At 26.4% G+C, this 137,239-nt stretch overlaps 4 protein-coding genes, 1 non-coding gene and 1 pseudogene across 5 annotated transcripts; 3 read left to right on the forward strand and 3 right to left on the reverse strand.

Moving 5' to 3' along the window:
• Positions 1 to 11,534: 11,534 nt before the first annotated feature.
• LOC145841745 (phosphopentomutase-like) lies at positions 11,535 to 34,994 on the forward strand. Its single transcript, XM_082949099.1, has 17 exons — positions 11,535 to 11,658; positions 15,451 to 15,550; positions 17,411 to 17,478; positions 19,085 to 19,176; positions 20,903 to 20,987; positions 21,186 to 21,269; positions 21,727 to 21,772; positions 22,086 to 22,233; positions 23,382 to 23,571; positions 27,138 to 27,270; positions 27,542 to 27,684; positions 28,258 to 28,371; positions 30,614 to 30,726; positions 31,172 to 31,317; positions 31,949 to 32,019; positions 33,005 to 33,129; positions 34,632 to 34,994. Exons 1-17 carry the CDS (start codon positions 11,599 to 11,601, stop codon positions 34,732 to 34,734), a joined length of 1,821 nt encoding a protein of 606 aa, XP_082805225.1. The 5' UTR covers positions 11,535 to 11,598; the 3' UTR covers positions 34,735 to 34,994.
• A 15,322-nt stretch (positions 34,995 to 50,316) lies between these two features.
• Positions 50,317 to 65,584, reverse strand: LOC145841725 (anoctamin-10-like). Its single transcript, XM_082949074.1, has 15 exons — positions 65,476 to 65,584; positions 60,084 to 60,268; positions 58,429 to 58,547; positions 58,039 to 58,167; positions 57,290 to 57,409; positions 56,678 to 56,946; positions 56,205 to 56,380; positions 55,655 to 55,803; positions 55,429 to 55,484; positions 54,976 to 55,050; positions 54,595 to 54,783; positions 53,463 to 53,654; positions 52,639 to 52,782; positions 51,148 to 51,264; positions 50,317 to 50,692 (listed from the first exon to the last, which is right to left on the reverse strand). Exons 1-15 carry the CDS (start codon positions 65,509 to 65,511, stop codon positions 50,621 to 50,623), a joined length of 2,028 nt encoding a protein of 675 aa, XP_082805200.1. The 5' UTR covers positions 65,512 to 65,584; the 3' UTR covers positions 50,317 to 50,620.
• Positions 65,555 to 66,961, reverse strand: LOC145841726 (malate dehydrogenase, mitochondrial-like). Its single transcript, XM_082949076.1, has one exon. It carries the CDS (start codon positions 66,932 to 66,934, stop codon positions 65,900 to 65,902), a length of 1,035 nt encoding a protein of 344 aa, XP_082805202.1. The 5' UTR covers positions 66,935 to 66,961; the 3' UTR covers positions 65,555 to 65,899.
• A 767-nt stretch (positions 66,962 to 67,728) lies between these two features.
• LOC145840609 (bolA-like protein 3 pseudogene) lies at positions 67,729 to 68,503 on the reverse strand (annotated as a pseudogene).
• Positions 68,504 to 111,607: 43,104 nt separating this feature from the next.
• LOC145841756 (coiled-coil domain-containing protein 81-like) lies at positions 111,608 to 133,074 on the forward strand. The gene is made up of 17 exons (XM_082949110.1): positions 111,608 to 111,750; positions 112,362 to 112,580; positions 114,071 to 114,168; positions 115,379 to 115,537; positions 116,592 to 116,680; positions 116,967 to 117,031; positions 117,792 to 117,864; positions 122,998 to 123,041; positions 127,927 to 128,189; positions 128,520 to 128,627; positions 128,685 to 128,768; positions 129,519 to 129,604; positions 129,889 to 129,967; positions 130,606 to 130,730; positions 131,232 to 131,333; positions 131,550 to 131,717; positions 132,730 to 133,074. Exons 1-17 carry the CDS (start codon positions 111,675 to 111,677, stop codon positions 132,824 to 132,826), a joined length of 1,935 nt encoding a protein of 644 aa, XP_082805236.1. The 5' UTR covers positions 111,608 to 111,674; the 3' UTR covers positions 132,827 to 133,074.
• Trnas-uga (transfer RNA serine (anticodon UGA)) lies at positions 118,365 to 118,446 on the forward strand. The gene has a single exon. It is a non-coding gene; the product is annotated as a tRNA-Ser (tRNA).
• Positions 133,075 to 137,239: the final 4,165 nt, after the last annotated feature.

The raw sequence follows: 137,239 nt of genomic DNA on the forward strand, positions 1-137,239 counted from the left end.
AAATAAAAGTATAGTATTTTACAGATCCTTAACCTCTCAACACTGTTCATTTAATGAGAAACAAATTTAATTTAAAACAACTAGTTGTGCATTATATAAAGCTAACTTAGAATTTGTTTAATTTTTAAGACAGTTATATTGAACGTTTTTTTTTTTTAATACTGTAGTGAATTTAAATTTTCGTTTGAAATTTTTAATAAAAAAGTTCTTTTTTGTTTAACTAACATTTACTTGTTTTTACAACAAAAAGTTATTAAATGTAAGTCTTACTTGTTGTGTTTTAGAGTCTTTTATAAAACGATTTTTGTTTAAAAAATCATACAGCAAAAACATTTTAAGAAAGTACAACTCAAAGAGGGAACTGGTAAAAACTGCACGAAGACAAAATTTCACGAGGGCACAAAATTGCACGAGGGGACTAAATTGCACGAAGACAATTTTGCACGAGAGTAAAAAAAATTAAAAAAGAGAAAAATAAAGACTAAATAATTAATTAATAAAAAAAAACAAAAAAAAGCTACCGACCGAGGGTTAGGAATAACAGTGATAGTAAAATAAAAATTAAAAATAACTAATAAAAGTTATTGAAAAAGAAAATAATAAGAATAAAATAAAAAATGTGTTTAAAAAAAAGCTACCGACCGAGGGTAAGGGTTAGGGTAACAGTGATAGTAAAAAACTAAAATAAAATTTCAAAACAAAAAAATGAAAAAAAAAATAATTAATTTGAATTAAAAAAAAAAGTTACCGACCGAGGGTAAGGGTTAGGGGTAACAGTGATAATAAAAAAAAATTCAACCCATGCAAAAATGTCTCCGTGCAAAATTGTCTACTTGTGAAAAAACTCTTCGTGCGATTTTATTTCGTGCGATTTTTTCCCCTCGTGCAATTTTGTACGCTCGTGCAAATTCGACAGCTCCCACTTAAAGTCTAATAACTTTTGCTCTTTATTTTTTTTTACGTAGTTTGAAAAGTTCACATTGTATAATTTCGGTATACATTATAAAAAAATCTTTTTAAGAATTACAATCATTGGGTTGATACAAAATTTTATTTCCAATTTTTAGTTCAGCGCGATTCTAGTCAACTGTGAAACAGAATAAAGAATTTAAGTTGTGATAATCTTGTATAGTTATATATGCTTTTAAAAGACACAATATTAGATTGTATCTAACTCTTCTTTTATTACTTAAAAATATTTTTAATTAACTGTGATTAAAACATTAGCCACAATTCACAACTAACTAACTATATATTATAACATGTTTTTTTAACTTCACCATTTTCTACCTTAATAATTCAAACTCATTGACTTTATATAAGTTTAAAGAGAAAACTTTTTTTCTTCAAGCTTCCAAAAAAAAACACTTTTTATTTTCAGTTGATCTTTTATTTATGATAAAAAAGCATAATAAAGCTTGTTTAAATTTAAAGTTGACTTCTTTAATGTATCTAAAGCCTGATTATTTCCAAATACAATCACCATCACATGCATCACAGGCGTCTGGTTTAAGTCCACCTAAATATTAGTAAGTTAGTCGTATAACTTTTGAGTTAGTTTATCATTTTGCATAAAATTGTTATGTTTTAAACATAGTCTAGTATATAGTAAAATTCTTGAGTCAAATTAAAATTTAAAAAAAAAAGTGATTTGTAAAGCAGGTGCAGAAAATAAACAAGTGTATCAGTTAAAAACATATAGTGTTAAAAGATAACTATAAACTTTCTTCAATAACAAAACAACTCACGAAATTTTTTTCTAAAACATTTTTTACAGTCATATCTGTTGCAGTATGCTTTTCCTTCAATGCAACTCTTCATGCATTGCTTTTTTGTTTGCACTCTCCTTTACACTGATCCTTGCAAGGATTTGCACATCTCACATCATTTTTACATGCATCGCAATTCCTTATTTTTTCTTTTAAAAACGGTAATTAAAAGAGTCAAAAACTATATTAGCTTCGACTTTATGTGTTATTTATTCTTTTTAATCGAGTATTTGATAGAAATTATAAAGTATATAAAAAGAGACACTTAATAAGTTAAAATTAAATATGTTTCACACTATTTTCATCAGTAGTCACATAGCAATAAGTAGTGCTAAAAGTTTTATATTGAACTGATATAAAAATATGTAAAGTTTTTCTAACATTTTTGACTGAATAAAAATGGATGCTATCTGCATTTTAAATAGAAAAACTACTCTTTATAGACAAAGTAAGTTAAATTATACTTCCGATTTGTTCAAATAATGCGTTTGTTTTTTTTATTGGTGATTTTATTTTTGTATTTAATTAAGTTTGGTTAATAGTGATTAAATTATTGTGTAAATAATGTTTTATGTACACAAAATTTGATTATTTTGATCATTACTAGGTAAGTTTAAATTTGTCTTTATGTTTAATGCCATTTAACTACTGATAAAAATAGCGTGAAGTGTATCTAGTTTTACTATATTGAGTTTCTTTTTATTTATAAGAATAAATGTTATAACAATTAAGTTGACTTCAAACGTTTGTACAGTTAGAAAATAAAAATCTCAAGAGTTTTGTTATAAATCAATAACGTACTACATCCTTTTTACAAGCTTTAAAATCACCATTGTTACCGCAGGTAAAACCAGAATTTCTCAGTTTTCTCACACATTAGCGAACACACGTTTTATTTGTATAATAACACTTAACTAAACTTCTTTTGCTCTAAACTTAAACTCATCGTTTTTTTTCATTTTATAGTTGTAAACTACATAAAACTTATCAATAATTATTAGCGTAGTTTTAATTTTAATTTTTAAATTTTTATGAATTGTAATTTAAAATTTTTTAAACCTACAACGCGGGCCGCCCTGTCTTGTACTAACATTTAAAAATAAACGTTCTTACTTTTTTACGACAATAGCTTTATGTACTTATTAACTAAAGTTTATATTCTTCATTTAAATCACAAAACTTTAAAGAAATATTCTTATGCACAGTGAAAATAAACCTCTGCGACAACTTAATTTGTCTTCATCGAAAGACCAGTTTGCATTCTCATCACATTTCGCAGTTATATTCGATATAGAAGTGCCTTCATAGTACATCTGACCATTCTGACACAGTACCGTTCCAGTATCATTGTAAGTTGAAGAATTACTAATGACTTCGAATTTGTCGCTCACTAATTCACATTCTGTTTTTTTTTATTAATTAGCTAGCTGTTTGACTAAAAACTGACATAGGTATTAAAAATAAAATTTTGTTTTAGTATAATACTCGAAATTTTAAAACTCTCGAGCGAAACAAGTTTTTGATCACGTAACTTCAAAAAAGTTTCAATAAAATATTAAGATAATTTAATGTAAAACTGTAAGGTTTAACTTAATGTTTTAATACTCTTAAATACTTTTTAGGCTATCACTTTGCTAATAGTTAACGAATACCAACTTTTTATGGTGATGTTACCAACTTCACAAATTGGCGGCAATCCCCGGTAAATTTGTGACGGGTCATTCCAAAGAATAATGTAAGTGTCGGCTACAACTTTGCTAACGTCGTAAGTAATATTGATTAAAATCTCAAACTCGTCCCTGTATTCACCACTGGCCTTGAACACATTCTGGTCAGTGACCATTTTCGTCAATGGGCACTTGCAGCTGGGGTAGTAAGTGAAAGTCATGTTTATTTTGAACATGGTTCCGTCGGACTTTACTATTTCAAAGTTGAAGTCCCTGTAGAAGATGTATTGTAGACTGCGCCAGCAAGGCTGCGGATCGGACAATGTAGCGAACTTTCATCGTTGACGGGCAAAACTGGTTTGCTGAGAAGTTTCATCATATCACATACTTCTGTAATTATAAGAAAAAATAAATAAAAAGGATAAATAAAAGCAACCTGAATGATAAAGCTTTTAGATTTATTTATGACAGTTTTAGCATGATATATTTTTTTTAGGTATTAAAGCCAAGCTTTTAAGCTATATAGTGTGGGATTGGTTCTAAATTGCACGAAGACAAAATTGCACAAAGACAAAATTGCACGAGGTTACTAAATTGCAAGAGGGGACTAAATTGCACGAGAACAAAATTACACGAGTGCAAAAAATTGCACGAAGACAATTTTGCGCCAAGGATCAATTTTGTACGAGTTACATTTTTGCACGAGAGTAAAAACATATAGAAAAAAAACTAGAGTAAAACAGAAAAAAAAACTAAAAGTTTATTTAATTAAAAAAAAAGTCACTGACCGGTGGTAAGGGTTAGGGCAATAGTGATAGTAAGAATAAAACAAAAAAATAATTAGTAAAATTAGTAAAATAAAAATAAAAATTTTAAATAATAATTTAAAAAAAATCTACCGACCGAAGGTTAGGGGTGACAGTGATAGTAAAAAAAATTTTTTTTAACCAAAACTAAAAAAAATAACCTACTGACCGAGGGAAAGGGTTAGGGGTAACAGTGATAGTAAAAAAAATAAATTAAAAAAAAATAAACTAATAAAAAAGTTAAAAATTTAAAAACAAAAAAAATAACCCGAGGAAAATTGTCTGCTCGTGCATAAGTGATTTTTCGTGCAAAAGTATCTTAGTGCAATTTTATCCCCTCGTGCAAAAGTATCTTCGTGCAATATTGTGCACTCGTGCAAAAAGTGGACTCGTGTAATTTTGTACGCTCGTGCAAGTTTGACAGCTACCCATATAGTGTAAAAATTACTAAGTATTTTTTTATTTTATTACAAAAAAAATAAAAAATAGTGACAAAAAAAAGTATTAATAAAAGAAACTATTGTTATTTTCAAAGCGTAAACAGTCTTATGCTGCCGTAGTATAAAAAATCCTTTGAGTTTAAAAAATACTTTAGGAATAAAATTTTCAAAACCTTCAATAACACAGTCAAATTATGTTTTCTTTTAAATATCGAAATAAAAATTAGAGAAAAAGAACTGTAAACAAATTTTTTTTTTAGTTATGAACAGTTTTAGATAAAAACCTACTCCATTAAAAAACTAAACTACCTACCATAAGCTTTAGTTGTACATAGCATCAATCCAAAGCAAGCTATATAATATAGTTTGCGGAGCATCATTTAAAATTATTTAATTACAAACAGTGTTTTTCTACAAAAAAAAGTATTTTATTTACTCTTTATTACTGTTATCAAACACTGTAGGTAGAAAAATTTTAAAGAAAAATTACTTTTAAGCTTGTTAAACTGGTTCAAATACAAGTATAAACAATATTAAAGTACCAAAAAACTTTTGTTTGTTTTATTTTTACAAAAAAAAGAAACTTATTATTGTAAACCATTAAAAAACTATATTTTCAAAACTAAGCCGTTTTTATAATCTTTGTAAGTTTGTTTGTAATGATAATCGTAGTAAAAGAAAAAAAAATTATTAAATCGGCAAATTTTTTAAACATTTTTATAATTAGTTCTCTAAAAACAGTAAACAAAACTTTTTTAGCAAACAAACACTGAAAATGGTTACTTTAAGTAGAATAAATATTCTTTCAAGTCAACTACTAACAAAACACGGAGAACTTTTTTTTTAATTATTATCTATTATACTAACCACTTTTGTATTTGTTGTACAAGATTTAAAACGAAAGCAATAAACATAATAACAAAAATTTTATTTAAAGCTTATAGTATTTAGTCAAAAGAAACTATATTTTAATGAAATAAATTTTATAAAAATTATATCATATGTTCATCACAATATTCTTACTTTATGGCTAATTGATTAACTTTGGTATTTTACTGATGTCTAAAAATGTTACCCTTAATAATTTAAAACTGAACAAAAAACTTAAAGTACAATAACTATTGTCAATGTATACAATACTTGTATATAATTTTAAAACGATTTATTTTTTAAATATGTTTTATTAGAGTCTTAACTAGTTTTAATTTTTCATATGGCATAGTTTTGTTTTGTGTTATGCACAAGGAACATGGGAATGTATTTTAGGTAACAAAACTATAAAAATTTGTAAAATTTAATAACTTTTAGAGTTTATCTAAAACTATCGCCTATTTATTAAGTATTCAGTTTTACTTTAGCTAAACAGTATCAAAAAAAAAAGAAAAAAAATGTTCTGATACTGTATTAATAGACTTTAAAATATCATTTGTTAACAGTTTTACTTTAGAATACTTTTCAACTATAAAAAAAACAAATAAAGCAGTCATCTGATAAGTATTTTCTAAGCTAAAAACTCAAAGAAACTAAACCTTCATTTTTTTAGAGCTTACTAACTTGTAGTAAGTATCCAAATACACTGTCTTGTATAAACATTTACTGTAGTTAATATAATAATAACATCTTATAAAAATTGTGTGTTACTTATTCAAATTAAGCTTAACAGTATCTTATTAGCTCATAATATACAAAGAAGCTATACTTAAAACTACAAGGCTTAACCATATTTCACTTGCATTTTCTTATTTTTTAGCTTTTTTCTTTAAAAAATGGTTAGTTACGTACATAATCTGTTCTTGTTTACCTAATCATACTTCTAAATGAAATGAAATAACTTGTGAATTAAGTGAATAAGCCATTTTGTTAGGCAACACGAAAAATTAATTTGTAAGTTTACGTTGAATAATATTGATTTTTTTTTAAGTAGTTACACTGTTAAGAATACAATATATATATATATAAATGAGTTGTAACAATGAATTTATATTTTCACAAGCTTACTACACCAGCATGCCTATTAAAATCGCAATTTTGAGCAAAGTAACTTATTTTTAAGCACAATGTTTTACAAACTAAACCTTTAAGTAACTGAGTTGTACAACAAGCTGATTTATTTTAGTCGTTGTTAATTCATATTAACTAAATATATGAAATTCGAATATGATAATTTTAAACAAACAAATTACATCTTTTAAATATATTAACCACATAATGACTAAGTATGAATATGACTGTCTACATTGAATTCCCTTAGACTTTAAATAAAACCATTTGTAGTCCTAAGCCCTATATAGATTAATTTGTTTAACGAAAACATTTATGTATAGCACTAATTCCTCTTGAAAATCTGTCTAAAAAATTTCGTCCCGTTTGAGTCTAGCAAATTACGCTAGCAAATTACCTTTGATAAGCTTCTTATACGAATTTAAATTCAAAAATCCACCTTTTATAACTTTTCAGGTTATCAAAACAGAGCTGCTATTATTAAAAATTATGGCTGATAATAATACGACTACTATAGTGTAGTAAAAAATAACTTTAAGAAGTTTAACTTTAAACAAAAATCAAACTTGCCTAACCCACACTGCCAATTGACTTTTTAGTCTCGAGCTGTTTTCAGAGTATAAGCTAAAAAAGAAAACTATCTTTCAAAAAAAGTGTATTTTGTGGTTAAGTTTAAAATGTTGCAAACATCAGCATGTCAAAAATATAAAAATTTAAATGCATGAATTTGTGTTTGAATAGAATCGTGTACAGTAATCGAAACAAAAAAAATAAAAAACAACTTTTTAAGCTTTTACTTTATTTTAACGCTTTATTTTTTAGATAAATTTAAAGAAAATTTTATTTGTTCCACTTGATTAAATTTTTGCAAAGCTGATGGCTAAAGATATAGTTTAAGAAGTTCAAACATTAGTTTTAACTTTTTAGAATAGTAAATAGAATTTAAAACAGTATATTTTTAAAGTTTGGTAAAAACAAAGTGTTATCTATTAGGTATAGTTTTTGTTTGAACATTTTTAAGATTAACTACTTTGTTTTAGTTATATCGATCTTTGTTCAAAAATATTCTGTATAAACTTCTTTAAAATGTATATTAACTCAGGGATCGGCAGGCATTAGGTGGTCACGGAACTAATTTCAAAAACAAAATCCTTTTCAGGCCGATGTTTTGGTTACTATGTGACCTTTTTTTACTTTTTATAACAAAAACATAAACATTAAGTGTAAACTTCAACCAATTTCAGTTTAGCGGACCAAGCTTATTTTCTCGCACACCGCAGTATTATCTTTTTTGAAGCGAACCCTAATCTAGACAAAATTTTCATTTTATTTTTTACTTTTAGCAAGTACAAGTATACTAAAAATATATAACTTCTTTTAATAATTTTTTCCACATTTTAATCATTTTTAAAGTTTTGTATTTTTTAATCTTTAAACATTCACAAAAAAAAATGTTGTAAATTCAGTATAGATTGAATCTTAAAAAAAAAATTGATGTGTCAAACCAAAATATTGATTGAGTAAATAATTCAAAACTTATATCAGCAAAAAAAAAATTGGTAACGTTTTTTTGTTAGTAAAACTTAAAAATTTATCTTTTAGTTCCATTATAAAGCAGCAAATTATACTGCAAACAGTAAGTAGGTCTACAACTGTTAGGTCTTTTTATACACCATATTTTTGAGTACCAGTTTCATTATCGTGTTCAAAAATTTAAACTTAAACTGTTAGAGTTCATTACATATATTATCTTGAAAAAACGTTAGACTAATAAACTAGCGTACGGATATCTATAAAATACGCATTTTGAACTTTTTTATAAATTATATTTTACCAATAGTTTTATTGATAGTTTCAATCAAACCTCACATAATCTACAAAATTATTTTTATTCACTCTAGTCTTTTCTATTTTTACATATTTTTTTTTTAACTATTAGTTAAATTTAGCCGTACAGAATTAAAGAGAAATTCTCAGTTATAGATAAAATTAAAATTACCATTTTCGTGTCACATTAAAAAATTGGTGCTCTGCAAATAAATAACAGCTTTGAGTAAAATTTAATATTAATCACACATAAATATATAAAATCAAATTATAACAAAAACTTTTTTTTCAAATTTGTTAAACAGTCTAACATAAGAATGGACAACATAGATTTTTAGTTGAACCAGCTGAAGATTAAAGACAATCTTTTTTTGTCTTTGTGAAACGTATGTTCAGGAATTTTTTAAATTGAATTTTCCTAATAAATTATATATATATTAGCGCGTTATATTCAGTTAACCGCCAGGCCCGCGTTACATATATAACCAAGCTCAAATCCTAATTGGTTTAAAAGTTATCTATACTTTATAACTACCGCATTCGTATTATATAAACAGTTGCATGATACTGTTAAGTTTATAGATTTTACAATTTTTTTTTTTTTAATTTGTACAAAGTGCTAGACATTTTAAGGAGATTTTCTTTATTTGTTAGAAGTGCTGCGTAATGTTTTACTTTTTAAAGAAAACTTGATTACTTGTATTTTTTGTTACATTATAAGTTTGGATATTTTATGCATAATTATGTATGCTTTATGTATTATTTGATAAAACATTTATTAGAGTACAATATAACTACAATTTTTTTCAAAATAAATAGCTCTTCAAAATCTAGTAAAAACTTTTTTTCAAATAAATATAAAACTATTTCAAGCTTTATTTTTTTAATTTAAGTCATTTTTTAAACTCAAAGAACTACATTTTAAACGCAGGCTGTAATAAACTTTATTTAACATTGAACTTAAAGTAATTTTTTAGTTAGCTTTATACATTATACAGCACTTAACGCGTTATTAAAACAATAAAACTATGTTCGTGGTAACATCACATTTTGATTTAAATGAAACTTTTCTATTAACCCAATTAACTTTGTTTGTACAACTAAACTCTGATTTGAACAAATCAACTGTTTTGTATATTACGTAGCACACTTTTAACTAAAAAGAATAAGTCTTAATGCAATAAAACATTATTCAAAACACAGAAAAAATACCTTCCAAACAGATTAGTGCAATAATTGCTATCAGAAATAATCCTCTCATACTTGTTCAATTATTATTAACTGTTAAAATACTAAACGTAAAACTTGTTACAAAAACTAATTAAATTGACATTTTTGTTAATTTTCTTTGAAGTAGTTTGTAATGAATGTTTTTTTATCAGTTTCTAAAACGAGCTAGCAGTATTCGTACACTAACACTTGATCTTTTTTTTTTCAAATATTTTTAAAACTTTATTTAGATTCAGAGTTTAATATTGGTAGCTTAAAGATTACTTAAACTACCAAAATCAAATTGATATTATAACAACACAAAACATAAGAGATTAAATAAGAAAGCATTTATATTTTTTAACTTTTAAGAACTTTTTTATAAACATTTAAGCACAGAACTTAAAAAGCAGCAAATTAAGTAACAAACAATCAGGAAACGAACTTTTAGAAGTGATTCATTTCCTACTAATTTCAATTATTTACAAAGCTTGTTTAAACTTTAAAAACGCTAGAATCCTTTTATATAATGTTTTTATAGTACAATTAATTTTTTTAATTTTAAAAATATATATTTCATTCGTCGAACTTTATTTTTTTTTTATAAAAAATAAAATTTTAAGGTAAAAGTAAAATACAAAAGAATAAGTAAATAGAATTTACAAACATTAACAGAAACGACTTCTAATTATTTGACCAAGGTTTTTAAAATAAAAACAAAAAGACACTTATATCTTAATACAAAATTAATTTTCAATTGATATTTAATTAAGTGCTAAATGTATAATATGATAATGTTTAAACCGTTGTTATTGCTAGCAGTTAGCTTAATCACAGTTACGTATGTCACATTCGTCCAAAATTCTTTATGTAAAGCTGATGTCTGTTTCATACAAATAAATGATGTTATACTTCGCCAATAGAGTATAAAGTAATTCAAACCAACTTAAAATAAAAAATTATATAACTTATTTTGGTTATATATTATTTAAGTTGAAAAAAACATACAAATTTTGAATAAAATGCAAATTAAAGCTTTATTATAATACTATCTATAAACTTAAGTATAACATTAGTTACATATCAAAGTTTGAGGGGGTCACAAATAAATTAATAATTTTATCAATTAGGACTTTTTATAGCTTAAAATTTTTTGTCTTAAAACGTTGTTTTCCAATAAATAAAATGCTTTCTTACTTGAAAATTGGACTTTTTTGACTAATTTAAAGTGCAAAGTTGACGTTCGTGCATTTCTGACCTACCCAATATAGTTATACTGAAAGTATACTTAATGGTTAAGCTGAGGCTTGAGCTGATAGAATAGTAAAAAAAATCTGAGTCTTCAATTTTTTAAATCTTTTTTTATTTTTTTTTACACCCTTATCCCTAACCTACCTTACCCAAACGTACAAAAAAGTAATCAAAATAAAATAAAATATTTAAGATTAAAATTAACATGAAAAAACCTTCTTCTTTGCTGACTCAGCTTTTTTTAGCTCAGTCAGACAGTAAGTAAAGTATACTAACCATAGTTATACTATACTATAGTAACTATAGTATTTAATTTCACATTTAATTAGTTAAAAAGCTTCTGGTACGGAACCAAAGCATGGTTTTTTATGTGCAGTAAAACAGTTTTCAGAGTTTTTCAACAACAAGGTTTCTTCATTTTGCCTGAATCTTTAGGCCGACAGTTGCATCTTTCAGCAAACTCGTTCTGTTTCAAATGAAAGCAAGTTAGCATCTAAATTTACTTCGCGCTGAATGTTGAACATTATTCTGAAACACGCTGTTTTTGTGCTCACTTAAGCATTTAAAATACTACACATTAAGCAGGACTTAATGTAAATTTATTCAATTAGTAATTATATAAATCACTATGGACTCTTTTGAGCCAAAGCTACAAGCTCAAGTAGATTTTTGGATGAAATATGACAAGGTATGTAATTTTTATGCATTATAGTTTTCAATATTATCTTCAAGTTTATAATAATTTTTATATAATAATTTATATTAATATAGATATCGTAATTTATCTCAGTTTTAAAATTAAAAACTTGCTGTGTTTAATCAAGTTAAATGAAAATAATAATTACCAAAATCGACAAAAGAAAATAGTGTTGTGCAAATGGTAATGGCAGTAATGAAATGAAACTTAACTACTTAAAGTGGCAAAGAGAACCAAAAAGGTAGGTATTGTTGGTACGGAACCATGTATGTTGCTTCTCAACTCATCAATAAAGATTGAAGTTTCCCAACACAAGAAATACACAGGACCAAGCGGACAGGGTGATATGAAACGTGTAGCTGCTGGAATCTGGCAATCCAAATCCCTCAGCCGGAAAATAGCCAATGGAGCATACCCTGAAACCTCTGGAGATACCTCCTTCAAAATCAAGGTCAAGTCTCTTTGTGAACAGAAAGAAGGACTATTAGTATTTTGTATTCCTTTCTATAAAAAGTCAAACAACACCTATGTTACTAACAATGAATTGCTCTCTTTTTCATCTGCTGTTTTTAGGAAATTTGATGTTCAATAAAAACTAGAAAATACAATGAGTTTGAAAAACAATGCTCACCATTTTTAAAGATGTCCTTCTGATGGGAGTAAAGTTTTGGTCAAACCTTTTTTTTGTACTTCACTTACAACTAAGAAAATTATGTAACTATTAAAAACTTTTGTTTCACTTATCTAAATTTTAATTTTATCAACTTGGTAATTTTTTTAATTTTTTTTTTTTTTAATTTTAATATATATATATATTTTTTTTTTTTTTTAATTTTTTTTTTTTTTTAATTTTAATATATATTTTTTGTTGTAATTTTATTTAATATTTTATTTATTTAATTTTTACTTATTTTATTTGTTTATTTTTTATTTTATTTTTATTATTATCTTTTGAGTTTTGTACAAACTTAATACTTACAAATTTTAAAAACTCTTATTATTTATTGACTTTATTGTTGATATATATGTATATATTATTATCCATACAAGTAGTATTTTTTTTTCATACTACAGTATTTCTTTATTCTAGTTAGTTTTTTATGTTTTTAGAACTAAATACTTTTAATTAGATATTTGTTTATTTGAGTTTGCAACAGCTGATTGTGAGTTCACACTGGTGGCAGTGATCACATGATTGGATTGTTGGTGTGTTTTTTGTTGTAGCGTCAGCAAATACTTACTTGGGGATTTGAGCTTCATGGTTTTCCCACACTTTGTGGTTTTTAGTGTTGAGATTTTAATCTTGTGAGTGTTTGCTAAATGACGTGTCACCAAAGGTTTTTTTCAATAAAGGGTTAGGATTAGTTTTTATTTCAGTTAGTTAAATTTTTTTTCTTTTATTATTACATAGACATTTTTATTTTTAGTTAAAAGGTAATTTTTTTTTTCTTAGTAAATTTAAAGATAGGGCAGGTGGAATAACATGTGATGAGCTCAAACTCACTTGCTTGACCTTCAGAAAACGTTTATCGTTGCAGAGGGGAGAGTGACTATTTTCTGATGTTTTTCTACCTTAAAAAAAAAAATTATGATATGACAAAAACTGTTTTTAGTTTAATGCCAAATTTTTACCATTTAAAAAATATTAGTTAATTTACTGACAAAAAGTTATTAAAATTAGTATACATACTATTAATAACCTTCATTTTACAATATCCTAATTTAAAGCCAATCTGTTAAGTTTTTATGATGTAAAAGCAAAATTTGTTTTTTTCTAAGAACTTTATTATTGGCCCACTTTTTAGTTTTAAGTTATATACCTACGATTTCCAATTTAATCCTTGTTCAGTAATGAAAATTCTAATGAGTAGTATCTAAATCGTTTATAACATGCTTACTAAGTTTTAAAGCAGTCTGTTCACTATCTATGAAGTAACAATCCAGTTATTCAAAACTACACTCTAATTCAATCTGTTAAGAAGTCTTTTTTTTTTGACTTTAGTTCGATGACCAAACTGTCTTTCCCCACACCAATCCATTCATCATAATTAAAAGGGTTCATACTTTTCTTTCTTAAATTATTATACATTTAGTTTGTAGTTTTCTGAGTCAGTTGGAAAACTTATTCAACAGAGCAAAACAAATAACAATATTTCTAGCTAATACCATTCATTATTTTAGGCTTCCAACTACCTAGATTATAGTCACCTGCCAAAGCACTCAGCATCGTTTTAAAAATGTGCAGTGTTTAGAATTTCATCAATTTTTTTAAAACTTTGGTTCCAATAGCCTAAAAAAGTTATCAATTTAGAACATTAGTTGGAATTTTAAACCTCTGCTCCACAATATTGTTTTATATATACTTACTTACTTATAATATTTATATGATGCTTATTAAACTAAGCTTTTTATCCTTTGAAATTTTTGCAAAGTTTACTCACTACCAGGGTTGCCACACACTCAGGATATTTTGATTTTTAACTTTAAACTCGGCTGATTTAGATAGTTTTGTTTTTATGATAAAGTTAGGATATTTTAGGTTTTTTTAACAATCTAAGACAGATATTTTTCTAGATTTTAAATGAGATTAGTTGAATATAAGCACTGGTATTTAAGCACTGACGAGATCTTTGACCAAAACTTAGTTTGTAAAATAAAGTTTTGAAAGAATAATTCATCATTTCTCCTCTAGTAGTTGAGATCTCTTTATTTGTTTGCTAATAATCAAAACATATAATAATGAGATTAGTTGATTTACTTTCAATATTTTGTTATTTTAAAACCAATTTTGTTGAATTACAGTGCTTATTCACTTATCCTGACACGTTAGACAAGATTTTTCTGTAGACATGTCCGGATAACCAGAATTCCGGATAAGTACAAAAATTTTTTTTTTTCATTAAATAATATAACTGCTGCATATAATGCAATTCATAATAAAAGTATTATGGTAAAACAAATAAATAATGATTGTGAGTAATGTATAATAAAATGATAAATAATAAAAGCTAAATTTTAGGTTAATTAATTTATATTTTCTAAGGTAGAAAAACATCAGACTTTTTAATCCTCTGCAATAATATACGTTTTTTGAAGGTCAAACAAGTAAAATTAATTATTTATAATTCCACCTGCCCTTACTATTAAAAAAGATAAATTTTTGTTTAAGAGAAAATATAAATTTAATTTATCTTTAAAAATAAAAAAATGTTATCCTATCTCTCTAAGTGAAAAAAATAACTTTTTAAACAAAAAAGAAAAAAAAAACAGACATAAAGAACAGACTCATGTTTAATAGTTTTTTTAATGTTTTTCAGCAGAAAATTTATAGAATTTATAAAATCACTTTAAATTTTTTTACAGCATGAATGCTTAAATTTTTGTTTGATACAAAAATTTAAGCATTTAATATTGAAAAATTTTTGAATTTTTTCCTGAACAAAACTGTCTGGATAAGTGAGCGTCCGGATAAGTGAATAAGCACTGTACTTTAGTTTAATAATCTAAAAACTAAAAAAATCTTATTTTTAAGATTTGCAAAAAAATTGAATGATTCAGGACAGCTTTTAGTCACTCAGAACAGTTTATTTTTTTGACTTAAAGAGTGGTAACTTTGTAGTATTTATCTCTGAATAACTCACATAAATCTTAGATTAAAACACATATTTCTCTAATCTCAGCTTTTGGAGAATTTAAGTTAGTAAAAGATTACAAAAAAAGTTATATGCAAATAAATTGAAAGACTATTGATTATTTGTTGTTTTATCTTCAATAATTATTTAGAATGAAAAGAGCAGAAAAGAAATTCAGTCAATGGTTGATAGTAGAGATGTCTCTGGTTTAGAACAATGCTTGCTAAAAAGAATGACTTTTGGAACTGCAGGTTTTTTAGTAACTTATGTTTTTAAACAAATATAATGAATTTAAACTTCTATAGCAAATTGAATAAATAATAAAAATATAATAACAGCTAAAATAAATAACAAATATTAAGTTCATTAGTTAGTTTTTTGGATTTATCAAACCTACCAATTTGTAATTTTTTCCATTTAAGCCAAAAATTATCATTTATATGCTAACAACTTATGACTTTTTGCAAGATATGTTACAATAGTTCTATACTGAAAAACTTTGTAATGAAATAATTAGTTGTATAGCATGCAATGTTTATAATTTCAGATGTGTCTTATAAACAAATTAAAGTATTTTGAAATGTTCATTCATACTGCATACAACGTTTGCTTTTTATTTGTTTTAGTCGTATTGTTTATAGGGAACAATTTTAAACTTAATAAAGAATATGATCATACAATTCATAGATTTGTACAAAATAAATGTGCAGTATTTTATTTATACATGGTTGTGAAAATGATTAGGTACAATTTAAAGCAATCATAATTTTGGTAATAGTTAAGTTAAATTAATTAAAAAAGGACTAAAACTTCAAAAAAGACTTTAAACTTCTTAAGTCTAATTAGGCTAGTTTAAATATTTTTTATTTGAGAGTGATGGGGTGATTCACTCACACTAATTGAACACTTTTAAGGTTTTTTGAAGAGCACAGGCTAGTTTTTTGTTAAAACTTATATAAGACTGAATTGATTAGTTTTCTGTATTTGTAATTTTTTAGTTGAGATATATTCTCCCATTTTATTGTTGTTAATTTTATTGTATTTACTGCAATTATTAAGTATAATCTTCCTACTTGTGACTAGCTTGGTTTAAAATAATGTACATACGAATGCTAAAATTAAGATTTAAAATGATAAGATTGAAAATTTAGACTAATAAAATTAAGATGGTGATCACAAACTAAATTAAATTGTTATAAAACAGTTAAGGTTATAAAGTGGAGAGGTAAATCACTTTTTAAGAGTTAACCTTATATTTTATATACAAATCTTAGCTGCCAGTTTATTTATTTATTTTTTTAAATTCAAAGTAACTTTTGAGATACACTTGATCAAAGTTAGAGAGTTCAGTAAGTTCTTTATAAGACGCGCAAAATACAAAAACGAAAGTAAACAATCTCAATAAAAATCAATTTTTAGGAAACTTTCAGGTAACAATTTTTTTGAATTTTTTGTTAAATTTGTCATTAAAAGTTTGTTTTAGAAAACAAACAAAGTTCTTTACAAATTTTGGTCATAATTTTTTTTTTATTGGTTTCTACAAGTTGTCTTGAAAAGAAGATTTCCTGAATACTATAATTAAATTGCTTTAAAAAGAAGTACAGGATTCATTTATCGTGAATTTTTCATATTCAAAAAAATTTACCTTGAATTAGTTTTAGTTCCTTATTGTAGTATCCAACATTGTTTTTTACTTAATTGGTTATATCTCAAAAGTTTATAATAATAATTTTCTTCTATAAAAATATCTTAAACTGTATTATACTCTAAGCTTTTAAGTCAAAGTTAATGTCATTTTTTGTCAAAAGAAAGTTGGATCTCCCCTATGCCCTGAACTAATTTTGTTTATATCAAATTATATTATTTCAAAAGAAAACTACTGGATTAAGATCAAAAACATGCTTAATCCCAACTCTATTTACATACTTTTTTAAATTCTTCAATGTTTTGAATTTCAATATTTCTACGGTATATTTTTTTGTGATATAGTGTATGTTTCTTAAAATCATAGTTTATAAACATCAGTTAGTAGTTTAACAAAACCTCAAAGTTGATAACAATAGTTGTTTAGCCAAAAACTGGTTTATATTTTAAAGTAATTAAAAATGTAGGTTTGCGTGCTAAAATGGCTCCTGGAAATACTTTTATGAACGATCTCACAATTATTCAAACCACACAAGTAATTTGTTTTAAAAATTATAATTATATTTCTCTAATTAGCTATTCCTTAATCGTTTTATATAAATATTTTAGTTATATTTGTACAACTTATATTAATAACTTATTGCAAATATTATTATTGGTATGTAGAATTTTATTACTTTTTTTATTTTAACTTGTTTTTTGTTTGATATTAAATGTTTTTAATATGTTCTTTCAAAATTTAAAGTTGTAAGTTTTTTATTAAAAGAGTTTGACTCCAGTTGTTATCAATTTTATAAAAAAATTTAAATCTTAAGGGCGTAGGGGGGTAAACACCTTTTTTGGTTTTTGATCTTGTTTTATATAGTTTTTACTAAGCTACAAGATGCTTTTTACAGATTTTAAAAATTAAAAATAATTTTTGAGATATAGCGGGTCAAAGTCGGAGGCAACAATAGGTTCCTTTTGGAAGTGCAAACTAAAACAGCAAAAATAGACAATTTCACTAAAAATCTATCTTTGCCTACGTTTTTTGAGATAACTACCTCAAACTTTCAGGAAATGTTCCTTGATATATTTAGAAAATTTTGTCAGAAAAAACAAAAAAACAAAAAAAAAACTATATGTCAAAATTATTTTGAATTTTTTAAATCTGTAAAAAACATTTTGTAGCTTAGTAAAAACTATATAAAATAAGGTCAAATTTAAAAAAAAAGGTGTTTACCCCCCTCCCTATGCCCTTAATAAATCTATTGTTAAAGGACAATTTTACCTGTTGTACAAAACCTTAATAGATTTGGATTGTGAATATTTTTTTTAAATAATGTTATGTATTTAAGTTAAATAGATCAAGTATAATTAGTTGTATATCTTGTATAAATTTTATAATATTTAATAACAGAGTTGTTAATAGGCTTTTTATACTAACTTAGACTTGCTTATTTTAGTAAAATTCAGACTTATTCAGGCTAGTTTAAACTTTCACAAGCTTAAAAACCAAGACGGGTCAGTTTTGCATGAATACACTTTTGAACAAAGGGTCACTTTTACACAAGTTGTCAATTTTGTATGGAGGGTCAATTTTGCACAAAGCGAAAAAAATAAATAAATAAAAAAGATAATACCAAGAAAAAAATATACGTTGACCAAAAGTAAGGCTTAGGGGTAAGAAAGATAGTAAAAAAAAGTGATGATGATATATAAAAAATAAATAAATAATGATAAACTGACACTGTGTAAAAGTGGCCCGTTTGTGCATTTCTGACACCTACACTTTAAAAAACAGCTTGACTCAACTTTTTTCAAGATTATAAACCTTAGACAAGTATAATTCTTTTTTATTGAAAATACAGCTGTTTAAAATTTTTGTTAAATTGAGTATACATTTTTTTTAATGTATTTTGGTTATTTAAGTTCTAATGTTTAGATATTGTTAATTTTATAATATTAAACATTAATTAACAATTGAAAACTCTATTTTTTTTGATACTATAATAACTTATTTATTCGCATTTTTATTAGTATAGCCCACAAACTTACTAATTTAGTCTAATTTTTAGTGTTTAAAACTAAACATTTTTATTCCATTAAAACAGACAACCCTGTAGTAATTTTAATTTACTTATATAATTTTTTTAAAAAAGGGGATAGCTAGATACTTAAAGCAAGAGCAACGCAGTAGAATTAAGAAGCATGGAATTGTTGTGGGTTTTGATGCAAGGCATAATAGCAAAAGGTTTGTATATTGAAGTTTGGTTATAAATTATATGTATAGAAAATATTTTTTGACACATGACTTTTGTTAAAAATTTTTAACTGTATATATTTGTAACAATTAACTATATTTTTTTATGATTTAGATTAGAGTTAATGTAAATTTACTTGTCTAAAATTTTAAGATTTCAATTTAATTCGTTTAAATTTAGAAATACTTTTAATTTAAACAAAAATAACGAAAGTATGTTGAGAAACGAAAATAATATGTGAATAGTTTGCAGTAAAGCAGATAATTATATTAAAAATAGATAAACACTTAGGTCAACATAACAAATTACAGCTAATCATACATTTATAATTAGCTGTTCACGACTTGTTGCTTATTTAATTTTTGCTTCAATATACGCTTTTTAAGTAGTTTTTGTATTAAAGTTAAAATATAAATTTTAAAGAATTGAGATTAATTTAAGCTGATGTAAAAACTAAACTATTTTCATTTTAGATTACACCTTAGTCCGGCTTTTAGTTTTTCAAAGTATAAAAACTATTTGTCTATACATTCACGTGTAAACTTGATAAGAAAATTAATTGATAAACATGACTTTATGAATCTAAATTATTGTTTATTTTTAAATGCTTAATTAAACTAAAGTTGGCAAAAGCTCTAAGCTTTGGACAAAATACTATACAACTATATAATGTAATACTAAATTATTTTGTTTAGTTGATTTGTAACTCATCTACCAAAGTTAATTTTTGGAAAATTTCAACTTTAGGTTACAACTGTACTTAATATACAACGTTAATCTAAGTTTGTTATTAAAGAATACAACGTTTATCTAAGTTTTGTTATCTGTTTTTTACTCCTTTATTTTTCTGTCAAAGGTTTTAATGGCTATCTATTGTAAATTGATAGGTTTTGTGTGCTAAATAAATACCAATAGACTTTAATCTCTCTTGTTGTTTATTTTAAATGTTTACTAATTTATTTGTTTTATTATAGTTTCTTTAAATTTATATCACCAATCTTTTTGAGTGATTGAAACAGTTTTGACTATGTCCTTCATATTCCCTTTTGACAATCATGAAATTAAACTCTCCTAATTATATTTTATACATTAGACCATATTTTGTTAAATTTTAATAATGAATTAACGTTATAAAATTTTAATTTGTGGTGTAAATACAGAACCTAGATTGATGTGGGTGGTTGCTTTAGTGATAAAATTATTTATTACATTTATTTTTAGTGAATATAAGTTTTGTTATTGTATGGAATTGAATTCAGGGTCTGGTAACCTTAAAAATAAAACTGAAGTAATAAGTTTTTTCGAAACATCACCAAATATAAGTTTTGTATGTCGTTAATTTTTTTACTTTACATCCAAAAAATAATAATATTGAATTATCAGCTGGAAATCGTCGCAGTGTTTAAGCTCACCTAAACACGCCATTTTCTATATAAAAACAAATCTAATTATAATACAAAGTAAAGTTTAGTGAAGAATTTTTTGAGCTCCTTTTGCAACTGTAATATTTTCTGTTAAGCCTAATTAGTATTTAAAACTTCAGATGTATTGTTTTTTCAGTTTTAATATTTTCTATAATTTATATAATTTTTAGTTTGATTATTTTATAACAAATATTTAAGAAACTGGTTTGCTAAATATTTGAATTAAAAACATTAATTTGGTTTGCAAATAAAAATATGAAAATTTTATGATTAAAAAAAAACTTTTTTTCAGGTTCGCCGATTTGGTTGCAAACGTGTTAACGCTGCACAACATAAAAGTGTTCAAGTTTTCCGACATTGTTGCGACGCCTTTTGTGGTTAGTTTTTATTTTAGACGATGATACTTAGACATATCTTAATGTTTTCAATCAGCCCGTGTCATCTACGTCGCAAATACCCAAATCACGTGTCTTCATATTTTGTATTACCATGTTTACTGTCGGTATATGCTGAATCATCTAGTTTAACTTGTATTAGTTTAAAAGTATTTTTTATAAATAATTGTTTTCCGCCAGCCATACGCAGTTCGCGTGTACAAGGCGGTGATGGGGATAATGATCACCGCATCGCACAATCCCAAGCAGGACAACGGTTACAAGGTGAATTTTGTATTTACTATGATTTTATTCATAACATTTACTATTTCACAAGGTGGGTTTATTGTTTTAAATTATTTTTGTTTGATATATGTTTTTAACTTAATATTTTACAAGGTGTCTTTATTATTTTTAATTATATTTTTTGATATTTATTCATAACATTTACTATTTCACAAGGTGGGTTTATTGTTTTAAATTATATTTGTTTGATATATGTTTTTAACTTAATATTTTATAAGGTTTCTTTATTGTTTTAAATTATATTTGTTTGATATATGTTTTTAACTTAATATTTCCAAGGTGTCTTTATTGTTTTCAATTATATTTGTTTGATATATGTTTTTAATTGAATATTTCTAAGGTATCTTTATTGTTTTGTTATGTATTGAGTTATTAGCACATATTATTTTACAAGGTGTATTTATTTTGTATTTTATTTTTATTAATTATTCACAAGGTGTATTGGAGCAACGGCGCGCAAATAAAACCTCCCCACGACAGCGGTCAGTTTAAATTGTGTTTTTAAACTAAAAGTTGTTTAGTAAAAGTGGTAAATATCAGAAAAAATAGTCTAAACTGACTTGTGAAATGTTTTAGCAATGGTTTATAGAAAAATTGTATTTTAAAATGTGGTAAAGATTATTGTAAAAATTCATTAAAATTGGTCAGTTGTAATACTGTTTGTTGCGGAAATAAAAGTAGTAAATATAACAAGTAAGCAAAAATTACTTGTTACATCTTTTATATGCTTGAAAATGAATGATGTTTTTGTATAATTTTATGAAAATTATTGTTTATTTAAAACAAACACAACAGGTATCGCTGCTGCAATAGAGTCGGATCTGACGGTTGCTGATGAAATATGGGATTTATCGTTGCTTAGCAACAACAAGCTGCTAAGCGATCCTTTGGAGGAAGTATTTCAAAAGTACTTTGCCGATCTCTCCGTACTGTGCCGCTACAGGTTTATATTATTGAACTTGTAATAAAAAAATTCGCATTTCATTAATTATTTGTCTCAATAGCTCTAGTTAAAGTATAATTTTATCCTCGCTTTTTTTGTATGTTGTGTTATTTAAATTCAATCTTTTTTTATTAAAAAATTTGCCGACCTCTCTCTGTAGTAATGTTAACATATGTGTAGTTTTCTAATGTCGTTAAAATTGTAACACCATTTTTCACATGAAGAGCCTTTTAAAATGTTTGTGCCATACAGGTCTAGGTCTGTAAATATTTAAAATCAATGAACTTTTAGTAACATTTTTTCGCGTATAAGGACTTATTGTTAGCCCTAGCTGAAATTTAAGTTTAGACTTTTTTATTTGTTAAGTTAAGTATAATATATTTTGTATCAAATTTGCATGTTCAGTAAAAAAATATTTTATACATCGTATAATAGATCGTTGTTCTGTAAAAGTCTTAGACCAGAGGTAGATACCTTGTTTTAGGGGGTAAATTTTGTTAATTACAAGTTATTTAAATTTATGATTATTAATTTTCTTTTTTATTTATAAGTTATCATTTAACTGTACTTTTTCAGTTAAATAAGTTCTTTGATTTTAATTAAATTTTTGTTTAATAGTCTTAAGGTTCAAAAAAATCTAGTTTTTTCTCAAAAATAATTAAGTTTCACTTTTTTGTTTGTTTCTAAACACTACTTTGTACATTTGGGTAAATTTTAGTACTTACCTTCCATGAAAAGGTTAACTATAAAAAATAGGTTAAGTATAAAAAATAGGTTAAGAACCGCTTATGTAGATTAAGGCGTTTAAGAAAAATTAATTAATAAAGTTACAAATTATTAGAGGATATAAAAATTAAAATACTTTACAAGGTTAGCAATGAGTCATCTGAGAGGAAATTTTAGAAAGCACTTTGCTCTAAGTAAAACATATTAGCTTTGTGCAAAGCTTTTTAAATCAAAACTTCAAAGTTTACAAGTTCTTACGAGCAAGCAGTAACAGTATTTACTATATGGCGTTTAGTTGATGTAAGTAATGTATTTAAAAGTGTTAGAGATTACCAAACACTAGGGGAGCATCTTGTTTTTATGTTTTTTTTTTCAACTACGTCGTTTTTGATAGATATTAATTAATCAAAACCGACCACTAGGAGCAGCAACGAGTCGTCCGGGAGGAGGTTCGTCTACACTCCGGTGCACGGGGTCGGTCAGAAGTTCGTGGAGGAGGGGTTCAGGAGGTTCGGGTTGAAGCCCTTCCACCCGGTTTCCCAGCAACAGCACCCCGACCCGGAGTTCCCCACCGTCAAATACCCCAACCCCGAAGAAGGCAAAGGCGTGCTGGTGGGTTTCTGGTTTTTTTGAGAAAAAAAATAACTAAATGCTTCAATGGAGATTTGGTTGTTGCTTTGAAAAGAAGCTACTGAATTTGAAAGTTTCAATTGATGTTAAAAACATAAATATTAACTGATGCGACTTATTTACTATCCTCGGAAAGTTGTAGTTTTAAAAAGTTGCAATTCATCACTTGTAAAAGCTTTATACGACTGTTGTTTTGTGATTAGTTATTCTTTCAGCAATAAATGTATACAAATACTTCATGGAGGTTTGGCTAATTTGTTTTTTTTTTCCCAAAAAGAAAGTCATCAAAAGTTTTCAGACTATATTATGGTTCTTGTTGAAAGTATTCTAATTAGACTGTGTGACTTATTTAACTGTACTTTGAAAATTACATTTTTGAACTTTAATCAGCTTTGAAACTTTTGATGACTTTTTCTACTATTAGCTTTTAAACAAAAGCTAATGTTATTTTAATGAAAAAAGTTTAAACCTTTTTTGATATTAACAGTTTGTTATTCGAAAAATACTGAAAAAAAAAATAGGCAAGGAACTGTATTAACTATATATTTAATTAGCACATTGGTTATTAAAAAGTACTGTTCTATTACTAATTTCGATTTAACATTTTTGTACTTATTCATTTTCCTTAAAGAAAAATATAACTATGTACTTATAATATAAAAAATTGTACAGTTTACTTAAAACTTTTTAGTAGCCCAAGCTTGCCTGCTTTCAAATAACCCAATATGAATAAATGAAATTTGTACACTCTATTAAACGTGTTATACTACTTAAACATTTATAAAAGTTTGGTAACAAAAACAATTGTACTCAAGTTTCACCAAAATGCTCTTCATTAGTTTAAGCTTGAAACTATAAGTAAACACTGCTAATGTTTTTTGTAAGGTGTTATTCTATCACTAAAACTGTCAAGTGATATTTGTAGTCGTTTATTCCAGCAAATCTATTGAGTTTCGCAACATTTATCAACGTTGTTTGCGTGATTGGTTTAAACAAATTGTTTGCTTTGCATGAGGTGGATTGTTTAAGTAGTTACAATAATTCAATTTTGTTTTGTATTTATTTTGAAAAGCTTGTGTTTTTTAATAGTTATTATTTAAAGGTAACTAATTTATGCTTTTTTTAAAGTTTAACAAATCTTTGAATGAAAACTTGCAGAAACTAATTTAAGTTTATTTATGAATTTTGATTATTTTAATACATACTGTGAATAAACTTTTCATAGGAGCCTTAAGCTCTTTCACCAGTTTTCCTTAGTATTTTCGTTGTTAAGTTTAAATAAAGTTCTTAAACTTAAGCTAAGCTTTATTGTTTCAATAAATTTTTATTTTCATTTTTGGATATTTATTATAACTGAGGATCTCATTAATATCAATTGTTGATTAAGGTTTATCTGGGTTGCCAAAAATACATGGAATTCTTGAATTGAGAAATAAAAAAATCTGGAAAAACATTTGAATTTCGAACAAAAATCACTAAAAAACCTAAAAAAATGTGAAATTTTAAGAATATCTACATGTAGTGTAATGAAATTTCGATTAGATACGAAAAATCTATCATATTGAAGAAAAACTCATTAATTGTTTATTTTTAATAAAAAATACATTTAAAGTAGCTTTACAGTATCTTTTTAATGTTAGTATACTATTTAAGACATAATTTTATAGATAAATTTACAAATCATTAAATTTAGATATTTAGTTAAGTAAATTTTAACTATTATATATTTTGATTTTTTTACAACAAATAAAGTGATCTCAACTACTAGAGGAGAAATAATAAATTTATTCTTTCAAGACTTTATTTTAAAAACTGAGTTTCGATTAAAGACCTCGTCAGTGCTTAAATGAATCTTATTCAAATAGAATAATTAAAATATTCAAATAGAAATAAGTTTTAACTATAGTAATTATCATCTTTATGACTGTTTTCAGCTTGAAAGTTAAAAGGAAACGGCACACCAGTCGCTTGTACCTCAATTAGCTAGTTCAGAGCCACTCTGTAACTGTTAGAGGTGAAACAGTTAAGAGTCTGAAGTTTTACTTTTCACAATCCCCTCCGTGGGTCATGATTAGATCTACAACAGCTCCGAATGCGCTCACGGTACTGCCGGGATTCGAACCCACGACATTATGGTCTGCCGCGCTTAGCAGCCGGCGTAGTAACGCCTCGAACCATTCTGCCTCGCATTGGAGGGCGATTTTGTAAGCTTATATAATGCAATGTTACACTAACTCAATTATTTCTCTTATTTTTTACACACTTGAATAATAAAAGCAAAATTTTATTAAAACAGTTTTGAACTTTTAAATAAGAAGCGCATATTTTTTTAAATATGGTTTATATATTGGAATATAAAATCATAGATTGTATGTTTGTTTCGTTTAAGATGTTATAATTAAAAATATTTATTGGCAGACATTTCTGCCTCACTTTCTTTAATTATCTATTATTTTTAGAGTTCTATAGTTTTTAACTTACAGTTCGTGTATAAAAATGCTATACTTGGCTACTTATTTAGCTTCTGCTTCAAAATAGTAGCTTGAACTGTTTAGTTCTTAGTTTTGTTTAAAGTATAATCTAATTGCTCGATTAAGAGTTTATTTTCCATAAATTGAATTTTCTTTTCAGAATTATTTAATTAATAGCACTGACGAGCTTTTTGTACTGAATTAAACTTTGATAAAATAAGTAATTATAATATTCAAATAAAGTTGAAAGCAAAATATAACTTTTTATTTTAGTTTGATTTATAAAAATATTTTTTTATTGTCTCAGAGTTAAATAGAAAAAGTTGCGAATTGTGTTTTCTTTGTATACTAATTAGTTGTTAGTCAGAAATGTTTGATTGTCTTTAAAGAAAAAGTGATAGAGTTGTTGTCCAGCTATGCATTGAGCTTACAGTCTCTCATTGTAAGGCTGACAAAAAAAAACTGCTTATGGACTTTTTGTAACATTGTATTATTAAAAGAAATCTTAAATACTCTTAAGCTGTAATTTCTTTTTATTACTCTTATGATTACTTAATAAACATGAAATTAAAAAATATTATCTGAACTTAGCCAAGCGTATGACTGATGAAAACAGCTTGAAATATATCTTGTTAACTGAGTCTGTAATCCTTTATTTTCTAAAAAGTAAATGAAAAACAATGTTTAGCTTTTTCATAATTTAAGTTCACAAGTATGTTCGTTTTTTTTAGAATAAGCGTTGGCTCTAGTATAATGATTATTTAATTGTAATTTTGTTTTCCAGCTTTCTTTTATGTTCAAAGATCAAATTTATTTTGAATACTATGATTAAAACTTTTAATGTTAAAGTAAAATTTAACGTAATCTAATAGTTTTCCTGAAAATCACAGTTGCTCTACTTGATTGAACTTTTTGTAAACAAGTAAAAAAATAAATCACTATTGAAAATTTATATAGTAGATTTTTTTACAGCTACACAAAATGCAAAAAAATATTTTCACATGTTCTTGATTTTTTGAAAAAAATTATATAGATAAATACTGAATATTTTCAAAATTATAAAACAATCAAAAACAGAAACTGTCGGTGGAAACTGCGGAAGCGAACAATTGTGACGTCATAATCGCCAACGACCCGGATGCTGACAGGTTGGCGGTCGCGGAAAAAATGGACGACGGAAGCTGGAAAGTTTTCACCGGAAACGAGTTGGGTGAGTGTTGTTGACTTAAAAGATAAAACAATTGTTTATAAAATAAAATTTTATTAATCTTTTAGTTTTGTTCTTGGCTGTAAAACATTTTTCTTAAAGTTCGATCCGGTGCATTGGTCTTTATTTTGCTTAAGCGAAGTCACTGCAATTGTTTTTCATAAATTATTCTTGTTTTTTTTTTTTTGTATTATTTTATATGCATTTAAATGTAACAATGATTCAAAAGAGCATTTTAATTCGTATTTATCACGTTGCAAATGAATTTCTAAAGGAGCGCTGTTCGGCTGGTGGTCGCTGGAAATGCACCGGAAATTCGGACCGAAGATGGACGACGGCAAGGTTTGGATGATCAGCAGCACCGTTTCGTCGAAGATACTGCAGACTATCGCTCAGCAAGAAGGAATCAGTTTCAAAGTTTGTTTTGGTTTTTAATTAATCTAAACAAATTAATGTGACACATAAAACTTAATTAATTTGTTTATGAAGGTTTCCAAAAAGCCTGGAATTCTGAAAAAAACCTGGAATTTGACAAATAAGGTTAAAAATAGCCTGGAAAACCCTAGAATTTTTATCAAAAATTACTAAAAATCTGGAATTTTTAAGACATTTTATTTGCAAAGTAATGAAATTTCAACTAGATACGAAATATCTATCATATAGAATTTTTTTTATCCGTTAAAATTTTTATAACTAAAAAACATATTTAGAGTAGCTTAAAAGTATCTTTTTAGTATTCTTATACTATTTAAAACAGTTGTTTACCTTGAATTTAGTTTTATACAAAAAATAAATCCAAAAATTGTTCTTTAAAAACCTGGAAAAAACTAAAAAAACCTGGAAAAATAATTCAAAAAATTTATGGTAGCCCTGTTAAAAATTTACTTTAAGTTGTGTTCTTTTTACAATACCTTTTATTTAATACAGATAGTTAGGTGTAAGTTTTGAAAATATTTTTCTATGATTTCAATCATTTTTTTTTACCCACAGGAAACACTCACTGGATTCAAGTGGATAGCGAACGAGTCTTACGACGAAATGCAAAATGGAGGTCACGTGATCTTCGCGTTCGAAGAAGCCATTGGTTTCATGTATGGAAGCAAAGTTGGTGACAATATTTTTTAAAGTTTAGATAAAAAAGAAGTTTAAAAAAAAACAAAGTTTTGAAAAAAATGTACAGAAGCCGCGTTGGTATTGTTGTTATTTGTATATATTCAATGTAGATATAATTAAGTGTTGTACGGCAGCCACGTTGGTGATGATATTTTTTTAAATAAATAAAAAAGGAGCTTCAAAAGGTCACTTTTATATACTGAAAGCAATTCTAATAATATTAACTTATATGTATCTGAGACTTTTTAGAAAGGTTAATGTTAGGAACTTAGGTATAAGATTAATTCAATTAACCTATTTAAATCATTCCAGAGTACGCTCAGATTTTTTGTTGTGATTTTCTTAAGCTTTATCAATAAACTGCCGATTCGGATTATAACATCATTTGCAGATAATCTTTAACTTTAGTTAAAGATAATTTGATGTTGTAGCCAAAATCGCTAACACCGCTGTTGGTTATCTTTTATAATAATAACGTTGTTGGTTTTAATTAAAATTAATATTTGATTAAATTCGTTTTATTTAAAGGTGTTTGTTTTTAATAGCTTATAATTTAGTAGCTTTAGTAAAAAAGTATATACTTTATTTTACTACTAAAAGTTAATAAAAATTAGAATTTTCATTTCTTTAATTTGCCATTTCAGTTTCACTTACTATTTAATTTGCTAATTAGTATAAATTGAAGTGTATAAAACTAAATTTTGATTACAGTAACCTCTCGCTTATTAACGCACATTGTGTCCACAGAAAAAGTGCGTAAAGATACGAGAGATCGTAAAGATACGAGAGGTACCTAATATACTTACTACAATGGCTTTTTTTTTGATATTACTTTTAATTAAAAGCAGACTAGGGACTTCCGACTTTTAAAAATTTGTTTACTTTATCTATAAATAAAAAAACAAAAGATAAAATTATACATCAGAGTTGCCACTTTACCTGGAATTCGACAATTTAGGCAAAAATAACCTGGAAAAACCTGGAATTTGAAAAATTTTGAAAAAAACCTGGAAAAACCTGGAATTTTTAGTAATTTTAACATTTTCAGTACTAAAATTTCAATTTGACACAAAAAATCTATCATATAAATAAGATTTTTTTGTTGTCATCAAAAAATTTTTTTAATAATAAACACATTTAAAGTAACTTTACAGCATCTTTTAAATGTTTTTGTACTATTTAACACGGTTTCTTTTATAGAAATTAACTTAAAACTAAAAATAGACCCAAAAATTTTACTTTTAAAAACCTGGAAAAAATTTTGAAAAAACGAGTGGCAACCCTGATACATATATTAAAAAAATGTTTTAAATTTATATAAAATATTAATACTTGTAGAAATTCTTTATATATTTTATCTTTATTTATATGTGACTTATTTGATAATTAACATTTATATTCTTTTCTATTTAGCAAATACAGTTTTTAACTAAGCATTTGTTTACAATTAAGAAATGGTGTGGTGTCTATATTAAAATATGTTTCTATAGTCTATTACAAAAATATGCATTTGGTGCTGTAATAGATTTGTAAGCTCTGTATTGTTTAAGTTCTATATTAATTACGTATCACTGCTACTTCTTGCTAGGACGGTTCATCAGGTTTCTTTTTTAGACGTTTTTTCATATATAGGGCAAGTGTTCTGTATTATTTATTTGTGTTTTAAACTCTCATTTATTCATTATACTTTCATTATTTAACACAGTTATATTTTTTCAGAATTTCATATAATCTCTTATTGTTAACAAAATTTCTTATATACTGAGGTATAACTAAATGTTTATTAATTATTCGAGAAACATAAGTTTACAAAGTCTAAAAATATAGAGAGGTGAGTCAGCTTTTAAAAACATAATTCAAATTAAAAAAATACAATAAACTTAGTTTGTGCAATTTATAAAAAAACTAAAAAAATGTTTTTAATTTTTTTAGAATTCTAAAATGCGTAACTAAACGAGAGTGCGTAACGTCACGAGTGCGTAAAGATGCGAGAGGTTACTGTAGTTTTGTTTAACATAGTGTATATGATGTTATTATTTTATGTCTAAAGTTAGGCTATAGCAAAAACATGAAAAAATGTAAATGTATAAAATATTAAATCCAGATTAGACTACGAAATTTAAAAATAAGTTTTGAAAAATATTCAAAAAAATTCACACATTACTATTTTTAGTGCTATCAATAATATTTGTAATAAGGTGCTTATTTTTATTAAAAAAGGATTAATTATTAGGTTCTTGACAAGGACGGTATTTCGGCGGCTTGCGTTCTTTGTGAGATGTCAAATTATTTGAAGAACAAGAATAAATTAACTCTCAATGATCAGCTGCAAAACATATATAAAAAGTTAGTTTGCCAAACAAAATTGTGAAACTTTAAGTTTTTTTGTTATAAAACTTTATTTTAAAAGTTTTTCGCTAATTTTGCAACTTTTGGTTTTAAGCTAAATTACAATACAAACAGCCATTTAAATAAGTTAACTGAAAAATCATAAATAGTAAAGCTATTAACTGGCTTATAAAATACAGGTTTAAACTATCGATGAAAAGTATGAAGTACATGATAAGTGTTCAAGTGTAAACAGTATTTGTAAAATAAATTAATGCTTATTTAAATAAAAAGAAGTGTTTTCAGAGTAACTTATTTCACTTATCTTTTAAGATGTTTTTTTTTAATATTTAAAGTATTTTTTTGCCTATTTAGTGAACAATACTGCAACAACTCTTAGAATAACTAAATAAACTAAAAACTAATTAAAAAATTTAAACTAAAATAAAACAATTGATTTTAGGTACGGTCAGCACGTGTCATCGAACTCTTACTACATTTCGCGCGATTCCTCAAAAACTAATCAGATGTTTGCAAGGTTGCGCAACTACCAATCAAATCCCGGCATCACCAACGGGGACCACGTATACCCTGCTGCACTTTCCAAAGGTTTGTGGGTTTAAGCTGACGTAAAAAAATTTGTTAAAATAGCTCGGAAGTATTTTTGAAATTCAATAAATGAGATGCTTACTAAAAGTTTTAATTTGACTGAAAAGTTTTTGATGATAAGCTAGTAATTTTGAATTCTAAGTTTAAACTTTCTGCACTTTCTAAATGTTTTGTTCAGTTAGTAGGTTTTCAAAATTACTTTTATTAAAACAACTCAGGTATATGTTTTATAGTGTCATAAACAAAATGCTTACTTCAAGTTGTGTAGTATTGTAAAGTTTTAAAATGTCAAATACTTTTCTTTCAGAGTTGAAAAAAAAGCATTTGGCTTTAAACTAACTCACAGTTTTTATTATTAATTAGTTTTTTAATTTTCAAAAGGTTATTTAATGAAAAATTAACAATATGTTAATAAATTAACAGTTTTAATTTAAATGATAACACTGCTGCTAATAACTTAGCTTTTATTTAATAAAATAGTTTGTTACTTTTATTATTTTAATAATGATAAGTAAACTGATATTGTCAAAAACAATTTACACATGTGGAATTATAAAACTAACTCTATTTTATTGATTTTAATGATTTTTAAAGTAAACAACTGTAAATAAACTTTTAACAAATGACACAGGCGGATATGAGGTCGTTGGCGTCAGAGACGTCACAACTGGTTTCGACTCAAATCAAAATGACAAAAAAAGCGTGAGTTAAATGTTGACACTATTTTTGTTCTGTGGGATCCTTGTTTGTACAAGTTGTGTTTTGAAGCGTTTATCAGGTATTTTACAAAACTTGCAGTATTTTTTATCTTAATGAATAGTTAGGAGTTCTATTCAAAGTTATCTATAAGAAGTGTAAGTTATAAAAAGAGAAAAAGGACTACACACTTAATTATAAATCTATCTTTATCAAATATATATTAAATAAATCTATTTAAAGCGATTTCAGCCTAATGTTTAATAAATAGTTTAAAAATCCTAATTTTTTTTTTTAAATACGTATTTTTAAAAAGATGATAGCTTTTTTATATTGCAAGAAATATTTTCTAAAAGTGTAAGGGTTTGAATAAATGAAACTTTTAAAACTTAGAGGAAAATAGATTTAAACTTAATTGCTGTGACCTATCCTTTAGCTTTAATTGCCTTTTATTAAGTTAATTAAGTAATTAATAATACTAAAATGATTAAATTGGTTTCAATGTAAAAAGCTACCTTTGAAAGCCACGTATTATTATAGAACAAAACCTCATTTATTTTGCTTTTTTTTTTTAGTAAAAAAGTATTAAAAATTTATGATTGTTTGAACCAGTAGTTTTCAAACTAAGGGGACTTTTGAGAAACCCTGGTTTTATTAACTTTTAAGCAGTTTATTAAAATAAAGTTAGTTTTTGTCACCTAGGTTAGTATTTTGGCTACAACCTTATTGGTGTTTTATATTAGAAAAAATTTAAGTATTTTTTTATTGAATACTCTTCCTTAAAAAAAGGTTTAATTGTAATTCAATTCTTTTATCATTAACAACTTTTTTTTCTTGTTCAGACTTTAGTTTGCACAAAATAAACTGTTGGTTACTTTCGCTTGCAATTGAAAATATTTCACAAAAATATTCAAAAAGTTTTACAAAATATATAAAATGTTTCCCAAATGATTTTCAAAATGTTTCACAAATAATGTTCATCATAATGCAGTTGATGCCGAAAACGCCGGGAAGCGAGATGATAACTTTTTATTTTTCAAACGGATGCAGCGTCACATTGAGAACATCGGGAACTGAACCTAAAATCAAGTATTACTCCGAAATCATCGGGAAGGGGTTGGTGTGTTTGGAAATATTTTGTTTAATAAATTTTAAATAATTAATTAGTCGAGTTTTTTGTTTGTTTTTATTATTTTTACTTTTCTAACTAAACGAATTAGCTACCGTTAAAAAATACTTATTTTCTTTAAGTTCTACAATAATTTTATTTGATAAATTTCAAGTGAGAAGTTAAACGCATGAGATGCAGGGTTGCCACAAGGTCATAAAAAGTCAGGAAATCAGGAAAAGTCAGAAATAACTTTTAAAAATGACAAAAGTCAGGAAAAATAAGAGTTTTTGAAAAAAAGTAAGGTTTTGGCAGTTTAACTTTACAAAGTTCCTTATTTTCCAAAGCCTTTAAATGGTAAATGATTAATTAAAAATCATTTAGTCAGACTAAAATTGCAAAATTTTCCCAGAAATTTACAAAATTATTTAGTTTCCAATGCCTTCATCTGGTATAAATTAATAAATATCCTATATAAAACTGCAAATTTTTTCTATTAACATATTGAACAACTACCCTACTTAAAGAAGCAGTTTTTGTAAGCTTTTTATTATTGATGGTCTGTAGCAAGGACACTTCCATAAATAAACTGTGATATACACACAAAAGTTTATCTAGCATAATTTTAGAATCAAAGTGTTTTTTGTTTAAGTCAATAATTGAGGCAGCAAAGTTTAAGGTATAAATAAATGAGTACAAATAGAAACAAAATGAAGCCACAAATTGTGGCTATATTTAGAGAAAAGATTATCTTCGACAAGTGTAGGGGCAGCAGATGAGAACGATTGAAATAAATGAAGCAAATGGTTTTAACTGCCAAGAAAATGAAGCGGGATACAGACCAGATGAAGAAAACCATATCTTTATTTGATGAAGAGGTTAAAGTGCTAATAAAGAAATGGAGCAAATAAATTTTGGTACATATAATAAAAAAACAGTTTTTGATTAAGTTCTTTATTCTTCTACGGTTTTAATTATAAAAGTTCGTTATTGTTTTAAGGTTTTAGTTATGAAAGTTCGTTTACATTTTAAGGTTTTAATTGTAAAAGTTCCTTGTATGTCGTTTCGTTTATTTAGATACATTTATGTTGGGAAATACTAAAAAGTTGTGTCTTTTTTTAGACAAGCTGTGTTTATAAGGTAATATATTATTATCTAATGTATTTTGCTGATAGAGCTATTTTTTGCAAATACATCAATCATACACAGATGGTTCAAGTGATGTAATGGAAGTTTGATGATTGAATTTAGCAAAAAAAAACTGTTGTTTTTAACCTGTATCAAAATTAGATCGAAAGCTTCGTATAGTTTCAAGTGTTAGAATATGTATTTAAGAATAATTTTGAATTGAGAGTTTCATTCGGGAAAGTTTTAGTAAAAAGTCAGGAATTCTTTATCAGCTTGATCTGTGGCAACCCTGGAGATGATGATTTTAAAACTTTTACTTTAAAATATTAACGTTATCCTGCTAACATTTTACTTTTCATTCAATATTCATGTATCATTTCAGCGAGGCCGCAGCTTTGAAAGACGATTTGGAAAACTTGCTTGGAATTTTGATCGAAGATTTCTACCAGCCCGAAGTTCACGGCTTCGAAGCCAAATCAACTTGATCGGGGTTTTATAACTACATTTACTATTTACTAAGTTATTGGGTTTTTTCTTTTTAACATATTTTTGTCAATCCTTTTTTTTTTTTTTTGAATTTTATTTCAAGGTTATTTATCATCAGTTGTTTTAATCCACTTTATTAAATCATTCTTTTTGTTGTTATATAAATTGTTTTAGTATAAAAACAAAAGCCTTGAACAATAGTTAATACAAATAATTAAAAATTTATGAAATATACGGTTATTGCAATTATTTAAATAAATTATTTAATTAAAACCATTAGTAGTCTTGTATATCATTTAATCTTAAAAATAATAAAATAAAGTTATAAAATAAAATTTAACGTGGGAATCCCAGATTGCAACTAAATTGAATTTTGATACAATTTAAGTTTATATGAAAAACAGATCAAATATCATTAAAAAAACGGTTTTCTAAAGCAAAAGTTTGACGTTCGAATTAATTTCATAAACTACGCTTATTTGTTTTTACTAGTCGTATTTTTCTATACAATGAAAGTAAATCTAGCAATTAAAAAACTTTAGTTTTGCTTCAGAGTTTTTAACTTTTAACAGTAATTTTCACAGCAACTTTTTTTTCTTAGGTATTCTTTATTTGTTCACTACGAGGACCAAATTTCTTCTCTGTGATATATGGACTGTATAAGCAATTCCTATATTTTTAACTAACCAAACTTGTTTAACAATTTAGTTTTTACTTCTTGTCACTACTACTTATACCGTATATGAAAACTGGCTCACGCCATTTTTACTGCTACAGCCTAGTTTTATGTAACTGCTAATAATAAACTTTCAAATTATGGTAACTATAGGAAAGTACCATATTAAAGACCTTAATTTTGAGTATACTAAAGTCTTGTAGTATGTATGTATCACAACAATATATGTTCAAAAAAAGAACTAACAATACATATTAAAACATACAATCTTTTTAATAATTTGATGATAAAAATCTATCAGCAGAATACTAAGCCAGGTCTTTTAAGTAAACTCTCAAAAACTTCTTTTTTTTTTACAGATCTAAACTTATAGTTGTTTTATTTTCATACGATGACTAAAAATACTATTTTTAAGCATAATTTCATATCAATAATAGAGGAATTCTGTTTTGCTAATTTTACAACTTTTTATTTTTCAAAAAAATTCGAGTATAGTTCAAGAAAGTTAAACAATAAAATTTATTCTTTTTTAAATATTTAATAAGTTCATGTTATTAACAGGTGTCACTAGTTTTTTCTTCAAATATTTTATTACTAACGTATACTTTAAGATACATTTTTTTAAACAAGTGTCAAGCCAAAATTTAATCAACAATAGGCTTTTATTTAACATAGTCTAATTAGCTATACAAGTGTATCAGAACGAATAAGCTAAAAAATATAGAGTTAAAACAAACAAAAAAATGGTATTTTTTCAACTGACTATTTTTGTGCACAATATGTTTCAGAGTAAAAATCAATAAGTATTATTATTTCACTTAAATTATATCAGCTAATTAATACAGGTAAGAATATAAGAAAGAAAACAATTTGAAAACTTTATAATTTGGAAAACTATCCTTAAACTTGTTTTTCCTTTTTTTAGTGGTAAAAAAAATCAAACTAAACCCCTTGCAATGATTTTTTTTTGGGAAAAGCGAGTGCGTTGCATTATGTGTAGTTTGACCTTCCCCATATTTTTTAACTAAACAAAAATAAAAAACTATCTTTTAATAAAGAAACCCTTGGTGAAATGCCGTTTGAAGAATACTTAAAAGGCTAAAACCTCAACAATTAAAATTACAACGTGTTGGAAGATCATGAAGATCACAAGCAAGTGTTCACAGGCGAAACAAAAAAAAATTCACACCAACCATGTGAAACAACAATCAGTTGTTGACAAAGCACACTAAACTGTTACTTTAATAAACATATTATCCTCTAAATACTATATTTTGAAAGATAGTTGTACAACTATTTTACTGAAAATAACACTGTAAAAAGTTGTTTAAAAAAAATTAAGTTTCTAAATCTTATACAATCAAATAAAAGTATAATCTGATTAGGTAAGGATATAAAGTAACATTTTTTCTAAGTAATTTCTTCAGAAAAATAGTAATAAAATTTAACCTATCAAAAAACAGAAAATATAAACCTATGTGTACTAAAATTTCCTCAAATATTAGTTTAATTTATTTAAAAACGAAAGCTATCTAAACATATATTATTATGAAAACCACAAAACTAATCTACCAAATACGAAGATAAAGACATGACAAATCCCAACTTAACAAAATTAAAAAACATCTACTTGTAACACAAATTCAAATCATTCTAAATTACGCAGTATACTAGCTCAACAAGAATTTTTTGCAACTGCATCTAAACTGATCATTTACTAATATTTTTTAAATTTTCTGGAACACTAGACCACAACTTAAAACCAAAATACCTGAAGAATATTAGACCATACCCTGTTCTAGGCATTTTTACAGCAAAATAACTGTTTTTTAATATCTGGTATTGTGAGTATGATCCATACTAACTAAAGTAAAGCAACTGTCAACCTCAAGTCCTTTAAAATTATTCAGCATCAACTTGCAAATTAACAACCGCACTTAATTTCACAATACCAGTATTCACAAACAAGAAATTTGTTTTAGTCAGTACAGGCACGCAAAAAGCATATCTAACAATTCTTTTTTTTTTTTTTTGCCTACTAATAATTGGCCTTAAATGACATCTAGAAGCACCGGCCAAAGCAGATATACAACAACGGATTCAAACAAGAATCCTGAGGTATTCTAACATTCGAAATTTCACGCTTTAAACAAAATTGTTTATAACAGTAGACTAACTTTTTTTTTCAATGGGGACGGATCAGTTTTGCACGAGCAAAAATTTTGCACTGGTGTCAATTTTGTACGAAGTCTTTTTTGCACGCTTGACTTGTTTAAGTCACCACAACAATTTTCAACCGCCGCTCTCCAAGCCGGCAAAAGGAAACGCTTCACTACCAAGAGTGACGGTTAGGGATAACAGTAACAGTTAGTTTAAATTCTGCTAAACTGACGTCATGCAAAAGTGGGCCGTGCAAAAACCAACTTTCGTGTATTTCTGACACCTACCCATTTTAAATAACATTCGATAAAATTCACAATTGAGCATTTTTTGTTATTATATTTAAGTTTTTATTCTTAAGTTTTATGATTACCCGAATTAAAACGCCTTTGTATAACCAAAAAACATAGAACAGTTTACCAATGTATTTTACTAGTCTCAGCAAAATCATCAACAATCTGATTTACTCCTAGCTTGGTCGAGCTATTTTTTCTTGACCTAACTGTATAATTCTAGTAAACTTAATTCAAGTAAATATATAAAGAAACCAACTTCTGGTTTCATTGGCTTACGAACAAATAATTTAAAAAACTAGAGACACGCAAATAATTAATTGATTAAAACTTTACGATTTAAAATAATTTCAACGTTTTGTTTGCATATTAACAAATTTCAAAGCTTTGAGGTTAAAAATTTAAAACGAAACTTTAAATTGTGTACGTTGTTAATTTTAAATACAACTTTAAATAACCTATTTAATTTAAAAGGAAAACACGAAAACACTTTACGTAGATAAAATTTTAGTGCTTGTACCTAATTTAAATGATAATTTTTTGAAAACTTTGTTCGAGTTTCAGATGATTTTAAAAGGTTAAATATCTCAATAACATATAGTTCAAACTCGTTACAAACTCATATTATGTTTATGTGTGTTTACAGTTAAAAAATTTATTTCAAGTTATCTTTAAACATGATAAAATGAAAATTTTTAAGTTTTGTTCAAACTTTAAACTTAATTATATATCAAAAATGAACCTTTAGAAAAGAGTGCGCTTTGAAGTCCCTATCATTCGTTTTGTGAAGCTTAGTGCAAAAAAAATTTCTCCTTGTCTTTCTAAATTGTATAATAGGTGTGTTGAAGTGATGCCAATTTACAAAAACTATTAAAAATTTATGTTAATAGCTCTCTTCTATCTCCCTTTTTCGAAAGTTTTAAAGTACTTATTTTATGCAAAACTGAGTATATGAAGTATCAAATGATTTACTGCATTGCCAACAGTTTGGGTTTAGAAAAAATAGTACAACAGAGTTAGCAGTGAATCAGATTATTGAAGAAATAGTTTAGGCTGGTGAAAAAAATAATAGAGTATTTTCCGTAGTTGCTTTTAATAATACACTTTAGAAAATTACATAGCTGTCTGAAAATTTTCCAGATACATGAAAATGTTCAATATACCTATAATAGAACACAAAATCTTAATAAACTATGCAGTTTTTAATTTTTTAGTAAAATAATTTAAATATAAACCTAAGTCCTGTTTTTATGGATAATGTGAAAACTTTTCCTTACATTGTGAAGCTAAAATGTATAAGGAAATCTTTTATACATAACAAACTAAAAACGGAGTACTGATCAAATTTTATAGTTAATTTGTCTTAATAATAGGAAAAAATATTCAATGATATATAAAAAATTACTTATTACAAGAGCTCCAGTTAAAATTATTTAGCTGAAAATCAAATTTTAAATCAAAAACAAATTATATTTTTGAAAACATACTAATAGCAGACGCGAACAACTATTTTACAACTTGATGAAAAAAATTGTAAAACTACCTTTTTTTATAATGTTAGGAATATAAAACAACTATTATTTGGTCAAAGATTAAGAGTTTAAAATGAAGCCGTCGGAGTTGCTAAAATATTTAAAACACTTTTGATTGGCTTGTTTTTTAACGTGCTCCGTTCGTAATTATAAATTTTTTACATTGTATGTAGTTTATTTTCTACAAAAATCTTATTAAACTACGTAATTTTTGACAAGTAGTTTAAAAAAGATAGACTAAATTTTACTTGATATCAAAAAGTTTAAATATAGATTTGATTTTTTAGTAAGTTATTTTAAAAGAAAACCATATCCAATCGCTTTCTTGTCATGTTTATTCCTGTTTTTTTTTTGTTCAGGAGTCGCTCAGGAAACAGGGAATCAGTCAAAACCCCTAATTTTATTTCTGCTTCGGGTGGTGCTGCTAGTTGTCATTTAAAGCCAATTAATTTTTAGTATGCGTAAAAAATCGTAAAGTATTTTTACGACGTTCATGAACTTACTCCGAAAAACACAAACCCACATAACACAAATCAAGTTTTGGAGCTTGTGACGAGTTTGAACGATGTGATGTTGTGGTACTTAAGTATCACCTCAAAATCACGTTGTTAAAATGGCGTTAAACAAAAAAATAGGTTTGAGGTCAAATTTTGAGCTTAAAAAGTTGAAACAATATTTCTAAATGCTTGACCTCATTGTCTTATAAACTTACAATTTGTCCCGACCGCAGCCGATATTTTCAAGTTTGGCCGCAAGGCAAACACTGCTACATATAACATTAGTTATTTTTGAAAAAATAAAAATACTCTGAGAAGGTCGCTGCAGTAACAGGTCTTGGAAATCAATAGTTGTTTTATTTTAACTGTTATTCTGGTTTCTTTCTGCTTGTTGATATTGGCTGAAGGAGCTCCCGAAGAATTTGAAGAAGTCGAACCATGGAATATTGACGATATTATTGCTGGTGCTAATCGAAACAAGTTTGGATACATTTTTAAGCTTTTATGGTCAGAGCGCTATAAAAAATTGACCTTTCGGTCATCGAGCAACAACCAATTACAGTCCAGAAAGTAATAAAATTCAAATACTTTGTTTCGATATTTATGAGTTGTGTACAGTGCAACTTTTACATTTGATCAAAATTTTTGATTACATTTTCTGAAAAAAGACAAGACCTTTACAAATGAAGTTTTAGTTTGTTTTAATGTATCATAGCTTATGTTATTTAAGATAGTGTCTATATGAAAAACGAATTAGTTTTTTATAATTCTTATGATATTTTTAAATCGTCAGATTTTAATAATATTGTAAAACACTAAAGTTTTTAATAAAAATGTACTTATTTTTAAATAATTAATTACAGTGTTAAACTTTAAAATGAATTTATTATAAAGCTTGTTTTAGCAAAGTTTTTTATTTTTTAATAAATTTGTTCATATTAAAATACTAAAAGTAACTTTTTCATGATGCTTATTTTTTCTGTTTTTTAAAGAACTTAACTATGTGGTCAATTTTTGTACAATGCTAATAATTTTTTTCTATAATTTTTTGTATTGATCATGTATAATTTTTATTAATTAAAGTGTTGTCTACAGTTATACTATGTTAATGATTTCTAGTTTAACTGAAAGTTTTCAAATATTAAATTGAGTTAGGGTAATCTAATTATGTAATAAATAGTAAAATATTTAAAAATTATTTCTAAAATAAAAAATTTCAAATTAAAAGCAAAGCATGTATAGCAGCTATTTTTAAACTACCAAATGTATTAAAAAAAAATTCTTAACAAGTTAACAGTATCAAACGCGTTTTATCTATACAAGAATGCTTAGTAAGCAAGCACGATAAAACTTGCTTTATTAAAGAAATCAATAATTGAAAAAAATAATCTTATATTATTAATTATTATAAATTAGTTTATTATATTTTTACCTTTAGAGGTTTGTTAATATTTTCGGTAAATTTTTACGTAAAATAAAAGTATTTTTATCTAATAACGAAGTGCTTAATTTTTAGTTTTCTATTTAAATATTACAATTGAAATCAATATGTTTAAAATTTAAGGTAATTCCATGTTAAAAAACTCTTGAAATAATCACTCAAACCATTCAGTAACATAAAACTTAAAGTTTAAGAAACAACGAAATATGCTTAAGTATCAAATAAAAACTACTGTAAGTATACACTTTTATTTTAAACTTTTGGTAGAAAAAATTCTATACTCATATGACCTTCTTGTAATATACTTTTAGCTTGCAATTTGAAACCTTCGACCGAAAAAATTTGTATATATAGATGTATGTATCAAAAAGTAATGTATAATTTAAAAATGTACCAAAAGAAAAAAAAATTACACAACACCAACGAAGCTAATGAAGTTAAAACAAACTTTTTTGCTATAGGAAAGCACTAAACTTACTAGCAATAAAGAACGCAGCAATAATCAATAAACAATAGCTTTATTTAGAAAAAGGCTCCATAATAAAGTTTATTTTATTACTAATGCAATATTTAGTTATTCTAGTCGATTTTTTTATGTTTACTCGACAAAGTAAGGACTAAAAAATCACATCACGTCATTACTTTGTTATTGGATAATATTTCGTCTAAAAAAAACAGTAAGTTATATTTAAAAATCGCTTTTAAACCAGACATATGAAATGATTAAACTTTTCCACAGTGTTAAAAATTATTGCATCTATTTTTTTACTACTTTTTTAGTAATACTTTTTTAAGTAAATATACGTAAATCAACTAAACCAACTTAATGTAATAAAACTAAAGCATTGTGCTTTTTTGATATAATTTATTCAAAAATGTACTAAATAAACGGTGAGTATGCTTAAAAAGAGTTCAAACTATCTAAAGTATTTTGATTTTGCAAACAATGATATTTAATTGATGTTTAGTTCAAAACTTGTATTCACTGACAATGAAATAAATACAAAAAAAAAATCATTAATGATTTCAGTCCTTTTTTTTGTGTTTATCATAAACTAAAACAGAGCAATGTGACTTTTTTTTTCTAAAATCCGCATATTTAATACGTATAATATTCATAATAATAAAAAAGAACCATTTTGTATTTAAAAGTTTTAAACTAGTTTGTTAGTAGTCAAAGTGTAGTTGGTTAATTTTCACTAACTAACGGCTTGATTAGAAAAATAAATTTTTAACAACTATTCATATTTAGTCTGATTTTTGTATAGTAAATACTACATGCTATAGTATAAAGATTACGCTTTGAATTAATTTTAAAACACTAACACTTTAAAGTATTTTTTTCTTGCTAGCCTTACAATGAGATACTATAAGCTCAATACATAGCTTAACAACAACTATATCACTTTTTCTTTAAATACAACCAAACATTTCTAATAAAAATAAAACACAATTTGAAAATTTTTCAGTTTAACTCTAAGACAACAAAAACTTATTTTAATTAATTAAACCAAGATAAAAAGTGTTTTTTTGCTTTAAACTTTATTTGAACATTGAATTTATCAAAATTTATTCAGCACAAAAGCTTCGATTAAAGAGCTCATCAGTGCATTAAATAAATAATTATAAAAAAAGATTTAATTAATGGAAAATAAATTGTTAATCGAGTATTTAGTTTATACTTAAAACGAAACTAATCAGTTCAAGCTATTAGTTTAAAACAGAAGCTAAGTAATAGTCAAGTAAAGCATTTTCATACAAGAACTGTAAATCAAAACTATAAAATTCTTAAAAAAAATCGATAACTAAAGAATTTGAGGCCGAAAGGTCTGCCTGTAAATATTTTCGATTATATAATCTTAAACAAAATAAACATACAATATAAGACTTTATAATCCTATATATAAACTGTTTTTTTTATGTGCGCTTCTTATCAAAAGTTCAAAAATGTTTTAATAAAAATTTGCTTATAAAATCCAAGTGTGTAAAAATAAGAGAAATAATTGAGTTAGTGTAACATTGCATTATATAAGCTTACAAAATCGCCTTCCAATGCGAGGCAGAATGGTTCGAGGCGTTACTACGCCGGCCGCTAAGCACGGCAGACTATAATGTCGTGGGTTCGAATCCCGGCAGTACAGTGAGCGCATTCGGAGTTGTTGTAGATATCTGATCATGACCCATGGAGGGGATTGTGAAAAGTAAAACTTCAGACTCTTAACTGTTTCACCTCTAACAGTAATAGAGTGGCTCTGAACTAGCTCATTGAGGTACAAGCGACTGGTGTGCCGTTTCCTTTTAACTTTCAAGCTGAAATCAGTCATAAAGATGATAATTACTATAAATAAAAATTATTTAACTAAATATTCAAATTTAATGATTTTCAAGTTTATTTATAAAACAAGGTTGCCAAAGGTTTTTTTAAATTATTTTTCCAGATTTTAAAAATTTCTTCTACGTTTTTTAAAGAACAAGTTTTTTAGCCCATTATTAGTATAAAGTTAAATTTGAGGTAAAAGTATGTCTCAAATAGTATATCAACAGTAAAAAGATACTGTAAAACTACTTTAAATGTACATTTTTTTTTAACAGTTAATGAGTTTTTCTTAAATATGATAGATTTTTCGTATCTAATCCAAATTTCATTACACTAAATCAGGGGTCGGCAAACTGCGGCCCGCGGGCCAATTGCGGCCCGCGAAGGGTAAATCTGCGGCCCGCAAGCACGTTATTTTTTTTAATGGAATGCGGCCCGCGAAAGAAAATTTTGTGGCCCGCGAGCATTTAAAAATGGCCCGCTGAGGGTAAAATTTTTTTCGGTAATTCGATTAAATTTTTTTAGTTTGGTTTTAAGTCTCTGTATAACATTTAAAAATAATTAGAAGAAGTTGCTACTTTAATTTAAAAATGTGAAAAAGACAGATTAGTATTCTAACAGGATATTTTTCTGAGTTTCATAATAACTTCTATTTTACAACAGCAAGTAATTATCTGAAAAAAGAGAGCTTGAATTTAACAAGTTAGTTATATTATACCTATTTATCAAATAAACTAAATGCAAATGTTTTCCATTTTGTACAAAAGTAATGCACAGTAATTAACTAAAGTGTCATTTCTTTATAGCTTAGATATTCTTTCCAATATTTTTTATACCTAAGTTTCTTTTATATTTTTTTTATTTATATATGTTATCTTCTATTGTAAAAACATTTAAAATAACATAGTAATAAGAAAAAAAGGTTTATTTAAGTTTAGTTTTGACACATTTTAATTTTTTAGAAGTTTTCTTTGCACTTGAACTAATTTATATGCACTACAACTTAAAAAAATGCTCAAATTTTAAACCACTTTTTATAAAATACTTTATTTAGTTTAAGTTTAGTTTATGCATAATTTTCTAAGTTTGTTTTTTCTACATGTAATATCTAAATTTGTACAGACACAGTTAAAACAATATATATGACATAAACTAATATAGTTTTTGTTAGGTATACATTTTCATTTTTCAAACATTGATTTTGTAAAACTAAGTTAAATTTTATGCTTTGCATATCAATACACACAAATGCTGTTTTTTGGATCTACCTATTTAATATAAACTAGACTTAGGGATAGTTTATAAACATTGACACACACTCAGACTATCACTATTTGGAGACTTCAAATCTCAGGCTAACTAAGTCATTTTTTAAGTTTTTGGCTAGAATTGTTTTTTTGTATACAAAAATATCAGGAATGTTTTTGTTAATTCAGGATGGCTTTTTTGCTTAAAAGAGTGGCAAATTAAACTTATGATGTAAGTTTTGCTCAACCCAAAGTGTTAGTTTCAGTTATAATATATGTTATCATATATTAAGTTCAAGCTTTGAACTTGAAAATTTATGCTTAAAAATTTTGGAAAAAAACTTGAATTTGAGAATTTTTGAAAAAGCCTTGAGTTTCAAACAATTTTTACATGTAAAGTAGTGAAATTTCGATTTGACACAAAAAATTTAGCAAATAAACATTTCTTTATTAAAAAATATACTTAAGTAGCTTAACAGTGTTTTTTAATATTGATATACTTTATAAGACACTTTTTAAACTTTAATTAAACTTTATACTAAAAATAAAAGAAGGAATTGTACTTCTAAAAACTTATGGTGCATTGCACCTTAACTTGTAAAATTTCACCGATCGTTGTGCTTCGTGTTTGAACTAAACCAAGAAATTATACTAAAGTGTCAAAGTTAAAAAATCATCTTTAATAAAATTTCTCAGATGAACAATAGTTTTTCTATCAGTGCTCTCATTTTAACATATTGATTAAAGTCATAATTTTGATTTATATGACTTTATAACCTTAATGCATTTCCTAAATAGGACTTTTTGTTGTCATTGAAGAAATAAACAAAAGTTTTTATTACTGCCAACAAAAATTCTTTAAAAAAGTTTTCAAATATAAACGGTATCTCATTATTAATAATAAATTTTGCTACTTTATAACTTGCCTTAACAACTTTTTTCTAATAATTCTGTAGTTACTGAAGATAATCATGTGCTTTGTTGGAAATGACTTTGGTGATTTGTTTTTTTATCGTTTCTTGCAATAACTTTTAACTAACGTTTTTTTGTTGTTGCTCGTCTTTTATTTTACAACTAATATTTTTAAATTCTTATTGCAGATAAATAATTGCTGTAATGCTTAATAAAAAAGAGGTTTTTCTCTTCGCTAATGACTCAATTAAGTTTTATACTTTTGTTAAAAATGTTTAAGAAAGTTAATTGTCCATTCCAGCTGACTTATATTTTTTTGGCATGTAATTTGTTTACTGTTAATAAGTTTCGTTTTTTCTTTATGTTGTGAACTTTGTTTTAACTTGGTTGCTACACAAACAGGCTATTTTAAAAGCTTGAAAACTCAGATGTGTGTGAAACTTTTATTTCGAACACTTTAAATAAATCTTAGAATTCCCAGAACAGTTTTTATGACTGTAGTTAGTTTACTAATTGTAGTTTTTTCTTGTTTTTTTACACTTTGTGTACTTTTTAATGATGATGACATTTTTACTAGGTACTTGAGCTTGATTTACAACGATTTACTAGCTTTTTAAACTTTTAATGAACTTAGGCTGGTTTGATACAACTCAGACATTTTTGCTTTTTAAGTGACAACCATGTAAAAGACTAGTTACTAATAAGATATTTTATTTAAGTATTCGAGAATTAATTATGTTAAAGAATTTGTTCTAGCTTTCTATAATACAAACAGGTATTTATTTTATTAAATTAACTAATTAATAAATTTTTTAATGAATGTAAACTATTTAACACGCAAAAACTTTTTTTTGAAGTTAATATTCTTAGAAATATGAAAAAAGGGGTTGATAATATAACAAATAAATAAAAGGAACTAAAAAATTGTCTTTCAATTTTGGTTTTATAGAGAGTTAAATTGTATGTTAAATTAAAAAAGTATTAAATTTAACTTAGTAAGTGCTTATGAAAGTACATAGTTTATTAACACTTAAGTATATTATTCAAGGTAAATTTTATTCTAATTTTATTTAATTTAATTTAAATTAATTCTATGTATGTATTAATTCTATGTATTTATTAAAGTTAAAAGCTAAAAGTTATTTAAAATGATAAGGTGAATAAAAGTAAAACTTTTCTCTAGTGTGACTAAAACTAAAACCAAAAAATTATTCAAATGTCACTAAAACTAAAACTGCGGCCCGCGAAGACTTTGTAAACTTGAAATTTGGCCCGCGACCACCAACTGCCTGCCGACCCCTGCACTAAATGTAAATATTTTAGAACTCCACGTTTTATTTTTGTTTTTTAGTGACTTTTGTTCGAAATTCAGAAAAAAACAGTAACATTGCTGAACAGACATTTCAAAATAAAAAACTTGTTTAACCTAAAAAAGGTCAGAGTCTTTTTTTCCGATAAGTTGATCAAATATTCTTATTTAGATATAACCATAACTTTTTATTAATATATTGATACTAAGTACTAAATTCTAAACAAAACAACTAAATCTATCTTTAAAATACTGTTGAAGTTATTTGAATTACTAGGCTTTATTTTTAGAAAAACAAAAACACCTTAAAGTGTTAGTGTTTTAAAACTATTTCAAAATGTAATCTTTATACTATAGCATGTAGTATTTACTGTACAAAAATTAGACTGAAAATAAATAGTTGTTAACAATTTTAGTTTCCTCTATTCACCCCATTTTGTCAGTCCACCGCGACTTGAATTTTAGCAGTATGGTGAAAGTAAAACTTTTGTCCAGTTAATCTGGTATTGGTGCAGCCATGGTCGTAATTTACATGGCTTACGGCGCAGTTAGGGATCATTGCCGTAAAGATTAATATCTGGTAGAAGTGTTTAGCTATGGGAGTACTGTGTTAGTTAGAAATTGGATATTTTAGGTTCATTTGAAATGCTTATTTATTGTGTTTTTTATTTGTCTTTGGTTTATAAATTTAGTTTTATCACTGAGTTCAGTTTACGTATAAATAGAACAAAAATTAAAATGCTGTGATTTGTTATCAACTTGTTTTATTATTATTATTATTATTATTATTATTATATTTAATTTATACTTATCAAACTTAACTGTTAGTGATTAAACCATTGTAAAATGTAGCATTCGACTGAAAATAGAATCGGTACTTGGTAATTTTTTTTTTTTGATACAGCTTACAAGATCTGTGTTGTATTTAGTTTTGTTTTAATTAGCTTTAGCTAGTACAATAATATTTTTATGCTTTACTTTTAATGTTTTAAGTTTACTTTAAAGATAAGGTTTTTATCATATATAGTAATGCAGTTTTAAACAAATTTTTATCTTGCTTTCTATATTTTTAAATTATAAAAATCAACTTTAATTCGAACGTATCCAAAACTTGCCTTAAACTACATCTATCCAGGTAGCTAAAAATCTAACAATTTATAAAAAATTAAAAATTTATGCTTTAAATTTCAGTCAGGTTGTTTTAGATTATTTCTTATATTGAGTGCTCTTAAAAAGGATATATCTTAATAACATTAAGGCTTAATCTGTAATTTAAGATTTATTTAAACTAATTTTACAATTAATAAACTTGTACTGACTAATTATAAACAATAAAAATACTAAATACTGTTCTATTTTTTTGGTATTTGTTTACAAAAATTACTCTAAAACAACACTTAAAATAGTTCTTAAACAATTCTATAAACTACAATTTTTTTAATTTTCAGAGTCTACTTAGTATGTAATAAAGTTGCAAACATACATTAATATGGGTTTTTATTACAAACAGTGTTATATATATTTTTTTTAAAGCTAAGATTATGGTTAGTTAAAATAAATTACCAATATGATTATGAATGTGTTTAAATCACACTACCAACTAGCATTAAGTTGTGTGTTCAAGACTACTTGTAAAAACTATAGAACTCCAACAAAACATTCAACTTAGTCTCATTTAGTATACAAATTAAGACATAAAACCGTACGTTTAGTGTTGAAGTTTAACAAGAACCGGTACTTTGTAATAAAAAATGTAAATCTTGAATCATTTGGTAGTTTTGTTTTAGTTTTGACTTTATATAGCTAGAATAAAAATATTGTAGTCTTGGTTTACTTTACTTTGAAGTTTTTAACCTATTATTATAGTTTAGATAAACTTCTCATTTCGTATGCTATTTCTATATTTTTTAGAACAACTTTTAGCACATTTCTTCAATAACAATTGTACACGAAACTTTTTAACTTTGTAAAAACTTTTGCTTTTAAAATTTGTATTAATGTTTAGAAAAAATATAAGGTTATATGTTTTTCATAGATATTTCCTAATAAACATGAATGTTTTTTAATATCGAAATTAATTTTTTATTTTGTTGTGTAACAAGTCTTTAACTTTGTCTAGTCTAGTTTTTTGAAGCATTTACGAAATATTGTGTATTTTTCATTGTTTACAAGTTAATCTTGTAGTAATTAAACGTTTATGATAAAAACTATTTGTTTTTTTTATTATACCTTCCGGTTATTCTAACAAACTAAACAATGACCTAAAGTAGTTTATTTCAAATATTTTCGATTCGTTGTTATATAGTAAAACAAAAAAGTCATGGTATACTTTTTTTTAGTAATTTACTGGTTTAAATAAAAGCATTGTATCTTTTAAATTTAATGACAGTACTCACTTGAAGATAAAAAATTTGAGATAATGGAGTTAAAAAAGTAAAAGATTAAAATGGTCGAGATTTAGAAAATATCAATCTTCATAAGAAGTTGTTTTTATTATTAAAAATTTTTGTAGAACAATACTAAATTTTTAACTAAAATGAAAACTTTCAATTTTAACTTTATTTTAGTTATTGTTTTATTGATAAATAACATTTAAAAAATTATCTTTTGTGTTCATACTAATTAAGACTTTTGATAAGTCCTTTCATTTTTGTATAAAAGTAACAATAGTTAAAATGGAGTTCGAAAGTTTTCTACAAACTAATTATTGATAGTTCTACTATTTTAGAGATTTTACTTCTATTTGTATGCAATTATTTAATAACATTGAAAAATATTACTTAGCCTAGAAAAACAAATGTGATTTTATTTTTTTTACTAGTTGATATCAATAAACTTCTTAGATCTTTAGTGCTTTCAATCTTCAGCGTATAAAATCATACGATCTTTAAAATAAAATTTTCCATAACAGTTTTTGGTAAATATAAAAATTACCTAAGTTTTAGACTTTCTATGAGGAATAGAAATAAACTTATGGTTTAAAAACATTCTTCGCTTAATAAACTAGTTTGGTGTTAAGTTTATTAATTACTGGTAAATTACACCTATTTAAACTGTATAAACATACATAGTTTGGTAATAGGTAGAATTGTTAAAAGTTTTATTAAAAACAAAATGTATTTAAAAAAATAATTCTACATTTATTAATTTAAGTTATACATTAATACTCTTAACTTTGTAAGTTAAAATCGTCAGAAGAACTTTTATAATTGACAACAACAAAAAGGGTACTCGTCATAATTATTATAAGAGAAGAACCAATTTTAAAAAACTATTTGTGTACTTTGGATAGGTACCATACATCTGTACAAATAACTAAAAATTGGAAGACTACATAAATAAGGCAAGTACGGAAAACTACAACAAAAATTAAGATTTTGAACCGATATGAATTAGTTATTTTGAATAGAAAAAACTTGAAAATAAATTGGAAGAATTGCTGAAGTAAAAATAAAAATGCATAGAAGTCGGAATAAAAGTCAGGTTGAATAAAAAATTGATTCATGTCTTCGAGTGGTCGCCGAAATCAGAAATTTCAGGAGAAATTTTGTTTGATCTCGGAGCGAATGAGTTCTGTTTTATTGAAAAATAATTTGTAGAAAAGTAAACTAAATATGAATACCTGCTTTCAAATGTAAAAATATCAAAGTATTAATATTTTTGCTCGTTAAAAAGCTTTTTTTTAATTTAATTTTTATAACATTAAGAAATAGGAATTTAAATAAGTTTATGTAAAACAATTTAACAAAAGTTATTAATGATTATTACTTACTTTTTACAACATTAGAACAATAATTGTTCAGATGTGTTTACTATCAACCTACAAAACTCAAATAACTTTATTTTTTTACATTGCAACTGTAACATGACATCCAATAAAAATAATACTTTTTTTCAACAAAAGTCATACATAACAATATTTTAAAATACTAATTATCCCCACCGTTGACTTTATGGCAACTTTAGTGATCTTTCGTAATTTTAAATACACTTTTTTTGAAAGCTTACAAACATCAAACAAAACTCACAGATTTTTTAAGTAGAATTCTAGTTTGGTATCGGTACTTGTTCATTTCCAACTTTATATTACTAGGCACTGACGAAATAAAATAGGAAATGAGAAACCTCCCCAATAAAAATGTATGCTGTATGAAAAAAAAGTTTTAGCATTTAGAAAAGTTATTTTTTGAATGCATAAACACTGTGTTGTCAAAAGCACTTCACTTTTAAATAGTTTTATTTACATTAAAAACTAACATAAAATATATTTATTATTATTATTAACAATATTTTCCACAAATTTTAGTAAAAATCAAGACATGGTTATAAATGTTTCATTTAGTCAAAAATGAAATATAGTTTCCCGACTTTAACACAAAAAGTTAATCTTTAAAAAACAATTTTTGAATTTTATGGTTCATTTATTAATAAATACTTATAAATAATAATTACCACAATAAATATTTTTTTGTTTTTTGTTTTTGTTCCAGTTAATATTTCTCAATTCTAGCTATTTAACTCTTTAATCTTTTTTAATCAACAGTAGAAACAATAATTTTATTTTTAATAGGCAGTTTGTTAAACTATCTATAACTATTTTAACAAGTTAAGCTTTTAGCAATGTTGGTATGCATTTATTTAACTTGGAATTGCATAGTTATAACAATTAGCCAATTTTTACAAATATTAAGACCCTGACCTGATATGATATATTATAACAAAACTATAACATCTTGTATCTTGTCTTAAAATTTTTACTTTAATACCTAAAGTTAAATTATTTTCCAATAGGGTACCTTTAATAAACGTCTATGTCTAAAACATAGCAGTTTCAAGAAAGTACAAAAAGTCATTTTTAAGTTTTTTCTGAAGAATTTAAACAAGAAACATGAATTTAATAAATCATTTTTATAAGCAAACATTATCATGGTAATTTAAAAGCGATAATTACTTACTTTTTATCAAAACATCAAAAGTTTTTGTAAACTTTTTGTTAAGAGATATATAATAAAAGCTATCTTTAACTAGAAACAGTTAACAAATAAAATAATGACATAATTTCTACAATAATGAAAACATTGTTAAATGCAAGCATATCTTATACTGGCAAAATCAAAACTCGTAAATGAAAAATTTTAAAGGAGTGTTTTTAAATTTTTAAGTAATAAAAACAGCTGAAATACAACAAATAGCTCAATTAATATAAAATGTTTTCAAACAAAAATTTTATTTTTAGAGGTAATTTATGAAAAAGTGCTTCAATAAGTAATGCATCATCTTTGCATGTTTTTTATTCTAAATAATTAGTTAGACTAAATATAACTTTATTGCTACTAAACGTTTAAATTAACTCTAAAATCAACAAAACCTTCATAAAATGTTATATATGTTTTGTCTCAGCTAACTTTGAAAGTATTTTTTAATGAACTTTAGTTACACATATAATCTAGCAAAATAATATTATAATAAAATAGCTCTTAGGTTTACAATACTTTATCAAGTGCACAAAATTAACGAACCTCTAACAAAATGAACAGAATGACAACGTGAACTGTGGTTCCTTCTGGGAAAAATTCGTAAAATTGAATGAAGAATCTCGGGGAAAAAACAATAAGCGCCAAGTTGGTTATTATTGAAAGATACACCAGTATGTTGAATGCGTTCTGAATAGAAAATTTATTTGATAAATTAAATTATAATACACCATGGTGGTTGTTATTCTAATGGAGTTTTTTAACTTTTTCAATAAAAGCATTTAAAAATTTTGTTAGTCAAACTAAAAATAACTTAAATACATTGAAATACAATAAGCACAATATCTGGAAAGTGCAAAAACTTAAAATAGTTAAAGTAGTAAAATAAAGATTCATTTTGAAAAAATAGCTCAATTAAAATTTTTATATTTTTAGGATAAAAAAAAGAAAATAATAATCTCAGTTTAACATTTTTAATCAAATATGAGAAAAACCATTAGAAAAATTAACTAAAATGGATTATGTACCTACCTTAATTATGTGCATCATATATACTCACATTGTTAATCACCACCTCATAAGAAAGAACTTTAACTACTACTTTTACAAAGTTATAACGTTTTCATGATCATAGGTTATGAACTTACTTTTTTACTAAACTAAACGATAACTAATTGTAAATCAAAACTTTATTTATCTTTTACTGTAGTTATTAGAGTTACAAACCTGTGTTTTCATTTCTATATACTTCACTAACAATATTTTCAAACATATTTTATTTTAATTACTCACTCAAAATTCACATATCAAACATAACAAATATTCAACAACTTTGCTAACAAATTCATTTTTTATATAAACTTTACAACCTCCCACGCGTTAATGCCGTCGGTCTGCCTGGCGAAGGGCCTCCTGTACAAGTTGTTCAGCTTGTACGCGTCCGTCCGCTGCTCGGTCAAGTTGTTGATTATGGTCAGGTAGGCGGCCGACGGGTAGGCGCACGAGAAGAGCATGACGTAGCCGAACTGCAGCCACAACTCCAAGTAGTCCTCGAACGTTGACTGTTGGTGGGAATATTTGTAATTGGGGGTTTTATTCATGTTAAAAAAAATTCTAGAAGGAACAAGTGTATTTAATGGATTATATTTTTTCACATCTCCAAATAGTCCTCTGTGTCAAAAAATATCCAAATAAAAAGAAATACTGACTGTTTGTTGAAAATCGAGAATTTTTATATAATTTTAGCATGAACATGTGGTTAGGAACGCATTAGTATACCATAACTTAAACTTTTAACAATAAAAAAATTAATGACAAGTCTTTAAAACTAATTAATTATACCAATGTTGCAAATATTTTATCATTTTTAAGGAATATATTGTATTTACAAACAAAATTATTTAATTAAATTTTATTTGTCACAACTACAAGTGGTCTTTAGATGTTGACAATCAGGAGAATATTAAGATTTTCAATCAATTTTTATCTAAAACTATTTTGTTAAAATCATAAAAAAAATGGGATAAATCATAACTTTGTAAAGTTGATTTATTCGGTACAGGTAGTCTGAACATTTTATGAGAAAAACTTTAGGATCATGCATACTAAACTAATTGATCAAGGATTAGGGTGTATATGTTAAGGTAGTAAAAAAGAACTTGTGAATATAAAGTTGAACTTAGTTTTTATAAAATTAATGTACATATATAGATTTTCAAAGCAAAAAAAAACCTGAGCAATAAAAAAATGAGTTACAAACTTTCACAGCATAATTTTCCATATTAAAACCAGTCCCTTCAAAACAAACGATATTTGAACATCAAAAAGATCTTTAAACTAAATATTAGCTTTAAAATCACAAATTTAGTACGTTTGCTAGATCCTCATTTTTAAAATAAACGTTTTAAAACAATGTGCATTAATTACTAAACTAGAGTAGACTTTGTTAAATTACAACATTTCTTTTAGCTCAAATACGTCTTATAATAATTAAATAACTACCGTGTATGTATCTTTTTTAAGCTCGATGCGGGCTTGCTCCAGCAACGACATTTTCTCGTCGGTCTTTTTGTAATCTTCATTCTTTCTGTTCTTGTTTGAAAACGATCTCAGTTTGAAGTTTACAAAAGGAAGGATGCATTCGACCAACTGGTTTATCGCGATGTCCATCAGAAACAGGTTTCGAAGTGTCTTGAAAATTTTATTTAATGTTAAAGAAAACAACTCTAATAAAAATATAATTTTTTAATTAGAGAAAACTTTGTTAAACTATAAATAAAAAATATTTTTTGAAGAGCGTTATTTATAAAACACTTTAAAAGCATTTACCTTTTTACCTGATATTAAGATTTAAAACACTGAATAAATTTAAAAAAAACTCACAACACTGAGCATAACCATGTCTCTGTATACAAACGCAATGTAGAACAGCACCAAAAAATTGTTGACGAAATTAAACTGTGAAAATAATAAAAAGTTTATGTGAAACATATATTTCAGTCATATTTTAAAACTTATGCAACGAGGTTTACATAACTTTTTTTTAGTTGTAAAAGGTTATTTTAAGAAAAAACTTTTATCACTTATTAAAGTTATTAATACTTTTGAAACATAATGTTACTTTTTTTTTTAGTATGCAAGTAAATAAAAAAAGTAAAGTAACTGAAAAATTTCTTCAAAAAACATACTATGCAAGTTTGAAACACTGTTAGATTTATATTTACGAGATAAGAGTTTATTTTTAAATAAAAAAATTCAAAATAAAAATGTAATACTTATTTTTTACTGTCTGTTCTTGAACAGCTTTTATTATTAGTTAAAAAAAACACAACTTACCAAAAGAGTTTTGAAAATCAGTGCATTCTGATAATTCTTCTCGTACTTATGATTTTCTGATAAAAACATTTTCAAACGTAACAAAATATATCTCGAAATTACATTTAACACAAAAACTAATGATTAACAGAAAAAATCAAAGTTACTAGTTGGTACTTTTTTATTGTTTAACAAAACTACTCATTTCCATCTAAAAACCTCTAATTTTACAATACAATTCACAAACCGGCATGAGTGAGGTTTTCGGCGAGTTGCTGGTACATGGCGTTGGCGATCTGTATGAGAATGGAGTACAATATGGAGGGAAGGTTCTGCATGAACAGGGAGTAGTACGAATCGTCAGTTTTGAACAACCCGATCATGTGCACTTCCCAACTGTAAAATTTAATTAGTTACGCTCGTCAAGGCTTCTTATTTGAACTTAAACAATTTATTTTTAGTATTCTTCGAATTGTAGCTGTTATGAATTAGAAAACAACAAGCTCAGTGGCTTTTCCGCTGGCTACTAAATTAGATTGCAGGAAATTTTTGATTTTTTTTTATAAATTAACGATGAACATTTTTATTAAAACAAATTCAACATTTTCACAAATAACAAATTTATTTCAGTTTTACACCAATCTCACTTAATCAACATACTTCTACTGTTCAAAGCTTAGATGAACTCCACTCATACTTTTTTATTCACAACAGTCAACTCATTCTATAACAACTACCACACTTGTAATTCTAATTCTACTAACAATCAACTTTTCTAATATCAGCAAAAAAATCACTTGAAATAGTAGAACATGGCGGCGACGGCCAACAGGTTGCACGCGAACACGATGGGAAGGGACACGAAGGCGATCCTGACGTTCCTCTTCCAACACTCGTACTGGGGTTCCAACTTGTTTGTGACCGGGTTCACCCCCAAGTCCCCTCTGAACGCCATCCTCGGCTTCTCAACCGTCTGTGGATCGTATTAGGTTTGTTTGAATTTCAACCTTATTATTTATTGCTGTTTGTTGTGTAAAATGAAGATAGTTAATATAACATTTCCTGAAGATTGCGTTTATGATCATTTGTAAGTTGCTTTAAATACTTTATCAATATTTTTTTGTTGTAAAAAACCAAGCAAAGTTTTAAATACTTGTACGTTTCAACACTCAGGTAAACATCAATTAACTTTTAAACGACAAAAAAATAATAATATAACTAATAACTGTGTTACAAAAAAAAACGATATTATTAAAATCAAAACAAAAACCTTCATTCCCAGACTGCCCCAGTCGAAGGCGTACTGGACCGACCTTCTGGTCCACAGCACCAGGAAGGTGACCGCCCAGCCCAGGTGCATCAGCGACACTATCCAGTTGTCGTCAACACTATTGACGAAATTGTCTTCCTGCTCCCAAGCGCCCACTAGCGCCCAGTACAACAGCGACATGAACGCCAACACCAGCAGCGATTTGAGGTAGAAGTTGAGGAATGAGAAGTAGACTGCCACCGAACACCCGTAGTAGGCCTGGATTTCCTCTGTTTAGGGGATTTTTTAAGTTATACTAATTTAGGTATGATGGTTTGGCTTAATAGACCCTGAAAGCCAAAAAGAAGCCTGGCACAAAACATCGTTAAAATACGATTTTTTCAATTTTAATAAACATAATCATATGTCATCTGCACTTTGGAAAAAAAAAGTTGATAATAACAACATGATGAACTTTATAAAAACTAGTTTTTTTATATCAAACTATACTTAATTCAGCTTAGAATATTTATTTTACACATTTAACAACATTTTTCTCAAACACTAAGAAATTTGTTGAAAATAGTTTATTTAAAAATGGAATAAAAAAAACAATTTTAAAATGTTTCTCACTTAATGGGGCTTTGAAGTTTTTGATGTTCCCATACATTTTGGAGTTTAATTTTTGGAGGGATTCCAAGTTGTGAAGAGGAAAGAAATCAGTGACAAGGTTTTTCGAGATCATCCGCTGCACTGTATACAAATGGTGACGTCATAATATGCAAAGTGAGTATATAAAACTTAAAATTAAAGTGTTGTTATTTTAAAAATAAATACTTTTTTGTAACAACATTAACCAATATGTTGGTAAAGTTTAAAACATTTTTAAAATTTCATACAACTATAAAAACGTTTATAAATATTGTTTTTTTTTATAAATATCACACTTTTTTAAAACAAAATTATTCAAAATAATTATCAACATGTTATATAAAATTGTTATAAAACATTTATTTTTGAATCTTAATTAAATTATAAATTAAGTATTCATAGTAGAGTATCAAATATCAAATTATACACAGAAAAAATAAGTATGTATTTATAACTGGTTATCAAACATCAAATAATACTGTAAAACATTTTTTTACACATACTTTTCTTTTTATAAAACGACCTGGTATACTAAATTTTCCAAAGCAATATTTATTGTGCTTAAAATAAGCTTCTTTATTTTTTAATTCACTAGAGTCTATATATAAAATATACTGATTTATAATAAAAATTCTGCTGAGCAATAAAAAATCACAAATTTATTAAATGATAGCCTGTTAAAACGATTTGAAACGTATGTTTTTTTTTTGCAGTAAGTAAGTTAAACCAACATATTGATTTTCCTTTGTAAAGATGAACGTTTTCATGACCTGGAACGTGTGATTCGTCGTTGGACCTTATTCCTTTCAGAGACTGAGTTATTATCCTCTGCTGCTCACATTCGGAGAAGAAATCTTCATCTGTGTTTGAATTGATTGTTTTCAACAAAAATATGTTACAGTTGAGACTGTGTAAACACAAATTAGTCATTTATTTTTTCATTTATGTTAGTCCCTTCATAAGATAAAATACATTCCACACAGCTTAGTTTTTAGCTGATGGAGGGTAAATCGAATATGTTTTTTATAATTTATACAAATTCTAAAAACTAGTATTTTTTTTTAATTTCTTAAAAGAAACTAATACCAAAATTAAGTTAATTGAGAACAGTTAATAAAAACCTTGGAAGTTTCTGAAGTTGTTTTGATCTTGCACTGAAAAATCACGAAGACTTCCGTCGTTGTAAAACTTCCTGATGTTTATTTCATCTGCTCCTCTCAATATTCTCTCTTTGCTCGCTCTGTTGTAAATCAATGTTTTACTTTAAACTTATACAAAAAGTGTTTATTAACAATAAGTGTGATTATACTTAAAACCCGTGAACTTTTATAATAAAATTAGAATTAAGCTTTTTCCTAATTTAGAATTTTTTATGAAATATTAAAGTTTAAATTTTTTTATAACATCCTTTAATTTCTAGTATGAGTCATTATCTTTGTAGAGCTGCCTTTGTATAAATAGCAAAAAAAAAGAACAATAATAAATTAAATAATGAGACAAACTATGTTATGAATCTGCTATAACTTCAAGCAATTAATTTATCAAGATCACTTGCTTTGTAAAAAAAAATTGTTGTTAGACAGTATACAAGCTTTCACTAAAGGTTAGCAAAAAAACAAATAGAACTTTTATGAAAATTTTGAAAATGAAATTATTTTACTATTTCAAAATCATAAACATCTGCAATTAAAAAATGTGTGAACTAGCAAATTTATCTATTTATATTGTTTTTACATAACAGCACTAATATTTTACCACATGATCTTACATCATCACTAATAAAGTATAAAATAAATACTGACTGTAAATAACAAGAAATTTAATCATTTTCACTTATTATTTATTGAAATTCAATTTTTATTCTGTTTTTAGATTATAAGATAAGTGATGATGATGATAAATAAAATATTTAGCCTACTAATTTAAATGCTTAATCACATTATCAGCAAAATTAGAAAATAAATAGTTAATTTGTATAAAAAAGCATAATATTGACTTAATATAATTTTAATTAAGTTTACATACTATTTTTGTTTCAAAATATTATTATTTACCTTTATACAACTTTCAAAAACCTACTGAAATATATTGTTTTTTTAATCAACAGATTTCTACTTTAAATGTAACACTTTTTTTTAATTTTTAAAGAAATTTTGAAGAAAAAGTCTAATAAAGTTTGTTAATAACTACAAAAACTTTTACAATGCATGTGTATTTATAAACGCAAAACATATTTGACATCTAAATTATACTATGCCCTTTACTAAACTAAATTCGTTATAAACTTAAATAAGCTAATGCTAAGTTTAACTTCATAGAAAACAATTTTTATATTTTTGGTTTCTTTTTTGTATAATCAAAAATATAATCAATCATATTGTTACAAAAACTAAATGTATAAGCAATACTTAGTTATATACTAAAAAATAATGATTTTGTTCAATCTAACTTATTATCTTACTTAATCAAAAGCTATACATATTTTTAAGAAGAAAACTATAATTATATAGAATAAAAGTTTTAGATAAACTTAAAATAGCTTTTTTAAATTTAACATTAGTTATACCAAAAATAATAATAGTACTAATTATACTCCTTAACATCAAAGAAGTTTAAACAACTTTATAAAACTGGTCAATACTGATACTTCACAGAATCAGTCTAATTCTAATAAAAAAGTTAAAAAATAAACAAACTGGTCAACGTTTTATTTAAAATATCCCAAGAGTTCCAAGTGAAAAACCAAAACAAACTGTGAAACATGCATCCTACTTACGAGATGAATAAAAGCACTTTGTTATCATCAACGTTTTTCACAACGTTCAGATCGCAGCCACCCACGTCATGGGACGCGGTTATCCGTTTGTGAAGCCAGTCGACTGCCTGCTGCGAAGTTTGTTCGGAAAATCGAATAAGTATGATGGGGAACTTTGGTGGGTTGGTGCTTTCTACTTCACTCTCCTGCGAACAATAACAAGTAACAATACTGCAATGAACATTTAAATCAAAATGTTATGTTTTATTTTCATAAAATAGTAATTAACAAAAAACATAAATTATTTTTAATTAGTTTTAATCTAAACTTACTTCAAAAAAAAAATAGTATTGCTTTGATACCTTATAAAAACATTTTTCTTACAAATAGTTGTTATTATAACTGAAGAAAAGAACTGAGTAAAATTAAACCTACAATTTTTTATGATTCACAAAACTTACATAGCTTGCCTTTTATATATTAATGCAAAAAATAGTCTACAAAAATAGTATACAAAACTTTTAAATTTTTATACAGTTATGAAACATTGAAAGTTAAACTTATTGGAAGCAATTTAACATTTGGTTGGAAATTTAAAAGTAGTGAACTAATAACATATATTTTTATGGAGAAATATACCTTATCTTTTAAAGAAAACTGAGTATAAACTATAAATTCTTCCTTTTTTTAAAGTAATTATATTTCAGTATTTTAATTTAAAATAATAAATTAAAGAATAATTTTCAAGTGTGTGTATGCACAGTTTTGTCTAAACTTTTAATGAGTTTTTAAGTACAATCAATTTTCAAATATATCTAATCTTACTTTTAAGAGCTAGTTTTAAAATATTTAATACCAATAAACATTATTTAACCATAATGTGAGTAACAATTTTAATGAAATTCCATTTCAAAAACAAACTAGTAGGCTTTTTTTTCTTCAGTGATCTTATGCGATTAGCTTTTGAAAGTTATGTGAGTTGCTAACTTAAAAATATAAAAATATTTACATATTCTTAAAAAACAACTTAAATTTTGTACATAAAAAAATATTTTGTGATATTTCATTAAAAAATACAATGTCCAACAGTAAGAAGTATGAGTAAATCGTAATAACAGTAAATTTCGTTCAAAAAATTTTGGATAATGTTGCCTTCATAATGTGTACAGATTTTTATTTAGTGCTATATTTTTCAAAAGACCGGCAGCAATTAGTTTAGAAGCATAGTTGATTAGGAAACTTTTCTATTTACTATGATACTAAATTTTTAATGCCTTTTTTTTACAACCTATTTCTACATATCAACTGTTACAAAAGTTTATTTTAACCTTCTTTAACTTTGTAAGATACCTGCTTTTTTAGAAGATCTGTTATATTTTCTGATAATTCTAATTTTAATTTCTAATTGAAGTACTCAAATTATCTAGTAATGTTATATTTTGTAGAGTTCTATTTGTTATAATAACATCTTTAAAAAATGATTGCAATACTAATAGAATTTGGTTACTTTTTTAATTACCTTTTAAACAGGCCACAAGTGTATTATTTTTACAAATAATAGGATTGTTTCGTATATAAAAAACTTAAACTAAATTAGTAGAATTTAAAGATGATTAAAAGCTTCATTTAGTTATTTAAACAAAATTAATAATTTGTGAAGTTTCCTTTACAAACATGTATATAACAACTTTTATTTCAAATGTTATTTAAACTAAAATTAATCTATAAGTTTGTTTTTGCTAAAAGCAACTTTTTTAATATTTCTTTTGAAAACTTTTGTCATAAAATTACTAAAAACTCTTCTTAAATACGGACTTTTTTTGGTTTAGTGATTCAATTACTTAATAATAACCTCAAAAATTTTATTACAACTGTTCAAGTTTTAAAAACTTTATCTAGATAGAAAATTACACCATTTTGATATTCACGTTCAAAAAGATACCCAAGAAAAAAATACAAATTTTACATACTATGATTTATGAATTTTTTTATATTATTTTTAAGCTTTAAAAAATATTTGGGACTATTAGATTTAAAAAAGAAAGGCTGACATTAAGTATAGTTTAAGTTTAAGAACACTTTTGCAGTTTTAAATGGTTGCTTGGTAAATTCTTAAATACTTATATATATTATGTCAGTGCCACCAAAACTGCTATAGACCTATGCTTATCATTGTTAAAAATTTCTGTGCACTCTAGACTAGTTACGTCACTCTTTAAGTAAAAAAACTGTCCTGAGTGACCTTAATCTCAACTCATTATTTTTTTTTTACTTAAAAAAAATCAAGTTCTTTAACAATATAAATTATAACAGAAGTAAACATTGAAACTAAATCAAGTAATATATATTTTTTTTGTTGGTCTTGAGATTTTTTAATCTTAAAACTATCTGAAGTTTTTTAAAAAACAACAAATTTATCCTGAGTCAGCCTAAGTTTTTAAAAAATCCAACTATCCTGAGATTTTAAAAACTTGAGTCATCCTGAGTGTGTGGCAACCCTGTTTCTGCTTTTTAACTTGTGCAATCATTCAAATATAGGACAAAAAAACTTTTTGTACATTTTGTTAAAAATGCATTATAAATATAGTTTAGAAAAATAACTAAATATTTAAGATATCATGATCCTTATAAAGCTTATTAAATTCAGCTATTTTATTTACAGTTTGAAAATTTAAATTTTTGTTTTTAATCATACTTTTATTTTTGTTACAACTAACACAGTTAAAGTTTTTAAAAGTAGATGAAACTAAAGAAGAATGTTGTTAGCTTTTAATAAACTCAGTAATGTTCAAACTGTTGTAGATATTTTTCAAGAAATAGTTTTAGTTTTTATTTGGACCTTCAACTAGAAAAGATTATTAACAAAAAATAATATTTTATTTATAACTTATTTAAAGTTTTCTTTGGTAGTAATAAAGTTCAGCAATTTAATCTATTATTGAAATTATGAATTATTACTTATAAAAACTTTAATGAATATGCTTAAAACTTCTTAGTAACTTGTAAACTAAAATAGTAAGTACATAATTTTACTTTTTTTAGACTTTAATTGTCTAATCTATTAATTTTAGAAAATATAGTGTACTTTCTAATTTAATTTACTTTCTTAACACTACTAAAGGGTTGCCAACAGTTTTTGAGAAATTTCTTCCAACTTTTCAAAAATACAAGCTTTTTAGTCTATTTTTAGTTTAAAGTTAAAAAAAACTTTCTTAAATGGTAGAACAACATTAAAAGGGTACTGCAAAGCTACTTTTAAATTTGTTTTTAAATGAATAGAAATCTAATGATAACAAACAATAATTATCTATATGATAGATTTTTTGTGTCAAATCGAAATTGCCTTAATTTATATAAGAAAATTGTTTAAAATTCCAGGTTTTTCATGTTTTTAGAGATTTTTGTTCAAAATTCAAGGTTTTTTTAATCTAGAATTCCAGGTTTTTTGACAACTTTGCTTTTAGTTTTTCAGTATGAGTAAAACTTTTATAAACTTAGTTTATCAAGTTAAATAATTAACTCTTGGAATTTTTTTGGTTTATTGACAAAAATGATTTTTAGTTTACATTGATAATTTTTAATAAAAAATAAATCAATAGAACTTTTTTTTAATTAATTACAAATTATATTTATCTTTTCCAAACTAGCCTTTTGAATTCAAAGTGTCCATAAAATTATTTTAGTGTGAACAGATACCAAAACACTGTATTTGTACTTTACTTTTATCAAAGTTTTCAAAAGAGTTTTACAATGTTTTAAATTAATAAAGATAGGATACTGTTACAAAAAAGAAGTTTGTATTAATAAAATAAAAACTGAAGAGTTCATTATACACTAAATTTTAGTAAAATGCTGAGCACTAATCTAATGGAAGCGTTAATCTAAATTTTTAAAAGCAAATTTTAGAAATTAATTCCAAGCAGAAAACTATAAATTTGAGAATTATTGAGTTATTATAATTATTGTGAATGTAAGAAATTCAAAGTCTGAATTATTGAAGTATGCGATTCTTTGGAAATTTGTTCGAAGTCTATTCCTCTTCTTAATATAGCAACTTTATGTCTGAAGAATACACCCATTACATTGATTAAGTAGTAACTAACCAGAAAGATTAGTTAGAAAATAATTTTTATTTAAAAAAGAAGTAAGCTAGGAACGCCAAGGTTTTGTAAATATTTCAGTTTTTGTTTAAAATTACTGTTTAATTAAACTTATGAAATTTAATGGTTAAAAAACATTTCAAAAACTACTTCGTCTAATGTAGGGTTTCCCTAACTCATTTTCATGATTGCCTACTTGTCTTGGTAAAAATTAATAAAATAGTTGAGCCCCTTTACAAGATAATGCCTTTTTCCTAGTTAATTACCTAATTAATTAACGTTCCCTTACTAGTTAATGCCTGTTGATAGCTAATCATCCACTTTAAGAAATTCTGACCTTATGTAATTTTTTATTTTCGATTATCCATATGGAAACTACTACGCCACTAATCTATAAACCTTAAACTATAGTTTCAATATTTCATACAGGTTAAGCAACTGACAGTACCGGTAAAAGCTTTCAAAACGGGATTAAAATGTTCAAACGAGACGTTTACAATACCTACTAGACTTCTTAAACCTATCAAAAATCATTTTTAATAATGCTTTCTGAAATATTAGTACTATTGTATATTAAAAGTGCTCATTAAAATTTCTACACAAAAATTTGGAAAAAAATGCACAAAATTCGGAAAAAAAAACTTCTGCAGTTTGTAGAAAAAAGAAGATTAAACAGTAAATATTTATTAAGTTTTCTTCTTTAGATGACTATAAGCTTCAAAAATTGTTTTGAAACTAACTCAAACGCAAAATAAAAAACAATATAAGTTTTAATTTTTTTAAACGAGTCTTGGTACTGAAAGAAGGCTCTAACTAGTTAAAAGTTTTTGCTTTTACTGTTTACTGTTTGCAATTACTGTTTTGAAAGCAGCAACAAAGGGTATGTGATGAGTAAGTATTAGTTTATTTAATTTAATGCATCAACAGAGTTATGTTTTACATAATTTTTAACTTCGTTATTAACTTGTAATTATCATTTAACTTTTTTATTAAAAGCAAAAAAAAGTGTTTGAACATCATTTAAAAAATGTGTTTGTTAAGAGACATTTTAAACGAGTGTTGTATTAAGTCAGAAAGTTGTAATAATAGCTGTTAGTATTCATAAACTAAGTAGCATGATCCTTAAGTGTTATCAAGCAGTACTAGTCAGCATAAAAACAACTTAGTTGAAATAGAATTATTCACTTTTCAATTACTGCATTTATAGTGAGCATCCCATGAGCTCGACAAAAATCTTGGTGGTTGTATTAAAAATTAAAAAAATTATAACATGAAAATTATTTATATTGGTTAACAACTTTAAAAGATCTAACCTCTGAAACTATATGCTTACGTTGACGAATATCCATTTTAGTTCACTATATTTTCATTTCACAAAAAACTACTTGTCAGTTTGGTTTTAATGCTTTTATTTTTATATCTATACGATAAAAAGTAAGTTAGCACCAGACTAAATTTAAACTGATAAACATTTTTGTTGTTAGATTATATACTTAAAAGATTAAAATAAATAAAATTAACTAATAAATAATTGAACATAAAATTGTGAATTAAAACTTTTAGTGTTAGTTGAAAAAAAATAAAACATCTAATTAAAAATACACACAAATGAAACATAGAAGTGTGACAGTTTAATTATCGAAATAAAAAATAGTGTTTGGTCTAACTTGTCTGGTCTTCTAACTTACAAATTGAACGGTTACGAAAAGAAATCAGAGCAGAGTCACAACTACACAATTAATCAAAATTTGCAGCAAACTTTTCTCCCTTCTTGATGGAGTTGTCGAGCTCTGGCACGCACGCCTTGACCAAGCCCTGCTCGTATGGGGTGATTTCTCCCATGCCTAAGTTGGACCTCACGCCTTCTGGTCCGAGAACAAGTGGAGTAGAGAAGTACTCCAAACCTTCACAGACAGATGATGGGATGTAAGCGCACTCAACAATGTTGTCCTTTCCGTTCAAAGCATCCAAGCAAGAGTTGGCAAAACGGACTCCGGCGTAAGCCATGGACAGAGTGGCGCTTCCTGCTCCGGCCTTGGCGTTGACCACCTCGGTTCCAGCGTCCTGGATCCTCTTGGTCATGGCATCAATTGTGGCGTCGTCAAGAGTTACTGGCGGCTGGACTTGGGACAGCAACGGGATGATGGTGATACCGGCGTGGCCTCCAATGACAGGGACATCAACGGTGGAAACATCAAGGCCCTTGTTCTCGGCAACAAAAGTGTTTGAGCGCACGACGTCCAGAGTGGTCACTCCAAAGATCTTGCTGGTTGGCTTGCCTGCCTTCTTGTACATCTCGCAGGCAATGGGCACAGTGGAGTTGACCGGGTTGGAGATGATGCAGATGAAAGCGTCGGGGCAAACTTTGGCGCAGGCTTTAGTCAGCTGGGCTACAATGCTAGCGTTGGTGTTGAACAAGTCATCACGGGTCATGCCTGGCTTCCTCGGCACTCCGGCAGGGATGACCACAACCTTGCAGTCCTTCAAGCACTCTTCCAGCTCATCCATGCCAGTGTGACCAGTGACGTGGGCGCTGGAGTCAATGTGGCTGAGATCGCAGGCCACTCCTGGGGTGTGGGCAACATCGTACAGGGCCAGCTTGTTGACGCTGGGATTCTGTTTGAGAAGGAGGGATGTTGGCTGGCCGATTCCTCCCGAGGCGCCAAGGACAGCAACCTTGTGGTTGTTGACGGTGGAAGTTGACAAGGTCCTGGCTCCAATGGTGGGAAGGACGTTGTTGACTTTAGTGAGCAAGTTTCTGACGGCTGCCATGATTCTTTTTTTGAGTTTGTTACAACAAAAGCTGCAAAAATATACTTGTTGATACAATCTAATAAACAATATTAAGTTCTGTTATCTCTAAATAAATTATTTTATTACCAATTAATTCACTATAATGTTAAGAAATTTAAGTTTAAAAGATGGAAAGTGAACATTCTTTATAAATTCTTATATTGTTTCTTTGTAAAATCTTTCTTATTTTTAAAATTGACAGTCCTTAGTACCTTGTATAAAAAGTAAAAACTTACATTTTGGGTTTGATTTTAATAAAAAAACTTGTATAACTTTAATAATAAAAAAGTTTAAGTTTCAAATAATACTTGAAAAAATAAATAAATAAATAATGTACTTTTTTTTAATGTAAACATTCTACTTGTATTAATTACAAACTATTACTAAAAATTTATGGTAAAACTTAAACACAAAGTTATATTGAGCTTTGTTGCTAATTAACAGATAGTTAAAATATTAAGTTGTTTAACTATTATAGGTCAAATTACAGTACTGCTTTTATTTTATAAAGTTAAAAGCAATGAAACAAATTAAAAATATTGCCTCATAAACCTAAGTATAGATTTATTATGTTGTTAAAATATTAAACCAAATTTTTACTGATATTTATTAAATTCTAAAGTATTAAAGTATTTATTATAATTTTTTTTGAAAATACAACTTAACAATATATATTTTTGTCAAAACATCTGAATTAATATACATATATTGAACAGATATTTTTTAATTATTGCTAACATTAAACTACATCATAATAAGGTTTTGAAATATATATATAATTTTATTAGATGTAATAAATAATTTTTTAACCATAAAAAATGCTTATCCTTAGTGTAAATCATTGTTAAGCAGAAGTAAACTTAGAACATTACACATCAACAAAGTATTCAAAAAATGTTTTTAATTAATTGTTTTAGTAACAAAAATTTGGAAACTTGTAAAATTAATTAAAATACAAACTTTTATATCAAAAAGAAAACAACTTCAAATAAAAACTTGCAGCAGAAGTTTTGCTTAAACACTTAAAATATAATTATATACTAAAATTTGAAAATTTATAACAGCCCAAACTGTTCAGTATTTGCCTAAAATATAATAATTGTTTCATAAAAAAAAAAGTCTCTTAATTCAAGCTGAACTTGTGAAAATCCTCAGCCCATGCATTTTGGGCACTTCGTTTTTCAGCGCTTCAGTAACTTGCTTGTGCTGCTTCAATGTTCTTATTCCCTTAAACTCTGCGCTGGTCACATAAACCTCGTACATTTCCCCGCAACCCCCAGATATGTCATTGACTTTTATTTCAGTGGCTTTTGGAAATGTTTTCATCAGAATGGTGGTGAGCAGCGCTTCACCATCTGTTGGGTTTGGGCTGGACGAGAAAGCTCTGGAAGGCAAACTGCAAGACATAGAGGGCTTGATTACCATGTCAATGGGCTTTCTAGAAAAGTCAAACTGTTGTTTATGCATCAGCAAGGAGCTGTTCAGTAATTTTGATCTTGGACTGAGAAGTTTAAGTAGAACTCTAGACATTATAAGGTATGCTTTTTACTTTCTAAAGAGATATTAATTTTAATATATTAATTCAATTGAAACGGTCTTTAATAACTTTTAAACTTATTTTACTTTGACAACACAAATAAGAGAGTTGCAAACACATGTAGCTTGTCATGAACAAAACCCTACTTTAAAGTTATAAATCTATGATTTGATAAAACTATAAAAAATAAATAACAGCATGGTTTTAAATTTTTAAAGTTATCTTAAAAGTTTTTTTTTAATCAACCAAATAATTGTAATATAAAGTTGTCTACAAGATATACAAAAAACTATGAACTACAAATAAAAATACTTTTGTATATGCAAACAGCACAACAGCACTTTTGATTTTATAAAAAAGAAGTTTTAAAAAATATATTCTTAAAATCATTAAGAACAATTCTTACATCCTAAAAATTGCAATTTATGTTCAAGTTTTTAAATATTCAAAATGGTACAATAAACTATAAAAGATAACTTATCCAACATAGTTTATGTGGAGACAGGTCAAATATGCACAATCACACTTTTGCATATAAGGTAAACTTTGCAAGAGAGTAAAACATAAGGATTAAGGTTAGGGTAACAGTTGTAGTAATAAAGAATAAAAATAAACAAATCGAAAATAATAGAAAGAAAAAAAAGTTACCAAACAAGTACAATAGTGAGGGGTAACAGTGACGCTTGAAAAATAAAAAAGAGCAAAATATGTTATTAAAAAAAATTAAAAAAGTTACCAACTAAGGGTACGGATTAGGGGTAACAGTGATTATTAAAAAATAAGGAAATATAGTTTCAACCTGTGCAGAAATATCTTTGTGCTAATGTCTCTTAGTGGAAAAGTTTCCCTAGTGCATATTTTACACCTACCAAGTTTATGCTGCTTACACCCTAATGACATCCCTGCATTTATTTAAAATATGTAACTTTTATTGTAGTTTTAAAAGGTTTAGATCAGGGTTTCCCAAAGTGGGCGATATCGCCCCCCTGGGGGCGATTTTAGTAATTCGGGGGGCGATAATTTGTAAGGGGGCGAAAGGGTGGGCGATAAATAGTAAGGGGGCGAAAAGGGGGCGATTTTAAAATTTTGGGCTGTCATAAAATTTTTACTTTATATCTTGATATTTTACTAAGTTTAGCTTGCTATTTAAATATTTGACCCTGAGGTAAAACTTAAACAAAAAAGTTAATTTAGTTTATGTAAAATATAGAAAAAAAAATGAAGTGCTTATGACTCCTACTTTTAAGAAAATTTCATATTTTCATTCATATATTTTTTTATTTAACAATTACATAGATCATGACAATCGAAATCCCTCTCACCATTTTAAAACCTGACATATATGTTATTTGGGATCATAAATGGTTTGTAAAAATCTATGTTATCTTTTATTAACTATCACATCATGATATATTCAATTTGTTTTTGATAAGTCACTAAGTTAGACTAAGAAATAAAACTAAACAGGGTTGCCAATTTACCTAGAAACCTAAAAAAACCTGGAATTTGACAATTTAGGCAACAAAAAATCTGGAATTTTTAACAATTTTAACATATTTAGTAGTAAAATTTCGATTTGACACTAAAATACTATTATTTAGATAAAAACATAAATCCCTTCGAGGCAGATCTTTTTGAAGTAAACGTCTTACAGAAAACCTTCTTAGACTTATAAACAAACCTTGAACTTAAAGTAAGTTTTTCAAAAGAATGATATAAAAGCTTTTGGACTTCACAAAAACTAAGGCAAAAGTATCAAATTATTTGAGAGGAATTTAGATTATTGTTTATAGCTTTTCCGTCTAGCTATGTTGTTGAGAAAGCTTTCAGTTCAGTTATCAACATCTTGAGCAAAATATCTAATCTAGATATTTGTAAAGGAGGTGACTTGAGGCTTTATTTTAGTAATTGAGAGTTAGATTAGAAAAACATGCAAGCATTTGTGAACCTCATCCTTCACATTATATTAGACTTCAGTAGCAGACACTGTTTTATGAAAGTTTTTTTATTTTATCTTGTCTTTTAAAATATTTTCTACTTAACCTGGTTTTTATCGTATTTGAGTCATAATAACACTTATCAAGTTATTTATTCTACAACAAGTTTGCATAATGCCTAATAAACATTTACGGTAGACTCACTCTTGAGTTCGCACTTTTTACCCAAAAAAAAGTGCAAATTTATTTTTTTTTAATTTAACTTAAATAAAGTGTATTACTAAATAAGTATTAATAAAAAAAGTTAAATATAATTTAAGATAGCTTAAATAGATCTATTTTTTTAATGAATGTTTGTTTTATGTTTTAGTGGATTTCATGCTTATTCATAACATTATTGCATATAATATATTGAACTTTGTCATTTTGTAAAAAAAAAGGTATTAATTCTTAAGTTTGTACTTTTAAATTTTGTTCAAAGTGCGAAATCAAGCGGAAGTCTACTGTATTTATTAAATGGTTTATGTTTTAAAGTTCTTATTAGTTTTATTTTGACCTTGTTAATTTTGTAGTTTATACTTGTCGTTTTACATTACACTTAAAGTTTTTTAAAGCATAGTGATTAAAACATTTGTTTGAAAGAGATTTATTTGACAGATTTCTGTTATTACTTGTTTAATCTGTATAAATTAAAAAAAAAAACTTGATAACCATTTAAGTTTTTATTTCAAAAACGACTTTTTTGGTTTTAAAAGAGTATAGATTTGAGGTCTCTGTTTGAAATGACTTCAAGTTTTTCATGTAAAAGGTTCTTATCTCAATTTTATTTTCTAACTTGATTTATTATTGTTAAAAAAACTATATCTTAATGAATTATAAACCATTAATTCAACTGTTTTTTTTTTGTTTTATCTTAATTCAAAATATATTAGCAATTAGAATGTGTTTTTTATTTTAATAGTTCAACACTAGCTTATAATTTTCAACTATTTTCCTTTGTTAAATTATTATAGGCTAACAGCTAGACATTTTTTTTAAGTAGAATTAAATAAGCCATCAAAAAGACTGATACAGTTACAAAACAAAATTTTAACCTTATAATTTTTTTTTTTTTTGATTACTTTCTGTTCACAGAATTAATTTTAAAACATTTGATTTTTTTTGAATTTAAATTAAGAAAAAAAAATTGTTAGAATTAAGGTTTAGATTCCTAAACGTTATTCCAAGTCAAATACTATTTCATGGTGTTCTACTACGAAACGTGTAGTTTAAAAAGTAAAATTAAATTTTTAACTTTACAACTAACTTGCTTATAATATATCTTAGCATAAAAATTAATAATTTTACTGCATTAACTGAAGCTGTTGATGAAACCACTTTTCAAGTGAGAAAATCAACCAGTTGGTCAAACTTCCTTAAACTAGATTAGAAATTATGTTTTAATATTTATTATATTATGCCTAAAATTCACTGTTTATTCTTTTATAGTTTTTTAATCTCTGGGATAGTAATTTTAGAATATTCCTTTTTATCAAATAATTCAAGTATTTTTTGCGGCTTAAATAAGTTACATAGTATTTACTTCTAAATGTCCGAATTTCGTTATATGGGAATTTATTATAATGCCTGGTTTCTGTTAAGTTTTCAGATGGGTAACTTACGGTTCAGATCCAGTCAAATTTCGAACCGCTAAGTAACTTGAAAACTATTTGTGCAAAATAGTTAAATTTAATTTTTTTAATTAATATATTGAAATACGCTTTCAATTTGATTTTCAGTTTACAATAGTTTTTCCTAAATCACGATAATACTAAATCATTTTATAACAATTTTGTTCGAGTTTTTTAATTTTCTTATATGTTATTTTTTTAAATTAGGCAGCCCGCAATTACATTTTTTAACGAGTTGAAACTAAAAAAGATTTTTTAGTAAATATGAACTGCTGACTACAAAAGTTGTCCACCACTGACCTAAACGTTTCATTAGTTTCAAAACAATTCATATTTAAACAAGATTGATTACAGATTACACGAGGCTTTTTAATAATTAAGTATTATAATACACTTTTCTTGGCTTTAAAGAGAATAACTGTAAATTAATTTCTCAAGCCCTGTAAACTACTTTGAACACAGCCCAAAAGTGAATTCTTAGGAAGTACCACACAACCTTTTTGGCTAAAAAGTTTGTACTCAAGAGAAAAACTTCTTTGTAAATTTGTGGGGGGCGATTTATTTTTCACATTTCTGAAAAGGGGGCGATTAAGTAAATGAGTTTGGGAAACCCTGGTTTAGATACTCCATATGATTCGGATGTGTTTTTGCTTCATCAAGAAGAATCTAAAAAAAAACGTAAAAAAAAGTATTCCTCCCAAAAATCACATTTTTTTCAATTTTTTGGCTTAATCAGTAGTAAAATCACTTATACATGCCATAGACTTCTAATTTATATGTTAAATAAAAAATTTATACTTATTAAGGGCATAGGGGGGGGGGTAAACACCCTTTTTTGGTTTTTGGTCTTATCTTATATAGTTTTCACTAAGCTACAAGATGCTTTTTACAGATTTAAAAAATTCAAAATAATTTTTGAGATATAGCCGGTCAAAGTCGGAGCCAACAATAGGTTCCTTATGGGAGGCGCAAACTAAAACGGCAAAAATAGACTATTTTACTAAAAATCTATCTTCTCCTACGTTTTTTGAGATAACTACCTCAAATTTTCAGGAAATGTTCCTTAATATATTTAGAAAATTCTGTCGGAAGGAATTTTGAAAAAAATAAAAAATAAAAATTTTATATAGTTAAAACAGTTTTTTTTTTGTTTTTTTGTTATAAAAATTTTATTTTTTAATTTTTTAAAATTCTGTTCTGACAGAATTTTCTAAATACTGCAAAGAACATTTCCTGAAAATTTGAGGTAGTTATCTCAAAAAACGTTGGAGGAGATAGATTTTTAGTGACTTCTAGTTATTTTCCCTTTTAGTTTGCGCCTCCCATAAGGATCCTATTGTTGCCTCCGACTTTGACCGGCTATATCTCAAAAGTTATTTTGAATTTTTTAAATCTGTAAAAAGCATCTTGTAGCTTAGTAAAAACTATATAAAATAAGATCAAAAACTAAAAAAGGGTGTTTACCCCCCCCCCCCCCCCTATGCCCTTAACATAGATTTAAAGACATATTAACTGCTTTTGATGTATTATGACATCATTATCACCCTAAATATGCAAATTTTGTCTGTAAAATTGTGCTTTTTGGAAAATTTAAAAGCATAGCTTGTTAGTGATTATAATAAAAAAAATTATTGTTAAACAAAACTTTCAAGGTATACTAACTTACCTTAAAAATTTAGGTAACGTGGTGTGTATTCAATGTCATAGGATTGTTAAGGATATTCAATGTCATAGTTTATTTAGCTTTAAGTGTTTAAAATCCCTTAAATAACTACTAATTAGCATTACAAAAAACTAAGAAAATATTAAAAAGTTATGACTTATTATAGGCAAGATAATGTTGTTTAGCATTAAACATTAAGTTAATGATTGCAAAATAAAGACTTTTACAAAGAAATAAAGACCATTGCAAAATAAAACTAACATTGTACTAGTCTATATCATTTAGTATTAAACGCTAACATTATTGCAAAATGACAGATATTTTCAAAAATTTTAGTATAAAAAAAGTGTCACATGGTTGATAAAATCTAATGGACTATCTGTTTGAAAAAATTAGGTAAACATAAATACTCTTAAATATTTTAAAAATTATCATATAACTTTATGTAAAAGACATCTGTTCTAAAAAAAAACCTATTTGAATATGGTTTCTCAGTCAAAAAGATCTTTCATTAAGAACATTCCCCTTCAATTTAACAACTAAGAATAGAATCTATATGCAAGTTCAGCAAATCACGTTCAGGTGGGTGTTTCCACTTCAAATTATTTCCATCTCAAACTCAAATGAGGTGGTCCATCTTGTAAGTCCCATCACCATTTTTACCTTCACTAGTAGAAATATACCACATGTGTCTGATGATCTTTCATAAATTAATATGGCACAATAATGCCCTACCAAATGATCCTCATTTTTTTTCTTTCCGTACAGTAACCTCTCGCTTATTTACGCACATTGTATCCACAGAAAAAGTGCGTAAAGATACGAGAGATTGTAAAGATACAAGAGGTAGCAAGTATACTTACTATAAAGGCTGTTTTTTCATATTGCGTCTAGTTATAAGCAGACTAGGAACTTTTATACTTTTAACAACTTGTTTACTTTATTTATAAATATAAAAACATAAGATAAAACTATACATATATCAAAAAAAGGAGTAAAAATTATATAAAATAATAATACTAGTAGAAAAATATTACTAACTTTAGTGATAAGTAGATTTATTTTTATTCATATGAACTTATTTGATACTTAACATTTATATTCTCCTCTACTTAGCAAATACAATTTATAACTAGGCATTTGTTTAGAATTAAGAAATGGTGTTCATTTATATATAGGGCAATAGTGCTGTACTATTTATTTAAGTTTTAAACTTTCCTTATTTAACACAGTCATATATTTTTTAAATTTTAATTTATTCTCTTATTGTTAACAAAATTTCTGATATACTGAGGTATAACTAAATGTTTTTCACTTGGTCAAGGAACATAATTTAACAAAGTCTAAATACATAGAGAGGTTAGTTACCATTTAAAAACACATTTCAAATTAAAAATATACAATAAACGTAATTTGTGCAATAGTAAAAAATAGTTAAAATTTTTATTTTTTGAATTTTTTAGAATTCTAAAATGCGTAACTAAACGAGAGTGCGTAACGTCATGAGTGCGTTAAGATGCAAGAGGTTACTGTATATTGAGGGAAAAACCCCTCCAACTAATGCTCTATCAGTGTTGTGTAGTAAATTAACTCAGTACATACAATAACTTCATTTTGATCAAGATGGGTAATCCATAACTTTTGAAAGTAAATGGTAATAACCACGAGGAAAGACTCCTAAATTTATGTGCTCTTGTTGCAGAAGATGATGAGTGCTCCCAGTCTCTGTGTTCATTACCAACAAACGCTGATGCAGCTTTAATTGTAGGGGCTTCTTCCCCAAATATACAGAAAGAAAAAAAAGATATTTTGTTAGGGCCACATCAATTAGTGAAGGATCATCAGACACATTGTATATTGTTACTAGCGAAGGTAAAAATGGTGATGGGACTTACAAGATGGACCACCTCATTTGTGTTCAAGATGGAAATAATTTGAAGTGGAAACACCCACCTAAACGTGATTTGCTGAACTTGCATATAGATTCTATTCTTATTGTAAAATTGAAGGGGAATGTTCCTGATGAAAGGTCTTTTTCACTGAGAAACCATATCCAAAAGGATTTTTTTTTAGAACAGATGTCTTTTACATAAAGTTACATGATAATTTTTAAAATATTTATGTATTTATGTTTACCTAATTTTTTCAAACAGATAGTCCATTAGATTTTATCAACCATGTGACACTTTTTTTATACTAAAATTTTTGAAAATATCTGTCATTTTGCAATAATGTAAGCGTTTAATACAAAATAATAAAGTAAAATGTTCATTTTATTTTGCAATGGTCTTTATTTCTTTGTATCAGTATATAATGATATAGTTTAAGTATTTATTTTGCAATCACTAACTTAATGTTTAATGCCAAACAACATTATGGCCTTAGGGGGGGGGTAGGCCATGTTTTTTACAAGTTGATCTTATTTTATAGAATTTTTACTAAGCTTCAAGTTGCTTTTTACCGTTTTTAAAAATTCGAATTAGTTTTTGAGATATGACCGGCCAAAGTCGGGCCGCATAACAGGTTCCTTATGGGGAAGGAAAAACTAAAACGGCAAAAAAAGACTAATGCATTCAAAATCTATCTCCTCCTTCATTTTTTAAGCAATCTTCTTCAAACTTTTACAGTCTATTCTTTATACAATAACAAAAAAACGTTATTTGTGACTTTAAAAAATTTCAAGTAAAAATACCTTTTTTTTGAAAAAAAAAAAAAAATTTTGATAAAAAATCAATTTTTTTTTAATATTTTTGTTATAAAATTTTTTTTTTTTTTAATTATTAAAATTCACAAATAACGTTTGTTTCTCATAATGTAAGAAACATTTCCTGAAAATTTAAAGAAGATTGCTTGAAAAATGAAGGAGAAGATAGATTTTAAAGCCCATTTTTAAAAACTCAAGAAAAACGGCTTTAAAGTTACCCTTTATATACCCTTTATAAAGACAACCCTTTACATAACCGGTCATAAAAAAAAGTTACTTAATATTTTTAAAATCTAAAAAAAGCATCTGAAAGATTATGAAATTTACTATAATATAAGTCTATATGTTATTTTTGGTCAAAAAATGGCTTCTACCCCCCCCCCCCCTATGGCCTTATCTTGCCTATAATAAATCATAACTTTTTAATATTTTCTTAATTTTCTGTAATTCTAATTAGTAGTTATTTAATGGATTTTAAACACTTAAAGCTAAATAAACTATGACAGTGAATATCCTGTTAATATACATACTACATTACCTAAATTTTTAAAGTAAGTAAGTATACCCAGGGTTCGTGCGCGAAATTTTTTTCATTTAGCCTGATTGGGACCAATTTAGCCTGACATTTTTTCAAAGTAAGGAAAATCCCCTTTAGAAGTCGTTTTAGATATTGAGGGGTCTAAATTAGTACTATTGTAGTCTCCGACTTCAACTAGCTTTATCTCAAAAACATTTTGAGCTTTAAAAATCTGCAAAAAGCAACTCATAACTTAGTTACAACTTAATAAAATAAGAAAGTTGTGAAAAAGGTGATTGACCCCCCCTATGCCCTTAACATAACAAATTCAGTGATAAGTTTTAAAACAAGTGTTATATCTAATACTAGTGTAAAAATTTAATATATATTACTAAACACAATTGTTCAATTTAATTAAGCACTAAGTAAAAACATTATAAACAGAAGATTTTTAACAAAACGACGTGTGCATTGTCGTGTTTTCTTAAAATTTAAAATGAAATGCTTGCACGAGTATTGAAATTCAAACAAATAGCTAAGTTGTTGAACTAAACTCTAACGTTTAAACTGTATTTTTTTTTGTGAATTTTCATAATTATGACGTATATAATCTACTCAAAACAAAATAACGAAGATAGAGATTCAACAAAAGGTTTTAAGCATTTATTTTAACAAATACTGACTGATTTAGTCTCTAATAACTTAATCATTATTTAGAAATAAATTCACATCTTAATTTGATCTTAAAAAGATTTCTCAATTCTTTTTAATCAAAAATTTTGAAGCATTTGAACTGAGAAAAACTGAGATTCTCAAATTATTAAATAAAAAAACTGATTTAGCCTTACGTTTTTCAACTTTTTTCAAAAAAACTGATTTAGCCTGACTTAGCCTGACGCCACGAACCCTGTATACCTAAATAGTTTTGTTTTACAATAATTTTTTTTTTTATTAAAACCACTAACAAGCTATGCTTTTAATTTTCCAAAAAGCACAGTTTTACAGACAAAATTTGCATATTTAGGGTGATTATGCCATAATACATCAAAAGCAGTTAATATGTCTTTAAATCTATGTCAATAAGTATAATTTTTTTAATTAAGATATAAATTAGAAGTCTATGGCATGTATAAGTGATTTTACTACTGTTTAAGTCAAAAAATTGAAAAAAATGTGATTTTTGGGGTTGAGATTAGTTTTTAGGGAGGAATACTTTTTTTTTACATTTTTTTAAATAAATTCTTCTTGATGAAGCAAAAACACATCCAAATCATATAGACTCATATAAACTTTACAATATGACCAAAAAAATGTGCTGTATTCCCTAGGTCATATGTTTTTGTAAAACTTAATGCAAATGAAATCAAGAAAGTTTGAATACATACTATCAGAAACTTTTATGAATTTCATTTTTTATTTTGAGTTGATTTATATTAAATTTTTTTATTAGTGGATTTGCACTTTTTTTTTAGTGTGTCTTTACTCAATAGATGAAATTAAATTTAGGATTGAATCTACAAAAGTCTTCAATATTATTTAAGCAAACATTCATAACTACATGTGCAGTAACTTTATCAGACATAAGATTAAACTACAGCTTTCCTCTGAAAAGAAGTGAATCAATCAGATGGACTTATTGTTTTAAAAAGTGTAACTGATAAAATTTTTGCCACCCTTTGAAGCATAAACATTAAGTTTCTGCCTCACTACCTTTTATTTCATAAATTAGCTTAAGGTCTTAAACATTGTGTTGCTTAAAGTCTTAAACATTGAGTTGTCTATATTTATTCTATGTTGATGTACATAAGCAAGACCATTTGCTTTATGATTAAAAAAAAAAAACTTTTAACTTAATAGATATAATAACTAATTTAAAAACCAAAAAATACAGGTATTGAAACCAATGTTGTATAGCAATTCTGCTGATATAAATCACTATCATAATTTTCCCAATGTAATAAAATTGATGAAGATGGTAACATTTATATTTCCTTTCTGTTTTGCAATTGAATATGAAATGTGTTACACAACTTTACATTTAGCCAAGGACGTCCAAAATGTTTGATTTCATTATAATAAAAGAACTTTTTTGGCCGAATCAACAAACCGTAGAGATAGAGTAAACAAAAAATTATTATTCAAGACTCTATAAATTAGCTGAAAACTAATAAGAAGAAATTAATCTACGATGTTTTTTTTTTTATTGAGTTTTAACTAAAGAGTTAGCTTGAAATTATGTCTTATTTTTAAATGTCTTAAGATTTAATCGATCTACTTAATCTTTAAAATAGATGCATTGCATAGTATATAAAAGAAAAAAATAGTTACTTCATTCAACATAAAAAATTATTTAATCAGCCATTTCAGCAACAAAGAATTTACTATTTTGCTCAATAGCTGGAAATAAAAATTAAAAAATAAATGCCGTAAAGGCAGCAGAACTTAAAATAAAGTGTTTGCGAGCTGGAATGAAAGTGGAAACATGTAAAAGTTTAATTGAAAATGTTCTATATTCGGACTTCGGAGACTAATCAAATGTATACACGTGTACGTAAACAAAAAAATCTTTTAAATGTTTTCCAAAAAGTTAACCTTTAACTTTTTGTAATTTTGTTTTGATTTTACAAGTTTACTGCTTAGCTACAAGGTATTTTTATCCTGTATTTGTTTTTATACTTATTTACCTCCAAAAATTTTTTTTACATTATACCTACCTTATACAAAGTTAAGCTTTTGTTTTAAAACACTTTAACTTATTTAGCTTTTGAATTTAAAACAAAGCTAGTTTCAGTAGTTTATTATAACTAACTTTTATTATACTAGTGTGTTTTTTGTTAACTAATGCTTACACATTTTTTATTCAGAATGTTATAGAAAAATTTAAAACCAGCTGTGTCTGTCGATTTGTAAATTAAAGCTGTAACTCTTATTTTTTTTAGTTAAAACTTTTTTTTTTTGTAAAGTTCTTTAAATCAATTCAAAAACTTTAAAAAATATATATAAAATTGTCAAGTGGTTTGTTTACACGTTAGTAGAAAAGGATACAAAATGTTCTTGCAGTAGCACATTAAGTATAAGCTTTAAACAAACTTTAAATTAAAGAACTTCATTTTATTTTCAAAAACAACTATTGGTGAACATTAAAAATACATAATGTAGTTTTAATTTAATGTTGTATATTGCTGAACATAAATTATCTTTATCACAGACAAATTATGTTGAAAATTTGTTAAAATATTGTTGTTATACCAACTTTAAAGGTTTTTACTATTACAGTGCAACAAATATTAAACATCAAATTTGGTTTTAGACAATTTAGGTAGCTTTTAAAAAGAAGTTGTATAGAAATATATCCTTAAAGTTGACAAAAATTTAATTTAACCAAAGTCAAACTGTAACTAACATGCAAAGCTTCGTAAACTTAAAAAACTATAATTTACTATTTTTACACGTATAAGTCAGTGTAGGTGCATTAATAAAAAATTGTATTAATAAATAACTTTTAAACCTACAGTAGCCGTTCAAAAAAAAAACACTTTTAAATGTAAAATTAAAGTTGACTGCAGTTTGGTTATAATGGAAATCTATTAAAAATGTGTATAAAACTAATATTATAAATTTAGTATAACAATTTAGTAAGCTCTGGCACGGTCTGGTTTCTACCTAGAAGCAGCTATAACTTTCCAATAAGCAGCCAAGTGGTACTAATTGTCTGGGCCGAGGAAGTATAATATTACTAATTTGTGTTGCATATATAGCTTAAAAAATCATAAGAATTGTATTGGACAACTACTATATGTTTTCTTTTTAAAATTGACTTGTTTAAAAATTATAAAAACTTGAAGTTCAACTATAGAAATTATTAGACTGTAAAGGATAGTTAAATTTTAATATGTTGATAAACAATTTTATTGCTCTCGATTGCGGTAAGTCAGAGGACTCAAATTTAAATGTAATCTAATGTTAGTTGTCGAAACCCCAACTATAAAAAATTTCACCGCAATCGGTAGACGACTACTTGGAGTTGTGACCGCAGTAAAAACAATTGTTTTAGTGTTGTTTTAAAATGAAGACTTATAAGTTTATTATACTAATACTTTTTATAGTATACTTCGTTCAAACTCTAAAGTTTTGATGTGAATTTTTAAGAGCTTGTGGTGTTATATTAAAGCAAAAAAATATTATTTATTAGAAACCTTTGAATTATTAAATTATTAGTAAGTCAACGTTTTGTGACTGGTCTTCCTTTAAATGTGTACCATTTTAAAAAATGTTTCCGGTTGAATTTGAAAAGGTATTTAATTTTCCTAAAGTTGTCAAAAAATTTACACAAGATACATGGTTTTTTGTTTCTTTCGAAACGTAGTTCTTTAATTGGTTAATTTGTAGAGTCATATAAATAAATCTAAAATAATACTTAGTGTTTTACTTAATGCTTTTTAATAAAACCAAAGTTTAAAGATTATGATTTTAAATTTTTACACGGAACAAACTATTAGGTAGGATTGTTCCAGAAGTTAATAAATCGGAAAATTGTGAATATTTTTAAAGTGAAATTTTTTTATTTCCTCTCAAGAAGTAGGACTTTAAGTAATATTTATCAAGTAAGTTGTTACTTTGACCATTATAAGTTTGAAAAAATATATATAACATCGTTTTATTAAGGAAGAAAAGTTTGCAAATAAAGTTCATTTACGGTAAAACTTAAGTTTTAGTTGAATTCCCATCTTAAATGGTTGGTTTATGAGCTATAATTAGTTAAATACAGTTCAAAGATTAATTTAATTTCTTGCTCTTCTCTAGATCACTTCTTTTCATTTTCAAGTTTTGTAATTAGAATGCCTCTTCCCGTAGTTCCATACACTTTCTCTAATGTCTCCCTTAAACCCTTGTTCACGTCAACCAGCTCAGGATGCCTGAAATTTTCTTTTTCAACAAACAACCTTTCGGAAACTGAATTGTATTCTTGTTCGACGCAACGGCGCCTTCCAGCGTACAAAAACAACGGTTCGTCGTCAAACCATTCGCAATCGCACTTTTTGACCAACTCTGACCTGTCGTTAAACGTCAAGGTAAACGTGGACTCATTGGTAGAAGGACCCCGTAAGGCACTGTAAACTTTTGAGCTCTTTCTTGGACGTTCCACTGTTTCGGAATGGCTGGTCACCGAGTAAACCGGGCTTCTTTGTTTTAGAATTCCTGTGAGTTAGCATTTATTAACCCAACTAGATTTATAAAAGAGTACATGTAATTTTTAATTGATACTTATGAATAAAAAAGTACATATACTCACTTGCATTGTTGAAGCTTTCAATTTCAAGTTTGCCTAACTTCATCTGAAAATGCGTATCTTTCAACGGATCTCGTTCTAATATCAACTTGTAGCTCCACTCGATGGAAGAAAGTACTGACATGCACCCGGAGTTCTCCTCAATCGCCACAAGCATCAGTTCGAACTTCATGTTTCTGTCCAACTTTATCAAATCGTCTCCCGCCCACTGTTTTGACACCACTTGAAGCGGGTTATCAGCCATCTGTGCATGTACACGTCATGTGAAGTATTTGTAAGTTTTGGTTTGGTTCACGACTTGTTGTACTAGTAACAAACAAACTAATTGAAAAAGTACTAGTAGTTCTAATAATTAAAAATCTGTGTTGCTGATTTTACAGGTACACTGTTGTAGTTGATGGTTGGAAAAACTGAAAAGTATCTTTTATTATAAGTTTACAAAAGCAAAGTCTGTTTCTAATAAATCCGTTCCATTATGTACGTAAAGCTTACAGTCTATTTACCAACTAGATAACTTGCCTGGTCCTATTCTGTTCTGCTTAGTTTTAGCAAATATTGACTTATGAGCATCTAAATGAAAATATCATAATTAAATCTTCCAAATTTTATGAAATAAACTGTATTGTTTAAATTTGCTTAAAAGAAATATATAAGGCAGAAGTTTTCTACACATTTTTTTTGCATGTATTTTTTAAACCTATACCTACTTAAAACTTAACGTGAAAAGGAGTTAAAGTAAGTTTTCTTTTCTAGTCGTCGAGCCAGATTTAAAGGAAGTCTTCCGCATTTATTTAATAAAACGTGTTAGCAGGCCCCTAAACTTTGATAAAGTTGTACATTAAATGTAAATAGTAAAAGTTTATAAAGCAAATTTGCAATTAAATTTTCATCTAGTAAGCAGTACCTTGTACTAAAAATAAAAATAAACGAATAAATTAAAATATTTTACATGAACAAATAAGAGTTTTATTTTAAAGAGATAGTTAACAAGGAAAAAAAAACGTTTCGTATCTACTATTTGTGTTTGTTTTTATTCTATTAATTATATTACTTGTGTCTGAATCATTTATAAAAAGTTGAAAAAATGCTTACCGAAACATGTAAAACGTTGTACTGGTCAGTTTTTCCTTCTAAAGTGACAATGCTAGCTTTATCATACCAAGGATAGGAGTCGTCTGTATCGCATGCATAATTTATCCCATTTTGGTGTTGAAGAAAATTTAGAACCTTTCTAAAAATATTATAGAATGTAATGTAAAAAATATTATAGCCGTTTACTTTGTTGAAATATTAAAACTGCGGCTCATACCACTTACAGGTTCAAATTTTACGATTTTAAAATACTCAAATAAAAAGTATTTACAAATTTAAAATACCAGTTTCAAGTACCAACAAAAGTAGCAAATGAAACTAAACTCACATTTCATTTTTTCCATTGTCCGGGTTGCGATACCTCTGTACTACATGAGGCCTGCCCGGTTGATAGACCACCGCTTGCACGAACCCTATCGTCCAAATCTCGTTATCGTCTATCGGAGGAAAGGCCACGGTGCCACCGGCAGCGAATGTCTGCGGTATGTATCCGAAGTGGTCATCTGTTTCTTGCACCAAAACGTAATCGTCTCCGTAGTCGACTTCGATCGAAGCGTATATTTTCTCTTCCGAGCTTTTATTGTTTTGCGACAACCTCACGTTCCTCTTCACGCTTTGCGGAAAGTCCTTGCTCAACCACGGGGTGCAGCTTTTCAGTTTCGAGCAGTAATGGTGGCCTTTGACTCCCAACCTTTTTCTTGGTATTCTAGCCACGCTCCAAGGAGGTGTTGGAAAAGATCTGCGCTTCGACATAAACTCACTGATTTTTTTGTAAAATGTGTTTCTGTTGTCCTTGATAGTGACTAAGTCTTCCTTGTTTACAAACCTGCAGTAGAGGTAAGCGGGCAACCTGAACTGTTTTTGGCTCACCAGCAAAGGGTTGAAACTAACTTTGCCTCTCAAAAGTTTGTCAATGTCTTCGTCACTGATTAAAACTTTATCGATGTCGGATTGATTGAAGTGCATTCTGGAATTTTTCCTTTTAGGCGGCGTACATTGGACCTGAGCTGATATTATACTAAAATTATACCTACAGTTACATGCTTGAAGTGAAAAATTATGCATGTAGCATTTTTTATGATGAAAAGTTTAGGTATGTCTTATTTTTTACAACAACAATTAAAGTTATTAAAAAATACTACACATACATATATCTATATGTAATCTATTCACTTGTTTTTTTAACAGTGCAAATTAGATCTGACTTAAGTATCATTTTAAGTTTAAATCGAAAATTGAGAGTTGTAAAAAAATTTAATAAAAATACTTACAGCTGACATTGTATATCATGCTACAAAAAAAGACGCTCATAATAATTTATCTTATGACCTGGATAACCAAAAAACCTTTTGGTTATCGAGTCGTACACCTCTTGGATGCAGTTTTACGTCTTGTCTAATACTGATACTTATGCAAATAAAAATTTTGTTTATGCAGTAAAAATTAAGACTATACTTAAAAGCATTGACTTACATTTAGTAGAAAACTATTTTAAAGTTGATACATTATTTGTACGTTTACAACTAGTAATGAGCCTTACACTTTTGGCGCTCAATGATTTTAAATGGTTAGTTCAAAAAATTCAAATCATTGAACAATTAAAAGACTTATAAAAGTTAAACACAAATAATTATTACCTTAATTAATTTTTTTTTCGAAGTAAAAAAATAAAACCAGTAGTTTTGCTCTAATACAAAATCAAATTTTGTGTAAACAATAAAGTCAAAAAAAAGCACAATATATATTATACCTAATATATTATTATTTTAAGATTTAAACAATAAATTTCTAGAGAGCTTCACACTTAAGGAGCCTTGACATAATTAAAAAACAAAGTTCTATTGAGTTTATTGATTTACAATTGTTTCTCGGTTACGCGATGATCACAAGCAAATAAACTATCAAGTAGCAATGGATAAACACTTTATATAATCCTTTATAATGATAATTGACTTAGCTGAAAAATACTAAAACTCACTTAGTTAACTAATTACCTAATCATCTAAATACTCAGCTAAAACTATATAAAGTGTTTATCTATTACTACTTATTAGTTTATTTGCTTGTGATCCGTAACCGAGAAACAATTGTAAAACAATAAACTGAACAGAACTTTTGTTTTAATTGTAATTTATTATTATATAAATTATATTATTAAATATGTTAAACATCGAATTTTAGTTTTAAACAGAATTTACTTGTAGTAAAAAGTAAAAGTTTAACTTATTTTTTAGATATATATCCATATGAATTACATTGGTATTGAAATATATTTAGGTGTAAGTATATGAAACTTACCGTTTCTAGGATAGACAATCATTTTGCTTGTGCTGTTCATTCTTAAGTTTTTTTCTTCTGTTTTGGACTTAAATTGAATGGAAAGCATTTTAAGCAGTGTCACTGTTGTTTACAAAGCATTTTAATACTGTATTGGTTTACCTTACTACTTACTACTATTATAATAAAAACAAACTTTAGCCAAAAGTAAAAAGGATAAACAATTTTAAGAATAACTAGAAAAAAAAACTTTTAACTATATATAAAAAAAACTCTAATACTTTATACTTATATCAAAATGTAATAAAATAAACGTAAAAGTTTTATTATGAAACCAGTTAAAATTTTATTTTAACTATAAAACAAAGAAAAAAACTTAGGCATTTAAGTATTACAAAAGAGTTTGAAACTGTATTTTTTTTGTTGTTCAAAAATTAAAATAATGTTCGAACTTCTTTTAACACAAAACAACAAAATGATAAAACTCTTACTCACTCACTACTCGAGTATTAGGTCCAATATCATGTGATGCCCGTACGACCTCTTTAAAACTAGGCCTTGTTTTGTAATCTACACACAACATGTTTTTCAAAGTTCCTAAATCAACATTATTATTGTTGCAAGGAAGTTTATTCTGATAAACCCACATTAAATATTGTTTGTCACTAATTGAAGCTTTTTTCCAAGGAAACTTGAGGAAGCAAATGTAAAAGACACAAATTCCTGCTCTCCAAACATCTGAACTTTTGTTGTTCTCCTTGGATCCAAAGAAGTATTCGGGAGCTTTGTACTGAAGATAATTTTGATGTTCTTCATTTTGAGCCTTATTATTTGTAATAATCAAATTATCACATGAATCTATTTTTAGCTTGCAAAGAGTCAAGTTTGAAACTATATCAAACTTATCATGAATCAGATGAAGTTTATAAATAAGCTGCTTACACCATTTTAAACGAGTTTTAAGATCAGCATGTTTTACACTGTCTTTTAAGTTTAATAAGCGATAACTTTTCATTTTATAATAATTTAAGTATCTGTTTAAATGATCTTTTGTGTACACTACTATATTTGAAATTAAATATACTTCTACAGCATTATTTTACCTTTAAAAATGTCTAGCTCTAAATTTTTAGTCAGTTAAAAGTATTATTATTTAAAACTTAATAATGACAAATTAAGACTATATGGCTATGCAGTAAGGCACTTTATTAACAATTTGATAAACTTGTAGATGTTTTACTTATGTAGCAGTTGTTTTCATTTGTTTTTTAAAACTCAAATATGTTTTTAAAATAAATGGATACTACGTCCAAAAATTCTTTAAGTTCCTTATGGAAGGATCGTATTGAAAAGGTATAAAAAGCAACTATTATATTAAAAATCAGTATTCTTTTTAGTTCTTAAGCAATTGTTCTAAACTTTTTTTTTAGATTAAATCTAACCTAATATTTTTGATATTGTATTCTGTTTCATTTTGAATATAAGTTTTTTAATTTTAATTTTAAATTTACAATTATTTATTTAAATTGTGATGTAAAAAGTTTTTTATGTATTTTCTAATTTTTAGATACCATCTTTTCTAAAAATTTAAGAAGTTTGTCAGAAAATTTTTGGTTTACTGCTTAAAAAATAAAATAAAAAAAAACATAAACTTTTAGTATTTCAATTTAAAACAAATTGGAATTAGAATATTATTCTTTGTACAGGTTGTTATAAACTGACTACAACTCAAAGGTTGATATAATTATTTTAAGATATTTTACACCATATATTTTGAGCGTTTATCTGTGATTCAGTAATAAATTCTGTAGAAAATAAGCTGTAACTCCCTATGGCCTTAATAAAAAAGTTTTAGATATACATGTCAATTTACTAAGATGGTCAGGTTTTTATCTTTAGATGCAAAAGCGTAAAAAAATTATAAAAAAACAGAAATTAAATATTTAGAGTAAGCAAGCATGTGTATATTTTATTTTAATACAAAAAGTACTATGTTTTAAAAGTTGTTGTAAACAACTATAATCATTGATTGAAGAAATTGAAGACGCATATAGTAAATCTTATAGAAAAAATCTAATATACAATAATTGAATGAAATTAACTATTTTTTTTTTGTAAAAACTGTTTATTTTATTATTGTAAGGTTTATTTTAGCATTTTAAAAAATCAATTATCTTACTCAACCAGAGCTTCAAGCAGATAAAAAATTGTCTATTTCTTTAAACTAACACTACTGAATTAAGAAAAACTTAACTACAGATCTAAAGTTAACTAGTAAAAAAATATGAAACCTGATTCAGCTTACTTGAATTGAATATTTAGTTTCTTAAATATACTATATATGGAGATATTTAAAAGAATACTAAACTACTACAAGTCAGCTTGTTTTTCAAAAGTTCCTTAAAAATTTCATTTTTGATTAAGTTGGGCTGAGTTAGACAAAAGAGTTTAACTGGGTACACGACTATTCAAATCCGGTTAATTCAAATTCTTATAAAAAAATTGAAAGGGCCACAACTAAAAAAGTAATGCATACTTTTCAAATATAAAAAATGAATATGTAGGTCAAATATAATATCTACAAGCCATTTTCCTTTTTGTAAAATATTAAATATTTTTACGGCTTAAACAAAGTAAAACATATAGTTATATTTAGTAATTTTAAAATTTCTTTTAAAATTTTTAAGATTTTACAGGTTTTAATAAGATCTACATATGCTTTTTTTTTTCAAACTTATACTACTTTTTGAGATATAGTATTTTAAATATTTTTTATAGAACTTGAATTATCGGAATTTGAGTTGTCCGAATTTGAATTGTCATGTAACCAGACTAACTTGCCTGAAAAAATCTTAGTTTATAAATAAAGCTAGAAACATCATGGCTTTATCTCTAGACCGTATTTTTTTAGAAAATAAAAAATTAGTAAATAAACAAAATGAATGTTTAAGTTGTGCAGATTTAAAAGTTAAAGTTTTAGTCTTTATATAACATATTTCAGTCTCAATTTTTTTCCATTTCTTAATTTTAAACCTTAACTATAAAATGTTTTAGTTTTTCCATTCAAACTCAAATTAGGTTTTACTAAGCAACAATAAATTTGTAACAGAAATTAATTTTCAGTTTAAACTGTTTTTGCCACCATCATGAATCTTAATATTGGCACTCAAAAAAATAATTTCAAATGTTGTATTATAAAGAAAGTTAGTCTTGAAGCAAAATATTTTTATCTAATAAATAAGATCAGCACTATAAAATAAAAAAAATAATTGGCATAAACTAAATTAACAAAACAGCATGAAAGTATTTGAAACTAAAACAAAGTTTTAGCTTGTTTACTTTGAAACCAGACCTAGTCTGAGTTTATACAAGTAAATTTAAACTTGGATTTTAAAGGACTTTGGAGAACGAAATCTCTAAATTGTTAAAAAAAAAGCTGCTTAAAATAAAACTGAAAAGTTACTCTAGAAACAATCATAGAAACAATCTTTATAAAAAATTCTTTATCAACACCCAGGGTCTTAAAATAACTTAACTTTTTTGTCAATACTTATTATTCTTAAAAAAATATTTTTATTTTTAAAAAGTGATTTGTTTTGGTTTTTTTTTCAATGGTATTTAGCTATTTTAACTCTTCATTGGTCATACCTTCTGTACGAGGATTTATCAAAGTGTTTTTCAAAGTGGGCAATATGGCTTTTAGAGAGCAGTAACTAGTAATGCAGTGAAGAAGTAAATAAGTAACTATTAAAAAGGGTGATATCTAAAAAAAGGGCTGATTTTCTTAATATATTTTAGCCAAGATGGCGATTTTTATAATAATTTTGGAAAACCCTGTTCTATACAAAACGGAAATTTCCTTTGTTATTTCCATTTTAATAAACCCAAAAAAGTATTAAAAACAACTTTTTGAACTCTATATTAATTTTCCTAGTACTAGTTAGCTTCTGTAGGTGTTTTGAACATACAAAATTTTAAAAAGTAATAGAGTATATATTTTTAAATAATACAAATACACAATCTTGGTTGTATGTTACTATGTTGTTGCTATGGAAACAAAAACATTTCAATTTTTAAAAATATTGCATTGAAAACGACAGTCATTCTAGTCTAAAATAAGGGGAAATTTGAGCCATTTTTCTTGACTTAAAACTTTAAAAACACAACAATTTATTCGTTCTTTGTTATAAAAGAATATTTTTTACAGAATTTAATAGCTTAATGATACAACAAAAATCAACTATATATTTCTTTAAAGTTTTGGTTTATTGGGTCGGTGCTAGAGCCCATAGAAAAATAGAACATTTTGTTTTTATAATTCTTGCAACAAATCTCAAAAAACACTTTAGGTTTTGAACATTTAAGTATTTTCAGTGAATTAATTTTATTGGTGAGTGAATTTGTTTTTTATTATAAACTTAATTTTTTTAAAGATAAAGACCATATTTGGTTTATTCAGTTTGATCTTTTATTAGGGTTTCTTGCTTAGTCAAAGTATGTTTTTTTTTAAGGAAAATATAAATTAGTTCTGTAATAAATATATTTATGTTGTAAATTTTAAAATAAAACAAATACTTGTTTAATTTTTTAATATAAGTATGTTGCCAGACCAAATAGTACTTTAATAGTTTTCATAAATTATAAGTCTTACTGTTTTAAATTAAGTTTTTCGTTGTCGAAGTACTATGAAATTAAAAGTGCTAATAAATTTTTACTCTGTCATGCTTACAAGTAGTAAGTCGGATGATCCAATTTTAACATTATACAATAATATAAGTGGTTGAATACAGTGAAAGAAATGTACTTTCTTACGTAAATACATGTATGAACAAATAAACTACTTTGTCAAATTATTAGTAATAGAAACCAAACTGATTTTACAGCAAGCATTTACAACGGTAAATAAATTTAGTTAATTTAGTTATTCAGTTATTAAAGAAAAGTTATAATGGTTTTAGTCAGTGTTTCGCATTTATTTGAAGTATAAATTTCAAATAAATCATTGTTTAACTATTCTTTTTTTTCAAAACATTAAATAAATGCCTAGTTAATGACAAGCAGTTGTCCTTTTCAGAGTTGATAAACATCTAATTTATAAATTCTACAACATTATACTCAACTAACCTAAAGTAGACGTGCGTTCACAATTAAATAAAGAAAAACATATGCGTCTAAGGTGCAAACTAAAATGTTTACCTTTTGTTGTTTCATTATGCATAATTATATGGCTACGAAAAAATATTTACAACCGTATAATTAGAAACCATGACTTACTTTTTATTTAAGTATAAATTTTTGTTGGTAAATGCGCTTAATATTTTTTTTAGATCTTATGTAGTATCAGGGGACGTTGAGGTAGAGTATTTCTTTTATTGTATAAATAAAAAAAAGTTTTGTCTTTAAAATAAATATGACTCGTGCGCTTTAGAACCATTTGATTGATTGGAAAGTGACTCGGGTAGGAAGTGACCAGGATGGAACTGATCATATGGAATACCACGAAAATGGAAGATGATCGGTTAAATTGAACTCAGATGCGAAGTAAATAAGTTGGAACGGATTGAAATTGATTTCGGTTGGAATTGACCCTGTTTCATATTGATTAACTTGAAATTTATTTAGAGCTAATTGAACTATTTAAAAATTTTTAGGATGGAATTGAATAAGTTTAAATTTATTTAGGTTGGAATTTAATGGATTTGGATTTATTTAAAAGTGATTAAGGTGGGTTGGGTTTTATATTTAGGAAGGAATAGATTTCAAATTGAATCAACTCATGTTGGAGTTATACCAACTTTCATCTTTCTTTATTAAAATTTTTCTTCTTGCACTTTAGAGATTATTAATTAAATAAAAAAAGTAAAAAAAAACGTTAAGTTTTGTTTTTATTAGTGGTGATCATAAATAAAATCGATTTAGTTGTAGCCCAGAAAATTTTTAAGTCTTAAAAGTTACAAAAATATCAAAAAATATTGTCTTTGACATTCTTAAACAAAATTTAATCACCAGCCAGTTTTTAACAGATAAAAATTTGTTACTAACTCTTAATTAGAGGAGCAAAACAATAAGAAGTAAATAGAGTTACAAAACACGCCAAAAATGCAACAGTTTCTGTACTTTATATGAAAGAAAAGTTTCTTCTTCTTTTATTTCGTGTTCTCTTAGCCGCGGATGGTTGTATATTTCATCCACAGTCAATCTGTATTCTACTTTTTTCGAAAGCATTCTTCTTATGAGGTCTTTACATTCTTCGCTTACTTCGACTTTGAAATCAACTTCTTTGCTCAAAACCTCACTTTCGTCCTCGAACGCGCTACGACCTTGTGAACAGAAGTACAACGTTTGGGCCACGCACCACAAATCTATGTCTCTTGCGAAACAGTCTTCTTCTTTAACTTGCTCAGGCGTCAAAAAATTGTCCGTTCCGCATGAGAAGTCGATCTCAGGATTATGTTTCGTGTCATCAAACGTAGAGTGTCCGAAATCCAATAACTTTATTTCTTTCAGTTGTGTGCTGTATAGAATGTTCTCGGGCTTGATGTCCAAATGAAATATTCCGCTGTCGTTGAGTTTGGTTGTTAGATTCAACAATAATTTGAAAACAATCATGCACTCTTCTTCACTGAAATGACCACCAGACTGACTACCGGTACACTCGGACAAATCTTCAAAGCCTTTATCGTACTCTGTGACTATGACGCAGCTGTTGTCGTACACGTAATAATCCAGCAACTTTAAAACACTTCCCCCCTCAACGCTGACGTTTTGCGCCAGTTTTTGCAAATGTATTTCCTCGGGCAACCCTTCGACGGCAAATGTAGAGTTGATTTTCTGCTGCACTTTGATCGCGACGTTAGTTCCGGAGCGTTTTTCTTCACCAATGAACACGATGCAGTCTTCTTGCTCGAACAGCTTCGACGTGGCGACGTATTTGTCGTGAAAACTGTCACTGCTACTGATTACCAACTTACTGTCGTCTATTTGAATCGCGGTTCCGTAAGCAGTCTCATACTCGACACAGTTACTGCCAATTTGAAGTTTTTCGTTCTCAGAACAATGATCATTATCAACCGAATACGAGTCGTTTATTTCACACGCTGATAGTTTTTTTGACAGTTCGCACTCGCTAGTTGAAACAGTTACCTTATTTAGTTGCTTACTTCTTTTAGAAGAATATTTATCAGTTTTTATCTGCTTCATTAAGTTTCTTCGAAAACTTTCTTTTTGTTCAGCCATTTTTGTTGCTTAATTGTTATTGTTGTTAATCTAATTTTGTTGTTAAGCTAAAAGTTTTTGGTCATATAATTTAATACAGTTAGACAAAATACTACAAAGATTAATAGTTTGTTTTCATGAAGTTGTAGGGTTATAATGTACAGTACAACCACACTAAAAACCACAACTAAATTTATACTTACCTTATACTAAATGCTGATATTAAGTAGTACGAAGGGCTAGACATGAATGAACATATTGTGTTAAAGAACAACTGAAAATACTGGGAACGGGTCTAAATTGCACGAAGACAAAATTGCACGAATGCACAATATTGCACAAAGCCAAATTTGCACAAAGCCAAAATTACACGTGGGCACAAAATTGCACGAGGGAACAAAATTGCACGAAGACGTTTTTGCACCAAGGGTCAATTTTCTACGAGTTACATTTTTGCACGTGAGTAAAAAAAAAATAAAAAAAAACTAAAAAATATTTATTAATAATAGAAATTAAATTAATATTCGAATTAATCGAATAATTAAATTAATAATCAAAATTAATAATCGAAATTAATTTAGAAGAAAATAGTGGATATAACAAGTAAAACATATCATGCGGTGTATCCTAGGGTTCTATTCATGTCCAAACCAATACTTCAACGCTCGGGAAAAGACCTAATGACACTTGAAGAAAAAAGTCTTGTAGTTTACAAGTTTAAATGCTGCTATTACAGCAGCTACATTGGTAAAACTTCTCGACACCTCACAGCTAGAATAAAGGAACATGTTCCCAAGTGTATCACTTCGTATATTAAAGTGATAAAAAGAAAACAAAAAAGACGAAAAGAGTGTTGCAGTCAAAAATGCAATAAAAAAAATCTGCGATAGCAGAACACCTTGTAAATAATCCAAGTTGTGGAAAAAAGTTTGCATTATCTAATTTCACTGTAATGCGACAATGTTCAAATACATTGGAATTAATTAAACTTGAAGCCATTTTAATACATTTAAATAAACCATATTTATGTATAAAAAGAAAGAATTTGACTACACCTTAGCCTTATTTAGTTAAAATGATTTTGTGTTAATTTTTAAAGTTTTTGTTGATTACATTTATGTTTACTTAATTGATTAGTTAGTTAATTTGTAAAATTTTTGTATATATACTTGTTGTGTTTTATTGTATTGTTTCAATTGTAATTTACCTGACTAGAATTTGACGAAATATATTGGAAAGAAAAAAAAAATAATTGAGTGTTCATTTATTCATTAAAAATAAGTAAATAAACAGAAAAAAAATTAAAAAAGAATTAAAAAAAAAAAAAGTTACTGACCGAGGGTAAGGGTTAGAGGTAACATTGATAGTAAAAATAAAACTAATAAAAATTAGAAAAAAAATTAAATAAATAAAAAAACTATCGACCGTGGGTAATGGTTGGAGGTAACAGTGATAGTAAAAAAAAAACAAAGTTAAAAATAAAAAATTAAAAAAAACCGTGCAAAATAGTCTCTGTGCAAAATCGTCTGCTTTTGCAAAAGTGTCTTCGCGCAAAAGTGACCCTTCGTGCAAAAGAATCTTCGTGCATTTTTATACCCTGGGGCAAAGTATTTTCGTGAAATTTTGTGAATTCCTGCAATTTTGTATGCTCGTGCAATTTAGACAGCTACCCGAAAATACTAACACATATGTGTATATATGTATATATATCATAATACCTCAGAAAATACTAAATTAAGGTCCAAACTTTTACACAAGATTTAAGCTAGCAGCAGTATACTTTAAGAATTTATAAAACAAAACAAGATTTAACTAATAAGAATGTAAAAAAAAAAGACTTATAAGAAGCAACATAACTAAAAAACAATTTATATAACACAAGAAAACAATATAAATGTCTAATCTAGAATATTATGCTTACTGCAGCAGGCTATGGCTAGAATGCCCCCACCACTCTATGTGGCTTGTTTATATAGCAATGTTCTTAACTTTATTTAACATTTCAACAGAAATTTTTTATCTGCTCATTATTTTCTCCTTCTCTTAACTGATCTAAAATTTCATCAATATTTTCATGCATTTTAATCTATGATTTCCTCTTAAACACAAAACTGTTATAAATACAACTTAATGTACCTTAACAAAATGTTCAAACAAGTTTCAAATTTTTTTTTATATAATTTATCGCATTTCCTATCCTAGTCAATAAAGTAGTCTTTAAAACTTTACATGTAATTTAAGTTTTGTAATTAGTATTTAAAAAAATAATTATGTCAGTTTATATGTTTAACTAAGCAAGTGTTTAAAAATGATTATGTAACAATAAATGGCAGGCATTTGGTTAATCAGGGCAAAACTAAAAAAATAAAAATTCGGTTAATTAAAAAATGTAACTAATTTAGTAACAGCGTATTCTACTGTTAATTTCAATTTTGCTCTAGGGTTATAATATAGTATACAACAGATATTAATTAATACTTACGGCTAGACATGAATGAACATATTGTGTTAAAAAACAACTGAAAATACTCGGAACAGGTCTAAATTGCACGAAGCCAAATTTTGCACAAAGCCAAAATTGCACGAAGACTATTTTTCACAAAGGGTCAATTTTGCACTTTAATTAAAAAAAAAAAAAGTAAAATTAATAAACAGAAAAATATTTAAAAAATAATTTACTAAAAAAAAAGTTACTGACCGAGGGTAATGGTTAGAGGTAACAGTAATAGTAAAAAAAAAAATAATATAAATTATTAAAAAAAAAAAACTTACCGACTGTGGGTAAGGGCTAGGGGTAACAGTGATAGTAAAAAAAAAACTAAAAAAAAAAAAAAAATTATTATCAAATTTAATAAAAAAAAATCCGTGCAAGATTGTCTCTGTGCAAAATTTTCTGCTCGTGCAAAAGTGTCTTCGCGCAAAAGTTGTAGTTTTAGTAAGAGCCTCTACTACTGTTAATTTCAAATCTGCTCTAGGGTTATAATATAGTATACAACCACACTAAAAACCATAATTAAATTAAACCTAAACTATACTAAAACTTATATTAAATAATACTTACTTGGAATGTTAATAAACAAGACTTATGAAAAGTAACATTACTAAAAATACTTTATATAACACAAGAAAACAATGAAAATGTCTATTCTGGAATAGCATGTTTACTGCAGCAGGCTGTGGCTGGAATGCCCCTACTCCAACTGATGAGAGTGTATATATGGCTGTGATGTGGGAATGCAAACTTGCACTAGTAAAACACATGATCTTGCGAGCTTTCTCTTAAACGCTTGGATGAACAAGAACTTTAACTCAAAGCCTTCAATTAAATTAAATAAGTTGTGAAATGTAGTTTGATATCCTGTGACACTGTGACCTCTTTTTCCCCTTTTGAAAGAGAATCTTCACTCTACTTCTCCTTTGCCTTTTTGTTGGAGGATAAACTCTATTCTTCCTTGATAAACAAGAAAAAAAAAGTTACATATATAAAAATTGAAATTGGTCTCAAAACCATTATTGTTGTATTTTTAAGAAAATTTTTTAACGGAATATTAGAAAACAAAATAACTAAACAATTGTTAACAAATTGTCTTTTATTTCTAAAAATATTGTATCTTTTATAATTTTTTTTTATTGTGTTTACTAAAAGTTCTACAATTCATTTTAACTTCAAAAGTAATATTAAGCATAAAACCTACTATAAAAATTGCAGCATTTGAAAAACATCTAAATAATAAAAAAAACAAAAAGTCACTCAAATCACTCAAATGTCATGCATATAGAAACTCCTATGATACGAGTTCCTAAAAATATTCAGCATTTTACTGTTTTTTTTTTGTTTTAGTTATCAATATATATTGTGTATTGCTGTTATGCTATTAAGAGCCTTATTTCTTTTTCAGTTTTATTTTGACTTTGTAGACTTGAAATTTGTTAGTTCTACTTTGTCTTTTTGGACTAAAACTTGTACAATACCCTTTGTGACTTATTTAACTTCAACTTTGTCACTTACTTTCTGTGACTCAAGGACTTAATTTGTGTCTTTGTACCTTTTTGGTTTACTTTGACTAGAATAATGTCATCTACTTTTTTTGACTTAGAAACTTAAGTTGTTTCAATACCCTTTTAGGTTTAATTTTTTAATCTGCCAGTGGTATATTATTAATATGATCCCTTATTGCCTGATTGTTTTTTTTAGCTCCTATGTTTTTCTTCTTATGCTTAAACCTAAAGAGATTTAAAAAGGGCAGGTATTAATTGTGAGTATTGCTTCTTGAAAATTAAATTCAAGCTTTATTGTAAAACTTTATTGAAAAAAAAAAGACAAAATCTAAAAAATTTTAATATAAAAATGTGATGGTGCTACCTTAAAAATAAAAGGTAATACACTTGTAAAATTTTTTATGGCTGAAACTGTCTTGTTCTTATTTAACTGTTACCTAAAAGACTGGTTATTCTTTACCTGGAGGACGCCAAGTAGGGTTATAATGTAGTATACATCCACACTAAAAACCATAATTAAACTAAACCTAAACTATACTAATACAAGTATTTAATAATACTTAGGGCTACTATATGTAAACCTAGGCATGACATGAATGATTATGTTATATTAAAGAACAATTACAAACACTAACAAACATACAAAGAACATCATATTTCAGAAAATACTTCAAATGTGGTCAAAACTTTTACACAAGATTTAATCTTAACATGAATATACTTTAAGAATGTATAAAGTAAAAAATTTAACTACATAGAAGGTTAATAAAAATACTTATAAAAAGTAACATTACTAAAAGGTACTTTATATAAAAAACATTCCAAAAACAAGAACCCGTTAGTCTTATATAAACTATAATAAAAACTAAGCTGAAATTGCTAAAAACAAATTTTTAAACATTTTTTGTTAAAATTATAATAAAAAATACTAGATTTAAAACAATGTCTGATACTTTGGTGTATCACTTTTATTATGTCAAAAACTTCATTAATGAAAAAAAAAAAAAAAACTGTATGGTTATATATATTTAGTGTACAACAAAATTCTATCTATATATCATATAATAAAATTTAAATGTTACAAAGTGTTAATACATGTTTAAATAAGTTAATGTAGTAACAATTTTAAAATAGTTTTTTATCCATTTGTTTTAACTAAAAGTATAATTCATCCATAAAATTCTTTAAATAGTATTTTTAAAGTTAAAAGTATTTTTACACTAGCGTAAACACTAATTTTTCACATATTTTAATTAGAAAAAATATCTAGTAATAAAAAGTCTGAGCATGTAGCAACCTGATATTTTCGAAAACGTTGAGTTATTTAGTTATTAGAAATTTAATTGTATCTATATGGATTATCGGTCAATTTACAGTTAAAAATTGTATTTTCTTAACATTTTGATAAACTGAAACTAATTAACCTGGATTGTAGTGAAATATCATATTTATATAGAGAACCCCGTATACAAGTTTAGTGCTTAATAAAGTGAATCTCATCTTGATTTCTACAAAAGTTAAAAAGTATTTATCTACTTTAACACACTTTTTATTCACAGACTTGATTTAAGTTTAACAAAACTATAAGTTAATTCTTAAGCACTTAGTAAATAGTTAGTAAATCATCAAGTTAACTTATAAGACAGCTAGGATAAGTAAATGAGTAATTAATTAACGCCTTTTGTAGTAATATAAGCATAAAACTTGTATATAACACTTGACGTGCGTTAGTTGCAATGCATTAGAAACGAAGCAGAGTAAATTATGCTTAAAATAAAAACAAGCACTGTTTAACATAACAAACTTTTCAAGTTGGACGTTTAATCATAAAACTACCTTCAGAAACAATGACGAAAAATGCATGGGTCGGCAAACTGCAGTCCGCGGGCCAAATGCAGCCCATGAAAAGTAAAACGTGCGACCCGCGAACATACAAGTTTAACCCGCACAATAAAATTTCACAAATTTACATTACATATTTTGTAGTTCTCGATTTGAAATAAGGAGCAAAATAAGGTCTTGAGTACATTACACCGGAAATTAATAACTCACTTTAGATTTTTCTGCTCTTTTATGAGGATTAAAAACTAAAACTTCAACTGCGACCCGCAAGCACTTTTATTTTAAAAGTTTGACATGCAGCCACCAAATACCTGCCGAATTAACTTTTCATCTAAATTAACGTTTGCTTAATGCGTTTGTTTTTTTATTTGTCTAGTATACGTTTTTTTTTGAAACACAGTCTAACAAGTTTAGTTTTCTTATTCGAAGAATCTTTGTAAAAAAACGAGATAAAGCTAAGAAAATAATTACTGATCACATTTGTATTATTGTTTGTTTACAATAAATTTGTTTTAATTAACTCCCTGTGTAATTTTAAAAAACTGAATAATAATCTTTGCATATTTTTAGTTTTCATTGGGTTTGTAGAATAGGCCAATTCAGGGACGTAGCTAGCTCTAAAAAGTTACGAATCTGCAAAAAAAAAAGAAGAATAATGGGTAATGACGTCATAACTGGAATAGAGTAGTTTTAACTACCTTTAATTTTATATGAAAGTGTGCAGTTTTGTTTAAAGTTTAAAAATAAAAAGAATGTTGAAGTATAATAAATAACTGAATACAAGGCAAAATGTACTGCTCTTGACCCCCTAAAATTCTTTATGTGTTGAAACTTTTATGAGCATACAAAACCTTTCATTTAAAATAAAAAAATTAATTAAGAAATTAACTTTAATAGTATTACTGATAGGCCTAAAATATATAACTTTGAAAACAGTTTCCCCACTTTAGAAAATGTTTGCAAAAATTGTTGCTTTTGTTAAAATAAAAATCATAAATTTTAGGAGTTGAATAAAAAACAAAAAGGATATTAAATAAGAAGTTCACAACATTAGATAAATTCAGATGTACAATTACTTTATTTTGTCAAAAATAATTCATAGAGAAAGGAAGAGTACACGTCTTTGTAAATGTTATTACTAGCTTTGTAGCATAAAGATTTAAGCTGTAATAAAAGAATAAAACATTTTCTTATTAAAAAACAAATTGTTAAATAAAAGCTGTAAAAAAGAATCAAACTTATTTTTTACAAAACAAACTTGTTAAATAAAACAACTTAGTTAAATAACAACTAACCTTGAATATTAAACATTAATACTTTTCAGATACAATGTGAAACATATAAATAAATTCAAACATAAAGATTTTTAAACATAAAATATGTTAGTTTTTTTTTTAAACTTGTTATGAATTTATAATACAACTATACACTTTTTAAAATAAATAGTACTAACTTATTATTTTTAATTTTAGATTGAAAAAGTCATATAAAACTTATTTAAAACTTTTTATCATTTTTCAAACATAGATTAAAGAATTAAACTTATATTTTTTTTAAATTTAGTAAACCACTCTAAAATTTATAAACTAATTTTAAAACAACAGATACAATCCATATTCTTGATACATTTAAAGAAAATATAAAATACAAAAATCTTCATATTGTAAACAACAATGCTTGTAGGAAAATAAAACTTACAGTAATATTTAAAAACAGTTTGAAACACACTTTATATTTTACAAAGTTGTTCGAAAACATCATTTAAAAAGAACTTTTTCTTGAAGTACTTATCTTGAAGTCATTGTAACAAACTGAACTTCAGATCGATTGACTTTGTTTATAGCTTTGAGTGTCAATGGTATCAAGTGGATGATTTTATTTTTAAATGATACTTGCACAATTTTAACCTTAGAAAACTTAACTTTTAAATTTAGTTTTAAAAATCTGTAAAACAACTAAATTTTTTAAAATCCACACATAGTGTACCAAGTTTACAGTAGTAATACAAATAAAACTCAAAACCAATTTTCAAAATGTAAAGCTAACTAGAAAATACAAATGTACTAACTTAATTTTTTGTAATTTTGTAAACTACTTAAAAATTATTAATATAAAGATGAAAAAAAACAGAGATAATGAAAAACCTTTGAAAGTTGGGAATAAAACCAAAAACTATGAAAAAATCTTCATATAATAAAACAATATGCATAGAAAACAAACTCATTGTAAACAAATAATACAACAATACAAGTAAAAAAGGTATTAACAACAGCTCTACCCTATGACCAACACCAATTCCAGGATTTTATTTTTGAATTTTTCTTCTTATTTTTTGAAATAAGACTAACTTTTCAAATTTATAAATGTTTTTTTTACAAAATTGGTTATAAAATAAAAATTTATTAAAACTAGCTAGCAAAATCTCATTCAAATCTAGAAAAACATCTGTTATGACATTATTAATAAACCTAAAATGTCCACAGTTTTTCATAGATAAAAAAAACTATACTGAGTCAGCCTGAGTTCAAAAATAAAACTCTAAATATCCTAGAGTTATCCAGAATACTTTGAGTGTGTGGCTACAGTGTACAATTTAAATCTTTTAACTTTGCTAAAAAATGCAATAAAAACTTTAACTAAGGTAAGCATTTATAAAATCTTTAAAACCAGTTTTAATTGAAAAATAAAGTTCTAAAATGCAATAAAAAAGCTATAATTTGTTCATATTAATCTTGAAAAATAAAAACTTTAACTTACTAAGCATTTATAAAATCTTTAAAACAAGTTTTAGTGAAAAAATAAAATTCTAAAATTAAAAAAAAGGTTTTTATTATTCTCAAAAAAATGTTTATATTTTTAAGTTTTTCAATTTTTTTTTCTATTTGTCTTATTGTGTTATTTTTTCTGATTTAATAGATTCTAATTTCATGATAAAACTTCAGGAAATCAGATTATTATTATTGTTTCAAAAGTTTTTCATTTTATTATATTTGACAACCACAGGGATTTAATCTTAAAACACTCAACTCAGAGAGTCAATTTGATTTAAAACAAAAGTTAATTCTTCATGTTACTTTACTTTGAGGTTCATCTATTCTGAAATTTATCTTTCATATATCTTCTATCAGTATTTGCTTTTGTAATACATGCTTTTGTAAATCAAAAATTGTAAAGTTCTTTTTGACTCACCCGAACAATTTAATAGTACAAGATCCTCTCTCACACTTACTTTTTTTTATTCTCTCACATCATTTAAACCAAATCTACAGCCTCGAAATAGATTTTTTTTACAATAGTTTGCTATTTGATAATAGATTTTTACACCAAGCTATTTGTATACAGTTTAGATGTATTCAATTGGTTCAATATTTACGACACTAAAAGTGCTACAAGCAGAGTCCGTAAAAATAAAACTATTTCTCAGGAGTACAAAAATAAGTATAAACGAATACTTGAAGCTAAAGAAACAAGGTCTTAGAAGCTGAATAATCGAAAGAAAAGCGAGTTTTTTCGCACAAATGTTTACGTTTCTGTAGATTTGCAGAAACGTACCAAGCTACGTTCCTGAGCCAATTTATTTTTGTTAAAAAAAACTACGGAGAGTTTAAAAAAGGTTGTTTAATTCATAAATGTATAACTTAATAACTTCAATTGTAAGTTTAAATACAAGTTGCTCATTTTAAAATTTAATTTTTTTTTTGTTAATTTTGTCTAGTACTTCACAGAACAAATTACTTAAAACTGACATAAGTACAGTATAAAATTAAGTTAAGTAAGTATAAAAATTTTCTGAGAGTTTAGTCAAAAATAGTTACGTCATAATGATTTAATGGGAAATTGTTTGTGTAAAAGTTTTAATTTTTAATTTAAGGTCTACTATATTTATTTAAAGGTATGTTTAATGTAGCATCAATAGAATAAAGTTGTTAAATTAAAACAAATACTAGACAGGATTAGAGAAAAAAACCATTTTATTGTTTTAATCTAAACTTATAACTAAACACACTGGAAGTATACTAAAAGTGCAAAAATATATAAATTTCTAACCATTAGTGGTTTTAGAATACTGTTTTGATTTAATCATCACTAAATGATTTTTAAGTTTTATTTTATTCATTAATAAACAGACGTATAACTAAAAAAACTTTATCAAGTTAAAAGTTAGAAAAAAATTTAAACTAAAATTGTTAAAAAAGTTTATATATACAATTTTCTATATTCTTATTACTTTAGAAATTGAACCAAAAATTTTCACTGAATTGAATACTTATAATGATATTGTATACTTCAATCAGTTTTAATATAAGCTTAAAAATTGCATAAACTAAAGTAGAATGTTTTTTCAACGCCTAACAAACATTTTTTCTCAAGCTATAAGGAGCTGATATGCTAAACGACATGCAATTATTTTAACTTTATATAATTTCCACCTATGTACGTAGTCGTACAAAGTTACGTCATGAAGTTCCTGCCACAGATGGCGCAAGAGGTCGCTCCCTCAAACATCCTCCTTCCGCAGTCGTCATGGTAACGGTGGCCGCACGGTAGCACCATGACGACCTCTCCCCTCACCCTCGACAGCAGGCATATGCAGCAGACGTCGTTGTCTTCCGTCTGATGGCGCCAAGAGTACCGGACCCTCTCAAATGTCTCGACGGTTTCCACGGGCAACCCGCCTCTTATTAGCCTCAGGTGGTCCTTCACCCTCGAAATTCTTTCCTCCAGTTTTTCCTGCTGCGCGACCACCAGCTCCAGCAGCTTCTCGTAAATTTCCACGGAGACCCCGAAGGCCTCCCGACCTTCCCTGACCCGCAGCTCGTTCGAGAAGCGGCCCCTGAAGTCGGAGTACTTGCCCGAGAGGTGATCCAGTTCTGCCAAGTAATTTTGGACCTCGCTGACTATGAAGTCACGATTGCTGACGTCATAGTAGTTTGTGGCGAGGGCGCGGGTCGCCTGCTCAATGTTTCCCTCGGTGACTGATATTTGAGAAAACAAATGGACTATTTCGTCATAGAGGTCGATGGAGTTTTGGTCCTCCTCGCTCGTGAGTATTTCGAAGGAGAAACTGTCGTCGTTGGAAGATGAGCTCATCCGCTCTTTTGTTGGCTATTTAAATCTTTTTCTTTATATTTAATTTTAATTCTGCGGTTTTTTATGTAAATCTAAGTGTTTTTAGACGTGTATAGTTATATAAATAGTATTCAAATTCACGTTAATCAAAAATATGTTTAAATGATGTATTTACATTGTTAATGTAATTACACCTAATCAAAAAGTACATTTTTATTTTGAATGATTAAATATTGCCTTGATGCTCAATAGAACCTAACAGAGCAAAAACAAAGTATAAGCGGATTATCACAAACTCGGGTACTGATAATAGATGTTAACTAGTGTTGATGGGGCATGATAAATAATTAAAACATTATATAGTGTATGCAAAACATTTTTGCAATTAAAGAATTAAAAAACAGACATAAAATACATTTTCTGTATAACATTCTTAGTAAATTTTAAATAACAGTTAGCAACAAACTAAAAGAAATCCTATTGTTGTTAGTAAACTAAGGAAACTATAAATATTCTAGTAACTTTTTATAAGTATACTATAAGTATTATCATAGGTATAAAAAAACTAAAGCACTGAACGTGTAATTTTTAAATACCAAATAATACCGTTATAATTAAATAAAAAAATTAATTAAACATATAACAGCCTACATTCCTACTTTTGCTTAACAAACAATATATTAGAAATGTTTAAACACGAGTAATACTAGTTTTTTTAGAACTTGAACTTTTTGCTTGCAGTGAATACGTAATATAATTATTTTAAACTACGTCAGGTATATACTGGGTGACGTGTAACTTTATATTTAATTTCTGTATCAAACAAGCTGTTTAGTATTGTCATATGTCATTAGTATTTCGAACAAGATTGGTTTTATACTAAAAAAAGTAGACCTTATATTATCATAATAATTAAAAACTTAATAAAATTGTCAATACTTTTAAGAACACTTTTGAAAAAAAAACTTTATATATTTTATATACTTTAGACTGTACTAAACTAGTGTTTTATTTAGTTTTAATACCAAACACTTGTTAACTTATGCATTTAAGTTAGTCAAAGTATACAACTTGTTTATATCTGCATGCTTATACTCGTCCCCAGTAAGTTTTTGTTAAAAATTCATAAAAAAACGAACCTGGTAACACCGTTATTATTGCCTAAAAACAATTGTAAAATTAAAACAACAACAAAAAAAGTGTTTTGATCAGCAGTATAACTAATGTATGTGTACGCTTAGTTATGTCATTGTTTGAGATTAAAATATGGATGGTAAAATTTTATATGTAGTTGTTAGGCAGAGACTGTATTTGTGAATATGTATTGTAATTTAGTTACTTGAATTCGATAAACTAGAAGAAATAAAATCTTTAATAATAGTACGATACCAAAAAGTATTCAAGAAAAAATTATATACAATTTAGATTATATCCATAACTGAATATACAAAAAAAACACTCGTGTTAAACTTTATATTATTATAGTTTATTGAACGACAAAAAACGCTAAAAATATTTGGTCCTAGGACCTGGTGCACAAAGAACCTTTCGGTCATCGAGTCGCAAGCTACGGATACCTTTTAACGTCTTATAGGACTTACTCGTATATCATCTCATTAAAAATCTTTTAGCCATAAGAAGTTTGAGTGTGTATACATAAATAGAATATTAGAAGCTACTAAATGAGTATAAACTAAGTTCCTATAAATATATAAACCTAAATTTTCTACTTAAACTCGTCTTCATCTTTTTTGCTGAAGTATTTACTCAAGTAAAAAATATAAAGTAAATAATAACTGAACCATATTTCAAACAGTTGTAACTTTTAAAACACAGGTAAGTATTTTCAATATAAGTTGTTGAAAATATTAGCACTGCAATAACAACTGATTTTATTATTTAACTCATTAGATTAGATTTATAACTTGTTATTTATACATTATAGTTGTTAGGTACATTATAGACAGCTGATTATTTTTTGTTAACACATTATTATTTACTTAGCAAACTTTTAAAAAATGTTTGCTTTATTGAATAACATCTATGGTACGTGTTGTATACTAAGAAAGGTAAAAGCTTGTTCAACTGTTCTGACAACTCAAAACTCATGTACCACTTATGCTATACACCAGGGGTTGACAAACTGCGGGCCACACGCAGCTGGTAAACATGCGGCCCACGAGCATGTTTTGAATTTAAATGGGTTGCGACCCATAAAAATAAAGGTCTAATAGCATGTAAATGTGGCGGCCCGCAATTTAAATTTTTTATTTGAAAAACAACTTTAACTGCATCTAAACCTCTGTCAGAATAATATTTACAGTTTTATAAGATACGAGATATCACTGATATATATACACACTCTTTGTTTGCGTTGTGTATTTAAATACGCAATATTTACCAAGTATACTGTAAAACTTTTATACAATATTGCTTTTATTTCTAAAAACATATTATTATTTAATATTACAAGTTTATTTTGTTTTAATAAGAGTATACAAATATATAACAAAAATAACTTATAATTCATACTGTATGTAAAAAGTTGCACAACTTGTAAAAACTTATACAAAACTGAAAAAATAACATTGATATTAATCCATTAATATTGGATGCTGTAGTAAGGTCAAATCAGTAAGCAGATACAATGGCTTTTGTTTTCGGTCTCAATTGTCTCCAAAAATCATTGAGCTCACCGACTTTAACTATCTCCGTGCAAAGCGATCCTTATTGAATCCGAGTTAGTAGTTGATTTGATGGACTGGTTTCGTAAATGAAACGGGCGTCAGGCTTAAAATCAACTGGACCTTCATTATTTTCATTATTCCGGTATCTTTCAAAAGTTCTATCCATCACCTCTCTAATAGTATCATTTCTTGGTGCACTCAAAGTGTAATAAACACTGATAGAAGGTTCTTATAGTACGATTGTCTCTGTCATAATCTACCACATAGCGCTGTATCTCTATGTTTTTTTCATCCATTTTGAACTATCAACAAGCAATAAAATAGAAAAAATCATGTTAGTTTTGTTAAAAGTTAAATACAGTAACATTTACAAAAGGTAATTGTTAAAAAAAGTTTTTAGAATTACTTAATACTAAAACTAATTCATAAGTAAAAATTAGTTAACTGATGATAAACCTTTAATTTTAAAAGTTTGTTAACATTAAAGTATACAAAGTGATTTTATTTTTCTGTAAATGTAAATACTTGTATATATTTTCAATTATAGTATTTATTAGTTTATTTTTCTTGTAAACATTGACTTATACAGCTAAAGTTATATTTAGTAAACTTATCATTTCAAGTAAATATATTTAAGTATTGTTTTAAATGCAAAGTCGAGCACTTGATTATTATTAAGTGTTTATATCTGTAACTAAAGTTTTTTAGTCGTAGTTTAAATAACTTTCTTAGCTTCGTTTGCTTTTTTTACTATTCTTTTTTACTAGAAAATGTTTTGTTTAAGACTGTAAGTAAGTTTTACTTTAAAAACGTAGTTATTTACACAAAGTTTATAACTTTTTCTGAATTTGAATTAAAAACTTTTATTTTGTTAAATCTTTTTTATTAATGCTGGTTTACTTGTAACTTGTTTATTAATAAGGCTAAATAAACTAACAACGAGCTCACATAAGCTTTAGCTGATAAAAGTTAAATAAACTGTCCTGGAAAATACGTTAAAAGATATCTAAGTGGTGTGCAGTGCGACTCGATAACCAAAAGGTTTTTCGTGCACCAGGTCATATGACCAAACATTTATAGCGTTTTTTGTCAATCAATAGACTATAAAAAAAAAAACTACAGTAATAAGAGAAGAAAATCACTATTATCAGATTTAAAAAAAGACTCAAATATTTGGTCGTAGGAACTGGTGAATGAAAAAAACCTTTCGGTTATCGAGTCATACACCAGGATGCAGTTTAATGTCATGTCCATGACGTTAAAGGATTGAATTAAAACCTTTTTTAGATGTCCTAAACAAGTATTTTGATTTTTGACTGTTTCGTTGTATATCCTTTGTTTCTAGTTGCAAATAAAAATAATTCTATTGTATTACAACTTCAAAAACATTTTTCACCGATTTTCAATGACAGTTTTATAATAACTAATATTTTTACCAGTATAAAATTATTCATTTAAAACTATAAGATATTACATTAAAAGGCGTTAAACCCTAGAGATCCTGATCCTGATAAGCTAAGATTATCGGAATATATACCACAGATGTTTTTGTGTTAAAACTTTATTCCGACTAACGGCGTTTCACTGCTCTCAAATAAATTTAAGAACAGATCTACGGAGTCTATAAAATATTAAGACACATTATAAAAAAACCATGTATAATATTTATGTGAGTAAAACTATAAACGAACTTTATTGATTAAAAACAAAGTTTGGAATAAAAACATAAAAATATAAAATTGTCTACAAAAACTACAAATTTTATAAAAGCATGTACTAACCTCAAAAAAGCTCTAAGAATAGGCAAGTTTAAAAAAAAAAAACATAAATTAAGTTGTGCAGAAATGTAACGTCTTCATAAGTTTAACAAATTAATCAATACGTTTTTCAGCTTAAAGACAAATTATACAGCACAATGTTTACTAAAAATTTAAACTAAATTTAAAATATTTATACAGTACAATATACACGGTATATAATAAAATAGAGGAAACATGTAGTATTAAACTTAATGTTTGTGATTGTATATGACAATGTTGTGAAATAAATAAGTGCATAAGTAGAGAGAGTTATTTAAATTTTTTTTTTTTTTCAAAGTTTAACTAGTAAATACTGTAATGATTTTTTGATAAAAAAATAGTTTATATTTTTTTAAAGTTTTAATTTAAGCAACTTGGCTTGAGTTTACCTATTTACGTTGAAATATTGTAAAAAGTCATTTTAGCTACTTATAGTTACCTATAGTAATGCGAAAAGCTAGTGCATGCTAATCTAAGCTAAACATGTCTATTTTGGGTGTTCTCTAAAATTTGCATCTAGGTTGGGTACAAGTTTTTGGACTAGTTCAAAAACGGTTTATTAGCAAAAAATTTAAAACATAAATAAAGTAAAATAAATAAGAAAGCTTATATTATGTTATTTCCATTCGTTATGATTAAGCATATACATACATAAATTGGTCTGACCTATACACAACATTGAAAATTCTTAGAGTTGGACATTGCAAAATCAAAACCTAGTGGAAAAAACACACTTTTTATAGTTTCCTTAACATGAGCACAAACGTTATCAGAATTTTTAAACTAGCTATTTAAAATGTTTTAATATTTAAGCATTAATTTAAGCATTAATAAATAAGCAATTTAAATTTAGAATTCCCAAAAAATAAAAAAATAAAAGTAAAACCTTTAATATTGTGAAATTGTTCATATACTGACTTAATAATTTATTTAATTTATTATATATAATTTTAAAAAGTGAATCCTCTCTATTTTTGTTTAGACTTTCTTAGTTCATGTTTCTGACGGTTGGATAAACATTGAATTGTGGGTCAGTGTATTGAACTAAATGGCTTTGCTCTTTATATTTTGGTGTCTTAGCTCCTTTTTATACCTTTAAATTAAACAAGGTACAATGTTCAGTTCCTCACAATATTCATGTCATAAAGCTTGACCTTAACTCAATAAATATCTTATTTTAACTAGTTTGTTTGTTGCTCACCGATGATTAAACTTGTCTTGTAGCTAGACAAGGCAATCAATTAGACAAGTTCAATCTTAGTTGGGCTTTGAAAAAAGTAGAAAAATACTTTATATACACACAAACAATTTTTATTAAAATTTATTTTAAATATATGTACAACTTGATTTAAAACTACTTTTGTAAACAAAAAGTAGGAAAGTTCTCAATTTGTTTTTAATCAAATGCATTATAAAAAACAGGCAAAATAGTAGATATATTTGCTACCTCTCGTTTAGTTATGTTCTCTAGTTTAAATACACACATTTACTGTGTCCACAATGTGCGTAGATTTGCAAGAGGTGACTGTACTTTTTTTTTGCACCATTTAAATATGTTTTTAGATTTTATTTAAATGTTATTTAAATCTACTAAATATAAATATGAATGTACTATAAAAATATATATACTCAAATTGTGTGAAAAATACTTTAATATTGGAAAGTTTACTATAGTAAAGACAAAAAAAAAAGTAAATACATTTTTTCAACTTAAAACGTGTTTTGATAAAACTGCTATTTAAATTAAACAAAACTTTGAGTTACGTTTATTATACTATGAAAAATAAATAAATAAGTTTCATGTGAAAGTAGTTTTTAAAATGTTTTTCTTCTAATTAACAGTTGATTTTCTATTTTTAATGAGATCAAAAATTGACCATAGCAAAAACCCTTTAAATTACCTTGTGCCAACTTTGCATAACTTTTGTCATATATTTAATTTTTAAATTTGGTTTGAATCTAAAAAGGTGCTAGTATCTTTGCTCTTTAGCTACAAATTTTCTTGAAAGACTCAAAGAAGTTTTTTTTTTCTTTCCAGTTACAGGCTTACGGTGAGACCTTTCTCTTTTAAAAACTGCAATAAAAAAATCAACAATATTCAAAACAGGAATTGCAGGAGACTATCTCTTTACTCAAATACATACATAAATGATTTTTTACTAGTTTTGAGGTTTTGAAGGTTAATTCATCTTGTTAGAATTAAAAATGTATTTCATCTCTCCAAAACTGGAACCAACATAATAATAATCTAGAGATATGTGTTGATTTTAATCCCATGTTGAACAAAAACCAGATGTGACTTATAAAATAACAAGACTGCAGCCCATACTATGAGTGAAATCTGCTTTTTTTTTATCTTGGCTGTTTAAGAGTAGCCATATTATCTGAAAACTTGCAAGTTGAAAACTTGGAAGAAAAACAAGCAATTTTGAACAGTTTATTTTATAAAATTATTGTTTCATATTTGTTCTTCTTTTAAAGTAGAGAGTTGTTTTTTCAATTATCAAACCTATAGTACATTTTTCATATGACAAATTATAGAATTTAGATTAGGTAAGAAAAAATATTATTAACAACCAAAAAGACAAGCTATTCAACTTATTTTTTCAAAGTAGCATTAAAGCTCTTTTCATTAATATTCTACTATTTAAATAATTTTTTATACCCTCAATTTTATTTTCTACTAAAAGGGATAAGAAAATTTGTAATTTTACTAAAAGTTACTATTAATTGAAAATTAAACTTTTTATTATACTTTACTAAAAACTTAGTTACAATTAGTGATGTACTGGACTCACTATCCGGGTCCGGATCCGGCCGGATATTGTCATTTTTGTCTGATATCCGGATCCGGCTGGATCTTGATATGAAAAAAATGTCAGGATCCGGTTCTGGCCGAATCTTGATATGAAAAAAAAGTCCGGATCCGGTTCTGGCCAAATCCTAATTTGAAAAAAAGTCCGGATCTGGGTCCGGCCGGAATTGTTATTGTTATTTTATTCGTTAAAAAAAGAATAAAAGAATGCAAATTGTAACTAAATTTTTAGTAAAGTATAATAAAAAGTTTACTTTTAAATTATTCAAATACTTTTGAAATTGTTTTTGTTCTTGATTTGTTGTTTATATAAGTTTCGTTTGAAATTACTTTTAGTGTTTTATACCTTAAGACCTACAGCTCTAAACCTCTATTTTTTTTTGTATGGTTCTTTTTTTTTTAATTTTGCAGATACAATATATATTTTTTTTAAGTTTTACCAAGTTTTTGTTTTGGATGTAGCTTAAAACATAATATAGTTTTCTTAAAAATTGCAACCTTTAAACAATTTAATCAAAAATATTATGAAACAGAATATTTGCCTATGAATTAGTTAAACAAGATATTACACAAAGTGCCTACCTTAACAAAACTGCCTAAAAACAATGAGTAACGTCTTAGACCTGATAAAAGCTTCTAGAAAAGCAAGATGTGACTTGGTTCCACATTTGAGTGATGCTGGTGTGTTTCTGTTAATGTTTTGCTATGAATACTGAAACCACTAATTATAAGACATTAAATTGAATTTTTTTTTTAACTTTAATATAAAACAATGTTATTTTGTTTAAACTTATTTGCTTACTTTACAAAAAAAAAGATTTAATTTTTTTACTATGCAACATTTGTTTATAATTTTTACTCACGCTATAAAAGGTTTTAATAATATTAGTTTAGCAACATAAAGTTAAGCAATATTAATAAACTAAGTAAAACTTGGTGTTGGTTTGAAAATAATGTTTAAAAATAAACTTATAAGTTTTGTTGTTATGATATCTATTGATTTATTTTTTTTTCAAATATAGCTTAATTTTACATTGGTGAACTTTGTTATAATGTAGTATTAGATAAAATAGATGAAAAGTAGTTATGTACCAGTAATGTTTTATGTTTATCAAAATAAAATGATTAAACTGTCAAACTAACTTTAATATTTTTTTTTAGTACTGATAAATAAGAAAATAAATAAATAGTTTAAATTCCTGCATCAATTAAAATTTAAAAATGGGATGTTAAATCGTTAATTTTGTTCAAATAACACTAACAACAACACTAACAGTAATAAAATTTTATAGACGTCAGCAAAGTTTGGGAAGCAGTCTGCCAAGTTGTGGTCAAGAACATGTTAGACAGGAGAGCAACGGTCATCAAAAACCTGGGTAAGTTCACGTACATAACCAGCTACCACACTGCCACACAGAAGCACTCGCTGGTGTTCCAACGGCCCGTGTTCATCGTCTGTGACAAGCTAGTCAGCACTCACCGCCTGTTGCAACCTGCCAGGAAAATTACAGGTACCTTTTCAGTTGTTTTAATTATTTAAAATATCTTCAACAGGAAAATTATGACAGCTTGTGTAATCTGAACAAACTATGATTTAAGGAAACCTTATAAATTTTTTAATTGCTTCAAAATTTTTACGTCAGCTGTTTTTTTAATTGCTGTTATCCAGTTTTTTAAAAGTAATGAACAATTTGAATTTTGTGCTTTAAATTATTTTATTTAACAGATTTTTTTTTGTTATGACAAGGTTAAAATTTATGATTTCAAAGTAAAAACATTTAATAAATTAGTTTTATTACAATACCTAGTTTTTATAAAGCAACTGTTTATAACTTAAACTTATGTGTCATGTTTAAGATATGTTTGTACCAAATTTAAAAAGAAATTATCTATAACTGTATAAAACTTGAACAATAATTAGATTTTAATATTTATATGTCCTTAAGTTCACTTAAAAGCAGTCTAATAATAGTTATTTTAAACATTTCGTTTTTATACTAAGTCTACTTAAGTAAAAATTTTATTATAACTGAGGATCCCATCATTATTCCCATTGATTAATTGACTCTTATATTAGTTTATGAATAAATTCGTGAATTAAGGCCATAGGGGGGTTAGCCATGTTTTTTACAAGTTGATTCTATTTTAAAAAGCTTTTTCTAAGCTTGAAGATATTTTTTATCGTTTTAAAAAGTTTAAATTATTTTTTGAGATATGACTAGTCAAAGTCTGGCCGCATAATAGGTTCCCTATGGAAAGGAAAAAAAAAGACTACTTTATTTAAAATCTATCTCCTCCTACATTTTTCAAGCAATCTTCTTCAAACTTTCACAGTCTAATCTTTATACAATAACAAAAAAACGTTACTATGGAATTGAAAATAAGTTTTATAAAAATATTATTTTTTTGAAAAAAAATCACTTTTTTTTTGTGATAAAATTTTTATTTTTTTACATTATTAAAATTCTAAAGTATTGTTTTTTCCTTTTAATATAAGGAACATTTACTGAAAATTTGAAGAAGATTGCTTGAAAAATGTAGGAGGAGATAGATTTTTAGCGAATTTTTAAATTTCCAAGAAAATTGACTCCGAAAAATTTGCGGTCCATACGTTTGTATCAGAAACTTTTTGCAAAAAATTAAATATCTAAAAATTTAAATGATATTTTTGAATTCTATAAAAACTGGCTTGTAGTTTGTATTTAAAGCTTTCATATAAAAGCCAAAGTTAAATTTTGTATAAAAAAAATGTTGGATCCCCCCCTATGGCCTTAATAATTTTGTAGTTTTTTCCTTAGATTCAAGTTCAAAACTTTGATTGTTACTCTTGAAATAAATTATAAGTATAATAGAAGTAAATTATAAGTACTATAACTGAAACATAATTATAAGTGTAAATTATAAGTCATTAAAACCTGTACTCAATAGTTTTTGCAAATGTTATAATTTAACTGTTTTTTACAGTTAACTTAATATTACTTACTCACAAACTTTTTATTAGGTGAGCATCATGTTTCACATTTGAATTGGTCTGAATTAGGAATTATAACTGGGTTGAGAAGAGAAGATGTTGAAATGTGCGTGACTGAAATCGCTCAGGTATTAATTAAACATTTTAAATTCTACTAATGAGTTACTTAATGATCAACGTTAAGTACAAACAGTTGTTTTTCATTTATAATCTTATTATTTAATATTTTTGTTGATTTTTGTAAACATTATGTTCTGTTGATCCTATTTACACTTTTTTTACTGTTTTTCATAACTGAAACCTTTTTTTTATCTAGAAAATGAAACGTTTACATTTAAAAAGTTATACTTTATTTTGAAAGTTTTCAACCAAATCTTTTTTTTCTGGTCCCAGATTCTAAATACTAGTTTTAACATATTTTGTTTTTTTAATTAATCTTTTTTGTAAATCGATATTTTTTAGTTGAATATTTTTCGGTTATACAGCTTTGATTGTAAACATGATTGTACAGCTTTAAAACATAAACGAAAATATAGTTTCTAAAGAGGGCTTTTAGTAGCTTCTTACTAAGTGAAAATTTTAAAATGTTATTTTTTAGAGCAGTATTTTGTTTTTATTTAAAGTATCTTTTCTTATAGTCTGGTTTAAAAAGTATTACAGCTAAAAATAATATGGTCAAATTTACAAACAATTATATTATTTTTAGATAGATTGTTTTTTAAATTAAAGCTGATATAAAGTGCTGAATACTTTGTGGTATAAGTAGAGCGAATTACATTTGTTAAAAAATAAAAAACAACAAAATTTAATTTTATAATAAACACAGTTCTGAGGATCATTAAAGTTTCATTTTTAAATTGTGAAACTATTTTAACCGGTTGTTTTTATTTTACAATATATAAGATTTCAACTATTTTTATTTTACTTGAAGTTAGTAGAGCTTGATAAAAAAAAGTTGTTTCCTTTTCAGAACTATACAGTCTATTAAAGAAACTAAATGTTTCCTAGTCAAAACCAATGTTTAGATTACTTCATATTCTTTCTCTTTTTGTACACAAAAATAAATTTTTATTGAAACTTTGTTAAATCTCTAATTCACATATCTTTATACTAAGTTCAAACTTTATTAGATTTGAGAAAGTCTACTTGTAATGCTTAAAACCTACGAAACAAGACTAACTTGCGAATGAAGTGAGAGTTATTTATAGCCTTAACACATTTATCTTCAAACATGTTTTTTTTTGCCTTTTAATTACAACACAGTCAACTAAGCTAACTAAATTACTCCTTTAAACAACCTTGTTGTAGCACAATTATTTCCAATCATATTTTCCACAGTCGTTCATGCGTGCTCATGTCAACAACACGAACGTTCAAATGTTGTTTCCAAGCGTGGGAGTTCTGTACGTGAACGATCGCAACATCAAGATGAAGTTCTTCAAGACACTTCTCAAACAAATCGATCAGACAGGCCACATTACCAATAGCATGAAGCAGGTTTGATTTGTCTGTTTGTTAAATTACCTTCATGTTATTTTCAGTTTGCTTCAAGTTTTACCTTTTGTATATATTTTTAGTTTATCTTATCTGTTTTTGTCAGCTCATTATAAAAATACAATACTTCGAAGACAGTTAGCATTATAAGTATTTAGTTTTGTTGTATTAGTTTAATTTTGGTTTTTTTTAGCTAAGTTCATGTTATGTATTTTTATAATATACGATTTTAAAAGCAGTGTAAAAAAAAGTTTATGAAGAATACGTTGATCAGTTGAAAAGTTACAATTGAATTGAAGGTAATCATAAGTATACAAGTATAATTGAAAAGTTAACTTTGTTGTTTTCTTTCTAGAGTTGTTTATGCTTATACAACAAGTAATCAGAAGATAGATGTTGCTAGTTTTTTTGTGCAGTTTTTGTCAAAAGTTCAGTTTAAATTAAAGCGTGCAGTCAAGTTTAGATGAGAGTCAGTTAGAAAGGTAAATTTAAGCTTATTATATAATGATAATAAGTTTATAAAAACTGCAAATTAAAAAGTATACACTTGCTTGTTTTTGATACTGATAAAATTTGTTCACTTATTAAAGATGTCAATAAAATGGTAAGGTACAACAAGTACATGTATAATTTTAGGCTATTATTTATTATTGAATTTATTTAAAAAAAATTTAGTAGATCCTCATATGGGCTCACGACAATTCAAACTCTGAAATTTCAAATTCAAACAGTTTTGAGTTATTGTGAATTAAGTCTTTAAGTATTTTTTTTCAAATTACAACCATGTTAATTGTACCTTAAAGTACATTTTTTTACTTTTTTATTTCAATCTAGTGTTTGAGATGTGGCCCTTTAACATTGTTATAAGAATTTAAATTGTTATGTAACCATTCTATATGCATATTACTTTTTGTACATAAAATTAATTTTGAAGGAAACCTGGTAACAATTCATAATTTCCAATTAATTCATTTGTATTATTTACTTACAGATTACATTTTTTTCAACTTTATAAAAACGCATGTTTTTATTTTTTTTTTACAAACCTGTCGTACAGAGGCCGGGAACCGCAGACTCTGTGATGTCTGATGTGTCAACATTAAGCGCCCTACAGCGACCTGGTACATCCACATTCTGCTTACCTGTGTTCGTTTTAATATTTTATTTTGAATATTTAAAATTGTTTTTTTTACTTTTTTCTTTTTTTATACAAAAAACTTAAGCTAGCTTTTTTTTTGAAAAAGACAGCAGATAGTTAAAATTAAACCTTCGCAATTTATAATACACCATACTTTTCACTTAAATTTTTTAAAGTCTCATGATCCACTTGTTTTTTAGAACTGTTTTTTCAGTAAATACGTGTGCTACTGAGATACTAAGTAAATAATTTTGTTTGCTTATTCAAAGTATGTAAATATTAAATCTCACACAGGTTGGGCTGCATCAAAGAAACACTGCCACCCATTGAAGAAGTGATTGAAACTGAAGATAAAATAAGTACGTTTTGCCACATAATTACAAATTGTTTGAAATATAAAGTCCTATTTAAACTGCAAAGTCATCAGTGTCTTTGTAGCTTTTATTTCTTTTTTAGTGCTAGAACTTATGAAGAATAGTAGTTGAGATTTCAAAAAATATTTTTTAAGCCACATACGATGTCAAGTTTTTTTTAATAATTACAGCAGTTTTAAAAGTAGTTTATGTAGGTTTGTTTTACTTAATTGCAAAACTTTTATTAGCTTGAGGAGTATGAAACTTTAAAAATTAAATATGTATATTTTTTTTACTTGCCAAAACTTTCTGTTTTTTACTTAAACCAAAATTCTACTCTTAGTACATCATGAATAAAAATGAATTAATAAAATAATAATAAATTAATTCATTTACATATTCTTAATAATTGTATAACAAAATTCAGTATAAAGACTTATTTGGATAATAATTATTACTGATAGCTTTTTTTTATAACTATACATCGTACATTACATCATGTTTGTTACAAAGGTTTTTTTTGAATAAGTTTTTCAAAAACACTTGCACAAAGTTTAATTTGAAAATTTAGAAACTAAATTAGCTTCTAAACCCAAGCTATAGATTTTTAGCTTACACAAATGTCTAAGCTTATTAGCTCTTAAAAACGAATTTATTCGCCTTTTCTTGTGTATTTTTTAGTATGTATATGCAGATAGCTAATTTTAATTTTTTTTCTCAATTAGCAGGATTATTGATTTATTACACCATAAAAAATAATCTGTAGGTAATTCTGAAAATATTGCAGAAGAAATAGTTGATAAAGAAAATGATGAAAATCATGAAGTCAAATTTGTGAAGTTTGTTTTTTATATGTATTTTGTAATTTAGTAGTACAAAGCTGGTTTAATTTAAACATATCATATGTAAATTGAGTTAAAAAAAATCAACTAATTAGTACAAAAGGTATCACAGAGAGTTTCTGTAATTAATGTTAATATTATAAAAACATTATTTTACAATCATTATTACTTTCTTATACTTTGAGGTCATTAAGCGTTTTTTTATCAGTCTGATTTAAACAAGTATTTTCAGTACAAAAACATGTTAATTTAACAACCTTTTTTATTAATTTTATAGTTCAAATATTGACTACTTTAAACATGATAAAAGCTTTTAAATTGATTTTATAAAAATAAAATTGTTTATCAGATGAGTTAATATAAAATATTTTTATTCACTAACTATATTGCAATAATATAATCGCATTTTGTAAATAGCTGAGGCAAAAGCTGCAACTTCGTAGTTAACAAGTAGAAAATTTGTGTTTATAAACGCGATTTAATGCCGCTATACAACAGCTGCGATGGCCGAGTGGTTAAGGCGATGGACTTGAAATCCATTGGGGTCTCCCCGCGTAGGTTCAAATCCTGCTCGCAGCGCTTTTTTCTAAATGAATATAATTATTAAGTTTGCGTCAAATTTTAGTTTTTTTTTTTACAGTTTTACCAAATTGTTTTTGTACGTACCTAACTGTTTTGTGTAAAATCGACATCACAAAAGACTGTCAAAAAAATGTTTTACATAATAATAAAATGAGTAAACTTACAAACAACCATAAATTAAATATCTACATTTTGATTAACAACTATAATAGTAATAAATAAATAATATCAATTTGTTTGTTTCAGAATTTTTAGCAAATTTCTTATTTCTTACTCATTGATTTGTGTTCTTTACTTCAAAAGAGTTTTTCCACTAAATAGGCTTTTGAATTTGTTCCATAAATTTTAAGTTAGATTACTGATTTCAAAACGAATACCTTTTTTATTTATACGTTTCATGGTTTTATGTTTTTTATTTCAATACTTACTTTTATGTTAATTTCATAAGAGAAAGAATAGGACTTAACGACTATTACATTCTTGATGAGTTATATTTTATTTTTTATCAGCAGATATAAGCAAATATGTTTGCTTTATCTTAGTGTATATCTTGTATTTATACTTCATAAGAAATATATAAAGAAAAAAAAAACTATGCTTATTTAGACTACTTGTTGTTAATCTATTACATTAAGAGTTTTAAAAAAGAAATAATTTTAAAGCTTGTCTACATGATTCACTCTATAAAAACTTTAATAAGTTATGTTGAAAAAAAGACAAGTTTTATAACTTGTTATTTCGTTTATTTTGTTAAACAAAAGCAACTTCTTTATCAAAAAGATCTTAAAAATACATTTATTTTCAGTTTTCGTATGTAATTTTTTCATAAAACTTTTGGTTGGATAATAATTAATTCTTTTAATGCGTATATTTTTAAGTAAAGTAATGCTAGTTTTGATTTTCTTATAATAATATGTAAAATAAAGACTTTAGAGTAGTATTTTAATTTTAAAAACTATAGTTTATTTTTATAGAAAATTACTCAGAAAATAATGTAAGTAATTGTTATGTTTACTATCAAATACTTGAAAATATATAACTTTTAAATTCTTAGTTTTTATAATTTTTGGTTTTTACAGTTTTTAAATACTTTTAAAAATATATTAGTAAAAATTTAGTCCAAGTTAGTATTTTAAGCTAACAAGCGTATAGCTTTAAATCCTTCATTTTCTTAATAAATAAAAATAACAAAGTGCGATTATTTTATACTCAAGTTGTCGCTATTGAGTAAATAATCTTTTTAACAATGTAATATTTCATTGTTAAATTTCATTGCTCGCCAAGGGTAAACGAATATAATAGAAGATTAAATCCTTTCGAAATCTGGTATTTCTTTTTCTAATTATTAAAAACGACCAACGCATTTTTATAATACTTAAAAAACTTTTTTTGTTTGTTTTCTAATTAAGAAATATTTATTAACAAAAAATATAGCTATTGCAAAACTATTTGAAAATAAAGTAACTTTGATATCAAATTTTAAACCTTTATATAACTTTCTGATTCATATTTTGATGTTGCTATAGTTTAAATTAGTTCTTCAGTTTTACTTATTGTCACTTATAAGTTCTGATGAGCCTTTTTAGGCGAAACATTGTTAATATCGAAACAATGTTATAATTAAATTGAACGTTTATATGTATAAGAAAAAAATTGTAACTACTTTTTATTTATTTAAGTATGTTGACTTTTTATTTTGTCACAATAAAGGTTGCTAGTTTTTATTATAATATATCCAAACTTTTTTTGGTAGCAACTAGCTTTTTGAAGCTATCATATAATACTTTAACAATTTTAAGTAAGTAAACTCATTTTTAAAACAGAATACATAAAACTTCCAACGTTATTTAAAGGTAATAAAAAATTCAAAAGGTTAACTGTTTGATATAAAACTTTAAGTTCAGCTGATTTGAAGTTTTTGAGCTAGAAATACTTTATTGGTTAGGGCGTAGTTTATTTTATTTTAAATTCTTGATTGAATTTTGTTGTTAACATAGAAGCATAGAAGTATAAATGACATAGGTAATTGTGCACGAAAATTTCCACATTTATTTTCAGTGTACACATTAAAAGTAGCGTTCTGTCGCATTGGTTTATAAAAAAAAAATAGTTATGTTTACTTCTTAATTATTTAATTCTTGGATGTTAAAGTTTAAAAAGTGTTTAGTCAGTTTAGTATATTTCAACTTTTTTTGTTTATAAGTAAAAACAACGAATGTTTTTAAATATTACGTTCTCGATATATATTTAATGTTTTCACAATAAGAATGAATTACTACGCTGCTTCAAACCGTTTTAAAAGTTTGAACCCTAATATTAACAACTGTGTTTTAAAACATTAAAATAATTTTACTTGAGTAAATATTTGTTTTGCTTTTTGAGAAAACTTTAAAAACTTATCAAAGTTTGTGCATAATCACTAATGAGTGTTTAACAAGTTTGAAACAGCTCATTAAGATGACAAGTTGTCTTTGTCTTTGAAATTTATTTAAAGGAGTGGTTTAAAAAATAAGTTTATAAAAATTGATACATTATAATGTTTATTGTTTTCATCTCAACTTTATTGTTTAATTGATATTAAAGAAAGTTGTTTATAAAATCGGGTTTTAATTATCATGTTTACTGTTAATAAAACTACTGACGTATATTCAAGCTTGGGCTATAAATTTATTTGACATTTTCAAAAAAATGTAAACTGAAATGTAAATAAACTTCTTCATTTGCTTTGTATTTTTTCTTCCTTAAACTCTCTTTAAATCACATCGTTACATTTTGACCAATTATGAAAATTCTTATGCATTGTGTGGCTTCACTGACTAGACTAAATTTTTTTTCAAGTCTTAATGGTTTAGTTCGTTACTTGTGTTTCATGCTTTAACAGTTTGTTTATTTTTCGTTTGTTACGTTCAAGTTGAGCAATTCAATAAAAAGTTTGATATAGCTTTATTTATCTAGATCGAACACATTTGTTTTTTTAGTACCGTTTTCAATAACTAGTATAATTTTTTTAATAAGTCCATTAGTCGGTTTCCTTTGACATTATCATCATGCAGTGTTTATTAATTTAAATAAAATAAAAAAACTATTTACAACAAAAAAATAACGTCAAATACACATCTTGACGGTGCTTGAAATATTTTCAAAAATTATTTTGCTGATCAAATTAAATTTGAACAAGCCCTGCTAGGCACAATAGCACTTCAGTCAGCAAATCAATAACCCTCATAAACGTAATTGCCAATAAATTTTCGATGACATCTTCATTGTAAAAATCGATTTCAAACACCATATATGATTAAGTTCCACTGGATTTTATTTTACTTCCACCCGACAACGCAAACAGAATGCATCGTTAATTTTTACGAGTTGTTTGCGAAAATTAAAATTGACATAGTGGCACAGATTTTTTTTTGTGTTGTAACGTGTTTTTGTACGAGGTTTTAATTTTTAATCTTTTTATTTAAGCATGATAATTTGTTAAATTAAAATGGAGCTAAAGTCTAAATCACTGACGAGACTTAGTAGCTCTTCCAGCAATAAAGCTACTTCTATTAGCAGATTAAAGCTTCCAAGGTCTATTTTTTATTTCTTACCATTTTGTGTAATTTTAGCTTTGATTTGTTTTACTTTACAGTTTTAGTTCGTTTGTATCGAATCTAGATAACCAAGTACTAATTTCGTTTATAAATTATTTGGTACTGTGTTGACGTTTTACTATGTTTACCATTTACTAAAATATATTTTACTATGTTTATTTTAAAATCAAATTATTAGGTATTTCATCATGAAAAAAAAGTTGATTTGTACTTATTATCGTTAACCTTTAAAATTTGCATTTTAAGTTAAGTATTATCTTGTTATAGTGATACAATCCTTATGACTTAATAAAATATAGTATGACAGAAAACAGTATAGTATATTAATATGATATAGTATGTAACTGTGCTTACAAAATATGTTTTAAATTATTAAAGTCTTCGTTTACTTGATAAAAGCTTTAAAGTGTTTTAATAACTATTTCAGTAAATGAGAAATTGGGACTTTATTTAAAAGGTAGAAAACAGTATAACACTAAGCTTAATGAAAATAAGTTTAATTCGTTATACCAATGATATTATTTATGCGAAAGTTAATACAGCTTTTATAAAGTCTTTTTTTGATAAAGTGTTGTGCTTATTTATGTTATATGTAGAATATGAGTAGTTCCTACAAAAAAGCTTAAAGTTATGTCATAAGTCATGATCTCTACATTTCTTTGAATTTAGTTCTATTCGAATTAAGCTAGTTGTGAAGGATTATTAACTTTTTTTTTTGTATTCCAAAAGTAATTTTTTAATCTAACTTGTGTGATTGAATTGCAAAAGCGTGAATTGAAAAATAAATCTAATTTATCATAAGTTAACGAAAATTCGACAAATTAGAAATTGAAAACGTTACTTACTACTGTTTGCCCAGGGATTACATATCGAAACGTTTTAGACTAAACTTACTTTTTGATTATGTATTAAGTAAGTAAACAATTTTTTATAATAATTTTTTTTTGTTTAGTGTTGAAGTGCCAAAATCTCGAATTTCTACTGCGTCTGGTATAAGTTAGTTTAAATTTGTTTTAATGGTAATTAGATTCAAAGCTTTTAATTTTGAACGTTGCATATGATTTTAAAAATAAAATTAGGTTAAACGCATAGATTGTAAACGCTTTAAGTGTAATATATTTCTAAATAATTTTATTGTTTAAATTATTTTACAATTTTCTAATAAAAATTAAAATAATACTTTTGTACTATTGATGATTATTTCTATAATTAAAATATTAAATATAGATATTAAGTTAGTATAAAAAAATCACCAGCTTTTTATCAAGTTTTTTAGACCAATAAGTAATTTAAACTTGTTTAAATTTCACATAAAAATATTAGATTTTTACAGTTTAAAAAACTAAAGTTTTTAAAATAAAATAAATTTTTTGTGCCTCAAGTTTTTTAACTTTAACAATGTTGTATTTCATAAAATTCTAAAGCTTTGTACTAATGGTCAAAGCTAAAATAACATTGTTTTAGTCTATTTTACGCAACTTTAGACTAAAATAAAGCAAAAAGTATCATAGATAAGTAAGAACTTTACTCAGACTGTAACTAAATTTATAAAAAGAAGGAGTTTGAAAGTTAGGTGAAAAAATCATTGAAAGTCATTAAATTTTATATTTTTTCGAAACGCATAGAACTTACAAACATTTTTTCATTGAAATATCATTTAAAATACTGAAACATATTACCAAATTTATTTTAAATATCTAACAACGTTAATCATATTTTTTTTATAAGTATTAACTATTAGAAAAAATTAAAAAATAGTTCAGAAAAATCTACAAATTTATTGCATAAAACATAAGTTCAAAACGTTTTCAGATAAAAATCCGTCTTCAGTAAGGCCTATAATAAACCAGGCACGTGGCTTGGTACGTTTCTGTAAATCTACAGAAACGTATATTTATATGCGAAAAAACTTGCTTTTATTTCAGCTTAAAAAGACTCTGCTTTCTTAGCTTTAAGTATTCATTTAAACTTAGTTATGCACTCCTGAGAGAAAATTTCGACATGTATGTATTCTCTAGCGTTTTTAGTGTCGTAAAGATTAAACGAATTAAATGCATCAAAATTGTAACATTTAGCGCGTTAAAGCTTTTATTTTGTCAAAAAGCTGCATGCAAAATTGATCCTAATGGAAGCTGTAGCTTCAAAAACCAAAATCATACAATTTTATGTAACAAAAATTTGCATAAATTGTTGTTACTATTGACTACGTTAAATGTTTGATTTAATGAATATAAATGTTTTTGAGTTAAATTGTGATTTTTTTGTACTTATTTTTAATGAATGTTTTCTGGGTTTACACAAGTGGCAACACATAAAGAGTCATAGGGGGTGTGGAGCAAAATAAATTGCCTTGTATACACTTACCACTCGTACTTCAACATTCCATTTTTAATGTATTAACATAACTGCAGAGTTTCAGATTAAATTCAATAACATTAGAGGTAGCTGTGTTCCCGCTAGGACGTTATCACGCGTCATTTCATATGTTTAAATTTTTGTAGATTCATAACTTTTTTGAGCTAGCTACGTCCCTGTAATAAACTAATAGAACTAAAACACATTTATGCAACTAACTAAAAAAGTTGTGAAAAAATATATCATGACGTAGTAATTCAAAACTGTGTATAAAACTAAATTTGTAAAGGCTAGAAGATTTTTTACTCTATACTGAGATTTTGTATGTAAAAGTATTAAATGAAATTACAATAAAAACAAACACTTTTCCGATATAAACCTTAAATTAAAAATGATTTTACTAAGGAGCTGTTTGATATAAGTTATTTTTAATAAATATTTCTGTTATCGATGAAATAAAGATAAAAAACTTTTCCCAAACAACACTTAAAGTAATTTTAGAAACACATATTAATAAGAAACTGTATCTTACAAACTTCTCATCTTAAAGAAATAGTATTATCGATGAATAAAGATAAATTTTTTGAAACAAAACCTAAGTAAAAAAAAATCATTAATTAAATTGTTTAACAACAAACTATTTTTCCTAAAATACTCTTTTTAAAGTGATAATTTTATCAAATAAACAAACGATTAAACCTTTTTTGAAACATAATTATTTTTAATAAAACTACCTTAACAAAAAATTGGTTGTTGTAAAATTATTGGTTTTATAAGTTTGCCATTATCTATAAAAAGGCAGTATTGTTTTGTTTTTTTTTATATTTGCTTGTAATAAATTGACCCATTTACTCTCTAAATAATCTAAGTTCGTATGGTTGCTTGTTGAGTCTGTTAAAGTGATATCAATATGCTTCTTCAAAAGTTTTGCTCGATGTTGGATATTTTTGGCATAGTGAAGTTTGAGTGCAGCTCGATCATTTGTCTCGCTTGTGACCAGTAATATGTAATATTTACTGTAATAACCACCAAAATTGTGAAATATGCAATAAAATTTTAGATTTTTCAAAACTATCTTTTGATTTTTTCTAATTGTTGATGCAGAAGAAATTCACAAATAAAAAATTGACTGTGACCTGGACTGATTTAAGAATTTTTATATAAATCTTGTCAAGTATGAACTATAAAATTTTCTGATTAATAAAAATATTTCTTTAGTTTTAAAAAGTTTTTGTTTTATTTTGTCAAATTTACAGAAGCTAAACATTAAAGTATTTAGTCATGTATTGCTATTATCGTTATATCTTGTATGTATATTAAAGGAAATAGTTCATAAAAGTGTTTAAAAGTAAATATTTACTTATTTAGTTTATATTATTGTAAAAAAAGCAACACTTAGAAAAAAGTCTTAGTTAATTATGATAAATTAAGTTTTTGTGTTTTAAGAATTTATGTCTTTTTTGTGTAGGTATAAAACAGTAATGTTTCGTTATAGTGTGGTATAGTTATGAAATAATAAAATTCAAGTTAAATAAAAAACAATAATTGCTTTTATAAGTAATTAATACATTTTTTAGAGTTTTATAAACAGGTAAAGTATATTAAGGGTATAGGGGGGTCCGCCTTTTTTTTACTAAAAATAACATTGGATCTCATATGAAAGCTTGAAGTTCGAACTACAAGCCAGTTTTTATAGAATTGAAAAATATTTTATAACTTTTGAGATATTTTAATTTTTATAAAAAGTTTCCAATACAAACATATGGACCTCTTATAACGTTCATTTTGCTTAACATTCAATTTTGCTTACAAAATTCAAGTGTGTAAAAAATAAGAGAAATAATTGAGTTAGTGTAACATTGCATTATATAAGCTTACAAAATCACCTTCTAATGCGAGGCAGAATGGTTCGAGGCGTTACTACGCCGGCTGCTAAGCGCGGCAGACTAAAGTGTCGTGGGTTCGAATCCCGGCTGTACCATGATTACTGGGTGTGCTCGGAGTTGGTAGAAAGTTTGTTGTTGATCTGCTTGTAGTTCCACGGAGGGGATTTACGAAAAGAACCAATTTACTTACTTAAACAAATCACTAACTTACTCAACTGTTTCACCTCTAACAGTTACAGAGTGGCTCGCAGACTCATTGAGGTACAAGCGACTGGTGTGCCGTTTCCTTTTAATTTTTAAGTTGAAATCAGTCATAAAGATGATAATTACTATAGTTAAAAATTATTTAAGGGCATAAGGGGGTCTGACATTTTTTTTTACTAAAAATAACATTAGATCTTATATGAAAGCTTAAAGTACAAACTACAAGCCAGTTTTTATAGAATTAAAAATATTTTTAGATATTATAATTTTTATAAAAAGTTTCCGATACAAACATATAGACCGCATTTTTTTGGGTCAATTTTCTCGGAAATTTAAAAAACCACTAAAAATCTATTTTCTCCTTTATTTTTTAAGCTAGAGACCTCAAACTTTCAGGAAACGTTCCTTTTATAGTTTAAAAGACTTTGAATGTTGAAATTTTAAAAATATTCAAAAATTAAAATTTGAGATAAAATAAAGCAAAAAAAAAGTGTTTTTTTTTATGAAATTTTATTTTTCAAATTAAAAAAAATCCTGCATCCAAATTTTTTTAATTTTAAAGATACACTTTCTGTGAAATTTTGAAGAAGATTGCTTAAAAAATGAAGGAGGAGATAGATTTTTAGTGAAATGGTCTTTTTTCGCGTTTTTAGTTTGCGCCTTCCATTAGGAATCTATAGAGGTCACCGAATTCAATCGCTCATATCTCAAAAATTATTTTAAATTTTTTCAATCGGTTAAAAATGTCTGATAGCTCAGATAAAACTCCATAAAATAATATCAACTTGTAAAAATCAAGTTGAACCGCTCCCCCTATGCCCTTAAACTGGAGAAAAAAATCTGAATTGAAAAGTAAAATTAAGGTATAGAATCCGTCTAATATAATTAAAAATCCACACATTTATTTTTTCAAATTTTAGCGCTTTTATCTTGTTTTAAACGTTAGTATAACTTAATTAATAATTATTATTAAGATAATATAATTTTTTAAATACAAAAATTACTTGAAATGTTTTATCAAAAATATTTTTATCTAGAAAGTTCATATAAGAAAACTTTAAAATAACTAGGTAACATAGCTAGTTATATTAATTAGTTATAATTTATCAGTAATAAGACTTTTAAACATTCTTATGACAAAACTTTGAAACCTACTTTCAAAACTGGTTGCTCTGGAATAAAAACCATTTAAAATAGTAATAGAATTTTTAATTTAAAAACATTAGAAAAAAACTTTTTATCTTGAGTTTAATTTTCTACTGAAAACGTATAAGAAAATCTGTACTCTAAAAAACTTTGAATAATTTAAGATAAAAAAAAAATACAAAAATCTGCCCAGCTTGTTTATAGCATTCAGAAACCAAAGTTAAATTAGTTCAGAAAATATATGTGTTTCTTTTTGTTTAATTTTTCTAATTATAAAACTAATAAAACAGAATCCCCTCATGGCGACGCAATTTCTCGCCGCTCCCTCTCGACAGCGCCACCGGTGTCCAGAATGAGCTTGCGCGGCAACAACCTCAACTGCGCGTCTCCGGTGTGCGGCGCTCACGAGCTGTGCTACCTGTGCATGCAGCGGCAGATGAGGAACGTTCGGGTGGATTTCTCGGAGGAGAGGAGGAGGAAAGATGAGGAGCAAGCCGCACTCCTCCTCCAGTACCAGCAGATGAGGGACGCGGAGGCGGTCGTCAAGGAGAAGGTTGGTGGTTGCTAGGTAGAAGTTGTGCGGTTGTTAGGGAGTAGTATTGTACTCGTTTTGTGGGACAACTTATTATTTATGAGTTATATGCTTAAGCTTAGTTTGTGAGATAACAATATTCCGATAAACTCAGTATGAATAGTTATTTCCTTTAAAAAGTATTTTTTTACAATAATAATGTTTATAGAAGACTCTTTTTAACTGTCGAGGTCATCAACATCTCCTTTAAATATCATTAAAACAATTTTCTTACAACTGTTATTGTTTAACTTTTAATTACTAGTTTACTTTAATTAAAATATAAGTATTGGTCTAACAAATTTTTCACAGGAGAAAGAAAACGAGTTGCGAGTTACTAACAGGAAAGTGGCGGCTTACAACTTGGGCGTGGCAGAAGGAACTAGAGAGGAGAAAAACAAGAAGCCCACTTCTTTTGAAGTAAAACCGCTTTAAATTGTTATTGTAGATTGTTTGATTTGGTATTAACATTTTCAGGCGTCCTACATCTTGCAAAAACGTGCACTCACGCCAAGTAGGAGGTACGGGCAACGCGAATATGGAAGAATACTGGAAACACAAGTTTGTGGAATAATTTTTTTTCATGTTTTAGTGCAGGGTTTTGGGCGATTTTGGCTATCAGCGGGTAAAAATTAAACGAGTAATTAACAATTAAAGTGGAGTTTACCAAACTTTTTTTTCAAAAGGCCCCCTTTAAAGAAATTAAAAAGCTATGGCCTCCTCCAACAAGATTTCTCAAAAACTACCATTAAAACCGCCTAAGACCTTTTTTTTTGTTCTTTATCATGAACTCCAGAATAGTGTAGGTTTCAAACTATGTCTTTGTGGCTCCAACTTTACGGCTTATGGACCCCTAAATTTCCTTTTTTTTACCATAATGTCCAGTACAAGTTTCAAAACTACCATTAAAAACGCCTAAAACCTTTTTTTGCTCTTCATCATCAACTCCAGAATATCTGATGTAAGTTTCAGATTATGACCTCATGGCCCCCTGTAGCCCCTTTGCTGCTCATGGTTCCCTAGACTTCTGTAATGGCCCCTAAGGGGCGACGTGGCCTTTTTTGGGAAACCCTGTATTAAAGGGACGATATCTAACAAAGGGGTGCAATTGTTATTTAAATTGCTGCTAAGTAAGCGGTTATAAAAATGAGTTTGGAAAAGCTTTATAGTCAGTTTGATGCTTTTTAATGATTCAGTTAAAACTAGTACACAGCAAGTATTTTTCTTTTTTTATTCGTATAATTTGAACTTATGTAATTTAACTTTGATAATTTGAAATTATGGTAACAAAGTTTGTTTGTTTGTTTTTAGGTTAAGATGCGGAATTCTCAGAAAATTCGAGAACTCCATGATAAAAAGTATCAAGAAAAAATTGAACAAGCTCAACTGGCTGAAGAGTTTGTTTATTTTATTGTTTTAAACGAAAATAATTAGTTAGTTTTTTAAATGTTATTTCATTATAGATGTGTGACTTTTCAATATGAAAGTTTTCTTCTTTTTTAATTTTGATTTCTTCTATATCATTCATAGCTACAAATCAATTGTGTTTTTTTTTTTAGATTTTAATTGTCGTAATTTTTGTAGAAAATTTATAAATTTGTCTTAATCGATTGAATTATCTCTTCAAATAAATTTAAAACCTGATTTTTTTTATCATCTAGGATTATTGTACTTTTTTCAGTTTGGCGAATCAAAGAGAACAATATCTTAAAACCAAAGCTGAACAAATATCCAGCTATCAGAATGCGCTTTCTACACAGGTTACTTGCTCGTTTATATTATAGAAAACAGTTTATATAAAAAATTATTTAAATAAATACTACGCTTTAAAAAAATATGTAGGTAGTACTTTAAAAATTTGAAGTTAGTCGTTTGCTAACAGAGACCCTAGCGAAACAAGTTATCTGTAATATATGATAAAAACAAATTTAAATAGTTTTATTTCTATATTAATCTAACACATGTTTCTGTGGGTTAGCGGGTCAATAAACCTCAACTTTCATAGCTCCGTTGAAGTTTGTTAATTTGTTTACACACAGAAACATGTGTTAGATTAAAATAAAGAAAGAGTACTGTTTAAATTTGTTAATATTAAAAAGTATTCAGCAATTTTAGTTTTTTTAAATACTCACTTTGTACATAAATCTTTTTTTTTCTTGTCTAAAACAGTAATTTTTAGGAACTTCTTTTTTGTGTACTGCTAAAACTGAACACAGTATGTGATAAAATTTTTATTAAACTAAAACCCAAACCAACTAAAAAAGTATAACTTTATTCTTGTAGATACGTAAAAACTTTATCAAAGTAGTAAACTTATCTTAGATCATAACATAAACTTAGCTATCGTCTTTGCATAAATTATCTTCGTTACATATAACTAATCCGAATAATACATCAGATTATAAACAAGCCACTGCCGATACCGAAGCTGGAGCCAGATAGTGATGGACCGATATTCGGAAAATTTGATGCCACTAATCAAAAACTGTTCGATCAGAAAATAAGAGCTCAAAATACTCTCAAGTGAATATAATGACAATTTTTTTTTTACGTTATACTGTGTCACATAGTTTTCTGGCTTATTTAACAATAAATTTTTTTCATTAGTTTAAAAAGTTAAACGTGAGTTAAATTTAGTTTTATAAAAAAAATATTTATTTTAAAGACTTTCTAAAAACAATAAATTGTCAATCGCTACATTATAAGTATTTTTGATGTAGTAACTTCTGTTTAGTAATGTCAGATTTTTGAGCTGTAACTTTTTTTATTAAATATTTTTTAAATGGTTAAACTATTTATTAAGTTTTTTAGCTTTTTAGAAATAAAAGTTGTTTAAAATCTCGTTTACTTCCTTGAAATGTTTTAAAAGATTTTCCTGGAATTAAGAGTATGCTAAAACTTTTTTTTTAGGTATGAAATTTTTTTAAACTTCTTTTAAAACATTGCTCACTAAGTATGAGATAAAACTATTTAAGTTTAATTGTCTTAAATTTTACTTGAACGAATTTTTAAACAAAATGCTAGATGCCAGCTTGACATGGTGAATGAAAAGAAGAAAAGAGTTGCGAATATTCAACTGCAAAAATTAAAAGATGAAACTGAAATGCTGAAGAGATCCAGAAAAGAGTTTGCTTTGTTGTAATAAGACTTAGACAAGCAGAATTAAAAAAAAACAAATTTTTGTTTAGACTAAAGATCATCTTACTATTAAAAGTTATTTTAAAGATTTTTTAAATGTTTGTTATCTTTTGATAAGTACATCTGCAAAACAGAAGTAAATGAAATGTTATCAATTATCAAATATTTATTTGTTTCTTCATCAACAAGCAAGCATCCACGCAGGTTGATCGCAGACAGGATAAGTCACCACGAGAGGGCGTTGCAGTGGAGAAGATCTCTGGAGAGCAGCTGGAAGGTTCACCATGACAACAAGATGAACCGGCTGGCCAATGAGAGGAAGGCTGACCACGCGTCCTCCATTCTACTCCTCCAACAAACCGACAAGTACAGGTGAAGTACCTAATATGAGATTGTTTACTTTTTTACCGTGTAAGTGTGTATCAGCAGTATTTTTGTTAAAAAGTTGCTCAAATTGCCTCAAGTAAGCCAAAGCTGCTGTTTTCAATTTACAAAAGTAAGTTGTTCAATGGTTAATATTAGTAAAATAATCAACGATTTAAGGTCATGGGGGTAAGCCATATTTTTTACAAGTTGATCTTATTTTATAGAGTTTTTTTCTAAGCTTCAAGATGCTGTTTATCGTTTATAAAAATTCAAATTTTTTTTTGAGATATGACCATTCAAAGTCGGGCCGCATAATAGGTTCGCTATGGGAAGGGAAAACAGCGAAAAAAAGACTATTTTATTTTAAAATCTATCTCCTCCTACATTTTTCAAGCAATCTTCTTCAAACTTTCACAGTCTAATCTTTATACAATGACAAAAAAAAATTTACTTTGGACTTTAGAAAACTTTAAGTAAAAATGTGTTTTTTTTTTTTGTCATAAAATTTTGATTTTTTTAAATTATTAAAATTCATAAGTAAGGTTTTTTTCTTTTAATATAAGGAACATTTCCTGAAAACTTGAAGAAGATTGCTTTAAAAATGGAGGAGGAGATAAATCTTTAGTGATTTTTTAAATTTCCGAGAAAATTGACCCCAAAAAATTTGCGGTCTATACGTTTGTATTGGAAAATAAAAAAAAGAAATATCTCAAAAGTTAAATGATATTTTTGAATTCTTTAAAAGCTGGCTTGTAGTTTGTACTTGAAGCTTTCATATAGAAGCCAAAGTTAATTTTTGTAAAAAAAAGTGTTGTACCCCCCTATGTATGGCCTTAAACTTTACAAAATTACTTATTATCTATAAATTAAGCGTACGAAGTTTTTTTTTTCATAGGGCTTACTTTTATTGTTTGTTTTTTTTTTAACCAACATAAAATTCATAACCATTTATAACTTATACACATAATTTAAAATTAAACCAAGTTATATATTAAAAAAAATAATTAAATCTTTACAGGAGGTGTTACCAGTGCAAGAAAGGAATACCCAATCATGGCGAGTCCAATATTTGGCGGGAAACCAGATACGTGCCAGGGTCCAGAATCATGGTGTAGGCCCCACGCAACTTTCGGGGTTAATAGACCCAAAAAATGTCTATTCATGGTTGACACACCCCATAACTTTCTAAAAACTTCAATTATCACTTGGCTTGCACATCATTATACTCGTTGCTTGAAGCAATTTCACTGTTATTGTGTATTACCTATTTATGATGTACTTTTTTCTGTATACTGTCGAAAGTCTAACTTGACGCCTGTTTAAACGTAGTGTGTAGCATTGAATAAACTAGCAACTAAGTCTTATTAAAATGTGTTCTTATTAAGTTATAAAATAATTTTTCTCGTTTTATTTAAGCGCTGATAACAAAAATATGTTATATGGATTAGTATGGTTAGAACATATCTGATTGAATTTTTAAAAAAGTAAATAAACGCTACTTTAATCTAAAAAAAGAGCTTAATCTCAACGAAGTAAACTGCTAGCAAAGTTAAACAATTACTTATTTTGTTTATTGGTACTTTAGTTCAGATTCAGGGATCTTAAATGTGTTTTTACAATTAAAGTTTATAGAAGAGGCCGAATTACTTACAGTCCAATATGTTTCATAACGTTTTACTAAGGGATTTATCAAGGATAAAAAATTTAGCACATAAAATTAATAGAAGATGAATATTTTTTTACTTGTTTTTACTATATTATTTTAATGTGTTTTAAAACTACTAGTATGTTATTTATATAAAGCGACGATCAACAATAATACTAGTTTTGTTGCACAACTAACAGCCCGTCGTGCTCGAATACAAATATATAATTTGTATGATAATTTAGTTGTTGTTTATAAAAAAAAAAAAACTGCTCAAAATATTTGGTCTTAGGACTTGGCACACGAAAAAATTTTTCGATTATCGAGTCGCTTATATGCCTTTTGAGGTCTTGTCCAGGACAAGCTGTGCACTATTTATTCAAACATTTGAGAACAACTGCGGCCCACGAGCATTTAAATGTGGCACGCTAAACAAAACTGTGTTTTAGATATTAATTTTTCCTAAAAAAATCTAGTTTGATTAGTTTTGTTTTATTTCCCTGTTTAGCGCATAAGCTACGCTAATTTTATAAATTGAAAAAATAAAACAAAAAACAATTTTAACAGCGGAAACATGTAACAGAATAGCGCACATAATTTCAGACGGTAGTGGAAATAATGTGTTTTGTCTACGTTTTTATTTGCTTGTTAAAAGCTTCGTAAACGGGTTTGAGTTATTGTTAAAATAGGAAACAAGTCTGTACGTAAAAAAGAGAAGTGTTCTTACCTTTCTGTATAAAGAAAACAACGCTTTTGTATATGTGGCATTCAGGTGGTACGTTGTTAGCTTTAACGTTTATTTATAAGATTTAGTCTGTTTGTTCTTCAGGTTAAGGTATGTGTTTATTATTTATCGAACTGTAAGTTTGTGTTCATTTTTTGTTAGTAGTTTTGTACTAGTTCTGATGTGATCATTTGTTTTTCTAGCTTTTAGATATAACATAGATTTAATCTGACTTTGTACTAATCTATATTTTTCTATCCCCTATTACCAATAAGCGATCCCTTTTTTGAGATATTGGAGGCCATAGGTGGCCTGAGCTTTAGGAATCGGATTTGAAAAACGCAGCGAGAAAACAAAACAAGATATTGAGTTCATTTATTAAACGACTTTTTTACGACTTAAAATTATTGAAAATATAATTTGGGACATTTTTTTATTTTGCGACATTTGATTATGATACGAAATTTAATGTAAACAGAATTTTTTTGAGACACAAGTCTACAATTAATTTACAAGTGTGTAGTAGTGGTCTATTGAGCTCTATTAAAAGATTTGTTTGATTTCGATTTTTTTTCCTAAAAAATAACTATGACCTTTGCGGTTATTTTTACTTATAATTTTATCTGTGCTTTTTTCATACTAAGTGTACAATTTTGTATGCTGACGAGCATAATCTTTCTATTCCTAAGTGCACAATATTTTATTTAAGTGTACAATATATGTTGCTACTAACATAAGGCTTCAGAGGCGCAGTGTTTAAGTGCAAAATTGAAACTTATTGAGTAGCCAAAAAGCGCATGTATTTTTTTTCAAGCATAGAAACATGAGCTAAGAACCGCGCAAACCTTTATATAGCAGAAGAATATTTATTCCCGATAAAAGCGGCTCGTACTTGTAGATAAAATGTTAAATTTGTCTACTACTACTAGTTGATTGTTCTAAAAGATAGATAGCAGTTTTGTACTCAGATAACTTGAAGTTTTATTTTGCTGAAGCTTGAAATAAATTGTTTACTGCGTATTTTAAGTTAGTTATTATTCGTCAAGATAGTAATTTCCAATTTTTATTACTCATTTTAAGTTCAAGTATAAAGTTGTATCAAAATGCTTCCTTTTGTGACAATTAACTCCTAGTCGCTCGTTAAAAATTTTTGCTGCGTTTTTATCTTTGTAAACGTCCCCAAATACATTTTTTTGTTGCTTGAGCACATCCAACACCACCTTCTGAATTAGATGATTCTAGTTTAGTTAAAACGATAATAGAAAACAGAAGGTATGAAGATTTTGTATTAAAGTTAAACATATGAAGTCACGATCAAGAAACTCCAGTAACTGTCATTGTTATTATTTGAAACAAAATTACAAATGTTTCTAAAGCTATTTGCTAAAATAGTTGCTTTTATCAATTAGAAGTGCTAACTTTTAGGACTTTAATGTAAAGAAGTATATTCATGTAGTTCTACGTAGTCCATGTACAGTAATAGTTTGTATTTAAGCTTTATAAATAACATTGCAGTAACAGTCTAAAGACAAAAGTTTTGTTTTATATAAAATACCATTTAGTTTGATTTAGTTTAACTGATAGCAATACCTAAATAGCTACTCTATAAGTTAAACAAAATAAGGCTTAGGTTAAAAACATCAAAACATTAAAATTATTGTTTTCGAAAATTTTTATTTATAGCAATAAAAATTCATTCAGATTTAAATAATCATTTACCAAAGATACCTAATAAAACATTGTATTTTTTTTTGAAAATAGTATTACTTTACTTTAAATAAAAGTACCAATCCTTTCATAAAGTGTATATAATACTAAACATTAATAAAAAGTAAATACACCCTCTCTAATGGAGTAACTGTCAAATTTGCACGATGGGGACAAAATTGCACGAGGGCAAAAAGTTGCACGAAAATACTTTTGAACGAAGATACTTTTGCACGAGGAGACAAAACTGTACGATTATAAAATTGCATGAAGACACTTTTGCACGAGCTGAAAATTTTGCACGGAGACATTTTTGCACTTTTGTTTTTTTATTTTTTTTTTTATATATAATTTTATTTATTGTTTGTTTTTTTTTTGTTTTTTTTTTGTACTATCACTGTTACCCCTAACCCTTACCCTCCGTTAGTAGCTCTTTTTTTCTTTTTGTTTTTAATTAGTTTATCTTAAGTTTTTTTTTCTGTTTTATATATATATTTTTTTTTTACTCTCGTGCAAAAATGACCCTCCGTGAAAAATTGACCCTTGGTGCAAAATTGGCTTCGTGCAACTTTGTGCCCTAGTGCAAACTTGTCTTCGTGCTATTTAGACCCGTTCGCCCTAATGATATAGTAAAAATGTACAATTTTTTTTTTAAGCAGTAAATTCTATTTTACAGTTTTGTAACCTGACAACTTTTAAGTTCGAAAGAAACAGCTATTTTTACAGGTTTTCAATTTTTTCTAAATGTTTAGCAATCAAAATTTTTTTTTAATTTATTGCCGTATTATTTATTTACAAAACCTATGAAATCTGTTTTGTAGAAAAATGTTTTAAAACAAATAACTTCGATGCAGCATAGCTTAATAAATTAAATGTTTAAATTATTTTTAATCATTAGTAAACTAAAGATGCATAAACTTACAAAAAAAAATTACAAGCTTTAATCTAAACTATTTTCAAATAAGTGATCTGTATTTTATTTTTTATATATTTCTTGCAATAAAACAGCAAAAAAGCTTTTTTATTGTTATTTTCAAATAGCTTTGAATAATTATAAGTTTAACGTTGTAATTAAAAATAGGCAGTGAGTAAAATGTTTAGTCAAAAATAGATAAATTTTAAAATATAGATGTAGTTCTTGATACAGTTTTTCTGCTTTAACTAAAAACTTTGTGAAGTGGTTTTTAAAATGCGTTTAAAACTTACAAAATTAAAAAAAAAGTTATTGAAAACTTGATAAATTTGGAAATTAATATAAATGTATTTTAAAATATTTATTATGTTATAGAAAATAATGTTTTAAGCGAATATTTTTAGCTGATACGTTATTTTTAAATAATGTTTAATACTAAGTAGAACTATCTGTAAATAATTAATATAAGTCATAGAAGCTAAAATCAAGAGTTATTAAAAAAAACAACAATAATAAGTTATAGAAACTAATTATAGAAA

Source organism: Thalia democratica, chromosome 7, assembly GCF_965202585.1.
Source record: "Thalia democratica chromosome 7, ktThaDemo2.hap1.1, whole genome shotgun sequence".
Lineage (NCBI taxonomy): Eukaryota > Metazoa > Chordata > Thaliacea > Salpida > Salpidae > Thalia > Thalia democratica.

What these genes read in the sequence shown, in the direction of transcription:
- LOC145841745 (XM_082949099.1), top strand. Translation starts at nt 11,599, where the DNA reads ATGGACTCTTTTGAGCCAAAGCTACAAGCTCAAGTAGATTTTTGGATG. An exon ending in AAAACCTCCCCACGACAGCG is followed by an intron (nt 21,773 to 22,085) that starts GTCAGTTTAAAT and finishes CAAACACAACAG; the next exon opens with GTATCGCTGCTGCAATAGAG. An exon ending in AAGAAGGCAAAGGCGTGCTG is followed by an intron (nt 23,572 to 27,137) that starts GTGGGTTTCTGG and finishes AATCAAAAACAG; the next exon opens with AAACTGTCGGTGGAAACTGC.
- LOC145841725 (XM_082949074.1), bottom strand. Translation starts at nt 65,511, where the DNA reads ATGGATATTCGTCAACGTAAGCATATAGTTTCAGAG. An exon ending in CGAAAACCTCACTCATGCCG is followed by an intron (nt 55,485 to 55,654) that starts GTTTGTGAATTG and finishes TGTTTTTATCAG; the next exon opens with AAAATCATAAGTACGAGAAG. An exon ending in ACATGGTTATGCTCAGTGTT is followed by an intron (nt 54,784 to 54,975) that starts GTGAGTTTTTTT and finishes AAAATTTTCAAG; the next exon opens with ACACTTCGAAACCTGTTTCT.
- LOC145841726 (XM_082949076.1), bottom strand. Translation starts at nt 66,934, where the DNA reads ATGGCAGCCGTCAGAAACTTGCTCACTAAAGTCAACAACGTCCTTCCC.
- LOC145841756 (XM_082949110.1), top strand. Translation starts at nt 111,675, where the DNA reads ATGAGTAACGTCTTAGACCTGATAAAAGCTTCTAGAAAAGCAAGATGT. An exon ending in ACCTGCCAGGAAAATTACAG is followed by an intron (nt 112,581 to 114,070) that starts GTACCTTTTCAG and finishes ACTTTTTATTAG; the next exon opens with GTGAGCATCATGTTTCACAT. An exon ending in AGAAGCCCACTTCTTTTGAA is followed by an intron (nt 128,628 to 128,684) that starts GTAAAACCGCTT and finishes TAACATTTTCAG; the next exon opens with GCGTCCTACATCTTGCAAAA.